The 104,560-nt window shown below is 44.8% G+C and overlaps 2 protein-coding genes across 4 annotated transcripts; one reads left to right on the top strand and one right to left on the bottom strand.

Annotated features, from left to right (window-relative positions):
• The first annotated feature begins 470 nt into the window (after positions 1-470).
• Positions 471-74,895, top strand: TBC1D9 (TBC1 domain family member 9). Its single transcript, XM_053911281.1, has 21 exons — positions 471-1,440; positions 30,754-30,864; positions 42,040-42,158; positions 44,035-44,263; positions 44,692-44,953; positions 46,714-46,921; positions 51,814-52,020; positions 52,796-52,966; positions 53,487-53,637; positions 56,346-56,560; positions 58,458-58,575; positions 59,830-60,115; positions 61,143-61,272; positions 65,364-65,462; positions 65,633-65,701; positions 66,722-66,962; positions 69,699-69,764; positions 70,323-70,409; positions 71,653-71,727; positions 71,821-71,924; positions 72,814-74,895. The coding sequence occupies exons 1-21, from the start codon at positions 1,305-1,307 to the stop codon at positions 73,525-73,527; spliced, it is 3,798 nt and encodes a 1,265-aa protein (XP_053767256.1). The 5' UTR covers positions 471-1,304; the 3' UTR covers positions 73,528-74,895.
• A 1,342-nt stretch (positions 74,896-76,237) lies between these two features.
• ELMOD2 (ELMO domain containing 2) lies at positions 76,238-92,733 on the bottom strand. 3 transcript variants are annotated; one of them, XM_024569132.4, is made up of 9 exons: positions 92,606-92,733; positions 91,318-91,468; positions 89,389-89,417; positions 87,761-87,858; positions 85,422-85,551; positions 84,083-84,216; positions 82,043-82,111; positions 81,110-81,243; positions 76,238-79,720 (listed from the first exon to the last, which is right to left on the bottom strand). In XM_024569132.4, the coding sequence occupies exons 2-9, from the start codon at positions 91,457-91,459 to the stop codon at positions 79,575-79,577; spliced, it is 882 nt and encodes a 293-aa protein (XP_024424900.1). In that variant the 5' UTR covers positions 91,460-91,468; positions 92,606-92,733; the 3' UTR covers positions 76,238-79,574. The 3 variants fall into 3 exon arrangements, with proteins under 3 accessions (XP_024424900.1, XP_045058572.1, XP_045058571.1); XM_045202637.3 differs by having other exon boundaries at positions 92,542-92,716; XM_045202636.3 differs by lacking the exon at positions 92,606-92,733 and adding an exon at positions 91,835-92,463.
• Positions 92,734-104,560: the final 11,827 nt, after the last annotated feature.

The following is a 104,560-nucleotide window of genomic DNA, read 5'->3' as shown; positions in this document are numbered from 1 at the left end:
TCCTGGGTGTAAACAGAGCTGGAAAGGTCATCAGATACGTAGGCAGATGAGCTGTGATCGCCACAAAGGAATCGAAGTATGGGGAGAAAGCAAAAAGCTGTCTAGGGATAAACTGGCCTGGTTTGTGTGTCTCTGATTTCAATGATTAAAAAAATTTTTTTTAATCCACCTATTAAAGTGTGGATAAATCCCAGAATTCTGCCATGCCTGGTCCTCGGAGCTCCAAATGCCTGATATAGGAACAGCTGTAGTGTGAATTAGTTGGTCCAAGCTTTTGGGCTGCTTCCAACTTCGCTATTGCTCATGCCCCACAGGTCAAACAGAGAAGTGATGTAATGCACTTAGCTAGGCCACTTTAATTACAAAGGAATGGAGAGGGGGAGGGGTTACAGGCGGTGACAAGTTTAGCACATGACTTGCCCTAGGGATGCAGGAAACAAAAACATCGACAGCCATTGGCTGCGTACACTTCCGACGCGGGTATCCAGCTCCAAGTCTGGAACCTTGAAACACTTATTTCCTGGGAAGAGGGGTGGCGCTAGCCTGCGGAGCGTCCGCCACACACACGCACGGCGCACTCACACCGCCCGGTTCAGAGGCTGGCGGCGTCCTCCCGGCTGGGATGGGCGTGGGGCCGAGGGTTCGCCACACGGTCCCCAGGAGGTTCCCCCAAAGCCAGCCGCAGCGGCAAGTCGCGGCGCGCGGAGCCCTCGGAGGACCCGCGCCCGCGGAAACTGGTGCCACCCCGGCTCGCTCCAAGTGAACCGCGCTGTCGCCATTCATTCGCAGTGTCCGGAGCGTCCTTCTGGGCTTCGCAGTGGGTGCGAGTGGCCCTGACACGGAGCGTTAACATTCAGTGGGCTCCCCGCCGGAGCTTCGGTTGGCGCCGCGGGAGCAGCCGCGCCTCGGCCCAGCTCGGCCCACACTGCTGGGCCGAAGCAGTTCGTGTGGCCCGCAGCCCTGCCCGCCGCCCAGCCGGACTCCGGGACTGAGCCACAGCGCTTCCTCCTCCTCCCACTGCCGTGGGCAGCGGCCGGGCTGCGGACGGCGGGCCTGGGCGTCTGCGGCGGGAGGCGGCGGGCGGGGAGGATGCTGCTCACGGTGCCCGCGTCCTCGCTGTCCACCTCGGCCTCCCGCGGGGGCTTTGTTGTGGCCGGGGCGCTGCGAGCCCCCCGCTGCTGAAGTCGCTTTCCGCCGCCGCACCTAGCGGGCGAGCGTGTGCCCGGGGGTGCGCGCCCGTGCGCGCCGGTGTGCGGGAGTCGACCCGCCGGCCCATTGTGCGTCCGCCCGCGGCGCCCGGGAACATGTGGGTGAACCCAGAGGAGGTGCTGCTGGCCAACGCGCTGTGGATCACCGAGAGGGCCAACCCCTACTTCATCCTGCAGCGGAGGAAGGGGCACGCAGACGACGGGGGCGGCGGCGGGGGCGGCGGACTGGCGGGTAAGGACCTGCGGCCGGTCCCTGCGGAACCGTGGGGGGCCCGGAGCGCTGCGGCGCCACCCGTGGCGCGGCCTGCGGGCACCCGAGACGCCACCCGGTCTCCCTGGGCTCGGCCACCCGCTCCACTTTGGTGCTGGGAAGGCATCTGGAGTCGTGATTTTCAGACTGTGCAAGAGATGCTTGTTTTCTGACCCTGTCAGGCTGTGGGCCCTTCGCGTACTGGTGCCTCATAAGTGGGCGATGTTGACGGGAATGGAGACGAGTGAGTCTGGGGCGGGGGGCGTATCAGCCCTATGAACTAAATGCGGTACTTCCTCCCCGCTGCCCCCTTCAGAAAACAGTATCTCTTTATATATGGGCAGGAAAGGTGGAGCGCAGTTCATTTTGACTCCATTCTCTTTACTGGTAATGGCAGGATCGGGTATAAAATGCTCTTTTGTTTGCAGGGGGAGCGATCAGTAAGGAACTGGTGTGGTCATTTCCTATAGCAGTTACCGCCTAAGAGAATGAATAAGGAAAAAGGAATTTTTTTGTTGCACCGAATTGGACATAGCAAAGCAAGTTATGTGGTTGTAAAAGGAATTGGCAGTACAACTGCATTTTAACTATTTGTAACTCAATCACTTCTTCCCCAACCCTCGCAGAAGGTGTGATTAATATCGTACCTATTAGTAAAACCACACCATATCACCCAGGATTATAAAATCAGACCCATATCCCAAGTCGTGCCGTATCAGAAAGGTCTTCATTAACTAACAGGTTTGCTTGGTGATAGTTATACATAATCTTGAACTCCTGCAGTACTAGAGGAAGGACCATTGCTCTTCCTGTTGGTTAGAGTGAACAGAACTGGATACTTTTTACAATACAATGAAAAAGTTAGCAGAAGAAGCAGGAGGGGTTCAACCAGGAAAGAGACTCCAGAAAAGGGAAGACCCTTGGCCTTATTGGACTATGTTACCCTCCAGGAGCTTGCTAGGTGAATTGTTGCTTTTAAGATACCCTTAGAAGGAAACGTTCCTGGTACAGTATGTATTCAGTTGTGATTACAATTTGTACACTGGTTTCCTCAAGATTGAAATTCAGGTGTCACATTGTATAGCATACACTGGTTTGAAAGATCTTGCTGAGTGCATCAGATCGCCTGTAAGCAGTCTGATTTTTCTGTACTTTTCCTGCCATAAAAGAGAAGAGAATCTGCAGAGTCGCAGACTCCGCTCAGGAAACTCTGATGAGCGGCCTAGAATTAGAATTCTCCAGTTCATTTTGCAGAAGTTGTCTAACTATATACACTAGTACGTAACTTGCATGTCTAATATTGGGATCAGCCCAGATGGTCTTTTACGTCTCAGACAACAATGTGGAGTTGATAGTTTTGTGGTGCTGGGAAGGCATCGGGAGTGGTGCCTTCATTTCCTGCCTATGGTTAACCCTCCTAATACTTCGTAACAACTTAGTAGCACCCTGCAACAACTAAGTAATTATTTTCTAGAGTTACTCGCAATAGGTTATGAAAATCTCAGAGACACAAAGCCTTCTTTATCTAGTTAATATTTTTATTGCATTCCTACTGACTCTCAGAGCTGTAACTGACTGCAGTCCACCTGGAATCTTATCATTGATGACCTTCAGGTAGAGTTATATCTTTTGAATTGAGAAATCTTAGCTTTTACACTTATTGCTGGAATTGAAATTATTGTCATGAGTAAAAATATTCCTGCCAACAAAGGCTATTTTCAACCCACAAGGAAAAAAATGTTTGCTCTGATAGGTTATGCCACGTCAAATGTAGCAGGGACATTTTTGGAGGCCTCGTTACTAGGCATAGTATATTCTGATTCTAATGTAAATCCATTCATGCATTTATTAACTTACTAAATCATTTTACAAATATTGGTTGGCACTTTCTGAAGGGCCTGTGTCACAAAGCTCACAGCCTAGTGGAAGAAGGCAAATGTTGATAAAAATAATCATACAAATAAATTGATATAAAATTGCCACTCTGCAGGGTCTCAGCAGAAAACAGAATCCAGCCTCGTTCAAGTGAAGAGTGTTTGGTGGAAGAATTGTTTAGATTTATCGAGGCCAGGTTACTAGAGCCAGTGAAGGGCACAGGTGGGGCATTGTCACCACCCTGGGTGGCAGGACTGATAAAGCTGGAGGCAGTATGGGCTGGAGCTGGGAAGGATGGATGAGCTTGGGCCTCTGGAGAAGCAGCCACCCCTAGAAACACAGTCCACAGCAAAATAGGGATGAGGAGGACATGCTGGGCGTCTCTTCTCCCTTTCTCCAGCTTCGGCCACTGCCTCCCATCAGTGGCACCCAGCAGGTCAGCTGGACAGGGTGTCCTGGTGATCTAGTGCCCAGGGATCAGCTTCCCAGGAGGGATCTGGCAGGTGGGGCCTGAAGGAGAATGACCAGCACTAACTCAAAAGGAGAGGAGCTCGATGTTGGTCACCCCAGGGAGGGGTGAGGGTGGGAATGGGGACAGGAAAAGATTCCCTGAAAAAGTGACACTTGAGTTGACAACAGAACAAAGAAAAGATCAACCTGTGAAGAGTGAAGGGAGGAGCAAGTGTTGGGTATCAGTGGTTGGAGGTTTTCTGGAAGATCTTAGGACCTTTCTATAACGTGCGTCGCCTGGAGCAGAGCACCAAGGTCTGCTCGTGAGATGGATGACAGATGAGTAGGAAGCCTGCTCGGGGTGGACTGGCCCGGAGCGCTCCCTGATCCACAGTGCTTGGTAGCGTGTTAGTACAAAAGCTGTCAAAAATAATGGGCCACAGTGAGGCCACTTGCCTGTTTTTCTTTTTAATTAAGTTATTCTCTTCCCATTTCCCGGCAATATGCATAGGTACTGATGGACATAATGATGTATTTTATCGTAGATGCATTTGATTTATTATTCAACCCGCTTTAACTGAATTTTCATATTCATACAGAAAAGTTCACAAAGTAAAGATGCATGTACAATGAGTTATCACAGTGACACCCCGAAACCAACACCAGGATAAACAGTAGAGCGTAGCCAATGCCCCAGAAGTCCCCTCCCCCCACCCTCTTCCAGTCACTCCTCACCCTCCCCAAAGGTAAAAAAAGAACCTCCTGATTTTTTTTTTGGTAAATGCTTTTTTGATGTTCTTTATAGGTTTTCAGCCAAAGACCTAACCCCTAGACCCAATATGTTGGTTTGGACTGTGCCTTTTGAGCAAGGGTGAATGGAATCTTGGAGTGTGGATTCCTTGCTCGGCACTGTGTGTGTGATATTCATGATATTCATGTTGCGTGTGGCTGTAGTCTGTGCATTTCTCTGTGCTGCACAGAAAGCTGTTGTCCAAGGACACCTGCCCCCAATCATTTGTCCGTGCTGTTGGTGGCCTTTGGATGGTCTCACTGGGGCGCTACAGTGAGGTGGCTAGGATCGTTCCTGTGTGCGTTTGGTGGTGCCTGTGGGCATGGATTTCTTCTACTTGTTTATATGCGGGGGAGGAAGGCTGGCTTACAGGTAACATGAACTTCAGTAAATAACATCAACCTGTTTTCCAGAGCACTCGTGCCAGTGTACTCCCTTCGGCAGCACACAGGGATTTCCCTTGCTCTCTGTCCCTGCCAACGTCCGCGGTCTTTGTAGTTTGAGTCATTCTGGGGATTTTGTAGTACTGGCACATCGCGGAGTTAATTTGCTTTACCCTGACTGATGAGGTTGAGCGCTTTTCCTGTCTATCGGCAATTAGAAGTGTTTTGTGACATGGTAGTTCAAGTCTCTTGCCCACTTTTCAGTTGGGTTGTCTGTCTTTTTTTTACTGATTTATAGGTGTTTTTAATGTACTCTGGATATGAGTTCATTGCTGATTGTATTGTGGCAGAATATTCACTCCGTTGCTTGCTTGTGCACGCTCTTTAGGATGAACGGAGGTTCTTAACTTTGTCTAAATCCTTTAATGAGTCCATTTCCGTTATGGTTAGCGTTTTACTGTGTCCTGCCCAGGAAGTCTTTTCCTACTCTGAAGTTATGAAGATGTTCTTCTACCTCGTAGAAAATTTTCAGTTTTAACTCCCAAGTGTATGTTTACAATTCACTGGAAATTAATTCTTGAGTATTGTGTGAGATAGGGATCAAGTTTTATTTTTTAAAAAATCTTTTAAAGATAGTCGGTTGCCTGAGCATGATTATTGGTAAATTTGTTCTGTTCCCACTGTTTTGTAGGGCGATTTTGGTCATAAATCGAGCACCCAAATGTGCGTCAATTTGTTTGGTATCCCTGGTCTATTCCTTTTGCCTATTAGAATACGTTTTCACACCAGTACCACATCGTAGTTTTATAATAAGAGTTTACGTTCATTAGATGAAGCCTCTTACCTTGTTTTTTTTGTTGTATTTCTTTAAGAGTTTCTTGGTATTCTTTGTCTTTTCCATTTACACAACATTTTCAAGTCCACTTATTAAGTTCCACCAAAACAAAACAACACCAGCAACAGACTTTCGAACTGTTGGAATTTGGATTGAGAGTAAAGTCTATAAATAAATTTGGGCAACGTTGGTATCTTTATTGATATTGAGACTTCTGGTCCATGAACATAGTATGTTCCTCTATTTCTTTAGATCTTAAATTTCCTTTCAAGGATGTTTCACAGTTTTCTGTGTAGAGGTCTTTACACATCTTTTATTAGATTTATTCCTAGGTATTTCATATTTTTTCACTTGTAAAAATTTCATACTCTTAATTTGTTTTTGCCAACCTATAGAAATACAGTTGTATTTTTATATTGATCTGTATCCAGAACATAGCAAACTAATGAAATGAATTCTAGTGACTTAGCTGTAGAGTCTTTGGTATTTTGTACATATACAATCATGTCATCTTCAGAATGTTGGCTGTTTCAGCTCTCCTTTTCTAATCTTTATAAAATTTTTCTCTGCCTTCCCAGGTCTCAAAAGAAAGACTTTTGACATTTGTTCAATGACAGTGACAGTTGTGGAGATAATTTTTTTTTCATTTTAAGGGAGTTTTTATTCCTGGTGTGCCAAATGTTTTGAATTATGTGCAGGTGCTTTTTAAGTGCTCTGTATGTCCATTGGAGAAATTGTATGAGTTTTTCTTTTAATCTGTTAGTGTGGTGACTTATACTAACTGATTTTTCAAGTTTTTAACTAAACTTGCATATGTAAAATAATCAGCTTGGCTGTGCTGTATTATTGTTTTTATATGTGCATTACTGCCACTTGCTAAAATATTTTGTTTAGGAATTTTGCCTTCTTATAAATGAGTAGGACTGGCTTGCAATTTTTCTTTTTCATGGTCATCCATCCCTGTTGGTCCTGAGACCTTACGAGACTTTTCAAAGAAGCTGTAAGAATGCACGCATGTGGTTTGTGGAGGATTTTAGATGGCTTTTGCCATCTTCTGCGTGTTCATAAACTAGTCTCAAGAAGTAGGGAAGAGAAAACACTCTCCAAGCTTCCTGTTACCGGTTGGAGGGATTGAGGCCGACTTCCTGTTCCGGGGCCACTCTGTGTACTTTCTGCTCCGCTGTCATTGTTCCCAGAGAGGACCCACTTCAGAAGAGTGGGGTGGCTCCCAGGCCTGCACACAAAAGCCTGTTTTGTAGTTGTGTACCTATCAGGCATGTGCAACTTGAGACTAGGCAGTTTGAAATGCTCACAGCTGTGGGAGGTACCACCTTGGGGCCTGGGACGCCCCTGCGTGTGCCCTAACCTGTAGGGTGCAGACAGTGCCACAGGCAGACTGGGAAGCCACCGGGCTGCTCTTTCCATGGCTTGTGGTCTCCTCCCCTCTCGGGCTCTGGTCTTTCTCAGCCCTTCCCTTAGGAAGCCGACCACCAGATCCAAACCCCAGCCCATCTGTTACCAAGAGGTGCGATCCAGGATGTTTCTTCCTTTCTGTGCTTGTTGGTTTTTTTTTAATATATGTATAAGATGGTTTAATAACCTCTTAGCGGTCACTGTGAGGATTCTGGGAAGTAAGTTCTATAAAATACAGGAAGCATAGAGAGCCATTCACAGATGACATCCCATCCTTTCCCTCCCCTTGCTGACCATCTCCTGCAGGTGTTAAGAGGCAGCAGCTCCAACCAGTTCGCACCAGTGTGGGAGCAGTTCTGCAGTTTACAGAGACTTCACATTGTTGAAAGGGTGCTGTTAAAGCAAATAGTATCCCTCAGATATGTAGGCAGCTAAAAACTTAAGTCACATATTCAGGGTTTTTGGAGAAGGTAGTTATTGATCAGCAACTGTAAATTCTTTTTCCATGCCTGCCTTCTTTCCTCCCTCCCGCCCCCCTTCCTGGATCTGCACATTGTGAAAGCTCTGCCAGGAAACATGGTAAAGACGCTCCTCGACTTTCCACCGGGTTATATCCCAATAACCTTTGGAAGTAGAAAATACGCCAAACTGAAACTGCATGTAACACAGTTAACCTACTGGACATCTAGTCTAGCCTGCATTACGTGGGCCCAGAGCACCTAACACGGAGTTGGGCAAAATCGCCTAACACAAAGCCTATTTTATAACAAAGTGTTGAATAGCTCAAGTAACACATTACGCGTATCCCTTTCTCAGCATTGTAAAGTCAAAAACTCACAAATCGAACCGTCAAAAGTCAGGGACCCTCTCTACTCTCTGTGCCTCCCTCTTTTTCCTCTTCTCTCTCCTCTCTCTCCTCTCTTCTCTCTCCTCTCCCCTCTCTCTCCTTGCACAAATGATTCTCTGATTGCAGCAAATGGGATGGCCAGAGAGAGGTCTAGGGTAGAATACACGGAGGGCCCCCTTCTCTCTTCACATACAGGTACAAATGTCAACTTGGATAGAGATAGAGATGTGTAGCTATAGATAGATGGTTAATTAGCCGATTAGGGATTTGTCATTCAGAAACATTGGTCTAGTACAGTAGCCCCCCCTTATTTGCAGTTTCACTTCCTGTAGTTTTAGTTACCCACGGTCAACCTCAGTCAACCATATTAAATGGAAAATTCTAGAAATAAGCCATTCATAAGTTTTAAATTGTGTACCATTCTGAGAAAGGTGATGGATGCAATCTCGAGTTATCTTGCGTTATCCTGGCTGGGATGTGAGTCGCCCCTTTGCCCAGCAACTCCACGCTGCGTGTGCTTCCCATCTGAAGTCACTTAGCAGCTGTCTCAGCGATCAGGTCAGCTGTCTGCTAGCACAGTGCTGGTGTTCAAGTCGCCCTTGTTTTCCCCAGTGACCCCAGAGACACTCACATAACTTTTTCACAGCATATTGTTGTAATTGTTCCAGATTATTATTAGCTATTGTTAATTCCTCTGTGCCTAATGTATAAATTTAACTTTACCATAGGTGTGTCTGCATGGGAAAAAACAGATATATATATAGGGTTCAGTCCTATCCATGATTTTAGGCATCCACTGGGGGGTCTTGAACTATCCCCCGTGGATGGGGGGAGGGCTACCGTAGAGAAACCAGAGACCCAGGAAGATGTCATTAACCCGCTTTCCCCATGGCCTTGTTTTGTGTTTCTTTGTTTGTTTGTTTTCCTAGCAGGGGTGTGTTCTAGAAAGCTCAGAGGATATGCCAGCCGTTTTTTTGAGGTGTTCTGAAATTGTCAATGGGCTTCTGGCTTGCCTCAAAGGGCATCTCACAGTTTTGATTTCCACATCCTTTCAGGGAGCTAGGTTTCCTCTCAGTGGGATCCATTAAGGTTCTCCTCCTATCTCTCCATGGAAGATCTGGATAAGAAATTTTCATTTGGATGAATCAACTCTCCTACCTTCTGTTTGGGTCCAAGTTGCACAAAGCTTAGTGGATAACTAGCCCAAGAGGCGAGACCTGTGAAATGCGCCCCGCCCTTTCAGCGCCAGTGCTCTCAGGCTTGCCGGTCAAGTATTTGCTGGAGGGAAGGTCAGGTAGAACATTGAGGACTTGAGCTCTGTGTACACTCTGAACAAAAAAGTCAACCTTGTTTATCTCATTTAGTGTTCTCGGAGTGTGTTTAGTACTTACTCATAAGGAAAAAATTCACTTCAGTAGTACAAATGAGTTTTTAAAATCTTGTTTGGCCTAGGAACCAAGGTAGTCTCTAATAAAACTAAGCAGGGCTTAATAAATTTACATTTGGACTCTTTAATTAAGGCATGAAAAGAAGAAATCGTTACTTCATTTACTCTTCTTCTACTCAATGGCATTATATGACATTTACATATCTATCACCGTAATGAGTCTGACTTGAAGAGGCCACGCTGGTAACAGGCAGAGCTTGGAGTTGTACTTAGCTGTGATGGAATGTAGAAAGAGAAAGAGAACAAGCAAGACAAAAAGAAGAGAGGAAGATGAAATTGGAACGCATCCTTTGGGAAGTTAAGGGAACAGGCAAAGTGCACCCCAGTCTTAGAAATGCAGTCTCGAGTGTGGAAATGAAGGGAACAAGCAGAGAAAGGCTGCGCCTTCTCCCGTGTTGTGATGTCATTGCTGGGTTGTCATTCTTGTGATGTCATTGTTGTGATGTCATTGTCTTAGCGCCTCATGGGTTATATACAGTAACATGATTTTGTGTGCCAGGGGGGAAGTCTGAAAACTAACTCTAGATTTTCCTAAAAAAGATTTCCAGACCTTCCCCATTTCCAGCCTTCTGGTGAAGCTGCCTTTGGGATCAAATATGGAGCCATTACAAGTTACACAGTTAAGAGGCCTTGAACCTTTGGATTTAGGGCCAGACAAGGGAAAGACCTGTTTGTATGGATGTTCCATAAAGAATGCAGATGTCCACGTTTATTGTGAGGGAGGCCAATCTCCAAAAGTTTATGGCTACCAAAGGGGGAAAATGTGAATTTGACATATAATAGGGATTTATATTAATGTAATTAATAGTCTTTGTGGATATAAAAATATTATTGTGCTTTTTATGGGATCACTACAATAGTTGGCTCCCCCAGATTATTGAGTTGGTCGAAAAGTTCATTTAGTTTTATCCACACAATAGCTCTATTAGTGCTTAGTTGTCCTTAACTTCATTTGAAGCAATTTTGTCAGATATTATTGGGACAGCTGTCATATCAGTGTGCATTTTAAAAAAACTTATCAAAATTGGTGAATTTTTGTGCAGCCATTTTGAGATTGAAGATGGAAGAAGTAACTTTATCATGATTTCTGGTGTATTATGTTTTATTATTTCAAGAAAGATAAAAATGCAACTGAAATACAAACAAAGATTTGTGCAGTGTGTGGAGAAGGTGCTGTGACTGATCAAACATGTTATAGGTGGTTTGCGAAGTTTCTTTGTACTATTGACATTTTGGCCAAATAACTCTTTGCTGTGGGGCTGCCTTCTGCATGGGGAGATGTTCAGCATCTTCCTGGTCTCTGCCCACTAGAAGCCAGAAGCGGGAGACAGCCGACATGCTCAAAATACCCAAATCAATAGTCATTGGTGAAAATGAAGACCGTGCCTTTGATTTTATGGAGAAAACTAAATGGACTTCTTGACTCACCCAGTATTGTTTCATGTAGGGACATTAAATGGGTGTGAGTTTTGGGAACTCAGGCCCCACCAGTCTCAGCAGCTCCTTAAAGCAGAGTGTGAATCAAACACATGAAGCGCCAATACCCCAAAGTCTTACCTGTCTCAACGTTCCCACCCAAGTGAATTTCAGGAGTCTGTAGTTGCTCGCAGCAGGATCACTATCTACCATTTCCAGGTAATTCTATTATTCTTCCGCCTAGTTAAAAGTGTGCAGTGTGCTGTATACTGTTTAAATGACAGGAATATGCCACTGTCTTCGAATAAAAATTTCAGTGCTTCCTTCTTCCTTCCAGCCCAGTACCCAGACGTGGGGCCCTTCAACTACAGGTATTGTGGGGGAGGTGGCAGTGGCGCAGGCGCATGCGTGCGTTCGTCCTGCCTGCCTGCGTGTGTGTGTGCGCGCGCGTGTTGGGAAAATGCCGCGAGGTGGGGAGCAGAGGGCACAGATGGAGACCGTGGAGAGACTAGCCTCAGTCTCAGACCTGATGTTGCCCTGGCTGCTCCCTTCCGGGCAGATGCCCCTTTCAGGGAACCCTGGACACCCCAGTGGTCTGGAATGCTGAGCACCCCGCTCTGACAGGTAGCTCCCCTGGCGCCCCCTTGTTAATGCTCCTTCCTTACAGGCAGTTGGAGGGTAGACTGAGGTCTGAGTATAGAACCGTGAGTTGGCATTTCCCTTTTGCAGTCTTAAAATTCAGCCATCAGCCTAATCAGTATGCAGTTCTGATTGGATGGCTTTGCTAATCAGTGCAGGTGTTCCGCTTCACCTGAGCAACTCTCAGGTTAAGCAGGGCAGCCCCTCTTTCTTCCTGTGCTCTGTTTCACAACTGGACCAGCTCCAGGCTCCAGGCTCCAGGCTCTCAGAGACGTCCTGCCTGAGTGTGCCCTGTGATCTTTAGGAAGAGGGTGCCCTATGCCCTTTAACTTTAACCCTTTATCTGCTGTCACCTGCTTATCTGAGCCTGCTGTCCCCTTCCTCCTCACTCTCCCCCCCAGTAAAAGTTAGTTTTCCCCTCTTCTGAAAACCCCCATCTTCATGGCAAATGCCATGGAGCCTTCATAAAGGCACCATATAGTTTTGTTTTTGGAAAGGTGCATGAGTTTCTGGGCCTTGGCTGTGTGATTCCAATTTCAGGGTGTGTTTGACTAAGCCAGCACTTAAATAACTTAAGTTGTGCCCTTGATAGACATATCTGTAATGAGCTGTGATCTCCCCCCAGTAAAACTTTGTACCAGTAAAACCTTTGTTGTCTAGCAGAGGACACTTCTTATTCTTGCTTTTTGTTTCTCTCTCTGTGTGGCGGGGGGGCATTTCAGTTTGTCGCAGCGACTGTGCACAGTTGGGTGTGGCAGCAGACTAAACTTCAGTGTGTGTGCTTTTAAAGGCACTTACAGCTTTCTGTCGTGTTCCATATCTGCAGTGCTGCTGAGGGGGGACCCCAAAGACCCAGAATTATCTTCTGGAGGATGGGCCCCTTGTAGTAGAGGCTACCCCTGCTAGATGCGTGTTCTAGGATCCCATCTGCATCAGTGGACTAGCTGGCGTTGTGGTGAGAGGCTGCGTTTGGTTTCAGTGCATTTTTTTTTTTAAAGACTCTTTCAACACATTTACCCATTTCATGATAGGTGATTTAGGAGCACACCTGCCCACACCACGCTGAGTGGTCAGCAGTTTTTGACCAAAAATGGCATGACCCCTGTGCCCCACCCCCCATTCACCCAATCTCACACCAAGCGACCTTTTTTTGTTTTCCCGGATGAAAGAAGTCCTCAAAGGGAAGCATTTTGCGTATGTGGAAGAGGTGAAACAAGAAGCAGCAGAAGCACTAAAAAGCATCAAAATCAGTTCTGAGCAGTAGAAAAAACTTGATAGGTGTTTGTATCAAGTGGAGAGTACTTTGAAGGTAACTGAAGTTTAAACATGTAAGAATAAATACACAATTTTTAATAAACAAATTCCAGATTTTTGGGTTCCCCTTTATATAACCCACTTTTTTAAGGTTTAGATGAGTACAAGGATTTTATTAAGTCCTGAATACCTTTTTCCTTGCTGTTACTCACCAGCTAGACCTGTATCTTAGAGGATCCATAATGCTTACACGAAATGGGAGAGGGTTTTTTTTTTTTTAAGATTTTATTTATTTATTTTTAGACAGAGGGGAAGGGAGGGAGATATAGAGGGAGAGAAACATCAATGTGTGCTTGCCTCTCATGTGCCCCCTATTGGGGACCTGGCCCACAACTGAGGGATGTGCCCAACTGGGCATTGAACCAGCAACACTTTAGTTCTCAGGCTGGTGCTCCATCCACTGAGCCACACCAGCCAGGGCAAGGGAGAGAGTATTTTAAAAAGCTTAATAAATGGTAATAATCATTTTTGAAAAGGCCTTGGAAATGTACTCCAATAAAGTATAAATGTCAAAGAGGATATCTGTTTTTTTTTAAATTATTTATGGCAGATAGAGTTTGATAAGAAGAGATTCTGTATTTATCTTTCATTGTCATGTATATTTGCCATAAAGGAGTTGAAACATTTTTGAGGGATGCTATCTTAAAGGGCTTTCCAGAGTGGAAGGAGACCCGGCAATGTTGTCTCCTAAATATGTGACCATGATACTTAACTTCCTGGAGAGTTTTCCATGTGAAAATGTGGATGGACTCCCCCTGCCCACCTCACATGCTTATTGTGAGGGTCAGATGAAATGCCCTCAGTCCGGTGCAGCCTGGACTAAGTCAAAGTAATGTATAAATAAAACAGCCTCACCCACAAGGAGCCGAAAGACATTGGGAAGAGGGAAGGGAAGGAAGGACAGAAGGAAAGGAGGAGGAAGGAAGAAAAAAGAAAAGGGAAAAGAAGAGAATGGAAAAGAAGAAAAATGTTTGGTTCAGTAACCATCTGGGATGGTAAATTGGCAGGCCATTTGTTTCTTAAATGTAGGTGGAACTGACCTTTATTTCTTTGGAAGTAGAATAATGCATTGTTTTATATCACACAGTCAAACAGTGTCACGCACCGTGGGACATCCTGTAAGTTAAGGCTTGGTGCACCTTGTTTCCGGCACAAAGTAGGAGGTGGAGAGAAAGCATTCTTAACTGTTGTCCAGGTTGCCAGGTACAGTCAGGAAGTGGGTTTATGGAAATGAATGTGTAAATGCACGTAATAAGCATTCAGTGTTGTTCAGTGTGAAGTTGTAGGGCTCTTTACTAAAATTAATAGGGAAAATGAAGGTCTAGACATTAAGAAGTTGAAAGAGCACTTAGTCCCCCCCAAACCCAAAAGCATCTAGAAAACACATTTCTCAGAAAGAGAAGTTTCTCTGGAAAGACTCTTGTTTTCCTGGGCAAGTCTGGTCCTGACACCAGCTAAATAAAGGGGATTAGCACCTGGATATTTAACAACTCCTGGCATTTTAAACTCAAATAATTATTTTTGAAGGGGAGTGAGGAAGGAGGGAACGGAGGGAAAAGGGATATCGCCTATCTCATAAAGGTCAAGTTTTTTAAATGTTAAACAGTTTATTGCACAAAGAAATATCTTTTCCCAAATATTTTGCAACACGTGGTCCTCTCAGTCCGTCTTTTGTTTTTCCAGCTTTGACAGAGATGAAGTTTATGGTTATGGGGATACATTTCAATACTGTGAACAATGATCGTAGTTTTGGGGGGTACAAGGTGATAAATGGAAGCTGACACTCAGCCCCAGCGTCAGAGAGATACTCAGGAGTGATGGGACCGAGGCAGACTGGGGAGTCCATGCCCTGCGTAAGTAGTTACGCGCAGGCTGTTATCTACACCCAGTTGTGTGGCCCAGCAGCACCCCGATGCATTTCGTTATAATTTACAAATATATGCTGTTGGTTGGATTGTATCAGTAGTAATGTTCATTCTCTGATATTCATCCAGCATCTTTGAAACTAGCCCCAAGGTGTTACTGATTCAGATAATCACACCTTCCCCAGAAAACCTGGTTTCCCGATAACAGGGAGGGAATCTTGGGGCCTTGGCACAAACGGCTCTGGAAAGACGTAAGTTCAATACTGAAGCCAGTTCTCACTGGTGACGGTGTGGCTAATGTGACCCGACCAAGACCAGATGTCTTTCCGGTTAATCAAATAAACACTTAATGAGATGAGATGAGAACTGAGCAGTGTTTTATGTAGAACTTGGGGAACATGGGCAAATACACCACAATGTCTGTGTTGGGAGGGGTGTCCTGATTTCCAAAAAGTCGTGATGTTTTTGTAATTGAGACATTGTACATTAGTATCTAACTATTAAGGTGGGATGCATTTACATATGTGAGTATATTTGCAACTGTACAAAGCTATCTGTTAGCATATGGTTTTCTTTCTGAACAAGGCCGGTGACAGGTGACTGACAAGGACGAGCAACTGTCCCTGGAGAGCTGCTGTCCTGGAAGTCAGCTGGAGAAGATGACGTTGTAATCTACCCGCTCTCTAAATCCCACTTCCCTTCGGTAACTTAGAACCCATTTCATAGTATACATTATTCATACGTCCATCAATACTCTTTTGAGTTTATATTTTCACCGGGTACCACCTCTAGGGACAGCAGTCTAGTGTTTAAGACTGTAGACTGGTGGTTAAGAGCTTGGCTTTGGGGCCACTCCCTGAGCAGATCCTACACAGGGCATTGTGTTCTTAGAAAAAGGTGCCCCTTCTGAGCTCTGCCCAAGGGAAGGCACCTCGCGCCCTCTTGACCAGGTACCTTTATGCAAGGCGCAGGCTGTGCAGAGGAAGAGCCGAGCTCTGTCCTGGAGGGGAAATCCACTTCGCACTTCCAAGCTGGTGTGACGGGGCGCAAATTGTGTTTCCTTGATCCAGTCTCCTCATCTTGAAGTGAGGTTGAAAGTAGCGCCTGTGTATTGGAGTTCCTTACGTTTGTGAATGGCGGGTATTGAGAACTGCAGTCAGAACCTAGCATGAGCTCAGAGCCCCGGCCATTGTGATGAGGAATCAGAGGGTGAGGAGTAGGAAGGCTCAGCCTGTGGTCCTCGGGTTCCACTCATATTAGCTGATTCCCATGATTTCATCCAAGTGACCATGTTTCTGACTGGCTCAGCTTTGAGGTCCAGAACACCAGATAAGAAACGTTTTCCCCTTCTTGGTGTAAGGGAAAGAGAAGAAGGCATGGAGTAAGAATGCTTGGCCTTGAGTCCCAACGCTACCAGTTTCACCTTTTCATGTAGGAAATGGGATTTTCGCTAAGAGCAAGTGAACAGTGAGTCTGGACTCACATCCACTGTGAGACTGAATGCCTCACATCCACTGTGAGACTGAAGGACTCACAGATATTTAGTTTTGTTTTACTATGAAGTTGCGTAAGGTCTTAGATCAAGAATCAATTGCACAAGACAGGTACCACCGTGCAAACCATTTATTCTTTTGTGAACCAATCATTTTGGTGGTCCCAAAGACTTTTTGGTTGTTTTTTTTTAATGGGTCAGAAGAAAATTTCTGGATTTTGGCATTGAGACTCCTCATAATAAATAGTGATCCTAATAAGACATAATTCCTGCCGCTCGCAAACGCTGAGGTGTTTGGCCCCATAGAAGCCACCGCTGAAAGTCTGGACAAGTCAGTGGTGATATCCCTCCAAAATAGAGTGTTTGCCCAGATTCAAATGAAATAATTACCCCAAAGATTGTTTTTATTGTTTTATTTTTTTTTTGAAACATCAGTGTGTGGTTATCTCTTGCATGCCCCCTACTGGGAACCTGGCCCACAACCCAGGCATGTGCCCCGACTGGGAATCGAACCCACCACCCTTTGCTTCACGGGCTTGCACTTAAACCACTGAGCCACACCAGCCAGGGCTGTGTCTGTTTTTCATAGTATATGGCTGGATACCTTCTAGACAGACTAATACCTTCATGTACCTCAGAAACTGCTTGAACTTGAGAGAATTGTTTCCTTTCCCCTTATATTGGATGGTGGCCAGCATTCCTGATTGTTGTTGAACATGGTATCAAAAGAATGTGCCTGCAGTCTGTAGCCAATGACCTTCATAATCACTGTACACTTTTGGATTTTGTGTTGTGTTTACCACAGTCCATTCTTTAACTTCAGTGCATGGGACCTACTTGTTTTCACTTTAGCCTTGGCAGCAGGCCAAACAGCACAGTGGACACCTGGGCTGAGCCTGCAGATGCTTTAAAAATAAATGCACATATGAGAACCCCCATATAGTTTTTGGTTGACTCTGTTTTTTTAAAGAACATTATATCTGGAGAAAGATTATAATGAGAAAAGGGTAATATTGCTTCTGCAGGGCCATGGGGTAATCGAAGAGAGGTGCTGGAGAAGCTAGCTGATGTCTCGGGTGGCTGGATGAGCGATCTCTCTCTTTCCTTTTTTTTTTTTTTCCCCTTTTCTCTATTTTTACTCTCTGGCTAATTCATCATTCACTCACTGACTCATTCATTTATTCATCTATTCTTCACCCATTCATCAGACAGATATTAGGTATAGTTTTTTGTGTTTTTTTTTACTGAAGATGCAAAAATATATGACATCATCCCTATATTTTTGAGAGACTGGATTCAGCAAAGAATCTGCACAGATGTTTAAGACTGAAATTAGTTTCTTGGTTTTGTTGAGACTTAATGAGAGAGGCTTTGAAATGAGGATTGGATTGTACATGCCCTCTATGGAGAATTGTTATTTGTGTTAGATGGGATTATGTCACCATGGGTTGTCCACTCTCTTCCCAGGCCAGGGGTGCTTGGAGACTCTGCCGGGGTTTGAGAGTCAGGAAGCGAGCACAGGAACAGGGCCAGGCTGCCCCGCTGTGGGCCGTGACACCAAGGGAATCCAAGGTGAAGGCAGACTCAGGGGTCAAAGAGTCTGACCCCCTCCGAGACTCGAAACTCAGGTTCCAGGCAGAGTCTTCACAGATTAACTAGCGTTGTGTTCTGTTCGCTGGGATCTGTAACTGCTGAGGGTCTGTGTGTGCACCCAGAGTTCTCCATGATGTTTAAATGGGATATTTCATTCTTACTACGTTCGTAATTGATAAAACGAAAATGAAGCCACCTTCCTACAAGTTACTCCGGGTCCCTGGAGTGAGCGCCGTGTGGCCGACACCCAGTGTTAGTGCTCCAGGTGGCACCCACGTCCGTGACTGCGATGGCGGAGGCGGCTGGAAGCACCAGAGATGCATTTGGCCAGAGGGAGTCAGTTGATTCCACCACACGGCACAGGAGGTTCTCTGAGTGGGCGGAGAGGAGACTGAGAGTTGCAGCATCGCATAACCAAAGGCACGGCGTAAGCTGGATGCCAGAGCACCGTGCGGTGTCCCAATCGATTCCGGTGACAGTGTGCCGTCCACGGGGCAACCTCATCGCTCACAGTGACGTCATGAGGAGTTTCAGACCGATTGGTTTTATAATTTTGATGAATTTAATTTGGAAACATATTCTGTTTTTCTAGTGGTAAATGAGCTTTGCACATAAGCAGTTTAAATTTGGATTTATGGCTGTATGTATTTAAGTAACATCATTTTAAGAAAAGGTACAGGAGGTGGGGTTGTGAGGCTGTTTCCGTCTTTCAGGTTCACAGTTCACATCATAAGGGGAACTGCCAGAGAGAAGAGGCTACAAAAGGTGACCCTTAGCAGCTCCCCCTCGAGCCTCCCCTAAATTCTTGAAGTTAATGATTAATGTTCTCAACAAACAAAGCCTTTGACACAGTCATGAAGACACTTGGAAATTTAAATGTTTTAAATAATAATACATTTATTTCTATGGTTGAAAGATCCAATCATATTAAAAGGTAGACAGTGGGAAATTTCTCAGCCCTCTTACCCACTCTTGGTAACCACTGTGCTCATTCCCTGTGTGTCTTCCTCAGGCCTTCTTTGCTCACACAAGCCAGCACCAGTACGTGGCTCTCTCCCAGCCTCCCCGACCCTCTGTGCAGGCCCCTCTGCACCGCACTCTTTTCCGTGAGCTGTATATCTTCCTCTGTCAGAACGTAGCATGTCGTCATTGTTTCTCCATTTTATAGCTGCTGTTATCCCATTATATGGCAATGCCATATATTTAACCACTTCCCTGCTAGTAGACATTTATGTTATGTTCATATATTTACTATAAAACCGATGCTGCCATAAATAACCTTGTGCCTGCCCTTTCGCCAAGTGAAACGTGTCTATAGAATACATACCCAAAGTGGAAGGGCGGGGCCATTGGGCACGCGCATTTGGAATTTGGACAAGTATAGCCAAATCCCCCGCCCTTGGGATTTTAGCAAGTTGCACGCACAGCAGTGAGTGAGGAGGGCGTTTTCCCAGTCTTGTTAAAGTGATTGCATTCTCAGACTTTGGGTTCTTGCCTTACTGATATGTGAAAATGGTATCTCAGTGTGTTTTTAATTCACATGTCTCTTATAAGCGATGTTGGGCATTTTTCATATGTTTCCCGGCCATTTCTGTTTCCTCTTCTGTAAACTGTCTGGTATTGTTCCTTGCCCACTTTTTATTGGGTGGCTGCTTTTTTTCTTACCATCCCTTAAGACCTATGTATATCTGAATTGCATCTTTTTTTCTTTGTTTATCTTTTGAGTTAACTTACAGTGTTTTTGCCCTGTAGGAATAGGGGGGTTTTATGTAGAAGAATGTATCTTTTTTGGTACATGGTTTCTTGATTGTGAATCAGAGTTAGAAGCCTTTCTGCTCTTGGTTTCAAAAGGGATTTTGAAAAGGCCTTTCAAAAACGTTTCCTCACCAGCGCGGAGTAGCTTGCTTTCCTGGGCTGCCTCACACCGCGTGACGTGGGCTCGCTGTGGCTCATCCTGCGTCGTTCTCGTCCGTAGCACAGCTCCAGGGAGCTGAAGCTGGACAAGGATCTTTTCAGTTGCCTATTGAGCCAGTAGCAGACCAACTCTGTCCTCAGTCTGTACATTGTTTCCTTCTTGGCACTGTTTTGAGAGGGTGGAGAGAGGGAAGGGTGGAGCAAGAATGGCCAGCCGACTCTGGAACCTGTGCAGCGACTTCGCATTGATCAGACCATCCATTGCAGAGGTGTCTTTCACTTGTTATTTCTGTGACTTTTATTATCTTGAATTTATTCAGAAAGCAGTGCTACCTGCATAGTTGAAAAGTAGCACTTTGATCATCAAACTGGATGTTCTTCTGGAGCCTGTATTAATATTGTCTCATTTCAGCGATTCTAAGGGCCCTGTTTGGATTAGAAGGAGCTGTCCAAGACTGGCAAATAATGTTGTGAATCACTTAGCTTGAGTCTGGGCCTGTTGGTGATGCCTGTCCTATTAAACCCTTCAAGGAAGGCCGTAATGATGAAGTTGTGGTCTGTGGACATCCTTTTTACTTACGCCAGCCACCCCGGGCCTTGAGAAGAGAAGAGAAGCTGAGCATGTGCAGCATATGAAGGGTAATTCCTAGGAATTATCAGGGTTTATAATTCAAGATGCCATAATCACTCAGACACAGTAAGGCCTTTCTGATTGGAAAGAGCTCTAATGAGTAGGTAGTATGATTTCCATCATACGAAGTAATTTGATAGTCTAAGAGAAAATGAAAAACTCACCCCCTTCCAAAGGAGGTTGAAAGAAATCAAGAAGAGGGAGGAAAGGAGGTAGGGGGAAAAAGAGGGAATGAGAGATTCTGAGAGAGAACCCTAAAGACTAATTAGCCATAATTCAATGAGCAAGGAAGAGAGTTGCAGGCAGAATCCAAAGTTCTGAGAAGGAAAGAGGGTGGGGAGAGGAGGTACACCCAGGAAGGGACGCAAGTGGAGAGAGATGTTTCAGACAAAGGGTGCTGAGAGTCTTTTCAAAGTAAAATGTAAGAAAATAGCAGTGTGGAGCAGAAAATAATGGTTTAATTGTTTTAATAGTAGTTGGAGAATGAAGGGTTCAGAATGGTATCATTTAAAAAAATTGTCAGAATAATAGTGTTACCTCTCATACGTTATTTCCCAGACTAGTGACTCCCCACTAAACCTCAGGTTTAAGATCAACAGAACATTGTCACAGCCAGACACCAGCTATGTGGGAAGTCACAAATGTTTGCTGGAGGGATGGGTGAATGAATGTGTGATGAATGAATGATCCATTTGGGGCTTATATAGATCTCCGACCTAAGTTCAGACCGAGTAAAGATATTAATGGTCTTGACTGTATTGAATAGTGACTTACCTTGGCAAGCAATTTTTCATCTAATACTGAGACTCTTCTCTGCAGCAGGTGGAAGTATATGACCTAAAGCTTCTTGCTCTGAAATTAAGCATTATTTTTTTTAAAACATAATACTAGATACATTACAGGGCAAGACACTCCACAGTTAATGTAGCAATTCCATACCTGGTGTGTCGTGTGATTTTCCCAACAACTCTGGGAAACGGGCAGGGAAGATAAATCCTCCATCTCTGACATGAACTTTTGGCTCCGAGAGGCTAAGTGACTTGCCTGAAGTCACACAGCTCCCAAGCGGGGAAGTGGGAACTTGAGCCCACCACTTGGCCCCGCCACGTTAGAAACATTCCTGTTTCCATCAAGGAACTGGACCAGTGCGACCGTCTAAATGTTAAAGATTAGTTTTTCTAGGAGTTCCCCCAGTTTTTCTAGGGGTTTTCTAGGGGCTGACGTTTTTGGAAATAATTCAAAATGGGCCTGTCGGTGATCCCCGAGTGACCGGGCTGGCTCACTGGGAAAGCACATGGTCGTTGCGGTTGACTCACTGGGCTCTCTGGGGAGGACAGGGGCCCGAGGCGCTGGGCATTGACTGTATGGGGTGGCCCTGTCCCGCTTGTCCTCAGTGTCCATTCAGGGGAATGAGGAACAAGGCTCAGAAGCCCTAAAACTTTTACAAAGAGGGGGTTTTGCTGTTCTAAGGAAAATTTTCCAAGAGCTAGCACAAAGGCAGGCAAAGAACAGGCAAATGTCACCCATTACCTCCTGACGTACATACTTATATTTTTTTTCTTATAAGAAAAAGAAAAAGCCCTGGCTGGTGTGGCTCAGTGGATTGAGCACCGGCCTGCAAACCAAAGAGTCGCCGGTTCAATTCACAGTCAGGACACATGCCTGGGTTGTGGGCCAAGTCCCCAGTAGGGGAAGTGTGAGAGGCAACCACGCAATGATGTTTCCCTCTCTTTCTCCCTCCCTTCCCCTCTTTAAAAATAAATAAATAAAATCTGTAAAAAAAGAAAAAGAAAAATATCTATATTTCATATAAGTAGAGCATACTTAATAGGTAAACTGGGAAAACCACGTACAGCTGGGAAGTGCTGGTGAGAGGCCTCGTGCTGCCCCCGCCTGTCGCGAGGGGAGTGGCTGCCTCAGGGTCTGAGCCCAGGGTCTTCCCTGCTGTCTGTGACTCCCGTGCTGTTGGAAACTGGTGCGATGGCCACAGATGAAATACTGTCACGATGGGGAAAGCAGGGTCCGGTGTAAACGGGTAGGGAGGGCGAGTTAGCCGGCCAGGGAGCATCGCTGTCTCTCTTGAATCCTTTATGTCGTCATAGCTGTCAAACGCCACAGCCTGTGCAGTTTGGGGAAGCGTCTTCAACATTGTTCTTTTGTAACTGGAAAATTAAAAACAAACTAACAAACAACTTAGGCTTTTCCTCGTCTCCCCTCCCCCGACCTTAACGCAGATTACGGAAAGGACGGTGGGGGCAGCTGTCTGTGTTGTCTGGGGTCAGACACCAGGTGCTGGGTGGGGCACCGAGCGGGGTCCGAGGGACAGAGCGAAACTCTGATGTTTATTCAGAGGGACTCTTGGGTGAGAAACGCTGGCATACAAGGAATTCTTGCATGTGATAGGCTTTTTAAAAAGTTGTAAAGTACTATATAATCTTATTTTTTGTTGCATCATTGTGTTTCATCACATCCAAAGAGAGGAGCCAAAATATGAGGGTCTTTTTAGAGCCCCCACTACTGTACCCTGAGTTTAAATGAGATGGCATGTTGTAGTGTGTGTGTGCATATGTATGCATACACATGTGTATGTGCCTGTTATCTTCCTTAGAGATAAGGAGCTAGATACAGAAGATGTAATTCAAGGTGCAAGAAATATAACAAGACCTTCCTTATTTCTGTGTCGCCCATTTGTTAATAAAATAATAATATAAAAATAATTCACCACATATTTCATCTTGGCTCATCAGTCTCTGACTTCAGGTCTATGAGTCAGCATGGGGGTGTCACACTGCCCTCTGTCTGTTGTGCCCGGCATTGTTGCAGTGTCCGGCCTTTTGGCATCTCTCCGCCACACTGGAAGAAGAAGAGTTGTCTTGGGCCACACATTAAATCCACAAACACTCACAAAAACAAAACAAAACAAATCTCATAATGTTTTAAGTAAGTTTATGATGTTGTGTTGGGCCACATTCACAGCCGTCCTGGGCTGCATGTGGCCCAGGGTGGGGCTGCAGGTTGGACCCCCCTGGTAACATAAGAAAAAGGACAGTTTTTTGGAAATGACTGGCCCCTGCCCCAGTATCCTGCTTTTGTTATCACCAGTGATCCTTTTTTCCATCCATCACTGATACTGTTTTCAGAATAGTTCCCAAGCTATTTCTAGGCCATCCCTGAACTGTTTCTTAAGAAATTTTGATCGGCTCTAACATGCTACAAAAGGGACTCATCTGTGTTTGCAGATTGTTTAGCTGTATTGAGAAACACTTTCTCGGTCTATGTAAATAATAGACAACTGACAAAACGAGGGCTTTACCTGCCGCTGTGCACCTGCTGTTGCAGTCAAACCATCTTTGCCTTCTCGTTTGGCGTCCTCCTCTTGTTGGTGCCGTGATTTCCCTTTGCTGTCAGGTCCCCATAGCTAAGTGTTCCCTTTAAGGTCTGGACCTGGACCTCCGGTGAAGGCTGCTCTCCCTTCATCTGTAGCAGGCTGATGTGTCTCTGTGAAACATCCCTTAGTTTGATCTGGTGACTGAGGGCTAAGCTAGAACTGTGATTCTTCTGAAGGGGGGGATGTGAGGGGAGTTTCGTGCCCTCCAAGTGGTGTGAGGTCAGCCGGGCTGCTGCTGAATCTCTCCCTTGTAAATAGCATGACTGTCTTAATTACAGTTCTGCAGCCGCTATTTATATCTGTTCTGGAATATTTGGATGCAAGGCTGGAAAGCATATTATTAAACTGTTGTTAATGCCTTGGTGCTTCGTTATCTAACACTTGTCTCCCTGTCCTACAAAAGGGGGTGTTTACTCAGAGCCCCTCCTAGACGGAGCCAAGGGGGTTAGTTAGGATGTTAACTGGGAGCATTATTTTTTTTTTAACAAGGAACAGAGACTCAAGGACCTGGTTTTGTTGGCTAAGATCTGTGGGAACTAGAACTGGGCCTGGGAAGCTGACAGGAGGCAGGACAGCCCAGGGAGGCGGCTCCTGTCCTCCCCTCTCAGCTCCTGCAGACCCCATGGTCGCTTGTCTGCCCTGCACATTTCTGCCCCCTTCTGTTGCTCATGACTGGCTTACTAACCTGTGCTTATCTGAAATAAAGTATCAGCTTTAACGAAACACAGTAACCATCTATTTACTCCACGGCCTGATCTCTCCCTGAGCGGAGAAAGCGCAAAGTAGAAGATTGAATGTCCATTTGAGAAATTTTTGAAAACACAGAAGAACACAGAAGAAAATAAAATTAACATTTTGGACTTTTTGGATATGCCAGTCATTAAGGATACACCAAATATGTTAATTTTTATAATCTTTAAAAATAATACATATTATAATTTTTAATACAGCGACATTATACTTATATTTTGGTAGACTGTGATCATACAGAACTAAAATGATAGTTTCATGCATTTGTCACATAGCATACTAGATTTATTTTGCCACGTCATTAAATAGTTATTTGAGGACGTGATTATAAATGTCTACGTGTCATTATAAAGATGTACTATAATTCACTGAGACATTCAAGGTCACTTCCTAAATGTATTTTAAAGTTTACAGTTGTTTCTATTTCATGATATTATTTCATCGTGGAGAAGGTTCTGTGAATTAGAGGGGCTGGCCGCCAGCTGTGGGCAGTACGTGGCTCCTGCAAATGCTGCCTGACAGAGGGGGTCCGAGGGCATCCAGGTTTACCTCTGGGGAGGGGGCAGGCTTCACTACCCCCAGCAGTGCCGCGAGGGCTCCTCCCCCCGCACCATCCAGGCTGACCTTGGCCGGCCCTGAGCTGTCAGTGTCTGGTTTTCAGACCTGCACGTGGAAACAAGATCAGAGTCATATGCCTTCCTGTAACTTAAATGGCAGCAGCAGTAAATGTAGCAAAAATGCATCTACCTTCCCCTTCCCGAGGCGGGGGGGGGGGGGGGGGGGGGGGGGCTTGTTTGAGGAATTGGATCACACGGGTCCCTGGAGTGTTTTTTGAATAAATTCAGTCCAGTGTCCTCATTGGTCTGTTTCAGAGCAGACTTGAATCCCTGACAAAGGTCTGAAAACAACAGCTTGTTTGTGGGGATGACGTCACTGTGGCACTGCTAGGGTCAAGGTCAGCCGGCTGGGTATATGGCCTGTCCTGTTGCCCAGGGGCCTGCACTTTCTGGAAGGGCCCCAGACTTAGTGTAGTGCTCTGTGGCTGTCTTGAAATTCTTACGGTTTTTGAGCAGGAGGACCTGCGTTTTCATGTTGTACAGGGTCTTGCAAATTATGTAGCTGGTCCTAACTGGGGTATGCAGTGAGGTAGAAAGAAAATATTTTAATGATTCTTTCTCAGACACTGGCCCAGAGAGAAGCGTCCATTCCAGCTGCCCTCCCGTTTTGCACGAGGAGGTGTGTGTGACTTTAAGAGCCTGGCCCACTGGCCGAGAGCGTCTCCGGGAGCCTGGGAGCCGCACCGATTGGCTGCGTGTCAAAAACTCAGCAGACAGAATGTTCTTCCGATTTCAGTCTTCTGTTTGCTTAGCAATAAACCCCGCCCGTGCTTATCTTTGGGGATGGAAAATAGAAAGGAACGTCGTGGCTTCTTCTCTTCTTTCGGGTCCCACCCATCTGGGTCTTATAGAAGAAGCGTGAATGCCTGAGACCCCCACGACCCAAAACTGGTTTGAAATGCTACGGAGGGAAAGTGTATGGCTGGTCTGTCCCACCCGTAGTGGCTGAGGAACCATTTTTACAGAAACGTGTTAGAGGGTTGGAGGACGTGCTCTGGTCTGCTCTGCACTGAAGGGAGAGCCCCACTGTGGGGATTGCTCTCTGCGGTGTGGCCCGCAGTCCCCATTCTGGAGAACGCCCCGGTCCAGCCACCTCGCCCGACACACGTCCCACACCCGCGCCTCCTCACACAGGGCGCAGCCGTCGCCCGTGCCCTCTCGTGCATGCCGTGGCACTGTGGCTGGCCTGCACTAGCCTGTGTGGCCTTCACTTTGTTCGCGGTGACACCAGATGCATCCGTAAGTGCACACGGGTGCATTTCCAGGCCAGAGCTGGCCCTCACTTGGCACCCCCAGCATTCCCCCTCACAGCTCTGCCCACACAACAGTTTCCCTAATCCCCCACCTGGTCCTCTGGCCCATGTGGCGCGTGGACTGGTGTTTGCCGCTCTGTGTATTAGATGTACGGATTTAAATTGGTGAATTAAATCTGTGACTTTTCTTGGGGTTTTTTTTTGTTTTTTTGACAATTGTGGATCACTATACTGTGTCTACAAGTAAAAGAATGAAAAGACTTAGGCTTTCCCTAAATATCTCTGCCTTTGATCCCACTTACTATAAATCTCAGGATTCATTTAAAAAATGACAAAGGACTTCTGAAACTAGAGAAGTTGGTTTTCCATGGTGCGGAGTTCCACGTGTGAGTTCAGTCTGAATCACCTCCGAGTCTCTGAGGTGGGGTTTTCCAACCTTCTTCTCATGTCTTGGTCTCCATTCATTGTAAGATTCTTACACAATTTTAATATTTAATGCCCATTTGCTAGAACTTACTGTAATATGTTGGGTACTGTGTGGTACAAAGGTGAATAAGCTGTGTCCGCCCTCAAGGAGCTCATAGACTGGTGGGAGGAAACTGCACCTTTTCGTCCAGAAGGAAACCATGTGATAGTTTACCTGTGGGGGGGGGGGTAAAGTGCAAGGTGGCAGGCAGATCACAGAGAGGGGAGCAGTTAATTGACAGGCGATTGGGAGGTTGAGTGTTGAGAGGATGGGAAGAGTGTTGGAATAAAGCAGAACAAATGCCTCAGGTGACATTGACCTATGAGGGACATAGACATTTGCCAGAAGGAGAAAAAAGGAAGGACATTTCCAACCAAGTACAACAGGAAAGACAAATAGCTCACAGAACAGGAAACTGGAATGGCCCATTAACAAGATATAGATACTCAGACTCATGAATAATTAGAGGAATGCAAATTTAAACAACAAGTAGATAATATTTCTTACCCTTGAGATTGGCAAAATAAAAAAAAAAATTGATACTACTGAGTGCTGGAGACATTCTGGAGAAACAGATACTGTCTTGCTTGCCCGGTGAGAATGTAAATTGCCACAATCACTTCGGAGAGCAGCTTTGTCGAATGTGACACAGTTTTGAAATGTACTTACCCTGTGGCCCACTCATTCTGTTCTAAAGAAATGTGCTCAGTTGCTTAAGGACCAGTTATAAAGGACAGAATTGGAGATAAACCCAAATGTTCTTTATTAGAAAAATGGATAAGTAATGGTTTATTTATACTGTGAAATATTACACATTTAAAATGAATAAATCAGATTTATAAGTAACAGCTTGGGTAAATTTTGCACACTTGTTAATTGGGTAAGAAAAATAGGTTGCAGAATAGAATCTACTCTTTATCATTCATGTAAGTTTTAAAATTTAACACATCAGTGTTAAATCTACATTCATATACATACGCCGAGTTGGTAAAAGGATAAGGACCCACGTGGGAAGAATACAAAACAACTTGAGAATGGGGAAGGGAGAGAGGGAAGCAGGGTTGAGAAGGAGGAGGAGGCACAAGGGGATGTAAGGCCAGCTGTTAAAGTTAGAGTAGGGGGTACAAGTGTTTTGTAATTTCCTATACTTTCCTGTGGTTTTGTTTATTTCATTAAACAATAGTGCATAGCATGTAACCGAGCAGTCTGAGTAGGCACTGTTACTGTTTCCATGGACCAAGGCCACTCCCTGGACCACCCTGGCTTCGTCTCTGTACACCGGGCCTCATCTCCCACTGGCTGCAAGGCTGAGGGAACGGAGGGAGGTCAAGAAATCTTCAGGATTCTGTCCACTTTAGCCTCAATTATTCCAAGATCATCAGTAGATGGGTCGGTCTTTGTCTTGGGCACGCTCCTATGTGTCGAACCCTCTCCTGACACACCACCCCCCAGGAGGGTGCTGCCCAGGGCGGGGACATGACTCCATATGCCTCACACACACTCTAGTGCCCCCAGACAGGTGGGGAGCCGCGCTGTATGAACTTTGCAGAGTGTTTTCTGAATCTTGCTGAAAACAGCACTTTTATGTTGCAAGATGCCCCGAACTAATGTAATAGGTAGCTGCAGAGAAGAGTGCTTTGGAAGGCCATAATTTGATTTAGTTATCTCCGGCAATCAAAGATTGTTTAACACCCGAAATAGCTGATTTAGAACAGCTGCTACCACAACACTTTGTGTGGGAATGATGCAAGATTCAGTATTTTGACAGCCATTTCAGATGCATGAGTAATGAGACTTCTAAGAAAATCCCGATCACTGCCTCTTTTTTGGAGTCTCTCAGCCAGATTTCCCCTCTGCTGGTGTTCTGTTTGCAGAGGACGTAGGAGGGGCACCTTTTCCTTCCCAAAGTTTTGACTTCTTACATTCATAGAGGTTGGGCATCACAGCAATAAAGAATTATTTAGGTTTGCAACAAGTACCTAACTTCTACAAATTGGTGGTTACAGAATAGTCCCGGGGAGGTAAAGTGTAGCACAGGGAATATAGTCAGTGATACTGTAATAACTGCGTATGGTGCCAGGTGGGTGCTAGACTTACCAGGGGCCTTCGTAAATCATATGTTTAACCACTACTCTGTACACCTGAGCTAATTAAATAAATATTGACTGTCAACTGTTACTGAAATGTAATCGTTAGCTTCTCCATTCATCAAACATGGGTTCAGAATTCACTGTGCTCCAAGCAAAGTTCAGGGCTTGGGAGCGGGCGTGGGACCAGCCCATTCTGAATCTCCGCCCCTCCTATCAGCTCAGTGTGGCTCCTTCTTTGTATCCTTACCTATAGGACTCTGTTCAGCTGCATTTCAGGCAGTTCTCAAGGATGGCTGTTCTGTATGAGCTGCGGTTGTGGGAGGAGGCGAGTACTATGTTTACCTACACCACCATCTTGGCCGGAAGCCCCTGAAGGTGGACTTTAATTGGGGACATTTGTGGTGATCAAGATGCGTGTGTCCACTGGACCTTTTCAGAGGTCTTCCCTCGTTGGTGTTACAGAGTTCAGAAGCCTAGTGAGACATTGAGGAGGACAAACTGAGGCTTGGGGAGCTGGGTTTGAAAGATGGGCAGTGGCAGAGGCTAGAGTGGAGACTGGGCACTGGGTCTGCCTCTGTCAGTGGCTGGGCCCAGAGAGCGGCACTTGCCCTTGGACCATCTGTATCTCCCAGGATGCTGCCCAAGGCTCATCGAATCCTGTAAGCTACTCCTCAGCTGCACCTCCCTGATCCCAGACTGAAGTTTGTGCATCTTAGAACCAGCGCATGGGACACTTCCAGTGTGGGGGGCCCGTTATTTCTTCTTGTGATTGAAGAAGTGGGAAGTGTCACAAACATTTGGTTATCGTGGGTGATGCATGTGTATTTCTAATTGACATAAGAGGAAGTCCAGTTTAACTGGCACTCTCCTGCTTTTCCTATTAATATAGTTTTCCATCTGCAGGTAATCAAAAAGTTATTAGAGGTCTTTGCAGAAAGTCTGAGTCACAGAAAAGAAAACAGAAATGCTCACATGTGTGGCCTTGTGTGGAAATCTCTCTCTCAGAAACCTCGGCAGGCTTTAAGGGTTTTATTCTTAGTGCACTTCATATAGTCCAGAGCAAACCAATGAATTCGCTTCCACTTCAGCCAAAATTTGTTTTTCGGGTGTGCTTAGGTCAGTTCATGGTCATTTAGGTCACTGTGGTTTGGAGTAAATGTAAATGGATTCCTGTCCTTGGACAAAGACCAAGGACAACTATAGGACTTCCCCGTGTTAACTGCCTTTGGGATTCTTGATTAACAACCCTGGTTCTGGAAGGCAAGTGCTATTACAGTCACTTTACAACTGAGGCAGTGAAAGCAACGAGGAGTTAAATGGCCTGTCCACAGCACAGAGCTGGCTGTAACAGAGTCTGAGCCGGAGCTGAGCTCTTCTGGACTCTAGCTGACGCATCCAAGGCTCTGTCCATGACCCCAGACAGCTGGCCAGAAGGAGGTGAATTACAATGGCATGGTGCCTATCAAGGCGACATTCGGTACGGTCAGAACCAACCCTCAAGAGGACACATCAAGAGGTGCTGGTGGTGACAGTTTCAGAAAAACGTGCCGTTCAGATTCAGCAGAACTTTGTGCAAAGCCCGCTAGGGGGCAGGCGCTGAGCATGGCACTCTGGGCTGCACTGTTTATATTCTACAGTGGCCAAGCAAGGGGGACTGGGGGCCTTCAGCCCTCCCCGCCCCACCTCACGCACCACCAGTTCCATCCCCAGGGCACCCTTGGTAAATACGCAGTCTAAGTGAAGGTCAGAGTGAAGTGCCCACCTGCCCCTGGAATGGGAAGGCACCGAGGACACCCTTACCCATCTCTCCCTTCTTCCTGCCCCTAGGCCTCCTGGTGGGTACCCTTGATGTCGTCTTGGACTCCAGCGCCCGGGTCGCGCCCTTCCGAATCCTGTACCAGACTCCCGACTCTTTGGTCTATTGGACCATCGCCTGTGGTGAGTAGCAGTGTTTGGGAACACAGAGACACGTTGCCATTGACAGTGTTCTGTCGGAAGGGAAGGAACTTTTATTGGTGGAATGCAGTCCCTTGGTATTTTAGGGAAGGTGACCCTAGCCATTTCAACAGATGCACCCCCAAATTTCAATGGCTTAACACCAGAAAGGTGGTTTCTTTCTCGCTCTGATGAAGTCTCGTTTGGATCCTGTGACTTCTTCCCTCGGTACTGGCACCCTCTGGGGCACAGAGCCTCCAAGGTCAGCTTACAAGGGACAAGTGGTAGCTGGAGGTGCACCTGCGTTTAACTCCCGTGGCCCAGAGGTGTCACTGCTTTGTCACTCTCTTGGCTAGAACTAGTCACGTGGCCCCAGCGTCACTTCAGAGGAAGCTGGGAAATGAAGAGGGAACACAGAGGATATCTGGGGGGACTAAGTAAGGCTTATGTGTCCTAACACAGGTCTTCCTACTGAGTAGGGATTGTTTATTTCTCCTGATGATAATCTGTAATAATGTGCTGTGCTTGACATGGTGGTGAACAATTATGCTGCTGTTGGATCTCTTCATACGAACGTCTAAGCCAAAGGGGCCCAGATTGTTTTAGTTATTTGTTTGCATGTGGCTTTTCAAATAACCATAGGAAAAGCAAGGGCATGGAACTCTTCCTTTTTTTCTCTCCACTTCATTTTTTATTATTAATAGTTTTTATTATTTTTAGAACACTTCTAGATTTACAGAAAAGTTGAACAGATAGTTTAGAGAGCTCCCAAATATCCTCCACATCGATGGTTTCCCCTGTTATTAACACCTGAGTAAGGGACACTTCTTCCAATTAATGAACTGATATCAATACACTGTTACTAAGCCCATAATTTATTTAGATTTCCTTACTTTTTACCTCAAGTCTTTTTTTCTGTTCGAGGAGCTTGTCTGGTATGCTATTGTGTATTTAGTTGTTTCATCTCTTTAGGCTCCTCTAGGCTGGAAGTCTTTCGGATTTTCTGACGATCCTGCCAGGATGCTGGTCAGGTGTAGTGTGGAATGTTGTTTCACTGGAATTCGATGTTTATTTTAGGATCAGGCTGGGGGATGGCTTCTCATGAGGAGGATCACAAGCTCCATAATATCGACTTGATTTACGACTGATCATGTCCTCCATTACCTGGCTGACGTCGTGTTATTTTAAGTGTCTTTACTGTCAGGTTATTTTTTCTTCTTTTTCCATATTGTCCTCTTTGGGAGGAAGTCACTGTGCACAGCCCACACTTAACAAGTGAGGAGTTTTGATTTACTCAGTTATTTTTATCACTATGGAATCATGAACATTTATTCTGTACTTGAGGGAGGAGCTCCTAGTACTACTTTATGTATTTTATTGCTCAAATCATTCCAGCCTTGGCCATTGGGAGCTCTCTTAGTTGACTTCATTCAATTTTCAGATTGATTTCTGCTTGATAGGAAGTGCTATGCTAGGATCTAAAGATATGAAGATAATTAGATCCCGTCTCTGCTCTTGAGAACAAGAGTAAGTACTCACCTGCAGCCCAGTGGGGACAAGTTCCGTATAATGCCATTGGATTGTAGGGCTCCCGGCTAAACCCCGGAACCTTGGCCGGCCTTCTGCATAGGTAGCGGGAGTTATCTGGCTGTGATTTCAGGCTGCTGGAGGGCTCGAGTTTCCTAGTAGTGCTCCCTCGAGGATTCTGCAGCACCCGAAATTACAGTCGTATCCCTTTAAAGTTATTCTGGCTGAGATGCAAAGAGCCTCATGAGAAACGATGGGGTCTATCAGTCATTGTGCTTCCTGGTGAATGGAGGGATGACATCAGGGTTCAGGGCAGCAAGAAAAACACCTAGGAGTGAAGGATGGGGATTGGAGCGAGAGGGAGGGGTAAAGGCAGAGGGAAGCTGGGACCCCGAGCAAGACAGCCTCGGCCGTGTAGCTGGGGCTGAGGAAGACCGCGTGCCAGCCCTCGGTGAGGTTCATTCAGTACAAAGTGAAACTCCCGGTTGCTACTGTGCAAGGGGAAGCACCCTGTGCTGGTTGGTTGGGAAAGTATCACATTTAGTTGGCAAACTATCTAGAACAGTGTTAGAATAGACATTGTAGCCAGCAAATGAAGACATGAAAAGAAAGGAAATTAGAAATCAGAGCCACTAAATCACTCAGCTCAACAAGGGTGTGGAAGGGACACTGTGATACATTGTTGCTCGCCATTCACCACTTGTGCCCAGACGCTTTCGAGGTCCTCTGGAGGCTGGAGCTGCTCTGATCTCCCCGGCTCCTCTCAGCTCCTGGCCGCCACTGGTGAGTGTACATGGATGGGGCTGTGACAGCTGGTTTGTGCCTCTGGGACTCCGGCTCTTCTAGCCCCTCAGCCCCAACCTTCCTTTCCCCCTGCTGCCCGACATTACTACTCCTTGGTCTACTTCTGGGACTTTGCCATTCTCCAGAGCTGACCCTGCATGTGCTCCCTTGGGAAAGAGTCCAGAGCTCCAAAGCTGAATTATTCCTCAATGGTTTGCCGAGCCGAAGCTCAGGAGCACTAGGCAGTAAATGCTGATGGCATAATTTATGCCACAAGGAGATGTACTTTGGTTTTCACATTAAGTCCCGCCTGTCATAACTGCTTGATCTCATTATAATAAACCCAGAACCAGTTTAGCTTCTGAGTCTATTGATTGCCCATACACACAGCTCCAGAATTTCCTGTGGAAGACTCCGCGGAAGTGACAACCATTGTGAAAGTCCCATTCACCCATTAGTTGTTCTTATCGATTTCTGTCACAGCCCAAATTGCTGGCTCCCTTTCCTGAGAAGGTTTTAAGAGCGGAAGCTGTTACCTTAAAAGATTTCGTTGATATGCTGACCTTTCGGTTTGTCATTTTCATGTTGTTTTCCTTAAACTACACAGTGAGCATTTGGGGAGACAGTCTTATGGGAGCTTTATGGATTTTCTTGAATTGCACTACTCACTGTAGGAGAGCCTTTAGCACAGAAGTGGAGAGTCTCGCCTACCACCCTGTGGAATGCAGAGGGCTCCCCAGCCTTGTTCTATGCCACGTTCTTGGAACCCCCCACAGGTGGGAACTGAGTTAAAGGCAACGCCTGGAATCAGTGTCTTCACTGGGACCACTTTCTAGAGAAGAGAAGTAGTTTTAGTGGTGAATCCTAGGCATGCGCTTTGCCTCAGACCTGAGCCTCAGGGAGCCATGAGGAGGTGGAGTCCTTTGGACCTAGTCTGCCTTACCCCTCATGGAACAATGACCTGGCCCTGGGCAATGTGAGCCATACAGAAAAGGAGGGGGAAAGCAAGTTATTTGGTGACACATTCTTCTCCTGTGCTGCTTTTTATTATCTTCTAACTGTCTGTACCCAGATTAGTTTGAAGAAGTGGATTTTTTGCATTTCCTCGACATGGAGACCTTTACCTGGAAGGGGAGCCCAGCCTTCCTGTGTAGGAGTGACTCCTTTCGCCACTGCCCCAAAGGAAGCCACCGTTCTCTCTGGCGGATAGGCCATCGTGACAGCCGCGTCAGCCTGCTGAACTGTAGTTTGCTCAGCGGTTTGTGTAGTAAATGATACTTTTCACCATACAGAGCACGGAGGAAGCTGTGCTGCAGGACTTTGTCCAGCCCGCTTCACTGAGCCGGTCATACGCGGACAGTTCGGCCCCTCCCCTGAGACTCAGTGGACCGACAGTTTTGCACCTGGGGCACAAGGTTCACCAGAGAACCACACAGCTGCAGGTCTTCCCCCGAGAGCTGGCGTTTTGGACTTCATGCCCCAGAGGCAGGAGACAGCCCGCCTTTGCCCTCCTTGGCCTTCAGTAGACTTAAGTAAAAGGCAGCCCATTTGGCTGTCCCCATTAGCAGAACTGGAGGTTCTAACAGTGAGCAGACTGAGAAGTGGTGCACAGCCGCAGTGAACACGTGGACACAGGACATTGTGTAAAGAGGTGCCCTGGGACAGCTGGGGCAGGGAGGTACAAACAGAAGGACAGAAGGAGCTGTTGACAATTCTCTCTGGGGACATCTGACCTTCCGATGGGCCTGCTAAGGAAATGGCATTGGGGGGACGTGTTTGACGGACACCTCACTGACATCACAGTGGGGCCTTGGTTGACTGCCCTTTGATTTGGTTTCCCTCTTCTTTACCGTTCCAGAGTCTCCTCAGGGCCTGGGTGGTCGTTTGTCTCTGACTGTCAATCACGTCAGCCTCCACCCCACTCAACGCCCTTCACTGAGTAGGTCACAGAGTCAGCGAGAGCTGCCCAGGTTCTCAAGGGCAGTCACAGGCAGTCACGGGCAGTCACAGGCAGGGCGTGCAGAGCTGAGACCACGTTCTCACTCCCCCGCTCCAGCCAGTGCTTTTTAAGCAGCACCAAGCTGGTGTTTAGGATGAAACATCCTTTTACTCAGCAGCTGGTCAGGCCCAGAACTTACAGGTTGCTCATTGGTTCTGCTTCGGCTGTTTCTCTACAGCAGGGGTGTCAAACTCATTTTCACCAGGGGCCACATCAGCCTCACAGTTGCCTTTAAAGGCAGAAATAATTTTTGGGCTGTATACATGTAACTACTCTTTAACAGTTAAGGAGTTGAAATTCTATTCGGCCCTTTGAAGGCAACCGCGAGGCTGATGTGGCCCCTGATGACAATGAGTCTGGCACCCCTGCTCCACTGTAGCTGCAGAAAACGTCGGACGCTTCAGTTGCCCCAGCGAGAGATGCGCCAGTGTGGAACTTGGCCAGTGTTTGGTTGGCCTTTCTTGGTCTTGGGCCTCGAGTGCTAGTCCTGGGTCCTTTCAAGAGCAGCTTTAAAAAAAAAAAGACCTTGCTTTTTCTCTTTAAATAATACATGTTCTTTGCAGAAAATTAGAGAATATAGATAAACAAAAAGAATAAAAAATTAAGAAATAATACCATATCACCAATCACATTTCAGACTTTATATTATATAAAATGTATCTATACATACAGGATGGGGCAAACGTAGGTTTACAGTTGTTTGTGTGAAAGTGATATAATAATTAATAAATAATAATACATGAATAAACTGTTTCATGTACTCATAACTGTAAAGCTACTTTTGTCCCAACCTGTATGTATAGATACATTTTAGCTTTCCTTGTCAGTAAAATATATTTCTATAATGTGAACTTTAGTGGGTAGATAGTATCTTATTGTGTACATAACAGAATTTGACTAAATAATACACCATTGTTGGCAATCTAGGGGGTTCCCCCTGATGGTAACTGCATCTGGAGCGACCTTAGTGAATATCCTCTAAACACAGCCTTTCCCAGTCCCTCCGTGACCCCCTTAGGAGGCACTTAGCGATGCAGGATTGCTGAGTCACGGCGCATGCACAAGTGTGAGGCGTTGAGTGTTTCCAGCGGGGTTGCTCAGCACTAGAGAGGCATTTGCATTCTGCCCTTCGGGGGCAGGGGGAGTTTGGCACTTAAGTGAAATAAGTAAAACGAGCACCTCACCCACTGATTCTTACCACCAAGGAGGATAAGCTACCCGGGCCTCTCTTTTCCCAAAGTGCCCATAAAGCTATCAGCGGATGCTGATGACCCGTAAGAGATTGCAAGCAGAGTCATGTAAGAAGTTTATAATGATAGTCACACAAGGAATCGTTCTAGGCCTGCCTTCCTCAGTAACAGGCACACTTGCAGTCCACACACGGTGGTGCCTGGCCCCGGGGGATTTCTGGTGTGTGTGTGTGTGTGTGTGTGTGTGTGTGTGTTAGTGGAGCAACAGTTCAACAACTGACTTCTGAGTGTGCTGCCCTCAGAAGTAGATACTGTCTGCATGACATTTTAAGATGAGATCTTTGTGTTCTGTTGTTTATGGTGATGTAATGACAAAAGTGTCTGTGCATTTAGTGCTTTGTACTTTCTAGATCTGTGCTAAGGACTTTACCTGTGTCATTTTTCGTTAATCCCCAGCATAAACCAGTGTGGTAGGTGTTGTTACCTCTGTATTATGGATGAGGAATCGGAAGCCCAGAGAGGTTAAGTAACTTACCCCCAGTCACAAAACTACTGTGTGGCATGGTGGGGACTTGAAACCAGGTGTACTTTTTTGTCAAAGTCTGTGGTCTGAGCCATTATATAATATTGTCCTCCTGACAACCAGGCCCCTAATCAATAATGTGTATAAAGCGAAAGCATGGGCCTGGTCTTGATGAGTACAAATAAGTAATAGACAGCATTACCGCGACCATTATCTTTAACCTGTTTATAATTATAGCTTTCATTAAATTCAAATGTAATTTAAATATTTGAAACACATCTCCCTTTGGTTTCTAAAAGTGTTTGAAATCACCACATTATTTTTGGGTTTTATCTCTTGCCTTCTCCAAATACACGTCTGTCCTTTTTCTGGGGGTGGAGAGTACCTGGTGGCTTTGTAAATACTGCAGGGACAGTAGGTGTTACACTAGTGTACGGGACGTTACTTTTGCCTTCATTTGGTATTAAATTTAAAAACTGTCATTCTTGTGACTAAGGTCGTTTTTGGGGAGGGCCATAAGGCAGACGAGTCCTTCATTTGGTTCCCTTTATTTAAGGAGTTTGGAGCGCTGTCCCTTGGAGAACTGGATCGGCTCTGGGATCCAAGCAGCCTGTCCTGATGCCGGGGCACATAGGCTGGTTGCTTTCTCATCCCTGGGAGGTTTAGTGGATTGGTTTTGCTTGGTTTTGTTTCCTGCCGTGTTGTGCAGGGTTTCTCGTTTGCAGGTGCACACACACCTGCCTACACACATGTGCACACACACACATTCTTGACAGGTGAGAACTTACTGTCTATGTAATCCCAGAGTTCAGGTTCGTAAGTCAGTGCTGCGATCACAGAACCAAAACTGATTAGTCGTGCATCACAAATACCCACTGACCGTCCACCAGTGGGGCCATAAGCCTTCGTTCTTCGTCCTCAGAGGCCCCATTGATAGAACCAGTTCGTGGGTCCATCTCAGTATTTCGTTCTTTTTATTTCCAGTAAAGTTTATGTGATTTAAGATTCATTTCAAACTGGTTGACAAATGAGACTTAAGGTGATTTAGTACTTTTAATTATCATAGAAAATGTTGAAATTTTGCCCAGATACATGCTTGAGGCCTGTGGCTAATATTCTTAAAAAAGAAGAAGAAGGAGAAGGAGGAGGAGGTAGAAGAGGAGAAGGGGGATGGGAAGGAGAAAAGAAAAAGAAAAAAACCCACTCTGAGTGGTACTTGGATTCTCATTTTTCCAAAACCAATTTCTAAGGCACCTCAAGCCCATCCCGGGTTGGTCTAGTTGTGACCCCAGCAGGTGCTTGACTGTGGACTTCCTGAAGGCTTCTCATACCCGGTGCAGCTCTCCTCGTTGTTCCGGCTGATGGCACAGTCGGGTCAGCTGTTTTTCCCACTGTGTCTCCCTGTAAACGAGCCCTTTCCAGAAAGGCTGCAGCCAAGCCCTTGCTTCTCTTCCAAGTGTCCGACACCTTTTGCTCAAACTTCAGGTTAAATAAACCCGTCCCTTTTCAGAGTCAGGGCAAAGGAGCTTCCTGTTATCTCACTTGAAGCAATGACAAAATAAGACTTCCAAGACCTAAAATACTGCAGCACTTGGCTTATTTTCTAGAGAAATGAAAGAGCTGTTTCCAAGGAACACTTAGGGTTCCAGCGTGTCTCCTCTAGAGCCTCGCTGATTCCTAAGGAGAGGTCCAGAGAAGGTGACAGCTAGCCCCAAACAGTTACTAGACATTCGCTCTATCACCGACAGGTAATGTAGACCCTTTGTTCTGGGGTGAGAAATGGACAGAAATGGACACTTGCTTTCCGCAATAGTTTCTGCTAAATTGAAGTCTTGGAACTTGGCTCGTCTGCTTGGAGAGGGGACCCAGCTCTGCCTCGTATGTATCCTCAGACTTTAGACTCCAGGACCTGGTGCCGCGAATACCTGTCCCCTTTACTCCTTGTGCATGTCGGGGAGTGTTCAGAAAATATGGTGCATTTGCACAGTAAATATCAGTGTAAAAGGCATGTTCCCGTGACTCACCCTGGAACTATCTCTTGGGTATAGATTGGAATCCATAAGTAATTCCTGAAACTCCCATTGTCTGATGACATTTGTGTCATTTTTCTTTCCTCAAACCCTACGTGGGGATAATGGTGTTCTGTAGTGGTGCACAAAGTGCTTCCTCGTCTAGAACCCGACGTTGGGGTCTTAGGTCTGGATGTGGCCAGACCCTTTGGTAGCCCAGCAACAGGCCCGAAGCCCTGAGGAGGCTGCGAGAGTCGCAGACCGGCAGATGCTGAGACTTGCATCCCCAGTGCGTGCCCTCCGTGTGGGAGCAGTGAGTGGTCAGTGACAACTCCGAAAGGCCAGCCTTTCATGTGACACTGACGGGTGTGGGAGAAGCAAGAAGAGATGGAGGACGGAGGAGAAACAGCACAGCAGCCATGGTCGGAGGGGGAGCAGTGGTGGGAATCGAAGGCAGAAATATGGGGGGTTATATCTTAGAGAGAAGTAGACCAAAGAGCTGGTGGTGCATGTGGTATTGGGTGGGGGAAGGTGGAGATTATGGAGATAAGGACACTGGGGCAGGGTGGAGCGAGGGCAGGAGGTCCTGGGGCCACAGGGAAGACAGCGATAGGTGGGGAAACAGTGTGCACAGTAAAATTGAACTTCAGTACAAGATCAGCCATGTCATCCTTATGATGCCACAAAAAGTGAGAGATACGGGCAAATGTTTGTTGAATGAGTACATACATGCACATACTGTTTCTACTGGGGGGGCGTGTACTTATATGAATATGTGCATAGAGAAAACTGAAGCAGCATGTGCAAAGCTGAAGGCACACCTGTTCTGCACTAGAACTTACAGCTGATGTGCTTGTCCACCCGGGACAACTGAGGAATAGTGAGGTTGAACTGTGTGGTTGCATTCCACAACCCATGGAACAAGGACTTTAAAGTCAAGTACCCGGTGTGACTACCTGGCAAAGGGCGGAGCATGGTGAGATGCCACTGACAGCCAGACTGCCCGGCTGGGCCAGGACACCTGTGACAACCAGCTCCGGAAGGCGCATCTGGGAGCTGTGCCCGACAGGTCTGCAGAAGTGCAGCTGCCTGTGAGCCCCCAGGAGGGCCCCTGTCCTGAGGTGCATGTGTCTGACAGTGCCACCAAGTATGGTTGGGATGGTTGGGTGAGGGCGCATGGGGCACTTGCTGTGGGCAAGACTCTACCCGTCAGTCACAGCCATTCACAGCTGGTGACTTGACGGTAGTGAGTTTACAGGCAAGGAAGGGTGCACTCTGTTTTAAAAATTTTTAAATAATCATCAAAAATGTTTAAAAGCATACTGCACCCTTCCTTGCCTGTAAACTAAATTTTTCCCATGGCTATTTAAAATGTGTAAGCCTAAAACGTTCAAAGCTTTCTGGCAAATTCCAAAATGACTCATTCCCTAAACATTCCAAATGAGCATTGTTCTTTGCATCTGAAAGTGTTTTCTGCTTTCCGAAATGTATCTGTAGACATTATTCCTTGCAGTTTTTACCACATTGTTCTGAGCGATGTATGGGCTTTTTTGTTTGTTTGTTTTCATTTGTCTCCAGTTTGCATGTAAAGAATTTGAGACAGAGATTTAAGCAAAATATTTAAAGCCACCCAACTGGGTGGTGGCAGAAGGGGTGGGGGCCAGGTGTCCTGATTTCTAGCTCTTGCCATGACACTGTATGTAGTACAGAGTCACCGTACTCTGTACCCTGATTGCGTTTTTGTGTGGTTGACTATTGCCCGAACGAGTGAAAAATGCCCATGGAGAGCTACAAATAATCTCTTCTTTAGTGCTTACAGAAAAAGAAAATGAACTTGGCTTCTGCTTGGTTTCGGGTCTCCTCATACAGTGGGTCTGAAACCCCTCATTCTCTAAGAGATTTCAGTTCTCTCCCAGCTCAGAGGGTCACTGTAGACACAGCTGTGTCTCCTGCCTTTCTCTGTTGGGCATCAGTGAGATTCTGAGATACACTGAATTACCGGTAACAAAGAACCGAGAGAAGCCATTTTGAAGAATCAATAAAAAGATAACTTGGAAATCCAAGGAGCGGCCTAAAGGGTAAATCAGTGGAATCACAAAATCATTCTTTAATTCTGCATGCAATGAACGGTGCAATTTCTATCCATGATACAATGACTGTGATATCTATACAATTTATATCTGTGACAGGTGACTTATTTTAAGACACTTTTTCTGCAAGATCATTCATAATCCCAGAAAAAGGAAGGCCATTCCCCCCAGGGTCTGTACGGCATTATCCGAGAGCGTCCTCCTCCTGCACAGCAGCGATGGCAGGGAGGCGAGCTGGTGACACGCGCTGCACAGCCAGGGGGTTTTCAATTCAGAGGTGGCCCAGCAAGTTGACTTAGGCTTCTTATTACTGGCCCAAGTGTAGTGACTTGGTGGGCAGCTGTGAGGATGACCTCATCCCATTTCAAGGCAACTGTGCTCGTGAGAGCCGGGCTGCTATTCCCTAGCGATCGTCCATTTTCACATCTCATTCATAATTGAAAGGGAGTGAGGATCATTTTTGCCCATTGTAGGAGGTTACGTCAGAGCCCCGGCAGCATACCAAAGCTCTCTCCTGCGGTTGCAGCTTAACTACCGTAACCTAGTATCCTCACAAGATCTGTGTTACCCTGCGAGGTGCAGGTTGTAGGGAGGAGAACAGCGATGGGAAGCGCTAAACTCTCAACCCAGAAAAGGGAGGGGGGGGGAGTGTTGCTGGCTTCTAATCTGAAAGTGTCCTAAATGTTTCTCAGGACTTGACCAAAACACCATGCAGGAGGTCCTTGGGTAGCATCATAATAACACTGATGAGATGCTATAGGATCTTCCCTCTCATTTATATCAATTAGCCTATGATAAAGCTGGTTTCATTATACGTCGTTTCACTTGAAATCGCAGAACCTATTGATGACATTAAGTGAAGACTCCTGTCCTTCCTCTTGGGTTACCACCTCCTTACGTGTTGTCGTGTGTCTCTGGAGGAGGGAAAGCATTTAAAGGCAGAGCTGTTGGAATGATACTCTCCTTTGGTTGCATTGAATGTTGATGACATGAGCCTGGCTTTTTAGGAATCTTTTAAATTCTGACATTTATTATTATCATTTTTACACTCATACAGGTGGCTTCAGAAAGGAAATCACCGAACACTGGGAATGGCTGGAGCAGAATCTACTGCAGACCCTGTCCATCTTTGAAAACGAGAACGATATCACCACATTTGTGAGAGGAAAAATACAGGTGAGGCGTGTTTTGGTTTGTTGTTAAAGTTTTCCATTGGAAACCACGTAAAGCTTACAGAAAAGTTGTAAAAATACTCAGGTATGTGTACTTCTCTTATTTCTTTAATTCCTGCACGTGAGGCTTCCTGGATATGCTCCTTTGCATTTGCTTTTCTCACTTGGTAACCCCTGGGTAACACTCCATGGAGAAGGTCCATGTAGTCGTTGTTAATTTTAATAGTTCTGTTTTTTCGTTTGAAATTATTTTTAGATTTGCAGAAGAGCTGCAAAGATAGAGCAGAGAATTCCCATAGGCCCTATGCTCAGCTTCCCCAAATGTTAACATCATGTATAACCACGGCACATTTACCGATCCTGAGACATAACAGTGACGTGATGTTGTTAACCAACCTACAGGTTTTATTTGGGTTTTACCAGTTTTTCCACTTCGTGGCCTTTTATTTTTTTATTTTTAATTCCATGTCCAATGCAGGATCCTAGTTTGCCTTTAGTTCTTTATTTTTTAAGCAACCTATTATGTGTGTGTGCACCATAGTTAATTCAGCCAGTCTCCTATTTGGACATTTAAGCATTTCCTGATATTTGGGACTGGAGCTTTACGGGGACTGTCGTGCTCACTAGGTGAAAGTTGTTGGCAAGGCCTGGTCCATTTGTATGAGTGATTAGGCCCCAGAATATTTCAGAATGCCGTTTCTCAGTACTGTGATCTCTTAAATCTTATCATATTTAAAAACGTTTTCCTTTTAAAATTTACAGGATCATTCTTGAATGTGGTATTTACTAGATCTTTGGATAGCAGAGTCTGAGCTTAATGTTTTTTCACTCAAAACTTAGGAGCGTCATTTGGTTTTCGAAACATCGCTCCCTTCCTTATTCTCCTTATTCTGCCCTTGGGTAGGAGCCGAACAGTGGATCCCGAATGTGGATGGTGTAGACTTTTGGAGTTTAGACTGGTAGCAGCAGGGAACCACTCGGGATTGTCACCAGAAGAGTTTTGTAGTCTGAACAATGGGTTAGGAAGATACATTTGTAGGGGCATCTCGGAAGGACGGGAAGCAGGAGAGCCCGGAGGCCGGCGCTCCAGGGACAGGCGGTTGAAGTTTTCTGTTCGTGGCATGTGGTGGGTTCGTCACGTCAGGGAGAGTGCGAGTGGTTACCCAGCTTCAGTGCTTGAAAGCCCACGCTCCTCAGTGCTGCCCAGAGATCAGAGCGAGTGAAGATGAGCTGAGAGGGACCCGGTGATCGCTGGTCACAGGGGGCAGTCAAGGGAGCACTTTTATCCAGAGATCCTTGGAGGAGCCAGATTACGGCGAAGTGTGGGGCAATTGGGTAGCAATGAAGTGGCTTCTCAAGCTACCGACATGATCAAACAGCAGCTTATTCCTTCTCTCCAGGTTCCCTGGTATGGTTCATGGCCCTGACTGAGACGGTGGCATTTGTGCCAAGTGTCAGTGACAAGCCTTCTGGTCTGTCTGTCCGTCCTTGTCCATTCATGATAAATTTTTGCTGATTTTTTGAGAAAGGCAGGAATTTACCTTTCAGATAACTATCGTGATAAGCTAGGGAAATCAATAGAACTAGCAAACTCTTTACATTTCCAAATTTGTAAAATAAATTTATGGCTCTATCCTAAGTGAATTTAATAAAATAATGAGCACCAATGAACAGATAATAAAATCTATATTGTTATTTTGAAAATCTTAATTGGCTTAGAATTGGGGGGTTGCCTTTGAAAATAATTCCTCAATTAAAAAAAAAAAAAACTTCTAGCCTTAGAAACTGTTCCTTTCCTTTACAACATGGACAGCACACAGAAAAAAGCAGCCGTTGTCATAGTGACCCCAGGTGTGTGCTTTGTGTCCCCCCCCCGCTAGGGCATCATTGCTGAGTATAACAAAAGCAATGATATCAGGGAAGACGATGACACAGAGAAGTTTAAGGAGGCCATCGTGAAGTTCCACCGGCTGTTCGGGATGCCCGAGGAGGAGAAACTCGTCAACTATTACTCGTGCAGCTACTGGAAGGGGAAGGTGCCCCGCCAGGGTTGGATGTACCTCAGCATTAACCACATCTGCTTTTACTCTCTTCTCCTGGGCAGGGAAGGTGAGTTGTCTCAACTTCCAGAGGGCAGCTTTGGAAAGTCTCCTGAGGTGTGCCCTGCACTCATAAACCACATCCAAAATAGCAAAAATAAATCTATACTTATGGCTGGGTCAGCTTTGTGTTTTAACTATTTAACAAGTGAATTATTTTCAGTTCAATATTTGTAAAAAATGTGGTCATCAAGTAATAAAGATTCACCGAAGGTGTAATTAATTTAGTAGATGTGGACTTAAATTGATGATAAGGATGAGCTCGGGATTTATGTGGTCTGAATTTGTTCCATAACGAACAAACAAAACAATGACAGATATGGGCCCACAGACATGAAGTTGTTCAGTGCAACTGGGAGTCGGGGGGTGTGAGGTCGCAGTGTCTTGGAGAGATTTTCAGGAGCCAGGTGTTAACCGAGCCTTGTTCCCCGTGCGCAGCCAAGCTGGTCATCCGGTGGGTGGACATCACTCAGCTCGAGAAGAATGCCACGCTGCTCCTGCCGGACGTGATCAAAGTGAGCACGCGGTCCAGCGAGCATTTCTTCTCTGTCTTTCTCAACATCAACGAGACCTTCAAGTTGATGGAGCAGCTCGCCAACATAGCCATGAGGCAGCTCTTAGACAATGAGGGGTTTGAGCAGGACCGGTCCCTGCCCAAACTGAAGAAGAAATCTCCTAAGAAAGTGTCCGCTCTTAAACGGTAGGTGACAGAGGCTGAGTCTTTCAGACTTTAGAAACAAGAAACCCATCCATTCATTTATGAAACTTGATGTTTTCTAAACATCTCAAGGGCTCCGAACGCTTTCCTGGGTATAGATACAAAAATGGAAAAGGTGCCCTGCGGCCCTCACAGCACAGGAAGTGGGGTAGACGTGGCTGGCTCTCCTGGCCCCGTGAGCAGTAGGCCGTGGGCACACACACGGGAAGATGGGGCAGAGGGTGGGCAAGGCCTCTCAGGGGAGACTGCTGGGAACTGGAGTCTCGGGGGTTGTAGGTGCTACCTTCAGGTTCAGCAGATGGCTGTTGCCAGCAGAAGGAATGACACAGTGGGGAAGCTCAGGGAGGGGAAGCCCGTCATGCGTCTGGAAGGTGGCCGGACACAGGACAGCAGAGACTGCGGAGAAGCCTGGAAGTGTGGCTGTGGAGGAAGAGCTAGAGAGAGTGCAGGGAACGGTGATGCTCTGCAGTGTGACTATAAGGGTGCAACTGCCCTAAGCTGAAGTGGGAAGTGAGCAGGACGAGCATGTCCAGGGATGTGAGAGCTCAGTTTTGTCCTGTCCAGGTGAGTCGCCCACAGGACAGCCAGTTGGAGACGGGACGGGTAACCTGGGGAACTGGAAATCTCTGTCCTACAGCTGGTAGTTGGAACCTGACAAAGGTCCTCGCAGGGAAGGTGTCTTTGGCGATTGGAGATGTGTCTCAGTAGAGTGGTGGAGGATGAATGGGGTTACTGCAGGGCATTAAATAGCAAATGAAGGCAGGGGAACTAGGCAACTGCAGGCTGATTTTTAAAGAAATCCAGTGGTGCAGGCGGGGCGCTGCTCTTTTTAGAATATGGGAGATTTGAACACAGGATAGGATGGGAAGAGCGTGTGGATGAAGGTGGGTGCAGGGACAGCTGTAGGTGAGGGTACATGCAAGGGCAGGAGATAAAAGCCTACCTGGAGATAAAGGTATAAGAAAACAAATAACTTTAAAAGTGACATCTTATAGGGCATAGAAGAGGGTGCTTAGGTGTGCAGTGATCTGTCCTATTGAATCAGGGAAGGGAAGGAAGAGTAGCGGGGATGGAGGTAATTTTGGAGACAGAGGGAGAGAGCTCTGCTCTGTGAAGCCAGAAGCTAGACCACCAAGAGCCCAAGGTTGGATGGAGCTGAGGGGAGAGGTTGTAACCACCTACAGGATGAACAGGACAGAGGAAGTCAGGGAAAAGGGTGCAGTGGGCGGAGGCCCCAGCTGAGGCCGGGAACGCGAGTTGACCCTCCAGTGGCTTGTTCCTGAACTGCAGGCCATTTCATTTAGGGTTGTCCATTTAGGGTGGACAGGGACACCAGCAGGTTCAAGAGGCTCGTTGGCGTTCTCACCGGGACTTTCTTAGAAGACAAGCCTACCCCCCCGGCAAATGGCTCTGGAGAAGTGTAAATGTAGTAATCTCTTTAGAAATAAATTATTGTATTCCTTTAGAAAAAGAATGAATTTCCTGTCCAGGCCTAGTTTCCCTAAGATTCTTGAGCATTTGCAGGTATTGATTATAAACTGACTACACAAGGGACCTAACTGTATTAAAATAATTTTATTATACTTTAGGGTCCTAGGTTGGCATTAGCACCAGTAGAAAGCCAAGAAGGTAGGGCCAAGTCCAGCAGGATCGAGGCAAGGAGGGATGGGCGGGGAACACCCATGGCTGGGACATTTGGAAGGCAGGGAGACACTTTCATGTGAGTTGTTACTGCTTTCCAGCGACCTGGACGCCAGGGCCAAGAGTGAGAGGTACCGCGCCCTGTTCCGGCTGCCCAAGGATGAGAAGCTAGATGGCCACACGGACTGCACGCTCTGGACTCCATTTAACAAAATGCACATTTTGGGGCAAATGTTTGTGTCCACAAATTACATCTGCTTTACCAGCAAGGAGGAAAACCTGTGCAGCCTCATTATCCCACTGCGGGAGGTAAGCATCGGGCGAAAACGGGTATTTTAAGTTTCATTCGTAATACTTTCCTTTGTGGACCAGGAATATCTTTACCAGAAGTTGGCTGGCTTTTAACCATAAGTGAATGCTCGTGATTCCTTGGTGGCACCTGCCACCCTTTCGTGTGCTGCCATTGATCGAAGGGACTGTGGGACCCACGAGAGTTCTCCTTCCAATGGCAGCCTAGTGTTTACAGTGGAGATTTCATTATTATTCAGGTATGGGGAGGCCAATAGGTGAGCAGGTGACTGCCACCAGATTGTTCCCTTGGGATAGTAAACCCACAACACAGTATACAGGTGATATGTTGTAGACTTGTACAACTGAAACCTGTATAATTTTATTAACCAACGTCACCCCAATAAAGTGAATGAATGAATGAATGAATAAAATAGTAAAGTCAAAAAAGAAAGAAGGAAAAGACAGATTGTTAGACTCACAGATCCCACGGGGAGGAGCCAGGAGCTCTCTGGGGTAAACAGCACCAGGGTCGGTCAGCAGACAGAGAAACACTGGGTCAGAGTATTTATCGCCGTTCCCAAGGGAAGGAACAGATGAGGCAGGTTAAGCGAGCTTGGTACTGGCTGGCCTGAATAATTTCAGTGGGCTCTGGGGCATAGGGGCTGCTCCTAGTGATCTGGTACGTAGCCCTGGGGTTTAGGGCAGGTGAACAGCGGTCCTGAGTGGAGTCTGAGAGCTGGATAAAGGAGGTGGCTGGGGCATGGGCTCTGGATGGGCTGGTTTGCCTATGAAAGGCCTGCTCCCCAGGGAGTCTGTAGGAGTGTCTAACTCTGGAAGGGTCTGCAAGGCCCCAAGATGTCAAAGCATCAAATACAGAACCTAGAAAATGCAGTTATTATATCTGGCTCACAGCCTGAGAGCATCTCAATCTAAAGCAGACGGGCTAGGCTGTGAATCAGAAAGCCAAGTGTTGTTTCGATCTGACCCTCCAGTGCCCTGCGCGGCACCCACCAGGGCTGTGGGCCACAGGGCAGATTCCTGAGCCCACCCCAGAGCTGCCGAGTCTGAATCTCTCCAAGTTCAAGAATCCGGATTTTAATAAAGTCCTGGGCTGACGGTCATGCGCATTAACACTAAGAAGCATTTGTGTTGTGTCTCGGGCGGAGGAGGCTTTGGTCACGTCTTCCCAGTGGTGCTTGTGCGGAAGCTTTGCTGTGAGGGAACTCCAGGCGGGGATGTCAGGGGCTGCCGTCCTGCCACGTCGGACCTGGAGACTTGCAGCCTACTGGTCCTTTTCTGGAAGTGAAGGTGGTTAGAAGCTTTGGTGGTTAAGATGGACCTTTGGTTAGGATTCCCTTCAGTAAAGGATTCAAGTTTCTCTCTGCCTTCTTTTCTTTAAAAAAAAAATCATTTATGTAAGCAATTTTTCTTCTTTGTTTTTCTTTTAAGAATAATGCACCACTGCCACAGAAAATTTGTAGAAGTGCAGACAAATAAAAAGAAAACAAAATTCACCCCTCGTTCCACCATCAAAGACCACCACTGGGGACATTCGGCTGAGCCGCTTACCAGGCTCGTTCTCTACTTTGCTGTGTGTATATTACTGATGTCATTTAGTTTAAACCAAAGGGAATTTTTCATTTTTGTTTATTTCCTTTGACAGGGAGTATATATTTAAGCTTCCCTATATCACTAAATAATCTTCTACAGTGTAATTTTTAATGACTACATATTATTTCATTAAATGGATATCTACTTGATGGGTTCAGTTACCTATGACTGGACCTTTGCATTACTTTTAGTTTTCTCCCAATTGTATGTATACTTTTCTTTAAATTATAAATTCCTAGAAGCTGAATTGGTGGACTAAAAAGAATGGACAATGTCAAGCAATTGACCCATCGAGTTTCTCTTAATAGGAGGAGCTACCTGGTATTGCAACACTTTCTGAGGCCAGGGTGCTTTGCTGGTGGTGAATTCTGAGATGGGCAATTCGATAGTATTTACATTTGCCTCTAAAATGGATTTCAGAACTTTTCAGCTAACTTACCTTCTTCGCCACAAACTGTCTCTAACTCAATTTTCTTCGTCAAGTACCACCTGAGTGGAGTGGAGCAGAGCTGCCCGAAACAGCTAGGGAAACTCATCTTGGGGTCAGCAGCGTACCGTGGATGTGCTGTTTGTGAATCTGAGCCAGCCCTCGCTCTTTGACCCAGAGGGAGGAGGGCAGCGAGGGCCCGCAGGTGCAGTTGGGACGTCTGCTCCCCTGCTCACCACCTGCCAAGGGTTTGGGACCAGCAGCCGTGTTCACATCTCAGTGCAATCACAGTACAGTGGAGAGCGCCAGGGGAGTGGGGGAAATGGGGATTGGTGTCCCCGGCCCACCTTCCACTTGCAGGTTTCCTATCGGGTGGTGGGGCAGAGATGACTCTGGTGTATTTGCAGTGAGTCAGAGCAGGGGCAGCAGTGGAGTGGCCTGTAGAAAGAAAGCATGGTTTGGGGTGCAGGACACCGCTGGGAAGGAATGCTCAGTGAGCCGGCAGTGCCCTCCCCTTCACCTGGCGAGTCTCTGAGCCATATTAACAGTGGCCCTCACCCTGGAAGAAACAAAGGACTTAATGTAGTTTTTATTCCCTTTCGGTAATGATAGTCATACAGCCCAGGGGTGGGCCCCGCTGCCTCCTGGGATCTGCTGGAGAGGCTTCTCTGTGGGCTGGTACCTTTAGGGTCTGAGTTAAGTCAACGGGTCAGCAGGGGCCTCCACGGGAAGGTTCAATTCTATTTCGAATGGCCATTTTTAGCATTAGGTAGACTAGGAATTGTTTTGTTTAATTTTATGTAACTAAACAGAACTATTGACTTGAGATTATTAACATATATTCCACATCTAGACTTAAGGTAGACTAAATCGACAGATGGTGAATGATTACACAGAATCCCATTGCTACGGATTTTGAAGAAATTTTTGAGGCAGCAAAGCAGGGCGATAAAGTGAACTAATCAGGTTCCTCATTAGATAGAGATTCCAGATGAAGTCTTTTTTTTTTTTAAATCATAAATTACCTTGTAAATGTTCCATGTTAAACTCCAAGACTTGATTAAGTTCCAGCCCATTTTATAATCCACGGTAATGAAAACGTGTTTCATTAAACCATAGAACGCAGCTGTTACTGTTCCCTAGGCACGAAGCTGACGGGTGACAAATCAGGTAGAACTCATTTGTCAGTGACAGATATTTTCTGACCCATGTGAGCATTCATATGTGTCATGTGGGAGGTCGCCAGTTATTTCTATATTATGATCCAGCCAGATCAAGACTGTCCATTCGGACTTTATCAAGAGCCACTTGGCTCAAGGGTTTTTGGTCCAGAACTCGGACCTTTAATCCCCTTGGCATCTGTCATTTAGTCCCGATACCTGGTGGCCAAAAGAATCAGAAAAACATTTGTTGTGAGAAAAGGAGCTTTTATAGGTCTTTTAAAAATGAGAATTATTTAACATGCCCTAAGGGTCATGGTAAAAATCTGTTCATGAGAAAGAGGGGTTCCCCCCCATTTCTCCAGCTTCTTTTTTTGCATCAGGATAAAAAAGAAAGCTTTTATGTGCAGCTCCATCCAAACATTCCAGAGGAGTCCTTTAAAATATATATCAAACTATCTGTATTTATGAAGCCTGAGAGCAGAAGTCGGGTCCTGCCACTTGTCCCTTTGTGGATTCCAGGCATGGCCACTTTGCATGTGGGCCCCAACCCTTTTAGGCAACGCCAACAGGCTCCTTAGCCTTGAAAGGGAGAGAAAAGTTGTTGAAGTTCCACTTTGAAGGAATGTATTTCACAGGAACATGCTGATGAGGAGGTTGAAGTGGGACCTGTCTAGACTGCTTGCAGGTAGAAATAAAGAGGGGGGTAAAAGCTTTAATTATATGGTCAGAGCCACTGCAAATAAACCATTTATCTAGGGCTTGCCTTGAGGTTTTCTTTTTCCCTAATGTGCTAAAGAAAAAAAAGTTTTAATGCACTTATCCTAGTTTCCAGTAGATGAAAATCCTATTATAAACCACCAAATGTGTGTCTTCAGAGCTAAAACAGATGTCTCCCTTTTGTACAGTACTTCTCTGCTGATGTGGTTGGCTTACTTCATCACACACACACACACACACACACACACACACACACACACACACACACACAGAGTCCCCTGGTGCAGATGGGGTTGCAGTTGCGCTGTTTACATCATGTCCAGAATCAAGCCTTTCAAACGTTGAAGGGGCGGAGGGTGAAGGCAGCGAGCGAAGCCCCAGGGTCCAAATGAGACGTTTGAAGGATGGCTGGTGTTTTCCAAACCATCCCAACATTAAGCTTGGTAAAGTGAATCGGGATAAGGACTGTTTTCTGTCTCGTATGCATAATGCAGCAGCTAGGAGTCCTCTCCTTTATGGCTCCATGAAATTTTAATGAAAATCAAAGAATTCTTTCACAACCAGATTTCTCAGCCCTGGCTCTGTGGACGTCTCGCGCTGGACTTTGTTGGGGGTAGGCTGTCCTGTGTACAGGAGGTTGCTTAGCAGCATCCTGGCCTCTCTCTACAAGATGCGGGCCATACCCTCCAATGTAACAACCCAGGATGCCTCCAGATGTGGCCCATTGTCTCCTGGGGCATAAAATCACTCTCAGTGTAGAGGTAATGACTTAGAAAAATGAGCAAGATGACGCGTGAGCTTTTGGTATGAGCTGCAGTTTGATTTGCCATTTGATTTGGTTGGAACAGAGAATCTCAGTTTACTTCAATAAGATCTGAGTGAGTGGTTCCTACAGGACGTAAAAGTGCTGTGACCCTCCCTTAGTGCTGGTCAGGGGCTACTGCTGGGGAGACCCTGCAAACTAACGCTCTCTGTTTCCTGTTTCTATTCAGGTGACAATTGTAGAAAAGGCAGACAGCTCCAGCGTCCTCCCCAGTCCTTTATCCATCAGCACCAGGAACAGGATGACTTTCCTGTTTGCCAATTTGAAAGACAGAGACTTTCTAGTGCAGAGGATCTCTGACTTCCTGCAACAGACGACCTCTAAAATATACTCGGACAAAGAGTTTGCAGGGAGCTACAACAGTTCAGACGACGAGGTCTGTGGAAGTTTGGGTTCGCCCTGTTCCTGAAGGGGTCACCTTCTTGCCTGTTTTGCTTGACCTTCAAGCTTTGCCGCTAAGCTAAGATGCGCCACCTACACTGGTGCCGAGAGCAGTATCTCATGTAAATCGCGTGCAGTGTGTACTGGGGACCACAGAGCCGAGCAGAACCTTGTAGATTATCTGATCTAACCTTCTTATTTTATGGTGGAAGAATTATTAAGTCATTTGTCCTGGTTACTCAGTGATTGACTCTGGTCCATATAGCAACATTGTTGGGAAGGGGACCCAGAAGATACGTCACTAGCTCAAGTCACAGAGCAAGTTACTGGCAGCTAAAACATGTTGTAAAGATGATGAGCTGACGCGTAACATTCCTGTCCCTGTGCCCCTGCCCCCAGCTTCTGTGAGCACTTTGGAGGCACCAGAAACTAGAGAGGAGGGGAGGGAGGCGGTACCATAAGCAGCTGATTCAACCCAGCATGCTTTGCATACACCCCAATCAGAGAGACAAATGGCCAACCAGTTTGTTGCAAAAATGCTGCTGAAATCCAGGGAAAACCTCCTTGGAGGATAGAAGTTCTGTAGCCTGTGGCCCATGCACCTGTCTAATTTCCACCAAAATGCTGGCTTGCTGCCATTCTTCCGTTCTTTGCAAAGCAAGAAACATCTTGGGAACCCCGACATAGCCCTTGCTGTCTGTAGAGGACCCGAAGGGCCGCTGGCCAAACCCTTCCTGCCTGCAGTGTCCTGTTCCTGTCTGCATCTGCAGGTGTATTCCCGGCCCAGCAGCCTCGTGTCCTCCAGCCCCCAGAAAAACGGGAGCTCGGATGCCGAGGGGGAGCGCCAGTTTAACCTGAACGGCAACAGTGTCCCCACGGCCACGCAGACCCTGATGACCATGTATCGGCGGCGGTCCCCCGAGGAATTCAACCCGAAATTGGTGGGTCCCTCCTGCTTTCCCCAAAGCTTTCATTACATATCTATCTGAAGAGACACTTTCCTATACGTAAAGTAGATCCTGTCTCAATATGTCATTAGGTTTCACTCATTGGCTTTTCATGGACGGAGTTAGAGAGGGTACAGGTGACATTTTTGTGTCTTGATTTCACATTTGTTTAAGTCAACCAACAGATAAGTTCCCAGTGCGCATTTAAAAAACATAACTTACTTTGACTTGGAGACATAGACATAAAACCATTAATATAACTTGCATTCTGCTGACCTGTCTCGGGGAAGAGGACTCCTGACTCGGGGCCAGAAAGTTCTACGACAGACCTGCAGGATGTGATAGATGGGTCGAATTAGGGGAGGACGCCACAAAAGCTGAGCTCTTCATTCTCAGGGTTCTGTCCCGACCTTCGCTGCTGCGTCCACCAGGGAGAGAGTTCTGACTTTCCATCGAACTTCCCTCTGTCCCCGAAGTACTTTGGGATGTAGTCACGCGTCATTATCCCTTTCAGGCCAAGGAGTTTCTGAAGGAGCAAGCCTGGAAGATTCACTTCGCCGAGTACGGGCAAGGGATCTGCATGTACCGCACAGAAAAAACGCGGGAGCTGGTGTTGAAGGGCATCCCGGAGAGCATGCGTGGCGAGCTCTGGCTGCTGCTCTCAGGTACGGCCGGGCTGGGGCGGGGTGGCTCTGGTCCCAGGTCTGCAGGACCACGGGGCTCCCCTTCGCCCCCCATCACCCATGAGGGATCTTTCAGACCTGCAGTCCCAGTGCAGAGCTAAACCTCCGTTCCTGGCCAGAGCGTTGGAGTCCTTCGGTAAAAATACAGGACTCACATTCAGTGGCCCAAATGTCGAAGCCTCTGCCTTTGAGTGCTGATAACCTCATCTATTTCTTTACTAACATTATTTAGGGGGGGGAAAGAGAGAACTCGAAGGAATAGAGTATCATTTTCTGTGATTTGGGACATCCTTCTTCCTGCCCCAGCTGTGCCGACTTCATTGATTTTATGTTCAAGTGTAGCATGTGGTCAGGGCCATCACTGGGGTGGAGACAGGGAGGAAATGGGAGGAATAAGGAAACCTTGTCCTTGACTTTGGCCACTGCCTGAGTTTACGGTTATCACTGGAGATGAAGAGGGGACCAGAGTCTGCACCGGAACTGAAAGCCCTCACAAACCATACTCAGGCTCCAAGCCGGAGATGTCAGGAAGGACAGAGCACACGTATCGTGGGCCCGTGGGAAAGATGTGGCCCCCGTCACTGGTCCATCAGCCATGCTGTTGCCCAAATGTAACCCTGCAGGTCAAACCCTGGAGCCCTGCATCAGAACCCGGAGGTCCTCCGGGTTCCTTCCTCCCAGTCCAGTCTGTCATGAAGCCCAGGGCTTCCTGCGACTGTCACCGGTCTTTAATGTATGAATCAGTTGCTCTGCTTGGGCAGAGGCTTGAAGTGTAATCATTCTAAACAGGGGGATGTGAATATTTTAATTTGAAACCAAAATGGTCTGACTCTAGTGCTGTTAGCAAAGCCTTTCATTTAAAAAGTGACATTAAAGTTAGAAGAGTTTCCAGACTTACAGGAAAGACTTATCAAAAAGAAATCCTTCATTGCTGAAATCCTGCTTTCTAAAAGCAGATGTCAATGGTAATTGCCCGTAATGAGATGTGGTAACATCTCAGAAGTAGGGCGATAGAGTCCTGAAAACTAATTGGCTTTATGTGTTTCATGTAGAACTCGCTTGTTCTGTCTTCACTTACAGGTCTTGCTTTTCATTTCCTTGAGTAGACCAGCCACAGCCCCTCATTTAGAACCCAAATGGGGGTCAACATCTAATGACAGTCCCAGGACAATCCTCGCTGTCCCATCCTGTGTCTTCCTGTGTTTGGAGAACTAATCACCCCAACCACCTGATTCAGATTGCTGACAGAGTGAACAAGAAAAATTCTGTTTTTGTTTTCCCTATTCAAATTAGGAGTTACATATAGCACGTTGTAGATGAAACTGAAACTCAAAACGAGCACTAGGAAATGGCGTGCAACAGCACACTGCCGCAGAGACATCGAGTTAGACCCTGTGTCTAGTCTTTAACTGGGACGAGCTACGAGAGGCCAGAGGCGGAGTGGTCCGCAAGACGCCTTGACCGGGTAGCTCCTGTTTCCGGCCTGTGTGGGGCGGGGTAGGTTTCACATGGAGGCCAGCTTGCTCCTCCAGAGAGCCAGCTCCCTACAGGGGTGCTCCCTGGGTCCCACGCCCCTCGGGGCCCTGTGTTTGCCGGGCCCTGTGTCCCCACGGAGGGGAGGCGCAGGCTGAACAGCAACAAAGCCTCACAGGTCTCCCTGGAGAACAGAGGGAGAGCCAGTGTTAAGTGTCTGTTGGCCAGACGGCCTCATCCAGGGCCAACCTGAGAGGCAGTGCTGGCTCTCTGGGTGACCTTCAGGGACAGGGACAAGGACAGGATGGCCCAGGGGCTGTAAGTTCTAAGTGGTGAAATATGAATGAATATATATGTGTATATTTTCACACATATACACACACATATACACATGTTATATAACACACATGTGTATATATTTTGTGTATATATGTATGTATATGTAGTTTATACTTTACATAAATTATATAACTTACAGAAAAATATAATTTATACTCATGTAAGTTATATATAATTATATTTAGGTTTAGAAATTTGTGTACAGGGTTTTTCTCTCTTCAAGAATCTAAAATGGACATCTCTCAGCCCAGCCCCCCACCCTTGCCCACCCCTGAGGGTTCCCTCCATAGCAGTGCTGAACCACTGCTAGGAAACACCCCACAATTTAAAAAATCCCTCCAGATATCCCATTGCCTCCTCTCCATATGGCTTCATACTCCTCACCATGGCTATTTAAGGTCTTCAGAGCTTACATTTTGGCAGTTTTCAAACTTGGTCTGAGAAGCAAAATCTCCTTTTTCAAGCCAGTGCTTCAGGGAAACCCCACTAAGTAAAAGCAGAGCTGCTGTGTTTGAAGGGAGGGCTGAGGCTCCAGCTCAGCATACTCTGTGGGTACCTTGCTCTCCTGCTCATCGGCGCCCCCCTCGGGGTGGTCTGCGGAAGTTGCTGGGACACAGCTGCTCAGCTCAGAGATGCTCCCCCCCTTCCGAGGTTTTTAAACAGCCAGCTTACTGTGGAGCTGAGACAAGAGGGGCCCCATCCAAGTGTCCCCGTGAGCTGGGATTGCAGCACAGCACATTACCTGTGGGGCTTCATTGTCATTTTGCACGTGTCTTTTGAATGGTCAGGGAGTGAAGAGGTTCGGTGGGTGGGTTGAGGCTGTAGACCCAGGGCAGCACTCCCGCGTTGTGATGTGGCGTCTGTTGGGTGTTTCCCAGGGGCCATCAACGAGAAGGCCACGCACCCTGGGTACTACGCGGACCTGGTGGAGAAGTCCATGGGGAAGTACAATCTGGCCACAGAGGAGATCGAGAGGGACTTACACCGCTCCCTCCCAGAACACCCTGCATTCCAGAACGAGATGGGCATCGCTGCTCTGAGGAGGGTCTTAACGGCTTACGCTTTTCGAAACCCGAACATAGGGTATTGCCAGGCAAGTGGCTCAGATGGCTTGCACTAGTGATAATTGTTTTCCCGGCTCCTAAGTAGTAATGAAGACTTGATGGTCATGAGACTGTCACTTCAGTATGCCCGGGTTTCTCGACCTGGGCAGTTGGGCCTTGTGGACTGGATGATTCTTTGTGCGGGGCTGTCCTGTGCTTTGTGGGATGTCTAGTGACATTCCTGTTGAGTGACATTCCTGTTGAGTAACATGTTCAGTAGCATCTACCCACTGAATGTCAGGAGAGCCTCCCATAGACATCGCCAGATGTCCCCTGCGGAGCAGCGTCTTCTGGCCGAGAACCACTGCGCTGAGCAGAAGAGCCAGGAGACCAGAGCACCCTCACTAGACTCACTGCCGTCCAGCTGGGTGACCTCAGAAAGCCCCTTGCGGTCACTCTGACCCACTCTCCCCACGGGGTAGCAGCAGGCCTGCCCGAGCACCGGGCCTTTAATTCTGCATTCTAGCTCCCGTGGTGCTCCTGCTTTGTGTCTTCCCAAGCAATCATGTCCTGAAGAATATAGCTTGTGTATGCTATGGTTACATTTTAATAATACAGTAAATTTAAAAAACAAAAATAAAACAAATGCTAAGTTTGATATAAAATGTGTTGCCCCACATTCCAACTAAAAGTATGTCTTGTACTAGTTAGTTCGTGTACCACAGTTGAGAAAGCTCCGAGGTAATGCAGCTTTTAGAAAGGCCTTCCCTGACCTTTTTTTCCCTGAAAAGCTGAAGGCTTAACCCCTCTGCACACACGCGCATGCACAGACACACACAGAGACACGCACAGGTGCCCGCCCCACGCTGTTTTCTCTGTTTGATAGCACAATTTATTACACCCCAGAGCGATTAGTTGACCTGTACCTCTTACTTTCTCCCTCTGCACCAACATTTAAGCCCTATGAGAAGTGTCCCCACCCCCAATACCTAGTCCTGAATTTGTTACAAAGTAGAACCGTAAGAAAACTTACCTGGACTGGATGACTGAGGAACCAGCCAGGACCACAATCATGTCATATAGCAGGATCGTCTGGTTACTTTCCAAGTGGAATTTTAGTAATGACTTCATCTTCTAGTAATTTTAGTAATGGGAACATACTGAGTGAGACCTACGACAAGAAGGAGCCTATTAGACCAAAATTCCTGTTTGACATTTATATTGTAGAAATCTGATGAGCCATTACTGGTTTCTAGAAGATCAAAGAAGTCCAGGAGTTAGTTGGCTTCTGATAATAATAGAGTTCATATTTATCTTTTCATCTGCCTTTTTTAATTAAGAGAACTATTAAAGTAGTTGAGCCTTATGGTTCCTTATGAACAACCTGATAATATCTTTTAATAAAGTAGGTTACTCTAGAATTTAAGTCACAGTACTTATCACTATCTTCTTTATCCAGGTGGAAATAATGGGCCGGGGCTCTAAGTTTAAAAGGTTTCATTGTTCTCTGAGGAGAGCCTTAGGCCATGTGTACCTGGTTATAGAAACCATTAGTATGGGTTGAAAGGGAAATCTGTACCTCACTGAATTAAGGATTAAAACTCTGAGATTTTAGAAAGTTAAGAGCTTTGTCAAATAGCCTTTGGGCAAAGTTTTAGAAGGAGGGTTTGGCTGTCTCCCTCCTGGCTGGATACTGGGGTTCCTGAAGACCCCGAATGGTTACATGCCAAGGGCTAAAGCGGGTTTCCATTTTTAAAGGGTTGTAAACAAAACAAACCTCAAAAGACTGTGTGTGTGCGTAGTTCACAAAGTCTTTAAATATTTTCGTATCTGGGCCTTTACAGAAAGAGCTTGCTGACTCCTGGGGGACTAACTCAGCAATGTTTTAGGTTAGCAAACTGCTTCTTTGGTGGAATATGTTTGATGACACCCCTTGCCCTCTGGCAGGCCATGAATATCGTCACCTCGGTGCTGCTGCTCTACGCCAAAGAGGAGGAGGCTTTCTGGCTGCTTGTGGCTCTGTGTGAGCGCATGCTCCCCGATTACTACAACACCAGAGTGGTTGGTACGTGGGCACAGACTTAATTAACGTTTTAATGCAGGTCTCATCCATAAGCTGATTCTGGGGCCGATACCGGCTGGGACACAGTTTCCAGTCACCAGTTAGCCAAGGGTGCCAGACTACTCAGGTTTCCAAAATGGGAATGAGAGGCTTGATCCATATGGATTGTATACAAGGAGCCCCGCGGAACTTAAGAGAATACATACGTATCGCTGTTATAAAAATTCTTTTAAAAACTAGTTGATGTGGGTGCCACTCTGTGACCCAGGAGAGCCACACCAAGCTCACTGACCATCAACCCAAAAGGTTTGACAAAAAATTATTTCATGGAGAGGATAGAATCTGTGGAAAGCAGAAGTATTCAGAAAGGGCTCTCTGGAGCGGACAAAAGAGCGTGTAACAGCTTATCCAGAAACTACGTTTCTGAGGTATTTCTTCAGAACTGGTTTCATTGCGGAGCAAACCACAACTGTGAGCATTTACACAAAGTGTGGCGGTTACTCCGATCCTCCCCATGAGTGTTAGGCATCCATGCCGGCAGGACTGGCCTTCTGCGGGTGGCACAGTCAAGTGCAGGCCTTGTGCTTTCTGCTCTGTCTTCACTTACAAACCTTTGTACACCAATTGGATTCATTGAAATTATTCTCCAGAAATGTAAGTTGATCATGAATGTGTACGGTTGGCATGCATTTACATTAAAAAGAAAAGTCATTTAAAAAACAATTTGTATGTGGGGACCATGCATCCAGAAAAGCAATTTAAAAAATATTAATAAGAGGTTGCTGAGGAATGGAACCACCCAGGTACACATTTCATGCCTAACCAAAATGTTGCAACAAAATAACTGATTGTATGTCGTGCAGTCTTCGTAAACTGACTTTCTCAACAGCCCTCCTAGTTGTCATATTATTGCTTTTTATGGCAAGGAAAGCAGGGCAGGAAGACCCAGAAAGAGAAGATGCAGCCAGAACCAATCTGGTGACTGGGCTGTGTTGACACCTTGGTCTTAACACAGTAACGTAATAACTAGTAATATAGCTAACTAGTAACAGAAATATGGCAACATAGTAACTAGTAATAGAAACATGTAACATTGTAACTAGTAACATGTTGTAGTAACACCAGAACAGTTACAGGAGGGAGCAGAGTTCTGTCAGCAGCAACCATGAACTGCATTATTTTAGTCAAGCCATTTTCTGGGGTGTGTAAGAAAGGGTAGGGGGTTCACTCAGCGTCCTTGTGCCCTCCCTGCTGCAGGTGCACTGGTGGACCAGGGTGTCTTTGAGGAACTGGCGCGTGACTACGTCCCCCAGCTCTACGACTGCATGCAGGACCTGGGCGTGATTTCCACCATCTCCCTGTCTTGGTTCCTCACCCTGTTTCTCAGCGTGATGCCCTTTGAGAGTGCAGTTGTGGTTGTCGACTGTTTCTTCTATGAAGGAATCAAGGTGATATTCCAGCTGGCGCTGGCTGTGCTGGATGCAAATGTGGACAAACTGCTGAACTGTAAGGACGACGGCGAGGCCATGACCGTTTTGGGAAGGTAGAGTACTCAGGCTCCTTGAAAACCACGTCTGGTTTTTCCTTGTATTGGGTTGGCCAAAAAGTCCGTTTAGTTTTTAGCATAAAATAAAAGATGGATTTTTCATTTTCACAAATTTATTGATTTCGATATTTTGAGTATGTCACGTATCTCCCACATGGTATAACATTTACTGTTCTCAATTAATGTCTCAGTTTGATCTCTATCGACTTCAACTAGCCTACCCATCCGTGGAGCATCGTCCAGCAAGAAATCTCCAGCACAAGACTCTGCAAACCACTTTTGACATGTTGGATCAGTCACAGCACCTTCTCCATACTCTGCACAAATCTTTCCTTTTGCATTTCAGTCGCAGTTTTACCCTTCTTGAAACAATAAAACGTGATATGCTAAAACATTGTGTATCTTCCATCTTCAGTGTTAAAGAGGCTACACAAAAATTCACCAATTTTGATGTTTTTTTAAATGCCTGCTGATATGACAGCTGTCACCATACAATCTAACAAAATTGTTTCACATGAAGTTAAAGACAACTAAACGCTACTAGATCCATCGTACAGAAAAAACACCAAACAAACTTTTTGGCCATCCCAATACTTCCAGGGGTGTCCAACCTGTGGCCTACGGGCCACATGCAGCCCAAGAAGGCTATGAATGCAGCCCAACACAAAATTGTAAATTTACTTAAAACCTTTTTTCTTTTTTTTTTTTTTTTTTTTGCTCATCAGTTGTCATTAGTGTTTGTGTATTGAATGTGTGCCCCAAGACACCCAAAGGTCGGACACCCCTGCTAGTCTGTCTCCTCAGCATCATGGGTCTTACTTGGCTTGGTTCCCACTTCTCTTGGTGGCCGAGGATTTATTTTCATGTGCTTTGTTTTTTGAAATGAAGGGAATTTCACTCTATTCTTAAGGAAATTCTATTCTTCTGTTTGCACAGTCAGAGTTTGCAGAAAATGCGTGGAGAACTGTAATGGGAGAATTCCAGCTTAGCCTCCCAGTGACATCCGGTTCACTCCTTCTTCCAGGTACTTAGACAGTGTGACCAATAAAGACAGCACGCTGCCCCCCATTCCTCACCTCCACTCCCTGCTCAGTGACGACGTGGAGCCTTACCCTGAGGTGGACATCTTCAGGCTCATTAGAACTTCCTACGAGGTGGGTCTGCTTCCCTGGCTCAGTGTCGCAGCACTCCGAGTGCCGTGAGGGGCTCTGCTGGACGTGCGCCACACGCTTTGTGGCTGACTCTGGGGTTTCTGGGTCCTTTGACCTGCTGAGAACTAGTTGCTGCAGCAAGCAGGTACCTTCCGGCTGACAGCTTTGAGCTGCAGAAGTGGAGGACGCTGAATGGGGCCTGTGACTTCTGCTGGGTGTCATACCAGGGAGCAAGGGGCATGACAAGCTCTCACTCTCCTGTTCTTTACTATGCCCACCCTGAAACCTCTGGGTCGTCTGAGGTGGTCTTAGGAGCTTAACCTGCACAAACCAGTTTACTTCCTGTTCTCATGCCAAGTTCTTAGGCCTTCTCTGAAGTAGAGAAGCCAGTCCTTGTCAGTCCAAGGCACATAGAAGACCGTGCACCATCCTATGGAAGAACCAGCCCTACAGCTCTTCTAGAATTGCGTGGCCTGGTGGGAGAGGCTGCCTTCTGGTCCACCAGGACCAGATCTGGCCTTGAATCTCAACGTAGGGCTTCTCAGGATGAAGGGGCCACAGTGCCCTGTCTCTTAGTATTCGGTGGTTTGTGGCACCCCAAGGACTCAGTGCCCATGATTCTTGGTGGTGTCTTCTTTGCCTGATCCTTAGTTCTGAAACCATTTACAGAAACGATCATTAGGAAAGAGCACGGCCATTTCGCCAAGCACGCTCTGCTACAGATGTTTTAGGGGAATATGACTGGTGATTCCAACTGGCAGCAACCTGGATAAGGGACAAGTAGTGAGGGGCAGGCTGAGGTCGGAGAGTCCTTCTTAGAGACAAGAAACCGGTGAGGGGTTTTTAATGCTATAATTTCAGAAATGATTGACCTTAACTCATAATAATGGGAGGAAAACTGGTAATTTATTATTTTAAAAAATGTTCACTGACACTCTGTGTATATTGAAAAAGGCATTTTAGTATGTTTGAGAATCATAAAAGTAATGCACGCTTATTATAAAAAATGTAGGAACTGGGAAAAATATGAAAAATATAGACTATATCTATGAGTATTTTACCATATTTCCCTCAAGTATAGTTTTCTATTTGGAATATACACTTAAAAAATAAGTTCCTACTGAGAACTTTGCAACATTCCATTCTTTCACATTATATATATATATATATATATATAGGCATTCTCTAATGTATTAAATATTGTTTGAAGTCATGGTTTTAATAGATTCTTAGTATTCTGCTTTAATAAGGCATCGAAATTTATTTAGCTGGTCCCTTTTGTTGGACATTTACTTTGGTTGCTTCCAGATTTTTAGTATGATGTGGCAAACATATGGTATTGTATAGATTTCATATCATATTACATGAGAAACTTACGTACAAATATCACCGCTCTGATTATTTCCTTAGAGTCCATTCTGAGGAATAGATTTACAGCAATAGCTCAGAAAGTATGCATTATTTCCAAGCTCCACCGCCCAATTTTTATGAAGATTTTTCTTATTTGTATTTCCACTAATGGAGATTAAGCATGGCTGTTCCCCTTCACTTTCTCCAAAACCAGTTATTATCATAATGTGTGTGTTTTGTTAAAAATCATTCCCCCAGCCCTGACTGGTGTGGCTCAGTGGTCGAGTGCCAGCCTCCAAGTCAAAGGGTCGCTGGTTTGATTCCTAGTCAGGGCACATGCCTGGGTTGTGGACCAGATCCCCGTAGGGAGTACATGAGAGGCAACCACACACTAATGTTTCTCTCCCTCTCTTTCTTCCTCCTTTCCCCTCTCTCTAAAAATAAATAAATAAAATCTTTAAAAAAAATCATTCCCCTAGGACTTCTGGAAATTTTGGGTGACTATTCTTCTAGAAAAAGAGCCCAAGTGATTAAAGGCAATAGTTTTTATTACCTGTAGATATTTTTCCTAAAGGAATCCCCTGAAACCTTTATTGTTAAGAGAATTCTGGGCCAAAATAATAAAGCTTAGTACACGGAAACTCAGCTTCATTCTTGACAGCAGATGAGCTCATGTCATGCTGAAATCAGCACTTGGCCCGTTTTTAATGTGAAAGAGAAGCGAACGGAGACAAGAGCAAGGGCTGGTTTCCATTTCCATCCTCTCTGGCTGACCCCTGCTGGTGGCCCTTGGGCTGCCAAACATCCTGTCACCGCACACTGCAGTTTCCCTCCTGCCTGGGCAGGCGGCCCCTCTCGCTACATCAGTGCCTGCATTGCCTCGTCTTTCCGCACACGATGATTACTTCTATTCCTGCCCCCACCCTCTGGTTAGTGTCGCCCTGCTCATAAGCTCCCTGTGGCTTTCCCACGCCTTCCGTACAGGTTGCCCTACAAAGCACATCCTAAACCCTTGCCTACGTTTCCCCTCCTGACCTTTGGATTAGTGGTTCTCGATTTTTAAAAATCACTTTAAAAACTTTTAAGCCCCCCTTTTAAAAATATGAATTCCCAGTGCAGACTCCATTGCAGACAACTTCAGTCTGGATCTCTGGGATGAGGCCCAAGAGGAAGTATTTTCTGAAAGTCCCCCAGCTGATCCCAGTGCCTGGGGAGGGCCAGGAATCACTGCCCTAGTTGCAGAATGGGGCCACTCGGCACAGAGCAACGATAACCTGGTTTGGACTGACGTGTGACACCAGCGTGTTTTGAGGCTCGCACCACGTGTCTTTCTGTGGTTCAGGACGATTAGCCTGGAGAACAGAAAAGTAGGAAAAACACTGGAAGCACCTTCTTCAGCTTTGAGATCTGGTGAAGTGCTTCCTGGTTGTTGGTAGGTCGCTCTGACACATTGACCCAGTTTCTCCTGGTGAGTAGAGATGATTGCTGTGTTCCTAAATGCCTTAGGTGGGGGGGGGGGGAATTCTTGCCTGTGGTATGCCCTCCCCAGCTCCTACTGGAAGGGACTGTAGCGACAGGCTGACAGTTTTCCTCTGTGTGGGAGCTGTGGCCAAGGCCCTGCAGTCCTGTAGAGGTACCCAGAAGTAAAGTGCTAAGTCACAGCCTCAAGATGGACACAGACACTGAGATGACCTTTCTGAAAGGCACAGGGACACGTTAATTAAAGACCTTACAGCAGGCTTGTGGCCACCACAGAGGTTCCTGAAGTTCGAGATGACTCAGTCCAGTAGGTTTGATCTGAGAAGTGCGAAGTAGGGAAAGGATGCGGCTAATGACACACAAGGAGGACTTTGTGCAGAAGGACAGGCAGTTATGCAGGTTCAGGATGTGTCGGGTTTCTGAATGATGACCATGACCGCTACCACTCCGTGGGAGCCTGCCCTGCACGGGGCAGGGTGCTAGGGGCTTCCACACAGCCCCGCCGGCCAAGTGTTAACCCTTTTCATGTGAAAAGGTAAGTTGAGAGAGGTTGAGCTAGTTTTTCCGAGGTGCATAGCTGGAAAGTGGCCGAGTGAGGATCCAAATAAGAGCTCCCAGGCATTTGAGTCGGAGCAAGGGCGTCTGTCGGGACAGGAGGAGATGGGCAGAGATCTAAAGACTCAGCCCCAATGTTCCCCAAGGTTCAGAGAAGGAGGGGACGTGAAGAGAGACAGAAAAGAAGTGGCCAGAGAAGTATAAAGAGAACCAGGACAATGAGATGACATGGAATTAAAGCATTAATTATTGTAATGATTATGCCAGTTACAACGATAAGCAGTTTATAAGTTTTCGCTCTTCCCTTAAGTGGAATCCAGGCTAGACTGTTGCAATAATGGACCCCAGGCTAGAGTGAAACAAGATACAAATTTGGTTTTCTCTTACTGTTCAGTCTGCATCGGCGGTTCAGGCCTATTAGGGAGCTCAGCAGCAGCAGGGCCCAGGTGCCTTCGCAGCCACTCTTGAAACATGTCTGATCCCTACCGGCAGGGGGACAGCGTGGCTGTGCTCCTTTCCTTCTAAATGCATTGTCCTAAAACTTCTGCTCACATCCTATTGGCCAGAATCTGGTCACCTGGCCCCACTGGGCTGCAAGAGGGGCTGGACATTTCTCCCACATCTCAGGATTGTGTCTCCGTCGATCCTGCAGACAGGACATTGTGTGTAGTAGCGAGTGTCTCAGAAATGCCAACCTTGCTCTCTTCCAGAAATTTGGAACCATCCGGGCAGATCTGATTGAGCAGATGAGATTCAAACAGAGACTGAAGGTGATCCAAACCCTGGAGGACACTACCAAACGGAACGTGGTGAGCCCTTCGAGAAGCAGCGTGGGGCCTTTCCCCTCAGCCCTCCTCGCTGTCCTGCGGCTCCTAAATCCCTGCTTGACACACTGACGGTGACTTGGAAGAAGAGCAGGAACTTCCCCAAAGTGGCACTTTTGAGTTGGTGAAAGTCACTGTAGTTATTCTTTTTACAGGTACGAACCATCGTGACAGAAACGTCCTTTACCATTGATGAGCTAGAGGAACTTTATGCTCTTTTCAAGGTGAGTTTCAAAGTAAATGCATGTGCATCCAGGGGCATAATGGACTTCACTTTACTAATTCAGCTCTAGATTTTTCTGTTAATTTTTAAAAAGATTGCTTGGATTACAACATGTGTAAATAGGAAGATGTACCGAGAGTGTAAAAATGTAAAAATACAGCTCCCTTTTCATGCCCCTCCCCACCCCACGCTACCATCCAGAGCTAACATAAGTGTGTGTGTATGGGGGGGGGGTTCCTCCCGTCCACTCTGTATGTTTTATATTTGTGGTCTTCTGGGACCGGGCTACCTTGTTTCCAAGGACAGAAACAGGGAGCTTTTAGCTGGATCCAGCTTTCTCTTCTCCTCACCCGCAGTGGCTCCTACTCATACTCTTTCTAGAGCTATTTTCAGATGTGTGAGATAGGAGGACCACACATGCATAGCTTGAGTACCCTATGGCCAGGGTGATACCTATGTGATTTTGGTGACCCGGAGGCAGGGGGTTTATGGGACGCTGCACGATGAATTGGGAAAGTCAAGATTTCACCACAATCTGCTTTGGCGAATGGGTTGGATGGCCTGTGTAGGCCGCTGGACCCCTGGGCTTTACCACCCTCCCATAGAGAACACGGTGGTCACGTGGCCTAAATTACAGATCCTTTTCAGGTTAACATTCTCTTAGTTTCTTTTAAATTAAAAAAAAAATGTGTTTAAGGAGTTATTTCTTAAAATTCTTGTGAGGGTGTGCATAAGAGGAAGAAGATTGGGGTGGGGGAGTTCCCTTTCTTTCCTCACCTAGTTTAGCAATTGAACCATATCTTTCCTGCCCGATGTTAACGGCAGAGACAGTTGCCATGGAGCTGGTGAGATAAGAGCAGAAGGAGGAGATGTGGCCTAGAGCAGAGCAGTGCCCTGCCCCAGGGGATGATGCACAAGGGTTGACCAGAAGCCTGTTTCCAAGCTTGAGGGTGGGCCTTTTCTTCCTGGTATCTGTTCTGGGGCCAGGTCTCCAATACCAGCCTGCTCTTTGTTTTTTCAGGCAGAACATCTCACCAGCTGCTACTGGGGCGGGAGCAGCAATGCGCTAGACCGGCACGACCCCAGCCTGCCTTACCTCGAACAGTATCGCATTGACTTTGAGCAGTTCAAGGGGATGTTTGCGCTTCTCTTTCCCTGGGCCTGTGGAACTCACTCAGATGTGCTGGCCTCCCGCTTGTTCCAGTTATTAGATGAAAATGGAGACTCTCTGATTAACTTCCGAGAGTTTGTCTCTGGGCTCAGTAAGGATGTGGCGGGATTGCATGGTTTGGGAGGGGCCAATGGGGTGGTAGCCCTATTGTGGGGTCAGCATGGACCCCGAAGATTGGGGTTAGGGGGCAGAGCAGCACATTTTAGGGCTTGCAAACATTGTAAAATTCATTTTTTGCTAATGGATATATTATATGATTAATTCATTGCCTTCTACACTAGATAGTCCCCAACACTAATTAAAATACATAATTCACAAGACAATAAAATGCCAACCTAAACACAGACCACGGAAACTTCACAGGAGAAAAAGAAATGTTTGGGTAGATTGCTTTTCTTTGAATATATATATATATATATGTGTGTATATATATATGAATACTTCATATATACTCCATATATACATATATATACTTCATATATCTTGTATTTCATAAAACTTTATAAAACCATTTTGTGATGTTTTTAAGAAAGGGCTGAGAAAACCCCAATAGCTCAGCTGTGTGCAGGGAAGTCTTCTTCTCTCTGTTGTACTGGGAGGAAGGGCCACCCCTTAAGAGAGCACACACCCACACTGCATTCTAGTGGACTCGTTCCATTTATAATTGAGGGAGAAGAACTACCTTGTAGTTGAGCTTGGCCCACTGATGATGCGTTGTGCGTGTAGCAGGCATTAGGTCAGGCTGCCAGAATGAGATAAGAAGGAAAAATGTGTTTATTCTACTTGTGCCACTCTGTGACCTTGGGCCCCATACTTTAAAATGACCTGCCCACGGAGAGATGAAGGTGTCAGGCATGGAGCCAGTCATGATTCCAGCTCATGCCCTGAGTCTCTAAGAATAGTGACAGGAAGGCTTAAAGGCCAGAGAAAGCTGATGGTTTTTTTAAAAAGCAAAGGGATGTAGAAGAGGTTCTCTTAGGTAAGAAAAAAATTGCTTGTATAAAGTACTTATAAATATGCTTATAAAGGGGGAACATGGAGGAACTGGCCTTCGTTCTGATGCTTTAGAATATGTGCTTAATCACGTGGCCCAGACAGCAGCCCTTGGAGGTGACAGCAGTAATGGTGACTAACAGCGACGCAGCACTTACTCTGTGCCAGGCACGGCCCCTGAGCTACCTGTGTATTTGCTAAGCCTAAAGGCACAGGGCTACACAGTGGGAAGTTGGACCCAGGCATCCTGGAGGCACGGTCTGCGCAATTACTACTATGCTTTATTACCTACCTGCTTGTTGTCATCATCCCCATTTTCAGTTAAAGGAACAGGACCTCAGAAAGGTGAAGTCACCTGGCGGGACATTAGTTTTTAGAAAGTCAACACATATCTGTTACTGGACAACACAGCACATGCTGGGCCCCAGATTCTGATGAGTCTCGAAAGCTCATTTTTTCCTAATTACTTTATGCTGAGGACAGCAAACAGGATGTGTGCACGTGTGTTTTTTAAGGGGTGGGAGAGAAGGCGGTATTAATTTTTAAGTACACAAGGAATACCTAAGTACATTCTGCTTTTTTTAAAAGTGAGACAAGGTAAATACTGATGTCTATAAAATGGTGGTTTTTTTTTTAAATTGTCCGTGAGCAAGAACAAGGAAGAGAAAAAAGAGGCAGGTTCTGCATGTAGAAAGTGATAGAAATAAATATAAATATTTAATGTACTTAGTTCAGTCAACTCCAACAAAGAGAAGTACTTTTCAAAATCTCCAAGAAAGGAAAGAGAGGTCCAAGATAGTGAAAACACGGAGAAAGACTATGTAAGCTTCTTAAAAAGCAACGGGGTTCTCGAGCAGCATAAGCTGTGCCCCAGACACCGGGAGAACTCCAAGGTGGTGTCAGACTGTGGGCCAATGACGGTTATGGAGACAGACGAGTAGACCAGAAAAGAGAAATTCTGTTCAAGTTTTTAAAAATGAAAAAATGAATTTTGGTAAAGATTGGGTCAGTAATTTTATTGCCAACCCCCAGAAAGATTCTCCTAGAAATCAGGGAACAAATAGATGGTCCGTATGGAATTAGAAATAAGGAGTTACTATCAGAAGCCATAAAGTAGCTGCATCTGCTTCTCCAATCACATTGCTTGAAAGGCAGAGTCTCTAAACACATCCTAGTGGTCGTGACTCAGCTGCTCCTTTGACAGATGACTCATTATGAATGGAAAAGGTGGAAGGGTATGGGAGTCAAGGATTGCCTGACTGGCTGAACTCTGCCCCAAAGGGCAGTAGTTAATGAGTCATTTTCAACTGAGTTCTCTAGTACCGTGGGCTTCGAATTAGCCTCCGTGACTATTTCCTGATTTAAAAAGAGTGTTGTTATCAGGACTAAATGGGATAATCCAAATAAAGTTCCTAGAACAGAGCCTAGCTCCAAGGGGTTAGTTACATTGTCACTGCAGTTACTAAGTTACCCTCCTTTCCTTGCCTCAGCAACTTAAAACAGTGAAGGCCGAGAAAGCCTTCCAAATAAGAGAGACAAAGCTGGGAGAGATGGCCATGTTGCATCACAAAAAAGAAATTTAAAAAAATAAGAGGAGGAAGATTGGCAAAATCAAATTGACAGCAGTATATCAGAAATCCTAAATTTAAACAAAGGATGATTTGAAACTAAGAACCCGGGTTTCAGAACTCTTAACCTGAACATGCCCTGGCTGGGCCTTCTGTCAGCCAGTCTCTGTTTCTGTTTGTAGGAGGTGGGTGTGTCAGGGGAATGCTAAGCCCCGGGGTTCCTGCCACACACGGTGCATTTCATGTGGGTGTTTTTGGATTTCCAGATGCCGCCTGCCACGGGGACCTCACCGAGAAGCTCAAGCTCCTGTACAAGATGCATGTCTTGCCTGGTAAGTGAGCCACGCACAGCAGCACGGCACAGCTGGCTGGAGATTGTGTGTGTGTGTGGAGGAGGTGACCTGTTTGCCTCTTTGATTTAGAAAATCACTCATTGGTCACTGCGAATGAGCTGAATGATGACTCTTCACCTGACTTTGTCCTCAAGTCTGTGGTCATCCACCTGTGTGAAGCACAAGTTGGGTTAATGGTAGAGAGCAGACCCCTGCCAGAGAAGGAATGACTAGCATTTGGCAACGCATGGATCCCGGGGACTCTGAGATTCTGAGTCTGGGGGGAGACACTCACACTAACACTCACAGACACCAGTGTGAAAGATGGAGAGGACTTACGTTTTAAACAAGGTTGGCCTCCAGCTGGGATCTCTCTAACAAAACTAAAATTTTTTTAAAAGAGAGTGACTTGGCACTAGAATAGAGACGGGATAAAACTGTAGATTGTGACCCAGTGCAGCCTCCTCCCCCTCCCCTGAGTCATTTCTTTAACAAGTGAAGCACACGGTTGGGGCCGCAGTCCTGCCTGCAGAGAATTCTCTCTCCTGCCCTCTCTAGAGCCCTCCTGTGATCAGGACGAGCCGGATTCTGCTTTTGAAGCGACTCAGTATTTCTTTGAAGACATCACCCCAGAATGCACACATGGTAAGTGACTTTCCTCACCCCCCGAAAGATTCTTCTAGAAATCAGGGAACAAATAGATGGTCTGTATGGAATTAGAAATAAGGAGTTCCTATCAGAAGCCATAAAGTAGCTGCGTCTGCCTGGGGTACTGTGTTCCTTTTCCACAGAGCCCTCTGTTTTTGGAAGAAGTTGCCTCCAAAGCTACTCAGCCAAAGAAGTATATGGATATGATTATTTGATACATTACTTTCTGGGTTTTTTATTTTTTAAATTACAGCTTATATTCAATATTATTTTGTATTAGTTTCAGGTGTCCAGCATAGTGGTTGGACCATCCTGTGCTCTACAGAGTGTCCCCTGGGATTTCCAGCGCCCACCTGGCCCCACACACAGTTATCACAATGTTACTGCCTGTATTCCCTGTGCTGTACTTTGTATCCCCATGACTATTCCGTAGCTGCCAGTCTGCACTTCTCCCTCCCTTCACCTTTTCACCCAGTCCCCTAACCCCTCCTCCCCTGAAGGGACCGTGGCCATTGTGTCCCCCTAGCTTAGACAAGACATGTCCTGCCGAGCTGTAGGCTTTGCTCCCCTATCCCTGCCAGGTTCGGGCTCGTTAAGAAGGTCATTCTGTTAAAAGTGGTTTCCCTGAAAGTCATATTTTTGAAATGCCAAGTTACAAAGCTGAAGGAATTTTGTAACATACTGCATTTATTTCCTTTTATCAACATAGGTTTTAATTTCTCTTTAGAAAGGGAGTTTTTGGTCTTTTGTGGGGTCTGAAAGAAAGTCAGTCGCATGTACACAAAGTTAGGATTCCAGTATAACAGAGAGGGGATTGACACTCACGGGGCGGGCGGGCATCACCCTTCTTCAAGTACTGGGGACGCCGTGACATCATCCCTTTTATTTCCTGATTGTACGTTGAACCCCAGTCGTGACAAAGAATTCTGGGGGAGTTGTTTCTTCACCTAGAAATAGGGTTGTCACAGAAATTATGGGACAGCCAGTAAAATTTGATTCCAGATCAGCAAACAATAATTTGTCTAGCAGAAATGGGTCCCAGGCACTGCTCGGGACACACTTACACCAAACAATGATCTGTTATTGGTCTTAAGTTCGAATGGCACTCGGAGTGCTGGGTTTTGGTTTTTGTTGTTTGCTAAGTCAGGCCATTCTACCTAGTGGTTTCTCTGTTTCCTACTACAGATGCTAAGTGGATGGGTTTACTGCACGGTCTGATTTTTCTCCTGTTTCTTGGCAGTGGTTGGTTTGGACGGCAGAAGCAAACACAGCGTGGACGATGGCTTTGTGACAGTGAGCCTGAAGACCGACAGAGGTACAGGCTCTCTCTTCCGTACGTCTGCCTGCCTGCTGGTTGGACGCTGTTTCTTGACCTTGGAACACTGACTTTTTGACATTTGGGTTTTAGGGAAAAGGGCAAATTCTCAAGAAAATCGTATTTATCTGAGGCTCTGGACTGCAGAAAATAAGTCAAAATCAAAGAATGCAAAGGATTTACCCAAACTGAACCAGGTAAGTGCTCAACAGTTCAGTCTATTCATTTCAACCCCCCAAACTGTTTTCCAGTCATAGATCCATGTAAAATAAGTACCCCTTAAAGGTAATGGTGACTTGGGGCAGTTAGTATCCATGTACATCTATTTTGTGCATATTTTTGTGCATCAAAAATATGTTGTGGGAATATGTCCTCAGAGAAAAAGGTGAATCACGAAACGGTCGATTTTGAGAGTACACACCTCACCCCAGTCATTACAAATACTCTCCGAGACCCACAAGACAAGGCTGCGTGCTGTTTTCAAACCACTGTGCTCAGCTATGAAGACAGCGGACAACTTTTTTTCCTTAAAAAGCTGAAATGTAATGAGAGAGATAAAAACAAAAGTATAAGTAATTATAAGACTGCATGAAAATGCTTTCCTGAGAGAAAACATAAATCCTCTGGCTGGCGGTTGGAAGGCATGTCTTCCGTCCAGGGTCCCCAGCAAATGTGTGTGGGAGAGGTAACCTTGGAAAAGCTGAGGTGCCCCCTCAGGTGTGTAGGTGTTAAATGAGATGAAGTCCGGGGTTTCCTTAGGACACTTAAGCGAAGGATAAACACTTTTAACACAACTGTGTAGTGCGGTCGGTCTTAACTCTAGGTGATGGATGGGTACACGAAAGTTTGTTATTTCATTCTCTCTACTTGCACTGATGTTGGAAATTTTTCAAATTGTAAAAAATGGAACCATCCATAAAGAGACTTTAAATAAGGCTTCACCCCACCCTATACTCAGGACTCTCCGGGGATCTTTTTGTTGTCCTAATGTGAACCAGCTTGGTGGGCCCTTCAGCCCTGCCCCTGTGCTCCCCCCCTCGGGGTCCGTGACGTTCTCTGTGCTATTTACTCGACATCCATTTTCAGGGGCAGTTCATTGAGCTGTGTAAGACGATGTATAACATGTTCAGCGAGGACCCCAATGAGCAGGAGCTGTACCACGCCACGGCGGCCGTGACCAGCCTCCTGCTGGAGATCGGGGAGGTGGGCAAGCTCTTCGTCACCCAGCCCGGGAAGGAGGTGGGCAGCGGGCCCTGCAGCCAGGGCATCCCGGGCATGCCCTTCCCCAAGAAAGGGCCTGGTGGCACGCCCTTTGGGGTGGAGCCGGTGGAGCCCCACCCGGCCAGCTTGGCGGGCGACGCTGAGGACCACTCCCTGGGCGGACAGATGGAGGACATAAAGCTGGAGGACTCGTCCCCGCGGGACAACGGGGCCTGCTCCTCCATGCTCATCTCGGACGACGACACCAAGGACGACAGCTCCATGTCCTCGTACTCGGTGCTGAGTGCCGGCTCCCATGAGGAGGACAAGCTGCACTGCGAGGACATCGGGGAGGACACCGTGCTGGTGCGCAGCGGCCAGGGCACCACCGCGCTGCCTGGGAGCGCAAGCCTGGACCGGGACTGGGCCATCACCTTCGAGCAGTTCCTGGCCTCCCTGCTGACGGAGCCCGCCCTGGTGAGGTACTTTGACAAGCCCGTGTGCATGATGGCCAGGATCACCAGTGCCAAGAACATCCGCATGATGGGCAGGGCGCTCACCTCGGCCAGTGACTACGAGATCTCTGCCCTGTCCGGCTGACCCGCGCCTCCCTCCGCCAGCCGGGCGGGGCGGGACGGGGGCTTTTTTATGTTGTGTGTTGGGGTTTCTTTCTTTTACATTAAATATTTATTAGGACCTGGCTCGAAACCTAGCGTTTTCATGATATCATATAATGAAGACTATTGGAGAAATATTTAACACCTCGTTCTAGGTTCAGTGCACTCTTGGTGGGGGAAGGGGGGTGTATCAGAATACAGTTTATTCAGTGAATTCCAAAAAAAGATGAATCTGTTCGTGCTATGTCTGTGTTATAACTTCTTAGTCTTGCTGTTGACTTGTATACATGGTTAAAAAAAACAGTGCTGTTTAATGCTAAACGAGGCAGCAGCCACTTACGTGTTTGGGCTTTTTAAATAAAATCAGAGCTGGAAGGAAAATGAAATGGGAAAATGGAATGATCTTAAATGGAACAGGCGTTGTCAGCTAGGGTAAATCCTATACCACTTTGGGGAGCATTAAAACTATTTTTTAAGATTTGAAATATATTTCATAAAAAGTCCTCTATTCAAAAATTATATTCAACAGAAATTCCCCTGCAAGGGGAAAACATTTGAGATTCTAAACAATTATGAAAGTGTGATTTTTATGTGATGCCAGAGTAACAGTTCTATTTGGTCAGTGCGGACAAACAGCAGACCAGTTTGCATTTAAAAAGTTAGTATTTATGTCCGCTGCCAGAATTCAGTGGAAACGAACAGTCTTGTTACAGAGTCAAAGTGGGCATGGAGATGACAGAGGGCCCAGGGTCTCTTTTTCTCTTTTTGGAAAGACTGATGCTTCTGATGCTGGATTTTCAGCTTCTTCTTACTCATTGCAAAGAAAGCAAAAAAATTAATAATAATAAACTTTACCATCTCCATACTCTCTGTAGATTCCAGAAACTATACCATGTATCGCATATGACCATCTTTCCAATTACATCCATGTAGTGATAATGTAAACTGGAAAAGAAAAACCCTGCAAGATAACGTAACAATGTTTTAAAGCAGAACTTTGTCACTTTATACAAAAGGATAGTACGCTCTGTTTCCCGAGTGGATGTGGAAATGGAAACTAGCACACCTGCACTTTGGAGTCCTGCTTCGTCGTCATTGCTGTTCTCGTCTCGGATGTTGGGGGTTCGTTTGCCCTCGTACCGTTGAATTCATAATCGTGGTCACAGTTACTTTGCTGCTTCAGAATATTCCTTTCGACGCATTCCTTTATTTTATTATACACTGTTCTTATTTTAGCTGTTACTGCTTTTTTTAAAATTTGGTTTACAGAATGATTTTTAAACTGTCAAATGAAGTAGTGTTAACCTCAAATAAGATAATGTGAACAAATAAAATACATCCGTTACTCAGATATGGCTTTGTCTCAGTGACTGAGTTCCTGCCTAAGGCAGTCACATTACTCTTGTGACAACTTTGCAGGGGGGGTTATATTAGGCAACCGTTTGGACTAAGTGAATATTTCTATAGTCAAGCATTTTGAGATGATGAATATAATACGTAGTGGTGTGCATATAATGCATGTATTTAAAATGAAGGGAATTTTTATCAGTTATCTATGTCACTTCTCCTGCTTCCATTAGCGATTAAAGGTCGACATTCCTGTTTCATCCCTATTAGTATGCTGTAATGCCGTTTGTTAATGTATTTAATCGAGGGACTAATCATTTATTTGACTTGACTCTAAGATTGTTACCCATTACTTCATCATGTGTTTCTATCTCTAAAGCCACTCGAAAGATGCCTCGGGAAATAACTTTACAATCTGACACCGTCAGTCTTTGGGAGGGGAATACGCACGTGTGTAAATGGGTAGCCCTACATTAGCAAGAGAAGCCAGAATTGCCCGTTGTCGCAGAGAAGGGGACTCGGACGGCATGTGCCTCTCTTGATGCTGTGGTAACAGTGCCCTTAACATTCTGGAGCTTTTTGTCACACTGGCCACACGCTCTGTGAGGCAAGTTTTCGCCTGTGTTGGCCTCTCCGGGAGCCCCGTCTCCCAGTTGATTATTCCCAGCTTAGTCTAGGAGAGAAAGCAGGCGCCTCAGCTCATCCCTAGGGCAGTCAGTACCTTTCAGGAACATTACCTATCTGGGTTTCAGTGGTCGGGGTGTGTCTTTTTAGTACCTTCGTGGATTTTTCTCTTCGATCTCCAACTACGGTGATGTACTATCTTCTCCTCATGGTCACTTTTCACCCAGCTCTGTGATGATTTGTTTCCCATGCTAACGACCGTTCCACCACCACAAAGGGTGGGCTCTATGTCTCTGTTCCCAGAGACTGGAGCTCCAGTGGCAGAGCACTGGGCACCGGCCTCAGTGGGGCTTTCAGATGGGAACACTTGAGACAGAGCGAGAAGACCACTCTCTGGGAAAGGAGAGAGCCCACTGGAGCCTGCGGTGAGTGCATGTGCGGAGGACCAACGGCACCATCCAGCCGCTGGGCGGGGCGGGGGGGGGGGGGTGCGGGGGAAGGGGAGGAGGGAAGGATTGAGAAAAACAGAAAAAGGACTAAGGACTCATGGACAACAGTGTGGGGATTGCTGGGGGGAAGGGGGTATAAGGGGACTAAATGGCAGTGGGGAAAAATACAATAGAGATAAATTTAAAAAAGAGCATTGTTTCATGAACATAAATGACTTAAATAAGGGTTAGGAGGATGGGAAGAGAACAGAAGTATTAACAGCAAGGCTTACAAAAGTTTCAACGTTTTTTATTTGCTCACAGCATTCTGAACAACACAACACCACATCTCAGCTATTGCTTTTACATAAGAAATAAACTGCTTTATCCAAAGTAGACAAAAATCTATTTCTTTAAGTTGCCAGCCAGTACTCCCCCCCCCCACCCAGGGACAGCTACTGCTTAAATATTTGTTGAATACTTAAATAGAAACATAGAATTGCCCTATTATACATAGTAGTGTAATACTTGGGTCTTCCCTGCACTAACTACATTTAAATTTCTTATCAAAAGCCGAAGACAGAAAAAAAAGGAGGAAAAAGGTCACTCATGACATTTTCTTTCTGATTCTTAACAAGTCCATTAATTTTTATGAAAAATTCGCTGATGTGCAGAGGGTCATAAATAGGAAAACAGGAAGTAAGCCTCCCCAGACCTGTTCACAGAGAAGGTGGGCAGGCACGTGTCCTGAGGAAACCGCTGCTGGCCCCCCGCATTAACTCTAGAGGGATGACGAGCAGCACTGCCCCCCGAGCCAAACCTCTTCTCTTCAGGGCCATGACAACCGGTGATCTGTCCTGCCCTGGCCACAAGCTTTTCCACTTGTCACACTCACATAATGAGCAAATCTTTGAGCAAGTTCCACCTCACTGAGCGCAAAGGAGAGAAACATACATAAACTGCTATGGACACTGTAATAAGAATGAGGAGTCTGTATGTTTTGACACAGAAAAATACATACAAATTCAAGTAGCTCTTGAAAGAGAAAAACTTCAGGATGGGCATTCTCAAGAAAAAGATTGTTTTCTAAACTGTAAATGGGGCCAGTAAGACACTGATTTTTCTGTCTATATCACCGTATTTACATACAAAGGGAGGTTGGTCTAGGTTCACTGACATCCTCCGACCTCCCCCGGTCTTTAAAGATTGTCTTTCCGAACATAGTAGGGGAACTTCAATGGTTTAATTATTTCTTTAGACTTTCTTGTCACTGGCACCTCCTCTTCAATCTGGCACACACTAAAACTCATTTCAACACTGACTCACTTTTTTGATGCGAAAGCAAACGTAACTGTCCTGGTACTTAAGTTCCATCACTACTTTGGTACTTATTAATCATTACAGAAACAGGAAAGGTTCTCGACATGGATTTTAAGACTACATAAAATTCTAACATAACATGGAGAGCAAGGAAAAGTAGGGAGGCAGACACAGTTATCATATTTCTCTTTTCATCTATGTCACTATCACATAAAAGTCAGAAGGCGCATGTTACACTCTAAGTTACAACTGGTGGCATTGAGCTTGGCTTTCACACTCAAACCTTGGAATCTGTCGGTGGCTCAGACCAGTTCACCATAGAACTATCTGAAATGGTTACTGATTATTTTAAGCAAAAACAGAACACTATCTGTGCTGTACAAACAGAGGTGGATCTAAAGAACATATGAGAGCAAACTTTCTAATGCCACTTCAAAATATTATTAAAAAGGTTTTTTTCTCCCTAGAAAGGGAAAAAACTTAATTACTCAAAAAGTTCCCCCCCTACCCCATATTTGAGTTGTTCTTTTATTAGGCATAATGACAAAGGTTTAAATCAGTTCAAGATCTCAGCTGTGGAAAAATTAAAATGTAAGTGTTTTCAGCACAAAAATTCAAAGACAAATTACTTTCCCGTACTAGGAAGCACCTTGACGAAAGGAAGCCGAATGGTCAACACTTGGCCCTCAGCAGGGTGCTGCTACACCCCACAGAACTCCAGCGGGTGGTACAGCATTGGAAACCATGCTACAAAATGAAAATACCCCCAAGGTCAAGTCCCTACAAGAAACCACATTTGTCAACTCCTCTAATACTGAGTAAACAGCTAAACTGTCAGGACTGCAATAAAATGAACCCAATTTTTAAAATAGCTACATCTTGAGAAAATCGTGACTCAAATGCATGCACTTTTAATGTGCTGTACAACACCACGGCTGTTACATTATAAGCGAGTATTTTTTTTACCACTCTTCTCTGGCAAGTTTGAAGAGAGGTTTGTTAATAAACATGAACAAATACTTGAAAGTCCCAGGTCTTTGTGTTTTAGATTGAATTATGTCTTTAACAGGCTGGTTTCTGTAGGATTTAAGGAAAACTTAGAAAACACATGAACTTATCTTTCAAACTTGAGTTTTGCTATGAGAACTAATGTCTAAGGAAGAAACTGTTCCCTTTAGAATCTCATCACTGTATAATCCTTAACACACTTGCTGCCATCCTGAGATTTTAGAAGAATAAAGCTATTCAGAATGCATAATCATCATCCTCAGGCTACTTGAGAATCCCACAGACTGTTAACTCAAAGAATACCCACAAGCCTACACATCATCAGCTAGAAACACTATGGAGTCAGAGCAGAGACCGAGAGTTAACAATAAATAAAATAAACCCATGATGTTTAACCGAGCTTATAAAAATGCTTTAAGTCTTCTTCCTGTTTAAGTTCAAAGACAGCTTTATTGAAACAGCAACTTTGAATACAGTTAAGATGTTCTCAGCAAACACCTCTCTTTTCATAAGCACACGCAGGTAGGGCCAACCCCATAAAAGGCTCTCATACCAAGCACTATCTCAAGTCCTTTTCCACCACTAACAACAAGCAAAGACTGATGAGGAGGAACTGTCTCTAAGCCTTACAATAACACCATAATACTTGAAAGTATAGCATTTAAAAACAAAAACGGCAGTTGCCAATACTGTCGTTCTAACATGATCTATGATGCTACATAATCGGACAAACCAAAGTGGAGGCCACACATCTCCATCCTCTCTGGTATACCTGTGCTCTCGCTGCTACTGATGAGGCCACACTGACATCTGTGTGAGATTCAAACAAAAACCAAGAAGAACCACTCCCCCTCCTCATTAACCTACAAACAAGAGAAAGAAAATAAAGAACTAGCATGTCCAAACTCAACAAAAAAATTTTAAGAGCTTTGCAAAGATACCAACTTGATAGCTACACACAAAGTGAAAACTGGTATTCACACATTTTAATCAACTAATTTAATGCAAATACAGTACCTGACTTGTACTTTTATACTAAATGGGCTAAGTCCCAAGTTCCAAACTGTAGTCCCCAGGACTCCACGGAGGGGTCTTTGGAAGGAAAAGGTGCCTTTGGAGGACAGTGTATAAACAACTGTAAACACACACTGATTGTCCAGCAGCTTTCTTAAATAGAATTTCTGAAAAAGTTTTGTAGGAAATTACGTATACGCAGTGTAATTGATCAGATAATTTCTATTACAACATATAAATTCTGCTGTGTGTGAAAAATGTGGTAGAAATAGAAGATACTAGGGAGGATTCAGATTTTTAAAGTAAGTGACACATTATAATCCAGTAGGAGTCCTTTAATCTTTTCATGAAACTTCTCTCTATATATGTTGAAATACATAATGCTTTCTGGCTTTTCTTCAAACCAAAACTTGTCAAATTCATACACAAGATAACCTGTAGTTAAAAAAAAAAAATACAGTGCTCAATAGTGATATCACATCCAAACCATCTCATTTTAAAAGTATATGACCATCCTTTAAGTTCCATATTAGGGTATAATAATCAGAAATTATCTTAAACTACTGGAAACCTAAGGAACATTATAAGAAATATTTTCATATGTTCAAAGTAAACAGCAATTTCAACAAAATCCCTCAAACTTAAGAGACATAATACTGTCAAAAAATACCTGAGAATAGGAAACATTACTACCAGAGACCCCTGAAACACAAAAATGAAAGTAACAAGAAAATGTTGGACAAGGATAATTTACAGGAAAGCTGTTTTCTATTTGATTTCTATATCTCAGATATTTCCTCTTTTTTTTTCCAATGAACTATCAGCAACTTCTCTTAAAAAAAAAAAAAAAAGATTAAACTCTAACCAACTGAGCTACCCAGCCAGGGCCAAGAAATAGATAAATCTATTTTTGGATAAAGTTTGGATAGAGTTTTTTAGATAAAACTCTAAATAAGCTTGACTTAGTCGCAAAGGCCCGAGATCACACAGTCACAACGGGGATGGGAAACAGTGGACAAATGCAAGAGAAATTTAAGTAAAGAAACCTGGAGTTAAGTAAAGACAGGGGAGATTATGGGAAGAGACCTGGATGACACTTTCAGCCACAGAGTTGAAGAAGTTATGATTTGGCCATTTATTACCTAAGTAGTTTCCTACCTCCTGCCGACAGCAAATGACATTCTAAAGACTCAAGATGATCAAGAAAAGTACAGCATAAAAGCTAAACTGGATTTGAATTCTTTGCTTCTGAGCAATGTATTCAGAAGATGGGCTCATTCAATTAAACCTTCAGTGTTCAAATATCATCGGAATAAAAGTTAATGAAATGGTGGTAATATGCTGACTGCTTTATGGAAAGTGACTAAGTATCCCAACCAAACAAGGGACCACCAGAAGTTGAAATAAGGGCGGGGGCGGGGGGGGGGGGGGCTTGTAAATTTTTTAAAAATAAATTTCCTTAAAAGAGTACAAAATAATCTGTTAGTCATCTGTCCTTGACTCAACAGCATTCATTGACCGGGATTCAAGAGGGAAAATTCATTTTATAGATTGAAAAATGGATACCTACAGAAAAACTGCATAAATACTAACTTTGTGTACATGTGAAAAAATTGCCTCACTGAATTTTTTAAATCAACAAACATAAAAACTAAAGTGCAAAATACTCTTGGGAACCCATCTTCCATTATGTTCCATTTTTCCAAAGATCCTAAATAATAAAATGACAAGCAGGAGTCATATACTTGCTAGAGGTGTTCTATCTTCCTAATGATTTAAGAATTCTCCTAGAAATACCTAGTTTTATCTCCTCTTCATACTCACAGTAAAACTGGTGGAAGTGCTCCATTGTCGGAACCCCAGGAACAAAGTTGTAGAGATGGGATTTCAGAGCTTCGCTCTTCAGCAAGCTGTAGGCCATCTCTGTCAGGTTGATTCCAACTATTGCATACGAATACCTACGTCAGAGACATGACTGGTTACACCAGCTCGCCAAATAGCGCGTAAAATAAATCTGAAGTCAGTCAAGGAATTAGCAAAAAGCTATCTGACCCATTTTTAACCCAGTCTTGACTTCATGGTATCCCTACATATTAAGAATAACAAGCCAGAATAGGTTTTTAAAAATTGTTCTTTAGAAGCTGTTTATTTTTCTGGATATAATCTAGGAAATAAAAACAAAGCTCTGGTTCCATGAATATCTAAAATGAAAATCCTTTAAAAAACTTAAAGGGGTACGACACATGTATTCTCATTGATTTCTAAAATACACTGGGTAATCTAACATTTTCTCTTCTATCATCAGGGTATTTATTTTTATGATGTAATATTGTCATAATGTTTTTCCAAAGATAGGTGTCATTGGAATATAAACATAAAATAGTATCACATGATAAAGCTAATAATGTAACCTCAGCTTGCATTTCATGTCACAACTCTCAAAACTATTTTTCATATTCTGATTCCTATTTCAAAACTATTTCCTATTCTCATTTTCAAATCTACTTCTCAAAAATTCTTTATAAAGTTCTTATCTCCATTTTATAAACTATATCATGATAAAAAATATTAAAATATGTATAAAACTGGTTTATGACCATATTTAGCCTTAAAAATAATGTATCATGCCATATCCTTTACAGTTGTTACTAATTACAATAATCCCATTTAAGAAATACCTTGAAATACTCTCAAAGTCAGATCATCCCATCAACTTAAATTCAAGGGCTTTCAGCCTCTTCCCTGCACCCAGCTTACCCTAAGTTAGGATGATTGGAGCGGGAAAGAATCTGGTGAGCTTCCCTGGTATAATTTTCACTGAAATACCTTCAAACGGTGAAGAAAAAGAATGATGTTAACGTAAGTCATTTACAGCGAAGCCACCGGAAGCAATTTAAAAGGTTACCGACAAAATGAGAGCCGTCACGCTGCCACAAGCACCCGATCCACCCCCGTGTCAACCGAAGTTCAGTTCTGAGCGATCGGGCCTTTCCGCACAGGACACCAGCCCTTGGCAAGACTTTAAGGTATTTTAACAAGTAAGTTATCTACCTGCATTTAAAGAGATCTAGAGTTCTCTTTACTTGTTTGCTTTAAATTTTCTACAAAACAGCCAGTGCCCACCTGCTAAGAGGACACTCTTCCCCTCGCCTGGGCCCATCCCTTCCAGGGCAACTGCAGTCTGCGTTGTTTAATGCCACGTTCCGTGCGCTCAGAGGACAGTCGAGCGCCTTCACTTGGCACTAAAAGCCACCCTCCGTGACCTGTGCTGCAACTAAAACACCGGCCACGGCACTGAGTATCCGGAGAAACGGATAAAGCTGTTTATTTGTAGGCCCATATATCCAGTTGGCTTGAACTCCTGCAATCTGAGTTCTAAGACAGGGACCAAATCTTCCCTTCAACCTTCTAATCATTTCTATTATGTCACTGGCAATCAAATAATTATTAAAACATACCTGTGAATCTTCACAGTTTTTCAAATTAGTAGATACTAGCTCTCCAAAGCACAAAAATATCTCTCTGTAAGTCATTTAAAAGTGCGTCTGAATCCCTTACCATAGTCATGAATCAAATTCTATTAAAATATTTAAATTTTCAGCTAAATTGGAAAATACTGAAAAACCTGATTTCTGAGGAAAACAGAAGCAAGGTTACTCGGAAAAAGGGAACAAAGGAAACACGAGAGCGTGTGACTGGCTGACTGAGGTGAGTTGCTTCAGATATCTGGGTAACTTACAAGTGCTGAGAGTAAAGATGGCCTTTAAAGGATAAAAACAAAAAAATAATAAATTTTAAAATATTTCATAATTTTCCAGGCAGAAATAAAATGTACTTTTTACTACTTAAATTCCCATCAGAAGTTTCTGTTTATCAAAGTGGAAAACAGGCGTCTCATTTTCTGTGATTATTATTTTTAAAATGTTACTGTGTTTTGCTTATTTCTGAGAGGTAGAATTATAGGAAACTTTAATACTCATAAAATTGAGGTATTATAGAAAATTAAATACTTTGGAACTGGGAAAAAATTATACATTGGAACCTTCTGTGTCTCTATTTTCTCCCCAAATAGCCTCATTCATATTGACCTAGATATTTTCTCTCAATATTAACATAATTTAGCTCAATTTCAGGACTACGTTTTTACAGTAACTATCTAAATCTTGTTAATGGTTAGGGTTCCCATGCCAGGTATTCTGTAGCCGATACATCACAGTTCAAAGGTAGACTCAAACACTACAATCTCTTCATTTGCATGTCCTTTACTCTCTAAAATAGTTCTGGCTATCAATTGTGGTTTCAGTTACATATTCTACAACTTTACATATGTGCTCAAGCAGAAGTATTAAAGAAGAAAAGCAGAGAGAGCCCATGTAGGCTGTGAGAAGTCTGAGGTTTAGACCCCTTGCCACATATGGCAAAGAATCAGTGTGAAGAGACTCCGTTATCATCTTACCTGGTCACATTTCCCAAAATGGAATCAGACAGCCAAGAGAAGAGACAAGAGGATAAAAAAAAAAAAGTAAGGAAAGAGTGTAAATAATTCCTTAAGAGGTTTCAGAAGGGAGGTCAGGAAGAGAAAGGAAGAGGAAAGGTGCTGGTAAGCAAAGAAACACACACACACACACACACACACACACACACACGGGCACACTTCCAGTGTCTTCGCATTGTTGTCACCACATCAGTAAACAGCTTCAGCACTGCAGCCATTACAGTTCAGAGACAGTACGGAACTAGATGGGGGATTACATGTAATTTCATTTAGAGAAGAAAGTAAAGTTTATTTGCACTTACACAAGGTTGATTAATCCAAGTATGCCCATGCCTCTGAAGTCTGTTTTGGGGTCATCACCCTGGAAACCGATGTCAGCCCACTGCTTGGAGATCCTGGCCTTCAGCTTTTTTGTGGGCATGAGAAGATTCCAAAGCTGTACAAACATGCTTCCGTTTTACAAATAATAGTGATGTTCCTAAGTTTCCAGGATCTTTTTCCTTCTCATAACTGATGTAACTAGTAAGTTGAATGCTTTCAATTGAATAATTTTGTAGACAAATTATAGGTTCAACAAAAAAAGTATGTCTAGAGAACTTTTCAATTATCATTAAAAATGCAGCTTATTTATTCCAATTAAAAGGCTCACCTAAAAAATAGATCTTGAAAAGACGACAAATGCATAGACATCTAAAGCAGAGGGATGCCCTCACCTACTAGGTAACACACCTGCATGAACACCCGAGTTGGCAAACTACCTCCCGGAGAGCAGCTAGGTGAGTGGGCCTCGCCCCTGACACTAGGTAGGTATCTAAGGCAGGCTCTAAGAGTGGGTGACTTGTCCCTGATGACAAGAAGGAAAACAGGTCTGGGTTAAGGAGGGGATCATGAGGAAATAATATGGGTTCATTCCAACCATATGATGATTATTTTACAAATTTTCATGGTTTCGAAGGAAGAAAAATAACTCAGTTTTAACTAGATGTATTCCTTAGACTGAGAACAAATATCAGATGGCCATCATAAAATAAGACAGCTATCAAGTATTAGATAGCAACAAACTAATCAGTGCAAAATAAAGTTTAAAAATTTAATCATTTTCTAAATTTGACACCACGCATCAATCCAAACAGGCTCACAAAACTTAATGAGAAAGTTCATGAAATTTGCAAAACAAAAATACTCGCATTTTCCCATTTCACTACCATTTCAGGCATTGTTGAATAAAGGACTTCTCATAAAAGGAGTATCCTGCTATCCAAAATAAAACATGAAAACTGGCGATCCTGCTTTAAAACAGGGTCAAGACTTTGCCGGTCTGAAGCCAAATCCAGTACTTATCCTGGGTTTGATCTGGTCCCTTCTTTTATTACTAGCAGATTTCCCTTTATATGTTAACAGTCTATTCCAGAATTAAAAGCATTTAAAATAAAATTTATTTGAATATATTTTAATGATGCTTATCAGAATATTATAAAAAGAGTTAACTAAAAATCTTTCACCAACATAATAAAATTCTCTAAGGGCAAAGAAACTGGATGGCTGTATAAGCCTCGAGAATTTGCACAGAGACCGCACCAGCTCAGGCCTGATTTATTTCCCCAGTGTTCAGGAACTTCGAAGGCAGAACACGAACCGTACCTTGAGAAGCAGCTTTTCATGTTGCGGGTTATCAGAATCATATGGTTTTTTTCTCACACCTTCAACATCCAAATAGAGCTGCTTATAACCAGATATCTGCAGTAAGCATGCCTTCATGCAGATTTTAAAACTGAAAATAATAGAATTATTGTTTTTCAAAAAATCATTCTTTATCACAATAAAGTAATGCCTTCCAGAGCTTGTGGTTCATATGGCTATTTAGAAACCATTTCCTAGCTTTCAGTTCAATGCAGTAAGCAGCAAAGGCCTCCTTAAACACAAAACTTTTCATACGGTATCAGGAAGGGTATGAGAAATCAGGGTCTAGAAAGAGGACAAGACATGGTAGGAGGGGCGAGCTCTGCAACTCTCTCTTCTTTTCGTGTTTTCCTTGGGCAGTCTCATACATTCCTAAATCTTCACGGCCAGTCGTCACCAACGGACCTAATTTTCTAAGAATGTATATACAAGAAGGGACCCCTAAAAATTGGAATTATCTTCTGGAGGGCAGACACCTTGTAGTACAGGCTTCCCCCACTAGGTGAGTGTTCTAGGAACCCATCTGTATCAGTGTATCGGTTGGAGTTGTGAGAGGCTGCGTTCAGCTTCAGTGAAAAATTTTTGAAGCCTCTTTCAACGCACTTGCCCATTTCATGATGGGTGACTGGCGAGCCCACCTTCCCGCACCACGCTGAGTGCCCAGCAGTTTTTGACCAGAAACAACATGCCCCCCGTGCCCCACCCTCCCTCTCCACCTGATGTCCTCTCAAGCAACATTTTTTTGTTTCCAGGGATGAAAAAGTCCTCAAAGGGAAACATTTTGCTGATGTGGAAGAAGTGAAACAAAAACCAGCAGAAGCACTAAAAGGTATCAAAATTGACAAGCTCAGAAACTATTTTGAGTAGTGGAAAAAACGTCTCAATAGGTGTATTGCATCAAATGGTGAGTACTTTGAAGGTGACTGGTGTTTAAACATGTAAGAATACACGATTTTTTATAAGTAAATTCCGGTTTTTTGGGTCCCCCTCATATATATAACAAACAGGTCCAGGACAGGTTATCTCAGTTTTCCCAAATACAGCTGTCTGTCCTCCCTGAAGAAGCATGCGTTTTCTTAGCAAGTGGCTAAAACTAGTAACGACACCAGTAACCATTAGTTCTCTGAGCCAGAACTGTCCGAGTTCTGACTTTCCACTCTACCACCGATACATCGAAAGATCCCCAAACCCTCGTCCCTTGTACCTCTGAATGTCCGTTGAAGCAATCACCATATATTCATTTATGCTTTGTCCTCTCTTGCCTGAAGGACTATTTCTTAACTGTACTGTCTATTCCTTCTGCCAGTCTCCCCACATCCCCCAATTTACCCTCCATTTTCTGATAATATAGCTTGTTTGCTTTAAAAGAAAGAAAGAGGGAGAGGGAGCGAGTGGGAGAGGGAGAGAGCGCAAAAGGCAGGCAGGCAGGCAGGAAGGAAGGAACCCAGAGGACAATATCTGTCCCTCCGGGTGACATGCAGCCCAGCACTGCACTCACTTCTCAGAGCCCTACTCTGCAGGAACCCAAGGCCCCAGCTACAAGGACCCCCGTCACTCCCAGGTCCACAGCACTGGGGCCTCACTGGCATTGTTCTTCTGCACGCATGGCCTCCCGACCCACTCCACAAGGCCCAGCTGAAATGTCACCTCTTCTGTGGAACTACCTCACAGTTCTCTCCTGTGCCCTTCCCTGTTCCAGCCAAAATACATTGCTCCTTCCTCTATATTTACACAGAAAATGCTGAAAAAGAACAAACTGCTAAACACAAGTCAATGTCCTGGTCCTGAGAACTCAAAAATGGAGTAAGTCAAGTCCTCCTCTTAGGGAACTTGCAATTCATTGCAATGCGAGGGGAAGGACAAGAGTAGATGGACGATCACAGTACAACGGTTATGCTAGGGTGGAGGGAGAGCTCTGGGATGGGACGGGGCAGGGGCCCTACCTCGGGCTGCAGGAGCCAGGGAGGACCGTCCTGCAGGAGGACAGAGGGACTGAATTTTGAAGGACGGGAAGGACACAGTAACCACAGTTATTTAACTTGCGGAAAGTAACGGTAAGTTACCCTAAAGGAGGCAGATGGCATACTGGCAATAGTACTGGGCCAGGAACCCGCAGACACGGCTTTCTTCTGCTCCTGTCACTCCCCTCTCCAGACCTCAGCCCCTCACACGCTGAAGGGGAAGGGTGGAATCAGACCATCTCCACAACTCCTGCAGCTCCAGCTCGGGACAGCTGTGGGGGTCTCCACAGTGCCCAGGATGTGGGCGCACAGCCAAAGAGAAGACTCAAAGCAGCATACCTGACGTCCTTTTCAGTGTTAATATTCTTTTCTTTCATTATATCTTCTACATGTTTGTCCACTTCACTCTGAACAGCAAATGCCGCTTCCTGTAAAACCTGTTGATGTGACAGAAAGCTGACTGAGAAAAATCCCTTGTAGCTGAAAAAGAACAGTATATTTTAAGGTATTTAGTCAACTCTACAATGCAGATATTAAAGTGCAAAATGAAACCAAATTTGTTTCAAATTTGCACTATTAATTAAATTCAAGCAATTATTTAATTAATTGAAAGAGAAGCAACATGTTTCAGATGAAGGCTTCCTTAACTGAGAATCAACAGGCTCTCTTAGCAAATGAGCTACTACCATGGTGTGCTTATGAAGCAGACACTTTTTATAAGATTCAAAAATTACATAATAAAAATGTACATACAAAAAAATTTGAATGCAGGAATCAAAAGAAATTTAAATGCAGAAGAGCACAAAGAGAAAAACACAAATAATTTTGTAACCTCACCACCAGTGATAACCACCGGTACAGATTAAGCGTGTTATATGGATGCCATGCAGACAGATAACTCAAATTAAAATCTCATAAAACAACAGTTAACCTTACTATGACCAGCGTTTTCTCATTATTTTCTATTCCATCCTGTGGTGGTGGGGGTTTAATGCTGGCTGGGATCTATGATGGGATTTCAAACAACGGTCCAGGTGACCCATGCTTTACCTTCGTCACACCACATATATGCATAGAAAAAAAAATGTGAACTGCTACAGGGAAGTACAGCGTGTAGTAGACTAAATTATTGGTCCCGATTTTTCACTCCCCTGTAATTGAATTATATGCCCATTGCCTTCCATGGCCTTATGGTGTACGTCTCTCTTTTCTAGGGCTTGGCCACATCCACTACTTTAGCCAATGGAGGGGTAATGGACTTAAAATATGTCTGTGTGGTTAGGGCTTCGGTGATCCACTGTGAGAACATCCCCCAGGTACCCACTACCTTTCCAACCTTGTTCCCAGAATGACACAGTGACAACAGACCTAAACTTGGCACCAGCTGAAAGAAGAGTCTCTAGCTGGCCAACAGACACACAAGCAAGAAATAAATAACATATTGTTATATGCTCCTGAGATTTTATAAGTTTGTTACACTGCAAAAGCTGACTAATAAATAACATGAGGTATGGCATATTTTGGATCAAAAATTACATGACCCAGGGTGCTCTGTAACTACCCAAAATTGCTTGATTTCTCTCACATAAGAACCTATCCTAAGGGCACAGTCTAAAAAAAGGCTTTCCCCCAGGACCCTGCTTCCCTCAAAACTATCAAGTTATCAGGCAAAATAAACTAGCAAAACCTCAGAACAGGACGAATTATTCAAATACCTTCTTTATGCATAACAGCATACACACACAGAAAATATTTTAAAACTAAAATATTACTTCTAAAGTGGGAAAATTTCACTCAATACTTTTTATAGCAAAGACTCTTCTGGGAGGAAATTCTAATAATAATTCTAATAATTATTAATTATTATTAAATAATAATTTTAATAATTCTAAAATTGAGGCATTCTTTTAAACAAAAAGTATCTTCTAGTTAAGTTTTCTGTAATTATCACCTTGATATGATCCTACCTTATTCTTGGAATACACCAAGGAATTTTCTGAAATTTAAAAAAAAAGAACAAAAACGTTAGCACATGTTGTGAATTTTTCCATAATCAAAGAGTATAAATATCAGGCCAATAATAAATTACTTTCACAGTTCTAGAAGATACAATTTTTACATGAATAACTTAGCAAACACTTAAAAATTTCAGCCTTTCAGTACACAACACTAGATATGATTCCCAAATCCTCAACCCAGCTTCACATGCCACAGCCAAAGACATGGAGTCGACCCAATCTCCCCCAAGTCATCTGGTTCTGTGCAGACCCCCAAGTACCTACTGACCACTGCAGATGCATACATGGCTCTCTTGGACCAGCTCCTGTCCCAGAAACTCATCTTAAGACTCCAGCGAGTGCTCTCTACTACATTTTCTCCACGTGTTACCTACCCGTAAGGAGTAAGAGTGTCCATTTCAGGAGCTAGCAACTGAATGAATCATACAACACAGGAGCTAAAATTATTTGCCTAACCACCTCTAACCAGACAAACAGCAAAGCAGCTTCTCTCTATTCTGTTTCAAGAATGACTAGAACATTTTTACTGGTTTATTTAAAATTTTTTTCTGGCACATTAAAGTCTTTTTCCCAGCAACTTGAAAAATTTGAAAAAATGCTTCTGCCACAAAATAAGGCCTTAACATGTTTTCCCCCCACGCTGTACAACACCAAGACTGCCAAGATTTCTTATCAAGAGGTACTTTGTTCTTCTCAAAACAGTCAAAAGGGCAAATCTAAAGAGCAGGCAATAATTTAAGTCAGCCAGAAAGTTGTGAGAAAACTAGGGAAGTAATTAAATTTCAATCATCCAGCTGCCCTGAGGCTTACTCTCTCCCGGTCTGTCATCCTTTCACGTTGCCTTGGATACCAACAGCCACTTCCTGAATCTTACAGGGGTGGGTTTCTTAGCTGAAGCACACTTGTTCCTTACAGAAGGCGGCCGGATTTTCCATTTTCCATTTAACACAGTGAGCGTGACCTGCGGCTGATCCCTGGTCTAAGAGAAATGACCTCCACCACATTTGTCCCTCATCTGCGTTCCAATTTGAAGCAGTATTTTCAATTACACATTGAAAGCTGATGGACTTCGGAAGGTAATAGACCAGTATTGTTCAACAGAAAGATAATGCAAGCCAAAATGCACGCCACAAGCGAAACTGAAAGTTTTAGAGTAAAAGAAACAGATAAAATTACTTTTACCATTTTAAACCAATACATCTAAAATATATTAAACCAATATACCCAAAATATTCCACATAAAATGAATATAAACAACTACTAATGAGATAGTTTTACATCCTTCGTTCGTATGAAGTCTTAAAACCCAGTGTATATTTTATACTTCCGCATATCGCGATTCCTACTAACCACATTTCATGTGCTCAACAGCCAGCCACATGTGGCTACTGGCTAGAGTACTGGACAGGGCAGACTTTGAGACTAATAATCCCTCCTAGGGATCGCTAGATACCTATGGTTGCCCTTTCATGAATTACATAAGAGATTAAAAGATTGATGAGTAGATAAAAATGAATCTATTGAATAGATCCAGACACCCACTTTCCCATCACTTGGGTGAAAATTTCAAAGGGCTTATAGAATTATAGAGATTTTCTTCTAAAATATACTTTATAACCTAAGGAACAGATGAACTTCAGGAGCCAGAGAAAATAACTGTTTGCACAGGTGGGAAATTAAATAATAATCCTTTTCTTTTTCAATAAAATCGTAGTTTTAGGGATTCAATGCCAGATTCCACAGATTATGAAACTAAGTGTAAGTGACTTGATCAGGTTACACAATGAGTGCATATGTCACTGTGAATATTGAGAAAAAATATTCGTTGAGAATTAAAATTTTATTAGTTTTTAATTATTTTCTTTCAGATAACATTACCTATCCTGTGTGTCCTCTGGGCACCTATATAGGTATCAAAAATTCGCTGCAATTCACACTTTCCAGTCATCTGTCGTAAGAGCCATTTCATCCAAAATCGAAAAAAGTGCCCATAGAAGAAGTCCCACAAAGAAATAAACATTTTTTTCCCCTGGAGAAGGAAATATATGACAGGTTTAATGACATTAAATTGGATTTTAAAAAGGAAAAATAATTAGTTTATCAATTCATCAAGTCTCAAATGACATTAACATCTATTCCACTATTCCACTGTGTCTATTTTGTAGTATTAAGGAATCTAAGAAAACAATGATAGGTGTAATATATACTATTTAGATTAAATTATGGCTGGTCAAATGGCCAATTTTTCACTTTTTAAAAACTAACTGTAAAATTCAAAATTACTTAAATTTAAGCTCTTGGTTCCCTTTTTAAAATTTTTCAGTCTCTGAGAATTGGGGCCCAACAGTTCATGAACAAAGGGAACCCAACTAAGCAACAATTAAATAAAAAATACCATGTATCAGAATTGTTATTATAAGGAATAGCTCTTCTTAATCTCTTCTGGATCGTTCCAGTTACATGTATCCCATAGATAGGTGTTGCCAGCAAAGAAAAACACTACATATGGTTTACAAATTGAAGTATACAGGTTGAACACTGAGTAGATCACATCCTGGCTAAGTCTTGTTTTTCCATTCAACAGGTGAAAGACTGAAATCCTGCGGACAATGACCTACACCTTCAATAAAACTGAATCTTTACGTCGTAAGAAAAACCTTCAGCTCCTAAACGAAGAGCCATGGGGGGAATGCAAGTGAGTAATTACTTAAAATCAAACAAAAATGTTCATCTCCTTCCTGTCTTAAACATTTCCCCCCCTATATATCATCTCTAGGCGAAGGTCTGCCAGATTGTCAATTTTGAAATCCCCGCAGATGAGCGCAGAAACGGTGCACAACAGCGATGGGCTAAACTGTAACGTGAAAAAGAACCCATCTAGTACGCGCTCATCATGACAAAAGAACTGCCAAGTGGAGGGAACGCACGCCTCGCGGCGCCGGAGCTCCCTAGACAGCGGGGAGTCGCTGCGCCGAGTCCCCTTTCGGAGCCTGGAGGAGCCCAGCTCTCGCTGCCCGCGAGTGGGAGGGAACGGCTCGCACAAAGCCCCACGGTCCCGGGCGTCCAGCGGATCTGCCGTGGGACACCACGGGGCTCACGCACCCTGCGCTCTCAGCGCACCCGCATGGAAACAGCACGGGGCGAGAGGAAAAGAAACAGCAGCCACCTCACAGGAGCGGAAGAGCTAGGGGGAGCTGGAGTCTGCCTCGGTTTCCCCAACTGCAAACAGCCGGCAACGGAAACGACGCTACTAGCACAACGTTCCCTGCAAGCACCGTGACCCGGAAGTTGGGGAGCAAGGCCACAGCAAAGCCTTCTCCTGGACACGGCCTGCCCCGCCCCTCCGGCCTCCTCCGATTGGTCCACGCTCCACCAATTGCTAAGGCAGCAAGAAGGTTGAGCGGAGTGGCTTTGGCGCGCGTGCTCGGATTCTGGGGCCTTGGGGACGGTTTCCCTAGCGACGGTACCAGGAGGAACGCCCCGCGGGCCAATGATCCGTGTTCCTAGCGCAGCTGTGGAGACTTCGCTCGCAGACTTTTGCGCTAGTTGACACTGTGTCCTGCTTGTACACTCCAAACGCGGAAAAAGAAGTGTACTTTTGGTAACTATCGTAGCGTTTTCACCTACATTTGATCTTAATTCCGTGTATTTTCCATCTGCCGTTGGGAGTCTACAAATATGCTGGGCCGATTTAAATTATACGCGGATTTTCTACGGTGTTGGACCCCAACCCCGCGGTGTTCAAGGGTCAGCTGTAATGATTTATAGTCCCACTTTATGGATGAGGAAACGGAATTTGCGTTTAATAACTTGCTCGTGACTAATCAGTGGCAGGTAAGAGCCCTATATGTTGAGGAAAAAAATTTGGACTTAGTTCTGTAATTACAAGCATCTAACAGTTAATTCCTCAAATAGTTATTCCTTAAGTGGTTGTTTTTCTTGATGAAGAAACTTAGGTATATGATTTTTTACAAGTCCCATCTCAAACAGTACATTAATGCAATTATTTGTTGTTCGCCTGTTATATACCAGTCAGGGCTCCAAAAGGGAGTCAACACAGTAAACAAACACAAATATTGAGTGCGCCAAGTGGTGCTAAAATAAGGCGTAGGGGGAAGAGGGAGTTTTTACACCCAGGTAGGTGGGGAGTCTGTATTAAGGCGGCATTTGAGCAGTGTCCAGGATGAAGTAAGGCAGTAAACCTTCCGAGTGTGTGGAGAAAGAGCATTCCAGGCACTTAGATGGGCAAGTGCAAGGGCCTTGAATCAGGAGCATACTTCATAAATTGGAGGAATTGCAAGAAGGCCAGTGTGGCTGGAGGAGAAAGAGCAAGGGAAAAGCAGAATATAAGTACAAAGGACAACTTCTGTATAAGTATGAAAAATAACTCTCCTGCACCCCCACCCAAACTGCTGGTGCCTCAGCCCCCTTGCTCAAAAGCAACCAGTATTAGTTTTCTGGTTTGTATCTCCAGGAATATTCCATGTAAATGTGTATATGTATATTTCCTCCATCCCCTTGTTAACACAAATTGAAGGCAGCAATACACACTTTTCCACACCTCAACCAACATTTTTTAAAAGATGCTAATTGCAAAAAACACTAGACAGGTGAAGGGTGCCTAAGCCATCATCCCTGCCCCCATAGAAGCATCCGACAGTCAACTTAGTAATGAGATCTGGACACAGAATAATAAAACCGTACAATCGTAGAGCTCCAAGGGAACTTAAAGATCACCTCATTGAGTATTTCTTTATTGCACATAAGCAGATTCAGAAAGGCAAAGTACACAGCCAGTTTGGCAAATTAAGAAGTAGAAACTAACTTCTGTTTCAGAGGTCCCTCCATTCACAAGACCTTCGTAAAATAGAAAGTGAGATAATCCTGTACTACAGTGATAGACTATTTCTACCTTTTCATTGTGCTGTACTGAGAGTAGGGAGTGAAGAGAGCGCCTCTCCTTGTCTCCATGCTGCCTATGGGTCCCCTTCAATCATGGCTTTCTCCAAGAGAAGAGAATGCTGACCTGCCCAGCCAGCACCTGAGAAGCGAACTGAATGTCACTTATTGGAAGCAGCAAGTGCCATGCGTATGTGAATGCCTCTTTTCCCCCACTAATTCATTTGCATGCAACTGACAGGTATATTAAAGCAGAACTGTTCCTCAGGGAAGGCTGACTTTCTCTCTTTCTCTATTATTCTCTGATTTTCTTTTTCCATGTGACTGGCTTAATGGTGGTTAAGCCCTAATATCAGATTTCTGGCTTCAAGGAGAAGATGGGACCTACTTAGGGCTCTGAACTAAGCTATGTGCTTTTATTCGGCCTTATGGAAAAACCAAGACTATATAGCATAATGGAGTTTAGTCATATTTTTTAAAAGATTTTATTTATTTACTTTTAGAGAGAGAGGAAAGTAAGGAGAAAGAGAGGGAGAAAAACATCAATGTGTGGTTGCCTTTCATGTACCCCCCAGCAGGGACCTGGCCCACAACCCAGGCATGTGCCCTGACCGGGAATCAAACCAGCGACCCATTGGTTCGCAGGCTTGTGCTCAGTCCACTGAGCTACACCAGCCAGGGCTGGTCACATTTTTGAGGAGTCTCTGCTTTCTTGGATTCCCAGGCTAAACAGCAAAGACACTTTGTTTTAGACACTGCTTGGTAGAAAGAGTTGATTAGTATGACTGTTAGTCAGCAACTTGTTGCAGTGTTCAGCATTTGATGGATTAAGTTAAATATCAGCACCCACTTTTGGAGTGTGTGAGACATGGAATGCAGTGAATTTATACTGAGAAGGAAAATTGTATAGTCTTTTTACTAAGAGTGAAATGGGTTTATCTTGGGGGAAGCATTACAAATATGGACAGTGGCAACCCTGATTAATTTATGCTGATTTGTGTTGACCTTTCCTGAAATTGTGTTAGACACTGATTAGGGGGAACTCCTCATATTTGCATACCACATATGATTCTTTTAATGCAAGAACAGCAAAATATACAGATTTATTCTCACAGCTACTAGTAATGGGCTTTACCAATAAAAAGAAAGTTTACGCTATTCAGAATTAAGTTGCGGCCCTGGCTGGTGTGGCTCAGTGGATTGAGTGCTGGTTTGCAAACCAAAGATTCTCTGGTTCAATTCCCAGTCAGGGCACATGCCTGGTTTGTGGGCCAGGTCCCTTCAATAGGGGGTGTGGGAGAGGCAACCACACATTGATGTTTCTCTCCCTCTCTTTCCCTTTCCCTTCCCCTCTCTCTCAGAATAAATAAATAAAATCTTTTTGGAAAAAAGGAATTAAGTTATGGGCTAGGGTGGAAATGATAACCAGAACAAAGAAAATAAACATTGAATCAAGTAGAGCTACTTACATAATTTTTTTTTAAAGGCAGGGGATGAAGAGTAGAGAAGCAGAAAAATTGACAGAACCCCTGCCAAGGGTTTCGTGGCACATTAGCTGTAGTTGAGATGAGGAAAAACCACTTCACTTAAGTAAACCTATCAGATCTGTTCCAATTATCCCAGCTGGATAAGTTTAAAGCCACTGATGGTAAAGGAAAATAAGGTGTGTTTAGCACAGGGTAGTGATTTAATCCATCTATTAATGTTGTGGGAGAGAAAGACAATCAACTTGAGAATCAAGAAATCTTCATGTGACCCCATGTAAGAGGTCCAAGACTGTGTGATATAGTCAATGTTGAGAGGCAGAGGATAGTGGAAAACCTCTTTGGGATTATCGAATGAAGATGTGAGATGTACCACAATACCAGCAGAGTAATGGAAAGGCAATATTAAGGTGTGAAAATGGAAGTTTGGGGCATATGAAAATATTATGGTGGTTACACCAGAATCATTGTGGAGCTGAAGAGGGAGAAATAAGAAAGAGCTAGTTCTTGCCTTTACCTGAGTATGTAATTAAAATGCATGTGACAGGACTTCTGGTCAAGATGGTGGCACAGGCAGACATGGCTTGCGTTTTCGCACGAGCACATCAAAATTACAACTAAAATATAGAACAACCATCACTCAGAACCGTCAGAAATCAAGTGGAATGGAAGTCTGATAACTACGGAATTAAAGAAACCACATCCATCCAGACTGGCAGGAGGGGCACAGACATGGAACAGGCTGGTCCCTCACCCACGTGTGGTGGATATAAATTTGGGAGGGATATCTTGGGAGCAAGGAGTGCCAGCCCCACACTGGCCCCCCAGCCCAGGGTTCCAATGCCAGGATGATAAGTCCCCACAACTTCTGGCCACAAAAGCCAGCAAGGATTTAGTCAGTGGAAGAAACTGCTGGATCCCCAAGCAGTTTCTCTTAAAGAACCCCCACACAGAGTCACCTAATCAGACCTACTCCCTCTGAGCTCTGGCACGGGGTGGCAGCGTGAAAGGCACCAATGGCATACAGGGAGAAACTGAAGTGTCTGGCATTAAGGTGATCAGAGGCCATGGTCCCATTTCTGAACCCTCCCCCCACAGAGCTGGCAAGCTGGTTCCATATCTGAGACTCAATTAATCTGGCTAACACTGTTTGACCTGCCTTGAAGATCCCCAGTGACTGTCCCACCCAACTTACAGGCCCACCCAAACTCCTTTTCCATATGAATGGCTGGTCTTGGGTCATGCTTCTTCACAACTTCCTAAATCCTATCAAACAAGCAGCAGCCACCCTTATTGAGCCCCTACCCCCTCTACCTCTTGCTAAGTGGCCCCAGACCTGGCACTAGCAGCAGCCAGTAGATTCACAGCTGGACTTTGACTGGGAATCTCGAATCCCAGCGCAAGTGTCAGCCATTTCAGATTGCTTTATAGCTCAGACATGGTGGCACCAGGAAAACACAGATGGGGACTGACCTTGGCCTGAGCCACCTGGGAAACCCCAGGGCCAGGGTACCCAGTGGACAGCTACAGACCATGTTAGAGCATTGCCACCCTGCTCCTGCACAACTGGATCATCCATGGAGGGTGGAGATTGGTGGTCAGTGGTCACAGCCAGTCCTTGCCACTGACTGGCCTGGGTAAATCCCTTCCATTGACTTGCTAACAGCAGCCAAAGCTCAACTACAAGAGGGTGTACTCAGCCCACACAAAGAGCACACATTGAATTACCCAGCTTGGGTGATAGGGGAGGCTGTGCCACTGGACTCTACAGGACACCTACTACATTAGGCCACACTCCAAGACACAGAATCAAAGCAGTTCTACCTAATACGTAGAAACAAACACAGGGAGGCTGCCAATACAAGGTGACAAAGAAACATGGCCCAAATGAAAGCACAGGTCAAACTTCTGGAAAAAGAGCTAAATGAAATGGAGATAAACAATTTATCAGATGCAGAGTTCAAAACGCTGGATGTTTTGATATAAGGATGCTCAAGGAACTTCGTGAGGACCTCAACAGCATAAAAAAGATCCAGTCAGAAACAAAGGATACATTAATTTAAATAAAGAACAATTTACAGGGAAACAGCAGTAGAGTGGATGAAGCTGAGAATCAAATCAATGATTTAGAACATAAGGAAGCCAAAAACAACCAATTGGAACAACAAGAAGAAAAAATAATCCAAAAAAATGAGGATAGTATAAACATTTGGGACAACTTCAAGAGGTCCAACATTTGCATCATAGGACTGCCAGAAGGAGAAGAGAAAGAACAAGAACTTAGAAATTTATTTTTAAAAATACTGAAAGAAAACTTTCTTAATTTGGTGAAGGAAATAGACATGCAAGTCCAGGAAGCATGGAGAATCCCAGACAAGATGAATTCAAGAAAAAGGCCCACTCCAAGACACATCATAATTAAAATGCCAAAAGTTAAAGATAAAGAGAGAACCCTAAAAGCAGCAAGAAAGAAGTTAGTTGTCTACAGGGGAATTCCCATAAGACTGTCAGCTGATTTCTCAAAAGAAACTTTGCAGTCTAGAAGCGATAGGCAAGAAATATTCAAAGTCATGAAAAGCAGGAACCTACAGCCAAGATTGCTGTACCCAGCAAAGATAACATTTAGAGTCAAAGGGCAGATAAAGAGCTTCCAAGACAAGAAAAACTAAAGGAGTTCATCATCACCAAACCATTATTATATGAAATGTTAAAGAGACATATTTAAGAAAAAGAAGATCAAACTATGTACGATAAAATGGCAAAAAGGACACATCTATCAACAATTGAATCTAAAAAACAAACTAAGTAGACAAGAAGAACGGAGACAGAATCATGGATACAGAGAGTGTTTTGATGGCTGCCAGTTAGGAGAGGGCGGGCATGAGGGAATGGGTGAAGAGGTGAGGGGATTAAGAAGTACGAATAGGTAGTTACAGAATAGCCATGGGGATGTAAAGTCCAGTGCAGGAAATGGAGTAGCCAAAGAACCTATACACATCATCCATTGGCATAACAATGGTGGGGGGATTGCCTGAGGGAGTGGGGGGTGCTGGGTAGAGGGGGACAAAGGGGGAAAATTAGGACAACTGTAATTACAAAATCAATAAAATACAATTTAGAATAAATAAAATAAAATGTGTGTGATGGAGATCCTTGTCACTACCAGTCTGAAGCAAAATGTAAGAGACAGAGAAATCTTCCCTTCATGTAGGTTTTTTTTAATCATCACCCAGGAAATATTTTTATTGAATTTACAAAGAGAAGAAGGGAGAGAGAAACAGAGAGAAACATCAATGTGAAAGAAACATCATCCGTTGCCTCCCATACATGCCCCACCTGGGGATCAAACCCACAACCTAGGTATGTGTCCTGACCGAGTTTTGAACCCACAGCCTATTGGTTCTCAGGACAACTGTCCAACCAACTGAGCACCCAGCCAGGGCTGCCGTTCATGTAGTTCTAATTGGACATACAAAAATGGAAGCCCCGAGAAGTGTTCAAAACTTCCTTTGCAGGAAAAGTCAGACAGTGTCAGACTCCAGAAGAACACAGGAAATGTTATCTTTCCCTAGGAAACACTGGGAGCAGAAGTGCTAATCTCCATCTATCGGTCCTCTGTGGCCCAGAAGAAAAAGAGGAGGCTCTTAGAGCCGTTAACCAGCGTGTTTTAACAGGATAGCTCCCATGAGTTAAACAAGTGTCTGTTGTTCCAGGCATTGTAGAAACTGTAAGAGGCTCAACAAGTGAGCTGTGAGTGGGATTTTTTTTGTGTGTATGTGTGATAGATTCGACAAATGCTATCTTCTTGATCTCACTCTTAAAGAGAAGTTAAGTGCAGTTTGCTTGTACATGAGAAGGAATGTATTATTCCTTTGTTCATGGTCCTTCCAAAAGGATATCTTGGGCCCCTCCAACTTCCACTATTTAGTGAGATTGGGTTTAGGCATAATCACCATAAAATTATGTAAATTCATTATATTAATGACATTTTGAGCCTTGCCCTCTTGGAGGGAGAAACTCAAAAGATTTGAGAGCTGTAGTTGTACATATGACTAGTTGAATAATTAGTCAATCCAGCTAGGATTTGGAACTTAGCACAGTCAGTGAAATTTCTAAAATAATTTTGGGTCACCAGAGGTATTCTATAAACAGTAAATAATAAATTACTCTCTCCCAAGACTGTTCAATAAAAAGGAGGTGCAACATTTTAGAGGACGATTTGGCAAGCTATACAAAATATATAATGATCAGTGGGCCTTGTATGCTGCTGAGACTCTACCGTTCAAACACATTCATACATAATTTAGAAGTTTCTGGCACTGAAATGCATGCAAATCAGAGACTTTGACTGATACATAATATGGCCACCTTGTGGTGACCACTGGGATTTTTGGACAAAAAATTCCTGATGATGGTGCTAGAGAGCTAGTTTGCCAGCTTCTTGTTAGGCTCTCAGGAAAACAATTCCCATAACTTAAGAACAGCAAATTGTATTAAGATCTTCACTACCTATGCTAAAGCAGAAGCTGCACAACAAAATTCCCAAATAAAATGGGATTCACGTCATGAGAGGTAGCTCTGTATAACACCCATGTGAGCAGCTAGCATCTCTGCTGTAGAACTAACTGATGTGCAGGTGACTGCTGTTGCTGAATCATCAACCCCATGACTCTCTTTCCAACAAAAAAACCAACACGTTTCTTGGCTTGTCCGTGAAAGGTGGTGTATGGTGAAACTCCGTTACCAAAGTCAGCTACTGTTTGCTCTGCGGGCAGTAAAAATCCAGTCACATACGCTCATGCAGTGGACCAATGAGAGCAATATACGTAACAGTGGAGGAAAACGTAGTTCTGGACCTCAGGGCAAGTTTTGGACTTTTAAAGGGTCATAGACAGTAACCGATATGAGAATCTTGGTGAGCAAACATTAAGAATAGCCCCAGTGTAGGGGATGCATTGTGAGGAACCCTAAGGAACTGCAAGGGAGTGTTAAAGTGGGTCACAGAGATGCCTACATCAAGTATTGAGTTGGTTCATAAAAGGAAGGAGCCATCAGGCTGATGCCCTGCCACTCCCTAGGAGTAGCCACCGAGGTCATTTCACTAGGCAGTGTGGTGCCGAAGTCATATGATAGTGCTGGAGCCACTAATGAGGTAAGACACTGTTGAATGCTAATACAACAACAAAAAAAGTAGCCACTTAAAGATGGCATTTGGGAAAATCTCCAGGCACAGGAATCCACGCATATAAACTATATGCTTGGACTATATGCAGTGAACTATATAGGAGTAAACTATATGCAGTGAACTACTATTTGCAGTCAAGTCTAGAAGATTCAAGTGAGTCTGACATTTATACCATCTTGGGCTGAGGCCCAAACCCTGTCAAGATCTCTCTGGTTCCCGGTCATCTATGTCTCTGAACCAAAGAATGCATTCTACACTCCAGTGTGCCGAAGTAGACCCCCCAATTCCCAATGTGGCATGGACATACTGTGTTTCTTGCCATCTATAAAGGGGCTGTTAAATCAACACTAGAACTGGTCACTGAAACATTGTTGGAAACACAGTGTAAAGATAAGGAGGGCTGGCTGGATCAGCTAGGTGACTGTGATTTGTTCAAATACGGGGGTGTTGGATATAAAACCAACTGTTTCCAAGTTTATGGCTTGAAACAATACCTTGCTATTTCTTGGAATTCTGCAGGTTGTCTGGCTTCAGCTGGACAGTTCTGCCGGTTTCATTGGGGTCCCCACACAGCTGCCTTCATTTGGAGCTTGGCTAGTGCTGGAACGCCCCAGATGGCCCCTCATCCTGTGTTCCTCTCCACATAGCCTCTAAGCATTCGGTAACTTGGGTTGAACTTCTTAACAGCATGGTGGGTAGGCTCCAAGAGGGAGGAGGCAAAAGTTGCCAGTCCTCTTAACTAAAGCCTGGCTCAAGGGTCCGAGAATATTACTCCACTAATTTCTATTGATCACAATGAGTTATATGGTAGGCCCAGGGGCTCCTCTCTGCTCGTGAGGAGCCGCATGCACAGATGAGAGAATTGTTGGTGAAATACCAGTTTCCCTAAGGAACACCGAAGAGACCGTTCAGTCCTTGTTGACCCATGTTGAACCCTCTGCTGCGCACTCCTTGTCTGTACCATATTTCTGTCTGTTCTTCTAGCTCTGCTTGCTGGAAGGGACCTCCTCGACTTGTCTGCAGAAGGGCCTTTCAATTTAGGGGGCTCTTTTTCCACGAATCAGGCCAGTCTCGGTACACATGTTTGTGTACTTGCTGTTAACTTCTAGAATATAATGGCCAAGGGACATAATTCAGTCCCTTTCACTGGTGGCAGAGGGTGTGTCTTCTTTATTACATAGTACATGGGGATGGTTTGGGCATTTTTCTAAGTCTAACCAGTGGTTCTCTGGAGTGCTATTACACAGTGATCCTCAACATGTGGTTCCCTGGACCAGCAGCATCAATATCACGTAGGTCTTGTTAGAAATGCAAAATGTGGGGTCCCAGCCTTGATCCACTGAATCAGAAACTCAGGGTGGGCCAGCAATCTGCATTTAACAAGGTTCCAGATGACTTTGTGCATGCTAAAGTTTCAGAACAGCTGTCGTAGATGGTCCATGGAAGCCCCTTTCAGCACTTCCATTCTCCTGAATTGTGCGGAACAGATGGCACTCGTTCTGGGTGCAGATGACTTATTTCCAAGTAACTTGAAACAGAAATGGGGGCCAAAACAACTGACACTTTGTCAACAGCTCTTGTCTTTCAGATGGTTTTCACCTTCAGGATTCTACCGACATATGAGACTAGAAAAGTCTGTCCCCACGGTATACTTTTCTGTGCTAATAATAGTTCTGAGACTGGTGTTTAGACCCAAGTTAACCAAAGGAGACTTGAGGGCTGTAACGCTGGTAACATCCCCAGAGGCCACTCCTCCCTTTCCTATTAGTTTAGCAAATATTTACTTTTAGCCTGGAAATTCTCTACTTCCCCTGGTCTGAAAGTGACACTGAAAAACAAGTCACGAGAGGGCAGTCTGACGGGGCGTGAGAATGCCACTGTTCTTTATCTGCTGGGTGTGCTGGAGTGATGCTTAGTGTTGCCCTAAATGGTGCTGGTGGTGAGCGCAGGTGATTGGCTGTGACGGCAGCTCTGCCTTGTTTCACAGGCTTGTGTTTGAGCCAGCGCCTTTGGTCTGTGTTGCACCCTGAATGCGCAGTGGGGAAGGTAATATAAAGATGTGTAAGACATGATCTTTCTCTTCTGAGGTTCACAGAATGTGTGCATAACAATTAAATACGATGCAGATTGAGTGCCCCGAGAGAGGATCTGAGGTACAAGGGACCAAAGAAGGTAGAGATTCCTTTATGGACGGTGACCAATAAAGGCTTCATGGAGCAAGTGGCATTTCAGCTGAGTCTCGGGTACCTTTGACAGGTAGGAATATGAGTGTGGGGGGGTGTGGTCCGTGTCTGAGCATGGAGAGGAGGGTGAAGCCACGAACCAGCAGGTGACTGTTTGTATCTCTAGCACCTATTCAGTGACTGGCACAGAGTAGGTGCTAATGAATATGTGTTCTGACTCATAGACCATTGACTGACTGGCAGGTTTTGGTTTTCCTTTCTTTGGAGAAAAGACAGGAGAAAAAGATATACAAGGGGGAACCCCCAAAACTGGAATTATCTTCTAGAGGGTGGGCCCTTTGTAGTATGGGCTTCCCGTGCTGGGTGAGTGTTCTAGGAACCCATCTGTATCAGTGGACCAGCTGGCGTTGTGAGTGGCTGCGTTCAGCTTCAGTGAATTTTTTGGAAGGCTCTTTCAATGCATTTGCCCATTTCGTGATGGGCGATTTCCGAGCACACCTGCCCACACCACGCTGAGTGTTCATCAGTTTTTGACCCAAAACAGCATGACCCTTGTGCCCCACCCTCCCTATTCACAGGATCTCGCCCTGAGTAACTTTCTGTTTTCCTGGGATGAAAAAAGTCGTCAAAGGGAAACATTTTGCCAATGTGGAAGAAGCAAAACAAAACAAGAATAGAAGCGCTAAAAGGCATCAGGGTGAATGAGTTCAAAAACTGCTTTGAGTGGCGGAAAATCCATCTCAATAGGGGTATTGCATCCAATGGAAAGTACTTTGAAGGGGACTGAAGTTCAAACATACAAGAGTAAATACACAATTTTTTATAAATTCTAGGTTTTTTGAGTCCTCCCTCGTAATTTTATAAAATGTAAAAATCGATTGGAAGACACGCTGACTTCAGAAACATTAAAATGTGAGAGCAAAGTGCTGTTTTTGAATCCTAAAGGCAGCTGAAAATGTCCAACTGGAGTTCAAGTAAGAGAACAATGAGATATTGGTTTTGCAGATATCTTTGTGCCGAATAGCTTCCTTCCCCCACCTCATTCTAGCCTACGTCTTTCTCCCCTCTGCTCCACACCCCAGGAGGAAGGTTTGCAGATCTAGCACATCAGACTGGACTCCTTGCTTTGTGCTTTCCAGTAGAGCTGAGCCAAAGTGAAGACTGGCAACAGACGGATAGGATGAAGGAGAATGAGGCTGAGGTCTTTATTCTTCCCAGGTTCCTATTTCAGGAGTGGCTGGGTCACTGCTCAACTGAAGGCCACACTCCTGGCCATTAGCTCACGAGAAAATAGCTTATAATGGCATCGTCATGCCGGCATGTGTTCAGGTCCCTCTCCCTCTAAAAGGGCCAGAAACCAGCCCAGAGGT

This window comes from Desmodus rotundus, chromosome 9, assembly GCF_022682495.2.
Source record: "Desmodus rotundus isolate HL8 chromosome 9, HLdesRot8A.1, whole genome shotgun sequence".
Taxonomy (NCBI): Eukaryota; Metazoa; Chordata; class Mammalia; order Chiroptera; family Phyllostomidae; genus Desmodus; species Desmodus rotundus.
The sequence above is the reverse complement of the archived record's forward strand: the minus strand, read 5'-3'. Positions and strand labels throughout refer to the sequence as shown.

What these genes read in the sequence shown, in the direction of transcription:
- ELMOD2 (XM_045202636.3), bottom strand. An exon ending in CCAGAGGACACACAGGATAG is followed by an intron (nt 89,418 to 91,317) that starts GTAATGTTATCT and finishes TTTAAATTTCAG; the next exon opens with AAAATTCCTTGGTGTATTCC. An exon ending in TGGTGTATTCCAAGAATAAG is followed by an intron (nt 87,859 to 89,388) that starts GTAGGATCATAT and finishes TCACATCAACAG; the next exon opens with GTTTTACAGGAAGCGGCATT.
- TBC1D9 (XM_053911281.1), top strand. Translation starts at nt 1,305, where the DNA reads ATGTGGGTGAACCCAGAGGAGGTGCTGCTGGCCAACGCGCTGTGGATC. An exon ending in ACAACAGTTCAGACGACGAG is followed by an intron (nt 52,021 to 52,795) that starts GTCTGTGGAAGT and finishes CTGCATCTGCAG; the next exon opens with GTGTATTCCCGGCCCAGCAG. An exon ending in GCCATGACCGTTTTGGGAAG is followed by an intron (nt 60,116 to 61,142) that starts GTAGAGTACTCA and finishes TCCTTCTTCCAG; the next exon opens with GTACTTAGACAGTGTGACCA.